This window comes from Indicator indicator, chromosome 12, assembly GCF_027791375.1.
Source record: "Indicator indicator isolate 239-I01 chromosome 12, UM_Iind_1.1, whole genome shotgun sequence".
Classification (NCBI taxonomy): domain Eukaryota; kingdom Metazoa; phylum Chordata; class Aves; order Piciformes; family Indicatoridae; genus Indicator; species Indicator indicator.
Window position 1 is genome coordinate 16,409,447 of NC_072021.1, and position 144,179 is coordinate 16,553,625.

The 144,179-nt window shown below is 39.0% G+C and overlaps 1 protein-coding gene across 1 annotated transcript; it reads right to left on the minus strand.

Annotated features, from left to right (window-relative positions):
* Window positions 1–8,532: 8,532 nt before the first annotated feature.
* ADCY8 (adenylate cyclase 8) lies at window positions 8,533–112,569 on the minus strand. Its single transcript, XM_054385243.1, is given in 18 exon segments — window positions 8,533–9,020; window positions 10,627–10,741; window positions 12,989–13,081; window positions 19,672–19,818; window positions 23,382–23,540; window positions 27,673–27,754; window positions 30,196–30,374; window positions 31,842–31,931; window positions 35,459–35,660; window positions 41,263–41,363; window positions 46,792–46,989; window positions 52,277–52,547; window positions 56,575–56,733; window positions 65,625–65,752; window positions 73,094–73,205; window positions 75,789–75,919; window positions 85,979–86,128; window positions 111,646–112,569. Coding segments are annotated over 18 exon segments (3,729 nt in total).
* Window positions 112,570–144,179: the final 31,610 nt, after the last annotated feature.

Below are 144,179 nucleotides of genomic sequence, written 5' to 3' on the forward strand. Positions count from 1 at the left end.
TCATCTGATTGAAATGGCTACCCAATGGCTGATGGCATTCACAGAATTGGGCTAGGTCTCAGGCTATGTTCCCCTGATCAGAGACACAGGTGTCCTAGAACTTCTTGGGCTGCAAAATGTCATGAAGGTTGTTTTAAACTGGCAGGCTTTACTTTACAACTGCCAGTGGTTATCAGCCGGCACCAGTTCAATGGCAACTGGAATTTTTGTGGGGAGCAACAATTTGACTGTGCAGCCAGAGCATGGCTCTGTTGATTACTGACTGCGGCACTTTTCTGTTAGACATGCAGGTAGATATATGTATATTGGATAGCTGCAGTTCTATAAAGCTTAGGAATTATTGAACATGTCCTGTGTATTATTGATCACTGTTACTTTCATTTAATTCTTTATGGCACATCTGGATGATGTATAGAAATCCCTGTCCCAGGTTGAAGGAAACACAGGAAATGCTGGGGATTTCCAGGAAGAAATCGGGATACGAAAGTCCATCTGTTCTCCCTGTCCCACTCTTTTTCATTTCAATTCCTGATTCTTTGAAAACATGACACCATCAAACCCACACATTTCACAACTGATATGACAAACCTTTCTAGGTTAGAGCCCTACAGCTGACTTGAAAACTTCAGAAATATTCTGTGACCTTCTTGGAAATGGATGTGATTTTTGATCCAAGCCAGGTGATTTCCATGCACTTAATTTGTGCTCTAAACTTTTTGCTCAGCTATAGACACAGTAGCCTTATATTTTTGGACATATCTGCCTTCCTTGTTCCAGGCAAAGGGTGCTGAGTGTAAAAAGAGCATCTGATGCTTGTTTGTCAGAGGCCCTCTCTGAGTTAAGAGATCCTTTTGAAAGAATAATGCCCTGTAGAGAATTGAAAGGAGCTGACCTTTCTTCACATTGGCATTCTGTGCTGGTAAAAGAGTGAGTGCTATTTAAGGGTGTCACAGGAAAGCAAGAAAGAGGGAATGTTATTCGTTATTCATAGCTATCTAAACAATGATTACACAGTAAATGGATCTCTCAGAAAATACTGGAAGGGTTTCTAATGCTAGTTCCTTTCCTCTGGAAGCAGAACGAGAGATTTTCAGCTGAATTAGACTGCAGTTGTCAGCATTTTTCGCAGAGCCGTTTTAAAGATGATTCTTTTGAAACTCTCTGCTTATTTTTTTCCCCTAAGCTCCCTGCCTCCAAAAAGAGCTTGTATTATCTCTTTTTTTTTTCTTCTCCTTCTCCCTGCTCTCCCCATCCCTCCCCATTTTAGGTGTTTTGGCCTTTGTTGACTTAAAAATGAGATATGAGATGAAACTTAGAAGCATCTTGGTTTCATGTGAGCTTGTTTCACACATGCAGGTCTAAGCCTGTTTTGTCCATATGCATGTTATGTTGTGCATGCAGTTTTACATGCTTGCTACCCCTGCACCTGTGGCTTTTTGTAGTTTCTGTCATTTTGAACATGGGGCCAGTTGTCTTGCCAAAGCCAATGGAAGAATTTACATTGAATTGTAATAGAACTTTAGAACACTAAAATTTCAGTTAATGCCAAGTGTGGGAAGTTTCATTTGCTAAATTCATTTTATAAGATATGGATATTAGTGTTTCAGCACCAAACTTGATGTGATGCAGCCAACTGCTACAGCAAAGGTCAGTGTTTGGGAGCCCTTTCAGTGAAAGAACTCCTTCTTATATTCAGCCTCCCCTTGTGCAACTGGAGACTGTTTCTTTTCATTCTATCACTTGTTGCTAGGGAGAAGAAACTGACACCCAGGTATCTATGACATCCTTACAGGTAGTTATAGAGAGCAATAAGACCTCTCCTCAGCCTTGTTTCTCCAGACCAATCAATCTTAGTTCCCTCACACACTCCTCATAAGACTTGTTCTCCAGACCCTTCACCACCTTTATTGCCCTTCACTGGACCTGTTCCAGGACCTCAATGTCTTTCCTGCACTGAGAGGCCCAAAACTGAACACGGTATTCAAGGTGTGTCCTCACCAATGCTAAGTATAGAGGGAGAATTGTTTCCTTCCTCCTTCTGGTCACACTGTTCCTGATATAGGCCAAGATGCTGTTTGCTTTCTTGGCTATCTGATCACACTCCTGGCTCATGTTCAGCTGGATGTTGGTCAACACCCCCAGGTCTTTCTCTACTGGGTAGATTTCCAGCCACTCTTCCCCAGGAGTGGGGCAAGTTGCATGGGGTTGGTGTGACCGAAGCACAGGACCCAGCACTGGTGTTTCCCATGAGTCTCAATGATTTCAAGACATACACAGTAGGTGTTCAGGAAAGCTGCCCTTCCACCTCAGAAATACCATTCAAACTTGTTAGATGCATTAAGAAAAGACCAAACATCAGAATCTGTGGGATAAGCTACATAAAGACCACCAGCAGAAGGAAATCACAGTGAATGGCCATTCAGACTCAATTATATGCTTATATAATTTTTATTTTTCTTTTTTTTTTTTCAAATTTTATTTTAGAAGAACCTGAGGGGTTTAGGAGCACTTAACAGTCCTCTCTCCATTTAGATGCTGTTGAAAATTACTTCCCAAAATAACCTTTGACGTATGCTGGAAACTATATTCCTTTCTCCTGAGGCACCAGAAAAGAGAACAGTGTGATTGGTATGTGCACTGCGGTGATACACTATTAATAATTCAAAGCAGCACAGCCTTTTATTCTGCCTTGTCATTGTTACTTTCCAATAAAAATCTCTTGCCTCTGTCGTTTGGTGGAAACTGCTAATCCAAGTGAGATATTAGGACTTGCCCTTGTCTTGCTGACAGAATTAGGTAAGGGTGCAGTTTATGAACGGAAGGGGGAAAAATTGCTTCTTGTCAGCCTGTGAGGAGTTTGAGAAATGCATCCTGAATTACACATTGCATAGAGGCAATTGGGTTATTTGGAAGATACCTCGTGAGCATTTAGCATGCCTCTTTTTCTTCCCTCCACAACTTCAGAGGAAGCTTTTATTTCCATTCTTCTTTTACTGCATCCTGTGTTTATAAATCAAAAGTGGCTTTTGTTTTTGTGCATCAAAAGCCTCCAAAAGCCTTGTCAGGCTGGGCATCTTACATTTGTAATACCATATGCTTATATAAAATGACAGGGATTCATCTTGATAAAAATACAAAACAAAACAAAACAAAACAACAAACTCTTGTAGTGAAGTTTTTATCTGTTTAACTCAAGGCAACATTTTCAGTTCTCAGCTAAAATGCCAACATCCTCATTGTAGGGTCATACAATTCAACTACCACAAAGATAGAATAGAATAGAATAGAATAGAATAGAATAGAATAGAATAGAATAGAATAGAATAGAATAGAATAGAATAGAATAGAATAGAATAGAATAGAATAGAATAGAATAGAATAGAATAGAATAGAATAGAATAGAATAGAATAGAATCAAGAAGGTTGGAAGAGACCTCAAGGATCATCGAGTCCAACCTGTCACCCTACACCTCATGCCTATCTAAACCATGGCACCAAGTGCCACGTCCAATCCCCTCTTGAACACCTCCAGGGATGGTGACTCCACCACCTCCCTGGGCAGCACATTCCAATGGCCAACCACTCTCTCTGTGAAGAACTTTCTCCTCACCTCCAGCCTAAACCTCCCCTGGCACAGCTTGAGACTGTGTCCTCTTGTTCTGGTGCTGGTTGCCTGGGAGAAGAGACCAACCCCCTCCTGGCTACAACCTCCCTTCAGGTAGTTGTAGACAGCAATGAGGTCACCCCTGAGCCTCCTCTTCTCCAGGCTAAACAGTCCCAGCTCCCTCAGCCTCTCCTCATAGGGCTTGTGCTCAAGGCCTCTCACCAGCCTCGTTGCCCTTCTCTGGACATGCTCCAGCAATTCAACATCTTTCCTAAATCCTCTCTAAATCCTCTGTGAGCAGAGTCCTGTTATGAAACAAATGCTCTTCCCCAGTGGATCTCACAGCCCTTACTTAGAGCAAATGCAATGGGGAGTTATTGCTCTGAACACCAAATCTTGTAAAGAGAAATAGCACAGTGAGATGTGGTGGGGTGGCAATAGTGGAATGCATTCAGAAGTAATTAAATTTCTTTCCTGATGCTTGACTACAGATTTTTTTGCTAACATCAATGAAGCAGTTATATAAGTGTTCAGAAAACTGAGTAGCTAATGCCTTCCACAAAGGGAATGTGTTATGTGTTTTCTGAAATCTGAATCGATGCATGAAATGGAAAAGATTTGCCTTCCTCATCTTCAGTTGTACTAGCAAGAGCCATGAAACATCCCCAGGACTGCACTCTTCTGTTCTGGTTGTTTATTTCAGTGGTGAGGAGATAGTGCCTGTCAGAATTTTACGTATTGTAGAAAGCCTCAGTTTTACCTTATCAGGGGACTCAGGCACTTGTATTTGAATGAAGCATAATTTCCACAAAGGTCTCTATAATCTTGTTTTGTACTCTTTAAGAGACAATAAATTCACAGTTCTTCATAGTGATTTGTTCAGTGGTTAATCACATTTCCTGTCAAAAGTGTGTGCTTTATTACTAGTTTGACCTTGTTTAAGTTCCCATCATCATGAGAGCATTCCTTAAACACTAACTGAACTGCAGCAAGTTTCACGTACCCAGACATATGCATATTGAATTTCCACCCTTTCCCTTCTGTCTGCTGTCATATTTTTTCCCCTCCTCCAGCAAAGCACAAAGCTAGGGAAACCACAAATGCTTAATAGCATTGCTGCCACTGAGCAACAGAAGAAAGATTGATGAGGAGGTTAATAAGTTGACTGTGCAATTATAATGCTTACCATGTACCACTGACGATGGTTAATGTGGTTATTTCCTGCTCCTGTGATCATTTCACTGCGTGTTCACCAAGTCAGCACTGGAGCAGGCTCTATGCTCACTGCATGGCAGCTTGACAGCGATGAGATGTGTGGCTATTAGCCACCTTTGCTGTGCTGTGTATTTGTATAAACTCCTCGACTCCTGTTGCACTTAGGAAAGGCAGATGAAGTTCTGCTAATGACAGAAGGATTAGATGAGATGGTTCTTTTGCTGTGGTTCTCAAAATGACTATTAAGTAATCAGGAATGAATTAAAGCTGAGGAATGAATTAAAGCTGAGGCCAGTGAATGATATTTTCCCCCTCTGTGCAGGGGATATTTTATTTAATTGCTTTTTTCCCCCTCAACACATCACTCTAAATTTAGATACCGCACCTGTCACACTGTTCTCAGCACAGGTAAGCTCTGTTCTGACTTGAATCTTAATGTGAGGTAAGCATAGATACCTTGACAGGTATCAGTGGAGTTCTGGATAGATAATGGGTGAATGGCATAAATAAATCAATACTAAAACCTTTTCACCATACTGCAAATGAGCTCTCTTGCCACAGAAATGGTCTTTGCTAGAATATAGGATTAATGGTTGCAAGTGTACAGTTGGAATATTTCTGAGTAAAGATTTTGGTTCAGAATTATTGTCCAGATTGTCAATATTTCATCTGCTTTAATGATTAAGAATGAGCACTTCTTGATGTAGTTGATTGTATGCTGCCTTTCAGAGAAAAAAGCTGTGTATCTCATTCTGTTTGTTTAGAAAACATTTAAGACAGCAGAGCTTATGGTATGGAGATTGTTGGAGCGACCAAGGTACAAATTTCTAAGCCAGCATCTGTCTGCTGTTTGTTTCTGTAGTGCACGTTTGTATTAATTTCACAAAATTAAGGTGAAATCAGAGAGCATAGCCAGTCTCTGCCAAGGCTTTCTTCTCTTAATGGGAAAAACCTTGAAAAGTTCTCAATATTGACTAGCTAGTTTAGCCAAAGAGTTCCAATATCAAGGCAATTTACCTTTATTAACCCTAGAATGCATGTGTCAAATGACATTAACCAGATGTTTTGGCTCTCTAGGTCCTCCCTGTACAAGCAATTCTATTCTGTATGAGCAAGAGACCCAGAAGACAGTCTTGTGAGGGAAAGCTGAACACTCTAATGGTCCATGATGTCATGGAGTAAAATAAGAAAACTGAAAGCATAAATAGTAGCTACTGCTCCACTGAAAACAGGTGCTACAATGACAAACATTGTGAAACCTTTAAGGTCATCACACCTGGATGAAGAACAACCAGTGGAATCACTGGGGTGACAAATAGCAATATAGTGTAGATAAATAGTCCCAAGTAGGGATTTACCTGTGGTAGTCACAGGTGAAACCCCTCACTAAAGAATTCATACCAATGACCTGGTTTAGCAAACTCTTTATCTGGTCAACACAGACTCATGCTTCATTAGCAAAAAAATTTGCTTGGGAATGCCATTATGCTAATGGGGTTTTGGAGAGGGATAACACAGACAGTCATCCATGTCCATGATAAAAAGCAGGAGATTTGTGCTCCTGCTAAGGGACACTGAAGTTGCCCTCACAGCTCTAGTTGCCAATCCTGTTATCTATTTAACACCTTTCACTCACTGCTAATTGTCATCACAGAGGCTGGCAGCAGTGGTGAGAATTAGAAAACAGTTCAGCTGGGATTTTAGCAAGAATTAAATGTTTGGAGAACCAGAAATGAACCCATCCAGTGTAAAAATAAGCTGTGAAGGAGAGGACAGCAGTCAATGAGCTACTTACACCAGCACTGACTTCCTTCTTTAGTGCTGTAAATAGCACTGTAAATGTGAAATTAATTTAACTGCTTCAGGTGCTGGCCCTTCTCTGTCTTCATCTCCTACAGTATCAGTGGCAGCATGGGTTAAGTTGAGGGGATCAACTTTCCTCGTGTGGAAAACTGGTATTTGTGGAGATTCAAAGGAGTGATCAATTTTTAATGTCCTCAGTTACTGGGTGTAACATTTCAGGCTCTGTGTTCAGTCCCATCATTCAGTGATACAATCTTCTGTGGAATTTACTTGGTAATTTTTATTATTTTCTGTTTCTGCAGATGGCACTCAGCTGATTAAATTTCACCTCACAAAGCCATTCATCAGGTTATTTTGCAATGAACAGCATTGATTTTGCCTTACTAGGATGAAGCAATTTCATATTTTGTTTCTTTACTTTTAGTAGACAGCAGAGTGTTATAAAGTGTAGGAATCAAGTTTTCCTAGTCATATTAGCTTGATGTGGCTGATCCAGTGGTGATGCTCCCAAGAAACCCCAGTTTTCATTAAGGACTACATAGCATTCTGCTCAAAGCGAGGCCTGGATTTACAAAGACTCTGTACATAGCACTGTATTGGTTGTGTGAGATCTTTCATCTGGGGATTGCTGTGGGATATACTTTAAAGATAATATTTACTGAGACAAAACCAGAGCCTTTGAGCATACAGACTTGATGAGAGGTTCATCAAGTGCACTTTATAGCTCAGTATGAATCGTGGCACCGATGCATATAGGAACATGTGCTATATATTTACTGTTTCCAAGGCAAAGCTGATCAGCTATTCCCTCAAAGTTATCCCCCTTTTGATGTAAGGCTTGTAACACCTTGATGTGCCTTTGTAACATCCTGTCAGGACTGTCTCTGTTCTGGCACACAAGTAATTTGGGGTGTTCTCAGTCCTGCCCTCTCCTCTTTTTGGGTCAGCTGAGCAAGAGTTTAGTGGTGAGCTGAATTTCAGCATATACTCATTTTACAGCTCAGACAAATATTTTTTGTTGTTGTTTTGCTGAGAAATCAGACTGGTGATGGGGTTAGAGCTAAGCTCTACACACTGGCTCCAGTAAATTCAGTAAGTTCCTTGACTGGACAATAGATTCATCTGTATACTCCAGACATGTCATTCAAGGTGTAATTCTGTTCATAAGTGTTTTATGCTGCTCAAGATACCATAGCTAATCTGAGCCTTCCAAACAGGACTGACAGATGTGATGTAGTGCCTACAGGAGAGCCTCAACCTCCTGGCTTGGATGCAAGATGTTAGATGGATACCAATATATAATAATTTATATATTTACAGTGCAGTCACTCATGAGGAGGGCACCTTATTATAAAAGCCCACAGCCACTCAATGGAATCAGTAGGGCAAGATTCATCTCTCCTGTCTCCCAGATCCCCACATCTGGGCAGATAGCACACCTTAAAATCCTTTGGTTGTATTGATTGGCTTTTCCCTGGATGTTATGGAGACCAGCTTTGATGTATATACCTGCACTCGAAGGCAACTAAAGGTGAGTAAAATCTACTCAATTTCCTTATGTCTTTGCTTTCACCTGTGAAGTGCTGACACCATTCCTTTCTCTCCCCATCGCTAACTCCCTACACAATTTTTGTTCCAAACCTCTCCAATCAGAGGTCTATTCTTGTCCCTTTCTCCACAGCAGAGTGGTAGCCTACAGCTACTATGTCTGGACATTCTGAGGCTAATCACAACTGTAGGGAAAGATGCTGGCCCCATTTGTTAAAATGTAGAAATTTGAATCTTACTGAAATACCACACCAGAAAATAATCACACTTCTTCTAAAAAAAATTAAACCTTTTTTATTGGTATATTTATTTTTATATATAAAAGAAATTAAAAAAAAAAAAGAACACAAATGAAATGCTGATTATGGCAATTCAGTTTTGTCAGCCCCCTCTGCCTGGGCTGCTGCCTCAGATCCACCAGGAGTGAGCAAAGTCCTCCGGTTATAATGTCCTTTCATGATTCCAGAATTATTGTTCTCATTAAGGATTTGCTTCTGTTTTTGCCTGTTAAGAGACTGTACAAGTCCTAATACAACAGCTGCTAACGAATACTGTCCAGTCAGTTTTCTTGGTTGCAAGATTAAAGGATTTGGTTGGACTCTTCCTAGAAGAAAATATGTTTTGATTTTTCCTTCCTGTTCACTGATACCTTTGACGTAAATCTCTCCTCGGTAGTCGAAGGCAAATCCCCGGTCCTTCAGGATCAGATACGTTTCTTCAGGCACTTGTATTCTGTCACTAACACCTGTGCTGTCCATTCGACTTGCTAAATTAACTGTTTTGCCCCAGATATCATATTGGGGTTTCTTAGCACCGATAACTCCTGCTACAACGGAGCCATGGCTAATCCCTATTAAATAAAAAGGAAATTAAAAAGGAAAAAAAAAAAAAAGAAAGAAAAGAAAAAAAAAAAAAAAGAGAAGAAATAGCCAGTTAGAGAAGAATGGCTGAAAATCATATTTGCACTTAAGAACCAGATGAAGCCTGGTTCATAGACACATCACTAAGCTTAAGGAGGAGGAGTATATACAAAGAAAGTAAGGGAAGGAAAAAAAGCCAGCAAAGCTAGAAAATATCAAAATGATAGCCACACAGTTATTTTACATGATACCAGTCTCAGTGGAACCACAGTACTTGTGATTCATCTGTATTCTGCACACTATTACCAAACATCCTGCAAACCGATTCTTATGGAGTAGGAAAGATCTGTCTGAGTTTACACTTGAAGGCAACCTTGTCAGTACTATAAAGTCAAGAAATTACATTCTTATGTTCCTTGAAGTGAAAATAATAAAGTATTCTATGGAGTTATTGAAAGAATGGACCTTGCCAGGTTGTTGCATAAATTCAAAACAAGCAGTAATATAGAAGAGACTATTTTTCTACAGCATTGATTTAAGCACGCATTCAGTAACTGTGAAAGGATGAAAAAAGTATCTTAGTTTTTCTTTTTTTTTAGTATTTTTTTAAAATTGATGATCAAAATGATTTCCAGATACTGTTGCAGTCATGCTCCATGAAATTTTTGCAAGTGATCCGTAGTTACTGAAAGTGGATACATGTTCCCTAAGAAACCTTGGGAACTGAAATTTTTCTGTTCTAAACGTTAGGAAGTGCAGATCATGGATAGCCCTGCTGTGGCCTTCCATCCTGTGACTGGTGAATATACTTCACCTTTGTTAGGGCAGGGTTGTCTGTAAAGGATGTATTTCTTCTAGGTGTTTTTTGGTTTTGGCCAGTGAACAAGTAATTGTGAGAAGCCCTCAGATTTACTCCTACTATGTGCCATGTAGTCAGACCCACTTTTTGTGTCCCATCCAGGGTATCCCATCCTAGGATAAAGGGTTCCCTATCACAGCAATTCACAGCAGCTGCCACTGGTCAGATCTGAACTAGAATTCAATTTTTGTGCAAAACCAAAGTATTAAGACACAGAGTTTAGGACCTGTTTACTGAAGAAGAATCTAAAACAAGGAGATTAATTAGAGAGTGTACAAGCCAGTACCAAGCTTGGGGTTAGGTCTTTACTGCCCAGTTTACTTATTCACAATTAACTAAAACATGCTAATATTTAATTTGATTGTCCAGTTCGTTCCTTCTCTGAAAATAACAAAGAAAATGAAAGCAGGCATCAAAGGAATTTCAGGAAGCTCCTCTGAAACAAGCCAGCTGCTGCCCAACAAAATGATCAGAGAAGGTTCCTGTAATCTTGTCCCCAGCATCTGATTATCCCTTAGGCTGTGTGGTTCTGCAGTCCTCAAATCCAGGCTCATGTTCTGAAAATGGAGTAGTTCTTATTTCTAACGTTGCCTGGGATGACAGTTTGAAAACAGAAGATACAGTATTTGGAGTCTCTTAAACTGTATATGCCCTTGCAATGCTCCTGGGACTTGTTTAGAGCATTGGATCCTTGCAGACAAACCCCCATTTTAATTCTCATGTTTAATTATGCTTACCAATACGGAGCTCAAAGTTGTTAAATGAATGCTTGTTGATCTCCTGTATGCTTTCATTCAAAGCTATGGAGAAGTCGGCCAGAGCACACAAATGCCCCCATTTGTCTTCACATTGCTGAGGAGTAAGTTACAAACCAGTATGTGAGAGAAGTTTTGCATCTTCCCAGCTCCCACCCATCCCTACCAAATGCCAGGTATCTGAATTTGGAATTTGTAAGAACAGTCTCAACACACTAGATTCAAGAGAGGCAGGATATTATTAGTGGTAATACCTCCCATTTATATTACAAGACTTGTGTACCTGGATACAGAGAAACAGCATGAACTACCAAAGAAAGTAATTTCCTGTCAATAATCTGACAGGCAATCATATGAATTAATAAGGCATGTGAAATCTATCTAAGGCTGAGAAAGAAAGTATAGGGAGGATTGAGATAGCTCAGATGCAAGGCTGTAACTCTCCTGTCACCCAGGAAAAGCAATATTTCAGTGTGCTCAGGGATGAAATAGTGACAGGAGCAACATGACAAGACAGGCAACCTGAGACAAGTTAAGTGGGAGAGGAAAGGCTGTTCTGTAGCTTACTAATTGCCTCTGCTTAGAGCACTTAACTCCCTGCCCCTTCCTTTCCATTTCCATTCCTACAGGCAATCAACATTCAGATGGGGACCAGGAGATGGTTTTAGTCTTTCCACAGCACCAACAGACTAGATAATGGGGCAGAGACTTTGAAGGGAGGACAGGGAACCCCTTAACTCTTTCTCTGAGTATGCAGTAGAGTAAGGAAGAGCTTGTTGGTTCTGGCCCAACAGTGGTATGATGTCATCTCAGCTGTTCTAAAGCCAGGTAATCCTTTCATCAAACAAATTTCCTTTCCATAGGAACAAAGCATTGCCAGCCCCATTCCCTGGGTCATGCAATCCAGAACTTTGCGATTTTCATCACACTGAGTGTTTAGTATTGAATATAAGCATCTCCCTGGCATCACCCTGTTCTGTTCACACCATGCTCAGTCCTTGTCCTCAGTGTCATTCAGTCCACAGCACGCCAACTTTCCTTAGCCACCATATATCTTAGGTACTAACAAGGTGATAGAGGAGTATATATGAAGATAAGTATATGTAAAATATACATAATCATTCCATTATTCTATTATAGTTCAAGAAAAAGAATGAGTTATCAGTCTTGGAAATGCAGTGCAGATTTTCCTCCTTTGAATTTTATCCACCTCAAGAATCAAAAGACGTGATTAGAAGCTGCATATTTATAATCATCTACCTCTCTGATGTTCAGCCCTTCTTTGCTCATCTCTGCACAGAAGCATTTTGAGTTGGAACAAACAAAAATCTCATGCTTGTCTAGTTTGGCAGATTTCTATCTGTCAGAATCACTTGTTGCTCTGTAGGTGGGAGATGCTTGGTTAGTTACACTCCACATATTTTATTCTAAACACACAATGGAAATTTTCTCATTTACAAAGCTCATAATAATGTTTCCTGCTTTTCTGTCAGTTGCAATCAATGTGGGTGAATCTGATTCCCACTCTGTGATTGATCTGAGGCAGAACATCTTTTTTTGTGGTGGTGTTCTTTGGGAAGAAGCACTGGTTGTCAAGCAAGACAAATTTCAGCAAGAGCCAACTTCTTGCTGGATGCGTTTTAGACCCTTGTCTTACTCCTTTGGAGACCCCATTTCCTGGGACATTCTTGGGTGTAATTATGAATTAATTTCTCTCCTCTGACTTCTCTGAGGGTTACAGCTGTGACTGCATGTATCATTTGTGGTTCATTTTTCCCTCAGCTTGGTTTGCACTTTTGAAAGTGAGAGTAGTGTGTAGGCTTCTGACTTTGTGATGTTCTTTGGTTGAACTGATGGGTCTGCTATCTTTTTGACGTATAGTTTATTGCACTATCAGTAGATATACAGCTGCACCATAAAATGTAAAAATGCAACTTTACACTTGCATAAGTATGCTTTCAGTTAACAGATCCTCTCTATTCACAGATGTTGGAGGCTGTCAGCTGGATTCCAGTCTGAGTTACAGTGGTGATTTAGACTATGTCCAAAGACACAGACAGATCTACTTTAGATTCACATCAATGTGACTGAAAGTAGGTTTTCTTTTTCCTCTCTCCTATTAAGGTAAATTTGAGGAAAGAATTTATATGGCTCTTGTTCTCAGTACAAGATAACATTTCAATTCATCAAGGAGTGCAACTATTGTCTGCCAAAAGGCCCAAATGCCTATTTTCTTTTGCCAAATGTAGTTTTATGAACATCATAAAGGTAACACTGATATTTTCTAATATGAATGGTCAGACATGCCAAAAGATTTGCTTCTTAAAGAACATTATTCTCTTACCTGTTTTTCAGGTGATAATCCTGACACGGCCATGTATGTGCTGCCAATTGTTTTAATTTTTTCAATATCTTGAAATCTCTCTTCACCTAGTAACTAAGACACATGTAAAAAAAAAAAACCACTGTTACTTCTGTAATTCTTAGTACAAAATGCTTCTCCAGATATCCAAATGAATCCAACCATGATATCTTCCTGTTGGTCACAGTGCACAGTTCATTCTGGGTTCCAGACCACACTGAGCTGGGATGCTTTGAAACATCTGCTCAGACAAAGCAGTCAAGCTAAATTCTGCTGTGCTCTGTAAAGCTGTCTGGTAAATCACACATTGGATAATATAAGGCATGCATGTTCCAGCCTAATTTAAATGCAGATGAGTCCTGCATTTCTTGAGGTATAATCACTGAGAATCAGTGAAGACAAACTCTCTGTGTATGTATTTGTGAAGGTAAGAAGACTTGATCAATGAAGACTGTTAAGTCTTCTTTGGAGGAACTCAGTTTGCAGATTAAGTGCTGCTACTGCAACAATCCAGATGATGAAACCAGTGTTAAAGGGAGTTCAGTCCACTTAAAACAACCACTTTATCTTTCAGAGTTAATGGAAGGAGATAGATGCCTCCAAAGAACTTCTACGTCCTTCCACATGCCATACTCCCATGCTTCATACTTCATACTATCAGACTTGTCACTTATCTGCAGGGAATCAATGGGAAGAGGTAAACACATGTATCTACTTGGGACAGCTATAGGTGTTAAGTAGGCATAAAGAACTTGTCAGATTGAGAATCTGCAAGAGGGAGACTAGAGTACCGAGTGAAGTAGTCAGTTTTGTCTCCATTCCAAGTCCATATTCACAGTTTAATTTAGGACTTTCCATGAAATAGAAGCTGGAACCTTGTACTTCTTGAGAAACCTAAGCAGAGTTCTACTAATTAACTCTGTCAATGACAGTAGAGCTTTGTGTGGGATATGGGCATGTATCACCTTATCACAGGCTTTGAAAAGATGTATAGCTGATGTTAATCCCAAAGTAGCCCTAGAAACTTCACAATAAGCAGTATGGTATCTAATAAAATTAAGTATCAATATGGTTGAGTTAACCTGGGAGAAAAAGAAAGTCCAAACCAAAACAACAAAAAGTACTTCACAGGGAAAAGGGATTTCAAACTTTCTTCTCTAAAGGCTCAACTTAGCTGGGATTTAAATGGAAAAAAAAAATCTTGCCATGGTCAGGTAAAATTTAATGAAACATTTCCCCCCCCTTTTTATATGTACTGGTGTGCATTCTTTTTCCAACTTGTGGGTTTGAATTTCCTGTCAATTAAAAACTAAAGGGATTATTTCATTCAAAGGGAGAAACATACCAAAGGCATAACATGAAATAGCCCCTGCCATTGAACTAACCACAGTGTACATCAGCCAGAGTGCCAGGGTCTTGGAAGCTTTGCTGTTCATGTACAGATATTGCACCATCTGTCTCTAATGGGAGGCTGCACAGCATTGTGTGCAGGGAATACAAAGCCATATGGTTAATGGCTCTCTTCCAAGTGAGGAAAGTCCAAAAACTTGACCTGTTTCTCATTTTTCTTCAAACTGCCAGAAAAGCCCATTATCTATGATTCCCTCCTACAAGGGCAGCTCTTCCAACTGCTTTCTTAAAGAAAAAGAGCATTTCTTGGAGCTGTGCTTTTGTGAGCAGTCTGAGAGCACCAGGTGTGTGGGTAAGGGGAGAAAATGGTCTTGGTTAAAAATAGCCTATATTTTCATTTCCAGATGGTTCCTGGAAGCACAATAATTTAAAATGCATGATAAATATCTAAAGTGATTCTATATAAAACAGAATGAACCTATTGGCTATAAGAAATAGTCTCAAGTTATGATTTCCCTTCTTATTAATTTTTAAATTCCTATTTTTTTTTTCTTCCTGCCTTATCCTGTCTGTTAGATAGCTTCTTTCCTTCTTCAAATAATGGTCTATTTACTGATTACTTTCTTCACTGTGTGACAAAATGACAGATTTTCATATTAGGAAAATATATTCCAAATCAGTGCTAAATCAGCTGCTATTTATTATGACATTTCAAATAGGTTTGCTAATTTACCAGATAGTCAAGGGAACGTTTTCAAACACTAGAATGTGATTGCAAGGCAACTAATGGCTTAATGCCATGTCTCACATACAGCCAAGGTTATATGGAGGGCAGACCCTGGGGGACATACATGCAATGAAACATGTACAGAGCAGTACAAAAGGTAACGTTCCAGGATGTGGCCCACATTTGCAAAGTAATCAGTGAAGTCTGAAAGCAGGATCCTGCATTCTTCTGCATCCTCTGTTTGTGGCAACTTAATATATTAAAATCTGTTGTCATGAACACTGTTTAAATCACTGCAGGATAAAGAAAATAGGGGAGGGGAAGAACCCATGAACTAAAGAGCTCTTATTAAAGTACAAATCCCAACTGTAACATCACTAAGATACATAAACGATAGATTAAAAAGGCTGAAAAGAATATTACATTAAAAAAAAAAATCCCCCAAGACTCATAATGTTCAGGAGAAATGTTCCAATATTGTCTTTTAGGTGCAGCATCTCTAAGATTACAGTCACATTAAAAAAATGGGTTATTATCAAAGTAGATTTGCAGCGTTTGTTTTTTGATGTATGAACTGTTCCTGTCAGCACCTCCTGCTTGGGTACAAATTAAGAAATGATATATAACTGTATTCTATAATGATGCCACATGTCAAATTAAAAAAAAAATAATCTTCAACACTTCTCATTATGCCTCAGTCAACAGGAAGCCTGGAAATTTTGGAGAACATATTTGTGAGCCATCAGGGGGAAAAAAAAAAGTAAAGGCTGTACTTTGAGAAGAGACAATCATCTGCTCCCCAAGACCAACTTTTGGATGGGTTCACCCTGGCTCTGTAAGAAAAACCCAGTCACAACCTGACTCCTCTGTGGGCTCGTAGTCCACACAGTTGTTGGCAGGATCTGTTTCACCACACACTATTTTTTGCTTGACTGGCTTTGTCTCTCTAAGATAGGTCCACTACCTGAAGAACAAAATAACAGATCTGGATTGTAAACCTTCTGTTTTGTAGTAACAAGGGGGCTACTCTAACAAGAAGAAAGAAATAATCCAGATCTCCTTCTTGTGTACCATTCATTTTCTAAAGCAGGTCAATTTTTACCACTGCTTTCATTTAGAAACATCTTCTGGGCCCTATGCCTACTACTATTATCTATGCATGGAAAGGGGAGAATTTAGACTGTAGAATCTGATTTGAGATTAGTAACTCAATTCAGATGTCTGAACATAGATGTCCAGAGTCATCTAGAGCATACTTCCCTGAAAAACCTCCAATGGCTTGCTCCAGAACAGTGTAAGTTTTCTAATGGTGCAGTATTCACCTCAATTCACCTCGGATATCTCAAATGGCATCATGTCTTACACTCCTGTGGTAAAACTTCTAACTTTGGGTAGCTCTACAGAGACGTTCACGTGATGCTGAGAAGCAAAGTTTTCCCATGTCTAATACACCTGCTCTGCTCTCAAGCTGAACATCTGCATTTTGCTTCCAAAGCTTATTGAGACAGTAGGCATTGTTGGCAAAAACCATCACGAAAAACAAGTGACATCATGCAGTGTCAGTCAACAGTTACATGGCCCTGAGACATCGTACTTGAAATGACTTCTGGTTCATTTTCCATGGGTAGGATTACTCACTGCAATTGTCCTGTCTGGCATATCACCTTTCAGATTGCTTAGACTGAGTAAACTAATGGCATGACAAAGCTGGAAGTAGGTTAGCAGTCAATGGGGAATAACATAATTTCATTTACTACTCGTACCAAGAACATATCTATTACTCAACTAAACACGTCTGGGATTTAATACAGTCCCTAATTAGGTCCTTTATTAATTACAGAGCAGGTGTTAGGGGCCTGAACATAATATTGTGTTAGGGCTTTTGATGAAAACCCTGTCTTCAGTAATTGCCACACAGCAACATTGGCATTTTGTTGTGAAGATTATATGAACATGCATGACGAAATATCTGAAATCAATTCATAGCGATGGGCTTTGCATTAAGCTTGAGTCACAGTCATATTAATCAGATCTGGGAAGAAAACTAAAGCTATTAATCAACAAATATACTGACAGCTATGCAAGATCTCAGAGATAAAATGCAGATATTTACACCCATAGAGAAAGAAATGTAGGAACTTAGCAAGTGACAGGAGAGTAGTTTTGTTTGCTACTAAAATGCACAAGGTTGCCCTGTGAATTCCTCTGCTTCCCACTACTAATTTTAGTATCTGACCAATTACATGGATAAGCTCTCAATTTCATTGTCTCATGGTCTGGTAAGCTTAACCCTGGTCTTTTTTTTTTGTTGTTGTTGTTGGTTTTGTTTATTTGTTTGTGTGTACACTATGAACATTCCCCATGAAAGTGCCCAGGATGAAGAAGGATTGAAGGACAGTTAAAACCCTGATCTGGGTTCATATTTAGGTTGTAGCTACTGGCTTGGGAACAGGTAAGTTTGTTTTTCAAAAAATGTAGGAAAGTCGATTACACCTTTGTGCCTTTGTTTTCCATTTATGAAATGAAGGTAACGTAATTTTTACCAGAGGAGTAAATTGAAAATAAATTCTTCAAAACTCAGAGGCCATAGATACTTGCTCCTCAAGATGCAATAATTAAAAAAAAAAAAAGGAAAAAACAATAGTTTTCCTTCCCATTGCTTTTTTTCAGTTGTATACTTTCCACTTGCAACTTTTCCTTCCTGTGAAGCCCTTCGGGATACTTGCTCTTCAAAGCAAGCCAAAAACCAACCCCAACCTAAAACTCTAGGCTAGATCCTCAAAGAGAGATAGGTGTTTAAGCAGGACTGAGGTAGAACTAAATACATTTTAAATAAAAAGCCACTGATTCTCAGATCTTCATTCAGCTGTATTCTAAACCTTGGAGAGATCTGAACTCTGCCAATGTTTTAGTTTTCTGGAAAAAAAAAAAAAAGATTTTCTGTATGCTTAATTTATGGGCAAAATTCTGGTCCAGATGCAAAGATTAAATATGCCTTGTCTTCTTTCAAAAACTGAATCTGAGTGCTTCTTGAGTAGAGAGCCAAAGTGGCAAGTGATGTTATCTTTTTTTCAAACCTTTTTGAGTTTTTCCTTCCTGTTTTAGACAATTGCTCCATGGTTACGTAGCTCATGTGGGATGTTAGATCCAGATCCAGCTCCTTTTGAGGGAACAAATTTTGTTTTCTTGAACTGCATCTAAATTTTAAGCTGGCAAGATGCTCATCACTTCTCAAGTTGATGATTTATAATATAGAAATGGATTGAATGCTTCTGTGAGATAAACAGATTAAACATGGGTTTATTGGTTAGGATTTTTTACTGTTTATCAATGATTTCTTGCTTCTCCCCTGATGTCCAGTTTAGTACTAATCTTGCTTTGCTCAGCAGAATTCTGAAAAATATGTCTTTTTCCCACTTTCTCTTTAAGTAAGTTCTCCAAAACTAGAATCACAGACCAATGGTACTAGCAACATCTCCCCCTTTCTCCTCCCCTTTTCTGTCTGGACCAGTCTGGGACACAAAACCAATCTTGCTCTTAAGAAGAGAGGACTTACGTTCTATTTTTGCCACTCAGGGAATTCAGAAGAGCTACACGCTCTTATAAACTGCTTGCAGTTTATAGGTTGAATTTTGCCATGCTTGGAAATTTTGGCCTTTTGCACCCTTTCTAGCTGCAAAGTTTTTTCAAAGCTCTTTGTATATATCATTCGTCCCCTTAATTCCTCTTGGGCTCATTGCAGGACACAGTACCACATGTCTAAGCTTCCTTGCTAACTAGCTGGCAGAGTATACAACACCAGCTATGCAACTTGCTCCTGGCTTCCACTTCAATTTCCAGTTTTTCCTTGCTTCTACCTGGAAATAGCAATGTTGGAGATCTGACTTCTCCTGTTTATCTTGTCATCTCCTCAGACCCATTTCTGAATTTTTAACTGGACAGGATACTTACATAAATTATTTTCCTTCTCTCTATTCTTTCCGTTTGTTGGGTTTTGGTTTTGTTTGTTTCTTTGCTTGTTTGAAGTGTTTAGTTGTTTTGTTGTGGTTTTGTTTCATTTTGTTTTTAAATTTTGCTTTATCTCTGAAGTCCTCAGTAAAACAAGAAAGCAAGCAGATTTGCTTCATTTACCTCTGTATAACATAACTGATCAGACAAGTTCCTTGAATTAATATGTCACCACCTTTCACTGTCTACCCAATATTTCCTTCTGAACTTTGTGCTTCACATTTAACTTGATACTGTTTTACTGTAACACTCGTTGAGTCCATTCAACCAATGTCTTCAAAACAGCTTCTTTATCTATTTGGTTTTAGACACTACTTTCCAGAACTGTTGCAAATATCTCCCTAGTTTATACTAACTATTGATTTGAATCTCTGTCTCACTAAGTCATTCACACCAAAGTTTGGTAAGAATAAGAACAGAAAAGCAAAGTAGGCAACTGTAATTGAGGTTAAAAAAAAAATAATCAGACAATTATTGAAATCAGAACAGTTACTAAATTTGATAACATAGGATGACATATTTGGTATGTGGTAACTCATCATTGAAACACTACCAGATTTTCTCTAGTAGCTGTTATTACCTCATCGAAGTCTGCAATGATTTCATTCAGCAACCGCAGACATTCTACTCCTTGGTTATTCATCTCAGTCTGGGAATAGAAGTCAGCAAATCCAGGAATAGAAGCAAACATCACACCAACAGCATCATAGGACTGAGAGTATAATTCCTAAAAGAACAGTGAAGAAAAATGAGTGCTAATATAGGAAAGGGAACATAACTGGCTGCAATTAAAATAGGTTTTCTTCTTTTCTCTATGCATAATGCCTTAATGTCTGAGGTTAGCATTAATGTAATAAGTGTTAGTCAAGGTCAACAGCAGAAGGCTGACAGCTCTCACGTTTTTGTCACTGATTATATGCAGGGTTAGCCCTTTCTTTGAAAGCCTGCACTTTCTGCTTCTGAGGTCAGGGGGCTACACCAGTGAAAATGAAATCAAAATTTTCAGTTTGATTTATATGTGGAACCACTTGAAGAAATGAAGGATTCATTTGCAAATGTGAATACCAAAGAACTGTCACTTTTAGGCAAGTAAAAGGAACTTACTGATTATTATTTATTCAGTCTGTCTCACAAATGTTTGCAGTTGACAATATATTTTTAAATTTGTTGATTTACAGGGAACAGATGGGACTATTTAAAAGAATCTAATATGACATCTGTGTTAGAGACCTTTCAGTTTCCACATTTTCTAGTGCATAATTTATACTTGACACTACTGCATCTCATTCCAAGCTTGCTTATTCACAGGTTTGCAGAGAGCCCTTATTCTGTGCTATCTGTGGTTCTACAGGGGTAACTATGGAGCTATTTGGTTGCCTGGCTTTGAAAGAAGTTCCTGATATTAGGGTTTGAAAAGAGAGAGAAACAGAAGTGAAGGTGATAATGGAGTTACTAGAAAGAGAAAGCAGCTTACAAGGGAGCAGACAGAGGAGACCATTAGGATAAAGTAGCTCTGGGATAAGCTTCCACTTATGTTATTCACCTAAGTCACTCTGGTACTGAATGACAAATTTATTTATGGATGGGTCTTTGTCACCATATATGCAAAAATGGGTTTGGTTCTTCTCTGAATTCACACAGATTTTTAGGAACAAAACTGATTTCAACTTTACAATTGTCAAGGAGAGAGACACCTGCATGCAGAGTCCTGGCATGCTTTTTCTGGTAGCCAATATACCACAACCATATGCATTCCCATTCGTGTAATTTTTTCCTAGCTTCCTCTTCTGCAGTTTTACCCAATGATAAATATTTTCATTTCTGTTCTGAGGCTTGTTTCATGACATTCTGACCTGGATTAGTTGCTTCACCATGTTCATGAAGGTATGCTTTAGGAAATCTTAATGCTTTGGTCTCATGATAAAAAGGCTTACTGCTGGACACCATATACCTGATGTGAACACCTCAGGTTCCTCTTCTTTCTGCCTAGAAGAGCATCTCAAATCCACCCCTGCATTTTACTATACTGACAATGCTGCTTCTTACCTAGACTCTTTAACAACACATCCTAAAGGAAAGGTGGGAAAATTCTGTTAGTTTCCAAAGACATTGCAAAGCAAATGTCAACCAAAAAAAAATCACAACCGATTCCCTTCCTATCCTTAGATTTTCGTTCCCTGAAGAACGTCTGTGGGTTCCTGGAAGCCATAAGCTAAGGACACTGTTACTCCCTGTCATAGGTACAGAAAAAAGCAATACACACATTACACACACATGGATGCTTATAGAAGACTGGACAATGCATGCTAGGAGAAGCATATATATATTCAGGTATACTATTTACTCAGACCAGGAAGATAGAAAACTACTGTCTGAGCTTTCAGCTGCTTTATTTTTCTGTTTTTGGTAAGAAGCATCATGACATAAATAACACATCCATGAGAAAACCTTTACAGTACACATTTGGGAATTGATTTTTTGAGAGCAGAAAAATTAACTTAATGGCCAGACATGAACTGCAGGATTGATTGTACTGAAATCTGATAGATATTACAGACAGACAGCTCATGCATAAATCATCCCCAAGTACAGTCACTTTGGGAACTGCCTTACAAAAAGCAGGGGTGGTAGAATTGAATTCAGTAGCAAATTATTGAAGCATCAGCTGTGATCCACAAGGCATCTGTTTGCTTCTGAAGACTATTATGGGTGTGAGTGTATATGAATGAATGTATAAGAGAGGACATGCATTCCTTGAAAATCCATCATGCACATATGCCAGGATACACTCATGGTTGGTGTTGGGGTCTGCTCCTTTGTAATGAAGCATTTTAACAGGGTTGCTTTCATACGTATTTTTTTTCACATGCAAAGCCATGTTTTTCTGGTTGTTGAATACCCAGAGAGTGCAAAATTCCTCAAGAGGCTGGTTTCTAAAGTGCTTTTTCTTGTCGCTTCTCACTGTGTTGCGCTTCCCTAGGCGATATTTGAAATCGCATCTTCAGAACAAAATGATTCTTCATTGTGCAGCCTAATTCACCTGACTATATCTATTTCCAAAATGTACAGTCAGAAAAGAGTAGCCTTGATTTCTTCTTGCTGTGCAAAGAATAGATATGCCAGCTCTGGCATCCTGAATGTTGCAACATTTGTCACCTCTTCATTGTAAGAGAGACAATTCCACTGTTATAGCAGAAAATTTCGGTTTCATCACACAAGCCTTTGTTCACAGATAATTTTGTAATATGCATTCGCCTTATTTCAGAAAAGGAGTAAGTACCTACTGCTGCTTTCAGGAACAAATTCTAGATGTTCCTTTATCCTTTCAGCAACCTCTCTTCAAAGTCTGTTTTGGGAATACCAAGTTTTTCTGTGTGCTGCAAACACTTAAAAACACAGCCACAAATGATGTTACTGAAATGGTTTTTTTTTTGTTAACTGCCCCAAAGAGGAAATCCAGTGGCAATATGAAATGGCAAAAATGTCCTCTTGGGTCTGAAGATGTGAGAGGCTGAGGCCTATTGCAGCAATTCTTACCATAATAACCACCAGGGTTCTAATAATACTTCTGCAACACTGGGCTATTTTAAGGTTGCACAGGAATTCTGTTAAATGCCTGTTAAATTTAGGAATACTAGATTTTCATAGACTCATAGAGTGGAGGGAGCTCTGAAGATCATTTAATACACTTTCACTTGAAGCAGGGGTCCTTGTTCAGTTGAGTGTTGAATATTTCCAGGACAGGAGATTTCAAAACATCTCTGTGCCCTGATGCAACGAGACCTTTATTTTGTTTAATTTTTACCTTTGTATCTAATACATTTTTTTTGGTCCAATTACCTCTTGTCCTTCCATTTGCACACTGGAGAATAACTTGGCTCTGTCTTCTCTATAAACATCCATCAGGTAGTTGAAGACAATGATGAGATCCTCTTTCAGCCAGTTCCTCTTGAATTTGAATGAGCATAACTCTCTCAGCCTCTCCTCATATGTCATATGCCTCAATCCCTTAATCGTCTTGGTGGCCCTCCACTACTAGACTTGCTCTGGTAGATTCATGTATCTCCTACTGATGAGCCTGAACAGGGAAATATCTCTCCAGGTGTGGTCTTAGAAGCGCAGAACCCTTTAGTTTAAAACACGAATTTTTGTTCACGTAGATCAGATACCAAATATTGGCAGCGTTTGCTTAAGGAATCCTACCAAAAGCTAAGTTCTAACAGTTTCCTAACTGAACTGCTTCTCTTTTGCTACTTAGAGAAAAACATCACAAATAAAGCTGATACATACTTCATTATCCCGATCCTTCTCCAGAAAGTGACGGGCAACGTGACTGGGCAAAATATTCCGTAACATATTTTCATTGTGCTCTCTTAGCTCCTTCATTTCATTGATTTCTTCTTTTGCTTGAACACGCCACAGAAAATCCAGCCTTGCTGTGTATTCAAGCTGTAGTGCCAAGAAGAAAAAAGAAAACAACAAAAAAGTCAAAGATAAAGCCTGACAAGGTAATAGTAAACATTGCATTGTCACCCTGGCAGGCTGTTCCTGCAATGTAACAGCCTTCAGTGCTGCTGAAGAGCTTCAACTCTGAAAGAATTTGATTTCATTGCCAGAAAAAGAGATTATTTGCTTTGTGTACGGTAAATGTCTATAGAAGAATCTTGGGCAAAACAGCATTTGTCATACTACTGCTATGGTCATTGGCTAGAAAATGTCAAAAAAATAATCTCTTTTTAAACACCTCTTTATTGCCTGGATAATGGAATCAGATAGGAGATAAGGTATTTGTATTGGTATGAAATAAGTATGTTCCCCTTTTCATATGTGTTTTCAAATGAAATGGCTTTCATGAGAAAATAGCACAAGGGCCATTCAAAACACTTTTCACAGACAGGTAATTTGCTTCTCAGTGATAAGTATCCTTCAGCAAAACTATATATAAAAGCCCAACACACTCCCAAAGAAAACTTTCAAATCTGTGGCACAAAGATGAGGCACTTCTACTGTTGGTACATGCAGTTATTTAAATTCAAGTATTTCAAAAGCCAGAGAAAGACATGTTATTTGATTCCCCCTCAAATATTCTGTTCCTGACATACTGTGGATCCAGAATCCACAATCAAACCTGCACAGTGGCAGTGCCTAATACCCTCAACTACAAACCAAAGACAAATGTTTTTCAGAGCTGTGTGTGCCCATGTATGTCGTGTGCAGTCATATATTTAGAAATGGCAGCTGTCTGCTAGCTGAAGCAGGGAACACGTTGAAACATCACATTGCTTGCCTGAAAGCCATGTGCAAGCACATGGTCAAGATCAGCACTGCCAGAACATTTGGTTGTATTACACTGAAGGAGAGTTTTAAGGAAATTTTAAGACAGATGATACTGTAGGTTACACCAAGAGTGACTCATTAAGCTACAGCCTTATTGAAAGTGATGGAAATATATCTGTGTGCAGTAAACTACAAAGGAAAATATATCTGTGAGGTGCTCTACCAAGAGAAAATAATCACTCAGCAGATAGATGAATTTTACAATTGAAAGTAACAACTGATCTGCCAAGCGGTGCTGGGATTAAGCAAGTGGTTGGGATACAATTTATGCACCAAGGTGAAATAAAGGGCAAGCCTGCAGAGGGCAGGAGTGACTAAGAGGGGATTTAGGCATTGTTTAGTGATTCATCTTCACATTTTTCATTACCAGCAGTAACCAGTGGCAAATTGTTCAGAAGAAAATGAAAAGCACCTTGCAAGGGAGATTATAGGTTGATTGTACTCCAGGGAGCTTTCCTTCCTAAAAGCTAAATGTGACCCTGGCTTGATATATATACTTCCAAAACTTGTATGCAATTTAAAAGTGATTTCATTGCCTTTTGGGTACTATTGCCTTTATAAACCATTATTCTCTTTTCTAGTTCAAATATTTTGATCTTCCATTTTGTGATTATTAATTCCCCAAATTAACTGCAGAACACAGAGCCCATACCAGATTATAACTGATTTTTATCACCAGCTGACTGAAAAGGCAACATTGACTATAGCTTCACAAGGAGTTCTAAAGGAATTTCACAGATTGGTTTGGAACAGGAGCTGCTGGTGGAAACCAGACAGTCAACATTTGCCTACACCAGAACATTTATATGGTGCAGGCAAGATCTACACTCAGACCTACAATCTAAATGAAAGTAGAAAGGATATTGACCTCTGTTTATTAAGGCTTTTTTTTAGGGCTAATTTAGTTGGAGGGATCAGAGGGACTGAGTCTGCTGTGGGTAGCTTTATTTCCTCTTTGCAATTGTCAGAGCCTTCCCTTTTAAAGCCTTGGCAGAAGGTTTCATTCAGGGTTAATGAGCTGTTTATACTGTGTGTATAAACATAAAGATGTCTTTCTAGAAAAGAACACTGTAAAGGGTATTATATTCTGATAAGTTTTCAGGGGATAATTTATGTTCATATAAAATGTTCTACTTAAGTCATTAAAAAGGTAAAGCAGTAGATGAACACATTTTATGACAGAATAAGTCTAGCCTCAATATTTTCCACAACACTTCTTTCATGTACTTTTTCTCAAGTTTACTTTGGAGAAATAGTGCTCTAAAATATGTATTGCCTATATTAAAAAAAAAAAAAAAAGTGTTTCTAGATGTAACAGTGCGAGAGCTGAAATCCCTGTCCCACACAGACAATAACCAGGCTAGCTCAGTCTGGAAGCAAATGAAAGCTGTATTTACAAGCAAATCTACAATCTATGATGAAATGCAACGAATATGTACAAATATACACTATTCACAACATTTACAAATATGTACAATCAACAGAAAAGGACAACCAAGCCCCCTTTGCTTCCCCCAAGGGGCCTCCGCCCCAGCCAGAAGGAATCCCCCCAGACCCCCCTGGCAGAAGGCAGAGAGTCAAGAAGCAGATGGGTTGTTAGACTTAGCTTGTCAAGGTCAGTGTGTTATCCTTAGCCAGAAAAGAAGCAGCAGCCAGACAGAAGCCAAGCAAGCCGAGCTGAGAACCAGATTGCCCAACTCTCCAACTTTGTTTTGAGTAGTAGTTCTTAAACATTTCTACCTCTCCAATGGAAGTGCTTAGAATAATCATTATTTTGCTTTCATAGAATCATAGAATCAAGAAGGTTGGAAGAGACCTCAAAGATCATCGAGTCCAACCTGTCACCCGAAACCTCATGACTATCTAAACCATGGCACCAAGTGCCACGTCCAATCCCCTCTTGAACACCTCCAGGCATGGTGACTCCAGGGATGGTGACTCCCAGCACATTCCAATGGCCAACCACTCTCTCTGTGAAGAACTTTCTCCTCACCTCCAGCCTAAACCTCCCCTGGCGGAGCTTGAGACTGTGTCCTCTTGTTCTGGTGCTGGTTGCCTGGGAGAAGAGACCAACCCCCTCCTGGCTGCAACCTCCCTTCAGGTAGTTGTAGACACTGTTGGGCTTTCTTACGCCCAACAGTGATTTATTTATATTCTTTCACTTTCTCTGCTTGAACTTTGTGAAGAAAAATTAAAAAGACAGTCTTAAAACCATCACACTAGATGAAATTGAATTTCTAGTAAGGAATTAGTCTATTTAGCCTGCTGTCAGGTAACAGTAACACAACTATTTTAAATTATAGGCTTAGTGCAAGAGACCCTTGAAATTTATTGGCTGAAGTATGGGTAAGATTTATTCTTCAACATACTTTTGCAGTTTGTGAGAAGCAAAGCTGTGCTGTAGGGCAACTTTATTGGACTTACAGTGCTTCCCATCAATTCAGAGTATTGATGGGAGTTTTTCTTTATGTGCTCAGGGTAAAATTTTTATATTTTCTTTTTTCAGTTGACATTTATACAGACACTTTTAAGTTACCACTATAATAAGAAATTAAACAATACAAGGAGACATTTTTGGCACTGCTGTTAGTTATCGTTAAATTGACAGAGTGGCCCTATGAATCATTTGGGAGAACACCCAGGAGTTACCGCATCTCAGAGACCATTTCCAAGGGCAGTTTGAGTGCAGCCACCCTGCTTTATGGAACAAGGAAGATTAATAGTCCTGAAAAAGACTGTGCTGTGCTAACGGGTCTCTGGGCTGGAAAATACTCTTAAACACTTCAGACCAGGCTTTTGGACAAGACAGACATTTACACTCTGAATTGTGATCCTGAAGAGTATTGCCTGGATTGTGACTAATCCTTGCTCTACCTAAACTTCTTCAGTGCTTTCTTAGTACTTATTCTCACTTTAGGTGATTTCGTATACTTAGATTTGTATCTTTATATGTTAAGAACCATTTGGAATATTATAAGGCTTATCACAAATTTGTTCAGTGCTTAATTGTTATGTATTTTTCTTAAAGAACTTTATATCTTGATAAAGACATGCCAATGTACATTGTTTTCCATCAAATGTAAACCTGGGCACAAAGTGTACTTCATCCATTACTTCCCCTACTTACTCATTCCTCATTTCCTCAAAGTGAATAAAAAGGCAGTTGATATTTTGAGCGTAATCATTGTCATATCCTGTAATTGCAAGAAATACAGGGAATGGTTCAAGCAAATGTTTGCCTTACCTGTTGGCCATGATAAAAAACAGCTAAAAGGAAGATTGCCATCAGTAGTAAAGATGCTTCCTTTGTACCCAGGAAGTCTGTGCTGGAAAAAAAAAATCACAATTAAAAAAAAATTATTGATTTGTCAGTTCAGAAGTTTAATTTCACAATGCACCCTGCTACTTTTTGTTGTTCTTTAAAACATGTCCAGTATTTGAATATGTAACTTATTGATAATCAGTTCATGAGAACAGGAGTGTAACTGGAGTGCTCACTGTTTGGAGACAAACATATTAATTAACTAAATTGCAGCCTACAGTAGGTATAGAGAGGGTGATGATGTTTCTCTTTCAAATATGATATGCAAGATGTGTGTCAGTCAGTCACTTTTCCTGGGAGTCTGGTAAAAAGCCATGACCACCACAGTCCCTGTAGAATACAGGAGATGGGATCTCTATGGAAAAAAATATTAAGACTGGAGATGGAAAAGGGAACTTAGAGATTGTGAAAGTAAATGCACAGCAGATGGGCCTAGATGTAAAAGATGAACCATAAAGCAGGTGCTGAAAGTTAAACATCCCTCTCTTTTGAGAAAAATTCAGAGAATATAATTGATGAGTTAAGGAAAGGGGTGTGGATGAAAGTGGGGAAAAAATGGCAAACAGTAACTAGGACTGGTTTTACTGAGCCACGGATAGGAGCACAGAGAATAAATGTCTGTCTGTGTCACAGAAAGTAAAGGGAACTCTTGCAGACAGGAGGGAAGCAAAGAAGATAAGTCAAGAAGGTACTGCCTGCATAAAATCTGTATGGAATTGCTGAGGTGCTGTGTAGAGCATGAGGAAAGTGTGACAAAATAAGGTGAAGGGAGTCAAAGCGGGTTTCCAATAAGAGGAGAAATTACAGTTTTGTGGGAAGATGTCAAAACTGAAGACAGTAAGTATATCTGTAATATCATGGGGGGTGACAAAGGAATGATTCTCAGGGGAAAAGATAAATGAAAAAGCTGGGGAACTGGTAAGGCATAAGGGAGTAAGAACTAAATTTGGAGGCAAATTGAATATGGACACTTGGCAACTAGTATGTTGAAAGGAACGAGGAAAGCTGAGGAAATAATTAAAAGCTGCTTAAAGCTTGAAGTTGTGGAAAAATCTAATAAAGAAGTAAACAAGGAGTGGAAGCTGGAAGACGTTTTGGAACACTTTTCTATCTACTTTGAAATCTAAGAACAACCAAAATTCTAGATCTTGAATCCATTTTGAAATTGTCTGAGATAAAACCTGACATTCTCAAAGAACTCTTTGTAGACTGGCTAAAGGCAATAGCCTCAAAGGTCTTAGTTATGAACTCATCTGTGCACATTGTGATAATGTAGCTGTAGCCACAAATACATGAGCTAGGTGAGTTTCATAGGGAGCTGTAAACCCTTTTGTTCAGCTAACTGTATAGCTAAGAAAACAGGTAAGTTTCTTGGCACACAGCCTTAACCTCAAGCTCACCATTGTTAAAGCTGAAGTTCAGAACCCTGTGCTGAGCATCTCAGCTGAATTCCTTATGTCCTGGGATGTTGACTATGCTCAATAAAGAGTTTCAATGATACACAGAATAGAAACTACTCTGTATTCTCTAAGATTCTGACACAAGGCAGAATTTTTCTTTGCCATGATTGATTAGTGACAAAAATTAGAGACAATGATCATGATTTCTACTTCCAGTTACTTAAACAAAGTATTGTTTACTGCCATTTCTCGTATTTCCTGGGGACTGTTGTGAATATGCTATATGCCTTATCGTTAGTCTGTAGGATGATAACTAGCATTAGGAAAAGGAATTGCATACCAAATCTTTAATACCTTGCTACTGTAGGAAGCTAGTAAGGAAAGATGCATGCAGAGACACACTATTTGTAAAGATGTGGCTGTTGTGGGAACTAATTGTACTGCAAACCCACGCTTTTCTGGTATGCTGAGGATCTTCACCTTGCACACACTTAAAAGCAGAAGCAATTACAATACTAAACTGATCAAATTTCAAAGACTGAAGAAGTATTTTTCTGAATGGGCTAAATCACTGCTGCTTTGGAGTCAATTATTGCAACACTTAGCGCACCTCTGACCCTGTAAATTACCGTGGCTCTTCTGTCCTCTTCTTCAAGTCCTCTTCCTGGGAAGGAGGCCTGGAAGGAGGAGCCTGTTAAAACTCTGCCCCTAAAAAATAAGTCGTTCACTCCTGTTCTCTTAAACTGAGGTGAAGGTTTCAGTCAGTATCAAGCATAGAAGCAAACAATGTATATACAAGATAATGCGTATTTTTAGCAACTTAGAGTATGGGAGAGACAAAACCCAAATGCTTCTCAACATTTAAATATCCTCATGAAAGGAAAACTGTGATTAAAAGCCTGAGAAAGAATTACACAATCAAACTTTCTGGATTAAGTGTCGTGTCTTCCAACCATCGCTCCATACTTTGATGCTATCCAACACACGTATGTTATGGCAAGACATGACCTTATTAAAAAGCAGCTCCTAAAGAGGTCTGTAAAACACTTACTCTCCATTATGGTTAAAGCTGTCATATTGCAGAAAAAGGGAAGCATAGATGGTCTCAGTCAGCAGAGAATAGATTGCAATCATGATGAGAAGCACTGCCAGCTTCAGGACGGAGTTGAGACGAAGAAAGACTGCACAAGTCACCATTGCCAGTACACCAGTGAAGACAAAATACTGAACAGAAAATAGCAGTGGTTACTTTTGGTGAGCAGTGACTACATATTATCTCCATAAATATCTGTATAAATAATGAAGTGATCAGAAAAAAAAAATAGGAGTGCTCTGGACTTCAGTAGTAAGCTAAGTTTTCTTGGAATACTAGGCACTTTGAAAATAAGAACTTGGTTGAAATAGAATGTGAATTTACAAATTCTCTACATTGCATGGCACCTCCATGTTAGCAGAAATCCCCTCTGTGCCTTTATGGCATTTTCATTGTATTATAAGGGAATGGGCATCCTACGGTCTATAAAGAGGAAAGGGTGAGATGTTGTAGTTGTTTGCTAATGAAAGGTCGACTGATAGAAAAGAATATATGTTATTTTGAATTCTCAACTTTTGCAAAACTCATATTAATCAGGGTGAGAGAATCATATTCCTGCTTTAATCATAGGATCATGAAATGGTTTAAGTTGGGAAGGATGTTAATATCACCTAGTTCCCATCCCCTTGTCATGGGCAGGAACATCTTCCACTAGATCAGCTTGCTCAAAGTCCCATCCAACTTACCCTTGAACATTTCCTTTTCCCATGATAGTTGAAAAGAGGATAAAACAATATTTGGCTATTTTTATATTTAAAAATAGGTCTAATTAAGTTATATTGCTCTCTTAAAATGTGACGCCTGAAAGTTTTATTCATATCTAATTTTCTGATCTCTTAATTGTCTCACTTTTCTCAATGATTAGTCATCTGTCAAACGCAATCCATGCAGCTGATACTGGATATAGAGAGAAAATCATGGCCTTGAGCTGCTCAGATTTAAAATAGCAACATCAATGCCCACAGTCCAAATGCAGTTTACATTAACTCCTATCATACAGCTTTGGGAGAGACAGCATTTATTTTTCTGAGTACAGTTTTTCTTTCATACACTTCCTCTGTAGCAATGTCTACAGCCCTGCAATTTGCTATGCACTGCTGGAAATATCATGACACCATCATATGACTTTCTAAGCAACTTATTTCTTTTAGTTACACATGACCAAACCATTGGTATTTTTGCCTGCTTGCTTGTTATAGAGAGGATTTTTTCCCCCTCCAAATGTTAATTTTAGATAACTGCAGCTGGTTTTTCTATGTAAGAAGTATTAGTCTCCATTAACTTCATATGAATTCAGTAGTGTTTGACTGCAGTAGGTTCGTTGTATTATTGCTGGATGCGTTTCTGGGATAAAGGTTCTGTATGAAGCTCAGAGGTTGAAACTTGGTTGTAATGCCCCCTTAGACCATAAGATTAAGTTCTTCTGGAACCCGCCTCTGCTCTTTCTATCTGCATATGTATCAGCAAAGGTTCATTTTCACAGTGTTGTTGAGTCATCTGACTTGACTACCAGCGCACAGATCACTGATTCCAGGCAGTGGCTGCCATGTAAGCTTTGTGGAGCTGTGCCTCAGGTTCAAAAGCACCCTCAGAAATACCTCAGGATAGGAACAGATGTCTGTAAAAGATGCAGATGAATTGAATGTCTGGTTCTTCAGGGCTACTGGTCTGTCAAAATCACACCAGAGCTGTAAAGAAAGAGAACAAAACAAAGGCTATGTTACACATTCATGACTAAGCACTTGTGTGGCTGGCTGGGTTCAGGGATAGAACTGGCTGAGCTGCTACTCTCCATGCTAGCTCACTAACTGGCACTGAGGACTAAATGGACAGCAAGAAGATATGCTGTGGATATGAAACAGAAAAGGGGGAGCTACTCATGCTACAGTCATTCAGTATCTCAGTGGCCTTCCTATGCTCTCTCGTTGACAAAGTAGAAAGATGAGATCTTTTGGGGTGATGATGCACTCTGCACTATACAGAAAATTTAATAATTTGGGAGGATAAAATCAGATTGCATGAGTGCACTTGTTTGCATGCAGGTTTTTTCTGCTATGTTGCTATGGACAGGATCTTTCTAGATGCAGGACAAACATTCCATGGCATCACTCAGAGTTGGCTTGTGCCAAAATATTATGTGGCCCTAGGACTGAGAATGGAAGGGAATAAAAAAAACATTCATGATGCAGTGGTTTTGAGAATGCAATACTTCCTTTTTCTGTTATGACTTGTGTTAATTTTAGTGGTGTCAAAACAAGTGTATTAAATATAAACAAAATAACACTGTTGAGTTCCAATATATTATGGCCTTAGAACAGAGGAAAAAAAAAAAGCAATTAATGGTTTCATATTTTGACAGTTAAAGCAGATGGAACCTCCTGTTACATATATTAATCCAATCTGGATGTTTATACTAGGTCATTTCATCAACCTGGTATGTACAAACTAGTTGCCCTGTCTTTCTTTCCAACAGAGTTGAGAGTATGTTTAATGAGGCCAAATTTCCTATAATTAAATTGTAATGAATTTTGAACGTGGAACCCTCTTGTTTGTTCTTTCAGCAATTCAGTCATCTTTGCAATGCAGCAACATTATCTAGGCTGTCTGTGCAGGTCTCTGTGACAACAGAGAGTTAATGGTACCACCTGATATTTTATGAGGTTGTTAGAGTTTGAAGGGGGAACTTTAGCCTAGTTCCTGACTGCAAAGACTGAAAAGAAAATAAATTACCATTGATACAAAGATACAAAAGAAAAATGATGATAAGGTCTACATAATTTATTGGATTGCTAATGGGAATATAGAGCAGAGGCATAAACAGTTCTTTCTCTCTTTTCTCTTCTTCTGTCACTTCTGCTTGCAAGTTTCCTCTCTCTTTCTTCCGTGGCCTTGCCAGGGGTATCTCTGTTTTGACTACTGTGTGAGGTAACAGGAGGGAGGAAGTAGGGGAGGAGGTGAATGGGTCCCCTGGCTCTGTCCAGGAGGGTTCTGAGGAGCTTCTGTGTTGTTTATAAATTGTAAATATATATATGTAGTACATGTATTGTATATTCTGTACATATTCATTGCATTCCATATTTCTAGATTGTAGTTTGCTTGTAAATATAGCTTTATTTGCTTCCACCCCAAACTGAGCTGATCTGGCAATTTGTTTTGGGGGGTACTTTCTCCAAATTAATTGGGAGGTAATTTTCAACCCACCACAGAGGTGTACAGCAGGTCTCTGAGTGACAGACTACCACGAGAACCACTTTAGATGTCTTTTTAAAAGGCCTCCAGAATCAGAAACTTTATTCTAACGTTACAACAGTAAGAATGTACTTCATATGAAGAACCACAAGACTCTTTTACCCCCTTGGTGAAACCAAAGCCTCATGGCTCTCATCAGAAAGCATCTGAGTCTTAGTCCCTTCCAACTGGGTGCATCTGAACTCAGTGGATGCAAGTCTGAACTGCATTACCTGTTCTGAAATGCATGCAAGTCTCTCCTAAGCAACCTATTATTATGGCAGAATTTTGACATGCAAAATAATGAGGTTATATGAATGTTGTGATTCCCTGTAGAGGCCAGGACTCGGTGACTCAAGTCATTGCCACTCTAAGTATATGGCAATAAACATTTTCCTGCATTATAGAAACCCACTAGTATGATAGCAAAAAAAAAAAAAACCCATTGTATTTATCTCAATTGTCTTAGGATTAAGATCCTAAGATGCCATCCCATAAGATTGCAGTGGACACAATCTTTAAAAATAACCCTCAGGAAATCAGAGGAAAATCTTATTATCATCATATCCATAACAAATTTGTTATGGATAGTCTCTTAGAGGCCACCTTGCTTCAAGAACAAGACTAACTTTACCAAAATATTTCCTGACAAATATTTTTCAAACACATTTTGAAAACTTGAAATTCTACAACACTCCTTAGTGATCTGCACCGTAATGTACCTCTGTTCTTATCTTCAGGAAGTTTTTCAGCCCCACTGAACTTCCTGTAGTTTACTGTATTTATATTTTCTCTGTAAGGATATCAATCAGTGGCTATATTTTTCTTTCTCGGACTGACTCTCCTATGAATGATTGCATGATATCACTAAAACCCAGACAGATGCTGAGCCCTTGCATATTGGTGACCAGAATTCAATCATGGAAGAACAGCAATAAAACTTAATAAGATCTCATATCTGTTAGCAAGGATCTGTAAGTGAATTACTTCGCATTTTTCATGGCTCAGGCTTTAACACCTGCCAGGTTGTCTGACATGATAATCTGTCTAATTCAAGAAAAGCTGTCTCATATTTCTGGAGACATCAGGATAATCAGGGCTTTATGGTATTTGCATACCAGACCCTACTCTTTTGCCCTGTGGCACTGTATAGAGCCAGGCCCACAGTATTCAATGATCAAATTTTTTATCTAACCACACTACTAAGCAAAGCTTGGCAAGTATCTTTCCTGACAGACATATTGATAAACTTTGTCTAGATTTGTCACAATTTAGAGTCCTGGAGATGTGTAAGTCAGGAGCCAAATCAGACTAAACTCCCTGTGTGAGAAGCAGAGAGAGAAAAAAATCTCTTTGTTAGGACCAATATGATGAAAATAAATCTTTGGGGATGCCACTGACTTGTCCATGGTTTGGTATTTCAACTAAAGTGAGCCCAGCATGAAAGGGTTTGTCAAACCACTAAATGAGCAAGGCAAGGTATGTTAGAACTTATACTTTCTAACTTCTTTTTATATGCTGTGGTTATTGGCTTAGCTTGACCTGCTCAGTCCTTTCTTTGAAGGTATTATAAAATGCTTTCAAAGATTTGTTGAAACTTCTCATTTTTTTAAGTAATCTAATCAATTGAAGAACTGTGAGACATGGAATTTAGTATCTATAAGCATTACTTGGATTGATAGTCCTTAAGAAAGTATATCAGCATGTCAGAAAATTACAAATGGTCCTCAAAGGGCATATATATTGAACAGAAAGTAGCAAAAGGGTTTTTAAAATAAATGATACTCATGAGGGAGAAACAATTAGATTTTCCAGAAATATATAGTTTAAGTAAGAGACTGAATGTCCTTAAGATGCCATACTTTGCACACTAGATTTAAACCAGAGCTGGCTTGTAAACAAGTTAGATAGCAAGTCCTGTAGCAAGCATAATAATGTATAAATCATCCTTTCCTGTGTAATATACCCTGGTTCCCTATAAGCTTACAATATTGATGATGGCTCCAAGAAAATTAATCAGAATGGATGCAAATATAATGACATTCCTGGCCAGGTAGGTCTCATTAATCCAGCAGCAAGTTTTCCGAAGCATTAAGGGTAAACATTTGTAATCCTCTGCCGTGGTGATTAACACGAGAGCGGAGTGCAGCATAATCAGAATAGAAAACTGAACGACCATTGGTATCACCCTGGGGAAAAAAAATAAATAAGAGAACCCAGCATTAAACTTTGATACAATACAATTGGTAATGAAAATACATGTGCAACCAGTTAAGACTATGAAAAATCAATTGTTATAAAGGAGACAATTAGTCTATGAAAAAAACCCAGAGAAAGCAAACGTTTATTCATGTCCCATTGGTCTCCTAGTGCTTCACATGGATTCTTGATGAGAACTTGCTATTTAAGAAACAAGCCAGGAAAATCATTGTCATTGCCTCTGCCTGTCTGTGTAGATTCTGATCAGCACGAAGGTCCCTTCTTTTAGGACTCAGCTGTCTCTTAAGCTTCTTGCAGAGAAAAATCTATTCAGCCTGTAGAATGCTGATGCCGCTTATGCATGAGGTGGTTCCTGCTCTAGTAGCCTAGAGCCTTGGGGCAGTTTCACAGAATCATGCAATCACAGAATGGTAGGGGTGGGAAAGGACCTCAAAATACCATCTAGTCCAACCCCCTGCCAGAGCAGGATCACCTGGAGTAGGTCACACAGGAACACATCCAGGTGGATTTTGAATGTCTCCAGTGAAAGAGACTCCACAACCTCTCTGGGCAGCCTCCTATTCTCCATCTTGCACCTATTTTCCCTGATCCTGTCATTGGACATCACTGAGAAGAGTCTGGTTCCATCCTCCCAACACTCGCCCTTCGCATAAATTGGAGTATACATGGGGAAATGCTGGCCATATGGAGGGAAAACATAAATAAAACATGAGGTATAGGTGCCAAATTGAAAGGGATTAAAGTACAGAACTGTACTTCTGTATGGTTTAGCCTACATAATTTAAGATATTATCTTTTCCAAGAATGTTCTGATCTTTGACACCTTAATTCAGCTATGATGGTAGAAGTTCATATATATTAAATCTGATGCTGTTTTAAAAGGCATTTTCATAAATGGTATTCCTTTCTGATCATCCAAACAGACTTTCTGGGACAATGACTCTAATTTATCAGGACAAAATAACATGCAATTTACTTCAAACAATCTTGTCTACCAAGTATTAAAATTAATGAAGGTAACACATCAATATGATAAAGGTATAAGATTTTGAAAACAGAATACAGACCTCAGGATAATAAACATAATGCAGCTATGTAAAGCTTCTACTCTCAGAACCTCTAGATTGATGAGACTTGCAGTGTAGGCATCCAGACAAGACAGTGGGTTAAGAAGATAACAAACATAAAATGAGGATGCAGCTTTTGGAACATATCTGGGCTGCTATAAGTAAGATGTATAAATATGTGTAAGAAGATTTTATTTTCTTCTTTTTTGTTTTTACCAAATTATACTACAAAATGTTTTGGAATCAAATGTGAAAAAAAAAAATCTAAACAGAAATTCTATTCCCTAAGGAATTAAGATAAGTTGCACATTAATTTCCCATGAAAGCTTCCATGTGGTAACAATAGCTTGGACACTGTTCTGATGATGTACCATTGGTAAGAAATGTGATCTTAGTCTTGTGTCAATATTTCACTCCAAGATTTGTCAGTTTTCTGTGTGGCCTGAATACAGGATATAGTGCATCTTCCCCAAAGAGTCTCATCCTCTCCAGCAACTTCACCCAGAGGTCAACACTGCTTTGGTGGGAAGGAACACAAACAAAATAATGAGGAAAGAGTGAGTGGAGCAGGAGACACATATTTCATCCTGTGTGGCTAAGAGTTTTGTGGAAAGAGTTTTAGAATTTCAGAACTTTCTGAAGGAAAGACAGTGCAAAAATGCCTTGAGAGCAGCTTCTGCCTGGGAAAATACACAGAAAGCACAGGGAGAGACAGTCAATAAAGCCAGAGAAATACTGGGTGATTTTCATGAAGAACCAGTTGAGAGAGTCAAGTAGACTCATCAAGAGAGATGGGTAGTTTAGGTTGCAGCTGTCTCTCTGCACAGCAATCTTTTAGCTTTATTCAGATCCACTGATGGACCTTTTTCCCAGTGGCTATACTATGAACCTGTGGTATAGACACTGACAGCTATGTGAGATGAATTCCATGGATTCTGCAACAGTCCTCTTGCTTTCCAGTACCATTCAGTGTTCTGCAGCAGTCTTGCTTTCCAAAGCCAAATGACTGAGATCCTCTTTGGAACTGATAGTTTCTATCTATATCTGATATATATAGGTAGTCTATGTATAGACTAGATGTAGCCTAATAATTCTGCAGACCTAACCTGACCCAGCTTTTCAGAAAGATTAGGGTCAAGCCTTGAAGAGGTCAGACATGAGGACACTAAACATGAGTTCTTATTTTGGACTGCCAAACACTGCACGAAAGATCCAGTGCTACTGAATTAAGGTACTATAAAGGGAGCTTCTAGGGACCTAAGTACGAGATGTCAATCTCAAAGCAGCATAACCTGCTTAGATGCTTGAGATACTTAGGTGCTTGAGATACTATGGCCTTGTATTTGCTCATAATAAAAATATAGGCAACAAAAATTTTTTCCACTGCAGCTGTTTAATTGAACATTGATGTGTCTGTCTCTTGTCTAAGACTGCTTGAGATTAAAAACAAATCTGTGCTAAGACTTTGTTGGCACCATGCTGATAGGATCCAGTACAGCAGAAGACATAGTCAAGGTTAGAGGAAAAGGAATAAATGGTCATAATATTCTTCTGTCCATGAACCTCTGCTAGGACACCGGAGCTGTGTTCCTTCTTCACTCAAAAAGCGATTCAAGACAAAATGCTTTTCTTTCTAGGGATTCCCTTACTGTCAAGATTGAATATAATTTGAAATGGAGATTTTGCCTTTTCTCTTCCTTCACAAGAATAAACTAGTAAAAAACTGACAAAAATAGGAGCAGTTCAGCAATCTACTCCAGTATGATCTATTGTCCATCTGAGCATATAAGAGGTTCATTGCAGGAAATTAATCTAACTCTCAGAGCTCTCAGATGGAAAAAGATGAATCACTGCAAGATTGGCAGTGTAACTTAATGGCTTCATAGAGGATAATTACAGCAGAAATACGGCATTAATTTATGTCACTTAAAGCAATTTCCCCAACTCAATATTTCAAAGAATGAAAACTATTGCAAAGGTTTTTAAATTCCATGATGTACCTGTTCTGTCAGAGAAACATATGAATGGATCAAATATTTATCCTGTGGGAGACAGATATAAACTGAGATAAAATTCTGAAACTCCCATACACAGTGAATGCAATAATAGAAAGACTATCCTACTTTAACACACAAACTAAGGCAAACTATATGAGAAACTCCCTGAACTTCCTCAGTAGGATACATTTCACAACGATAATATTTTCATTCACTGAATTTCCAGAAATCCCCCAGAGACTCAGCTCAGAAAAATGTTCAAATATGTACTTAAACAAATACAAAATTCCATCCTTGTTTGGCAGAGCTCTGAGGCATTCACTGAAAGACAGTTAAATGTGTTATTAGGAAATGTGTTAAGTTACCACAAGGAGTATGAATCACAGTTTGCTAACTGTTCCATGGAAATGATGTCCTTGCTCTTCCACTGTGGTAGTTTGCTTCTCTAATATCTACTAGAGGTATCGTAGATAAACACACAGTTATATCCAAGAGTCTCTGAAACCAAATCCTGTCTAATTTTGTTTAGCTTGTTTATGTGCTTATAACCTCAGTTGTTTTTGAACTGGAACTTAGAAGTTGGAACTTCCAGGTTATTTCCTCATTCAATGTGTTTAAGCATACTGAAACATTCTCATCCAAACATTCTCTTGTTTTAGGGTTGCTCACCTGTTGACCTCTGCTCATTTAATAGGTATGTTTTTTAAAGAATGAAACACATTGTGTTAAGCAGAACATCAGAAGTTGAAAAACAAGAACCTGAAAAAACCAAAATTTGCCTTCTTAAGTCTTGACAATGAACTTCAGCTCCTCAAAAAATATAAGAGCTGCCATAAATCACCAGCAGGAGTCCAAATCTCCTCTGACAAAAGTGATAGTGGTAAATATCCTGTCCACAAATATATTCCTAGGTTCCAGCAATCAGCCTTTAAGTATATTCTTGAGGCCAAGGTTGGATAATTTTGTTTTAAAACCTCTTCTGACCTTAACTTGCAGGAATTTATATAATCTTTACTTGACCCTGTTTATATTTACAGTCTCTTTAACATTCAATGACAAAAAATCCATAAAGTATTTCTGAAGTGCAGGGAAAAACCCACAAGCTTACAGTGCAAGATGGGAAACATGAAAGCCAAACAGCTCTAGGCAATGTGGCTATGTGACTCCTTCTCCCCTAATTCCAATGGCACTAGACATCCTCATGAGAATTAAGAGAGATGAATTTGTGCAGATAGAATTATTTATTTTTTTCCTGGCATAGCAGTGATTGATAGAGCAGCAGAAATCTTTTTGGAGAACAGAATCCGTTAATAAGATCTATAAATCTTCTTGTACATACTGAGGAGAAAAATAAAAAAGGAGAAAATAACAGCTACCAGAAGTGAAGAATTTTGATTGCACATTGTGAGAAGAACTTTAAAAATCAAACAGACTAGTATAAGAACAATATAGCACATAAGGAACAGCAGAAGGTCAGGGACTACTCAGAGTACCTTCCCAGCTGGAAACTATGAAATACATGGAACACCTCTGCTGCAAGAGTGCAGTTACTTGCCTGCAGCTAACCACTACTTTGGTATTCTTAGGCATAAACATGGTGAATGTCTTCAAGAGACAACCCAAGAAATATTGCTGCCTTACTGTAACAAAATAAATATAATATTTCTTATACAAATACTGTTTTCAAGGATTTCCTTCATGCAGCTATAAATGGAGGTTCATATAAGTGTTAGAAACTACCTGAGTATTATGGTCAGGTGAGCATCTCATTTTAGCACTTGCTCTGCCAAAGACTAAATGGGACCAGGGGCATGTTTTAGTGGCAGTTGTGCACTGATGACTCTGTTATGTTGCTAGAAAACTGATCTTAGCTCTTGTACACACTCTGGTGTTCTCACTATTAAATAGTAGACAGAATTCCCAATTGAATGTTCGACTGGGTAAAATATGTGGTCTCAGAGGTCTCAGCTATGTCACATTTTTGTCACATTGATAGGAACTTGTTTCTTGGTCAGACCCAGACAAAACCAGAAGTGAGAGAACATCATCAGCAACAAAAGACAACAATACAATTTTCTTATGTAGCATATTAGAAACAAAACCAAACCAGTTCCTGATGCCCAAGGTGATTGCCAGCCATTTAGCAAAGGGGCACCATTATAAGTCTGCATAGTGTTTTATTCCAGCACTGGAAGCAGCAGGCCATGCCGTGTAAAACTCCTGGAACCCAAAGTTCCTGTTTAACTCAACAGAGATTCTGCTTAGCAATTACAACATAGGGTCAGTACATGCTACTGTCCCACATGAAAACGCATAGATGCAGAAAATACAAAAAGTATTAACTGCAAAAGTATTTAAAATATGGGAAAAAAGTGAAAAAATATTTTCGAACACTCTGGGGGAGTGAGTAGATTTTATTGGTTCATTCCACATCAGTCCTAGAAATATTATCCTGCTGCTTCCCCAAGAGCACCTTCAGATATAAAGAAATATGTTTCTGTATTTACCTGGAAGAAGGAAGTAAGCTTTGGATAGCGGTGATAAATACAAGAACAATAAATGCACACACCAAGTTTGATTTGAACACTTCATCCCGCATTTGAGAGTACTAGAATAAAAACAAAACAAAACAAAAAAGCAACAGAAGAGTAAATTAGCTATTAACCCAAATAGAAGTTTCGTAAAGACGTTGGATATATAGGAGACATTGGAAAAATTAGCAAGACGAGCTAATAAATCAAGAAATTGGCATTTGCTCTTAAAAATTAAACACAACAAATAAATCATTAATAAGCTGTTAAAACACTTTGTCCAGGAGAGAAAAATTCTACAATTTGCAGTGCAAAGTCTTTTTTGTTACTTTGTTGCTTCTTTGTCAAAATTATTTGCTTTGAAAATCTCCAGGTAGCCATTAGGGGCTTGTGCTGCTGAGTAGAATACTAAATATTTAAATAACCAAAGGAACCATCGGTTTCCTCACCTGAAGACAAACTCTGAAGTCAGCTGTGATACTGCACGCATGATGTTATGGAGAAGTCTCCATGCTTGCCAAATTGAGGCTATTCTGTTTTCTTTTTTAAACTTTTTTAAAGTAAAGAATGGAGTTTGGGACATTCTGGATGCAGGTCATGATCTCTATATCCTAACTTAGCCAGAAGCTTTGCAGAAACTCAGCAATACGGACATTATCCAAAGAGAAAACGAAGGTATTATTATTCAAAAAGATCATTTGAGGTGCATTGTTATAATGATTTATTGCAAAAGTATTTTTCTCCAGCATATGAAGGCAATGAAATGCTACCAGGTTCCCTTTCTATGGGAGTTACCAAGAAAAGGAGTAATGGTGAATCATGGTGGATCAGTTACAGTGGAAATGTTACCCAAGTCCTTCACTGGAATTTGCCACTTCTAATTCTGTTAGACTCCAATTGTTTACGGCAGGTGAAGACTGGACTGTAGACATATTTTCATAAATCTCTTTATCCTACAGTGATGTCACTAGATTTCTTCACCTAATAAAAAATGCCACAGATGCCCGCCCCAGCCGTATTTCTCTTCTGAACACTAACCCTGTTTTATTTAATCTCTTGGCAATTTTGAAGGAATCAAAAGTTAGGTGTTCAGAACAATAGGAAATGAGAGTCAAAGAGATATCAGGTATCAGAATCTTTCTGCAGCGATTTGGAAATAAGGGAAACTGCATTTCAAATACCTAAAGAGTAGTACAATTAAGAAATAAAACTGATTAAGAACTCTATCAGGAACACTCATTGAGAGAGCTCATCTATGAACTGGATTTTATGTCTAATGTGCTCTTGAAGAAAGATCCTGTCTAGACTTAGACTATAGTGACTACACAGACCTTTGGTAAGGCCATCGTCTCAGTTATAAACATCTAGCCAAAACAATCTCAGGCTCCTGAAAAGGAAAAAAGAAGACTTATCTCTTCCCTCATCCCATTTGCTACAAGTAAAAGAGGGAGCTTATTTGTGGCATCTCCCACTTTGTCTCCTCCTCTGCTGTGCCTATACCCTGTGCCTGCCGTTGGCAGTATCACTTTGACATGGAATTGCCTACTGTGCTGGACATCACCACAAAAGGATGAATGCTGTGGTCTAATCAGTAACAATGTTTGATGAGAAATCGTTAGCATATCCGAGGCAGAACAAAATAAAGGTAGCACATCTGTAGCAGTCTGCCCCTTAATGATTTGGAGAAGTAGTAGAAGGATGGACTAAGTTTCAAGGCACTTCCCTAAGTACATGGAAGCATGCAGCCAACTAGAGTGGTAGAAAGAATGGTAATGTGATTACTCTGGAAGGAAAACCTTAGCTGCAACATCCTACAGACCTCCCTGTGCTGGTGTGACTAGCTCATGGTGTAGCAAAGGTTCACCCTGCTTCCTATGGGACTCGATCCATTTACCTGTCTTTTTGGGAGGTAAAATCCTCTGCTAAGTAATGAGGTGTTTAAAAGCCAGGTTGGATGAGGCCTTGAGTAATCTAATCTAGTGGAGGGTATCCCTGCCCATGGCAGGGGGGCTGGAACTAGATGATCTTTAAGAGCCGAGCCATTCTATAAATCTATGAATTATTAAAAATAGCATTAAAGTACTCTCCTGTAAGGAGTCATTTGCTCTATCTGCCTATATCCTATTTGTGAAAAATAACCTCCAACAAAATATGGAATGAATTACTCTCTAAATTAGTTACAAAGTTCTAATGAGTGGAATACAGGTTAGTAATGAAAAGTCCATTTGGGTAAAGAATCTATAAAATATACCAGGTGGGGATCCTGCACATATCCTCTGAAGAATGAAATATTACAAAATTTATGCAGAAATAAACATACTGCCTCACAGAGATAACCCATTTGCTAATTCAACAGCTGCTGCTTGCTGTACAATCTACGTTTATTCTATCATGAATGAGGACATGGAGCAATGAGATGAGAGGAGTGGGAAGATATACCAATGGCTTAAACTGCTTTGGTATGTCACTTGATTAAATGATTGTAAACCCGTGGTAGTTTAGGGCATGCTGATTCCAGAAGTAGTTTGGTTTTAACCTTTTGAAACCTTAAAGGAAGCAAAATAGTACTTTAACTGTCAGTGTAAACCAAAATACTTGCAAATTGTTCAAAGTCCAGTATGACACTTCAAGTCGATTCAAGTCACCCTGAAAGATTTATGATCCCACAGTATGGCAGTCATGTTACTGATGCAGGAGGAAGAAATATGTTTTATTGTTCATATGATTACTCACTTCTCTGTGGTTTGAGATGCAGAGCATCAACACAATTGTCACTGAACAAGGTTAATGTAACACTTCTTGACTGGGCTCTCAGCTTGAGTATTGGTTGTTCTGCCTACTGAATAACTGGGGGGAGAATTACTTAAAGAGAAAATAAATAAACACTAGGGAAATGCCAGTGATGCTTGAATTGTGATGGGTAGATGTGAAGGCACAAAATTTTACATAGAAGAAGTTACTTTAGAGTTACTTTTGGCTTGAAGCTGCCACTGCTCTAAACAGAAGATGGATGGCACTAAATGAAAATGGCAGTGTGAGATGGGAGGGTTGGAGACATATACTGTCTATTTGCTCAGCAACACTGCAGGAAGCAGCTGAATATGCTGATTTGGAAGGTCATGTAAGCAGTTGCAAAATGTTAATGACTAGGAGGAAGCATATTCCAGACTGAAAGGTTAGGGGTGTGCAAAGCAGAGGGAAAAGGCTTCTGGAATAGTTTTATTAGCCTCCAGCTGAAATCTGAGTTTGCTTTGGTTTGTTTCCTAAACGGGCAGGAAGAAGGGAGAAGGTAATATAAGAGAACATGGAGAAAATAGCTACTTTCTGTAGCAAAAGAGTTTACACATTTTTTTCATGCCTGTATAGAGACTGGGACAAAACTGTAATTACTGCACAGGTAAACAAGTAGGGAATAGACATTTCCCACATTGCCCCTGCCTATAATGAAGAGGAAACTGTGATTTAACTTTCGTTAATCCATATCATCCCTTGCATCTTGATGGATTCCCCAGCCTTCTCTGAGCACATCTATGGTGCCCTGAACACAAGCAAGGAGGTTGCTAGCCAGCACCTATCCAGCTGTTGGAGGTGAATGAACCAGAGCAACTACAGCAGTGCTGGCATTTTTTGAACTTTACTCACCTGTAATGCTGAAAACCAACCTGAGTTAGAGGACAGAAAGAAGATTCAGTCCACTTTACAGGAAGGATTTTATACTTGTATTGCCTGTGCTTATTGATTAGGATGAGCACCTAAGGAAATGTTCAATGAAAGTACCATATTCTAACCACTGAAGCAAAGGTTTGCACTGGAAATGTCAAACTGAGAAGAAAACGCACAAAAAATACTCAAAATGTTGACTTTTAAATACAGTTGTTGGCATTCAGATGCAAATCAGAACATTATTAATATTTAAAATCTGACCTATGCAATGTGGTAGACTGAAGCATGGGATTGTTGTTCTTTCTTTTGTTTTGTTTTTGGTGGGGTTTTTTGTTTGTTTTCTCCTCTTACTGTATTTAAATTTAAATATTTAAATTTAAATATTTAAAATCTCCCTTTTCTGTATAGATTTTCCTTGTGGCTGCTAATGGTTAAGACTGAAATGACAAGTCTGTATTCTAAATATAGAATCTCATTCTGGGCAGCATCCTTTCACTCTAGCCCATGTTCAGGCCACTTTTTTATCAAGTAGTAATTTAAGACTAGGTGAATCATCGATAGCTTGCTCTTTTGGCAACTTTTTGTGGCCAGGCTGTTTCCTCTTTTGCAAGATTTCTAACACACCATCCACCACCTTTTAGGTTAAATGCTATTTTTTCTAGGCTTTTTCACCTTATCTTTCGACTTTGTGCCTTGAAAAGATTGAAGATTACTTATGCAGGATGACTGCACAGTGAGAAATATCTTGATAAATTCTGTTGCAGCAGTAATGGCTAATTCAGCTTTGGGGATTCTACCTTGTTTCTCAGTGGCATAAATATCCTCATGAGGAAATGGAATTTTTTTTTTTTTTTTTAAATGAGACTCTTTTTTTTCCTTCTGCAGGATTGCTTGTGAAATAAGGGCTTAAATATACTTCAAGCAGATTTTTTCTTTTCCAGTGGTTTGCATTAAGCTCTCACCACTGATACCACCTGAGGACTAATCTCTTAGAAGTAAAAAAATCTGTTTTCCAGTAGAGATTAAAGTGATGATGGAGAAATGGGCCCCCATGTTTGCAATTCCCCATTATTTTTCTTTCTTTTAGGTCTAAGTGCACATCCTATTACACACCTGCTGTTGCTTGCATTGCAATAACACACAAGCCAATGAAATAATTTGAGATCTGTACAATCCCACCCTATGTCATCAGTTTGCAAGGAAAATTCTCCTGTTGCCTGACCTTTTTAACTTATAACTTAAATTTGGATGTAGACTGAAGGACAAATTAGTGAGATCATGCTGCTGTTGAGAAGCAGCAAAGACATGAACAATATATACCTCTTAAAAGTAATTAAAAAAAAAGGATGTTTAAAACAGTTGACAAGTTAGTTTTGACTTGAAATAAACATAGTAGCTGCCTAGAGGACATCAGATCCTGTGACTAAATGAAAGAAACATATCTATATAAATATGGATATTTATTTTGAATAGAAGTGTCAGCTTATTAATATGCTCAATCATAGTTTGTGCCAAAGCAACCTGTCATCAGATGGAAAACTGCTTGTACCAAACAGCAGACAGAACCTGGCAAATGGCTGCTGTTTTCAGAAGCAGAGTTTGCTCAGTGTAGGCATTTTCCAACAACAAAATGTAATCACTACAGTATTATAACACCTCCATCATGACACTGTCTATTATGGACTCTAGCTCAGCTGCAACTTCTGAAAAATGAAACAAAATTAAAAAGAAAAACGAAACCAGAAAACAAACAGTGCAAACGAGAAGCTGCAGCCTCTCTACTTCAGTGGACATGTATTACAATGTGAGTTGTGAATAATGCAGCTATCAAGACCCAGCTACCTTATGCTCCAGGCTGGAGTCTTTAAACATCAGTGAAAAAGGCTTGATATGCTCTCTTCTCAATTTATCGCCACTCCGTAAGTCGATGGTGTGCTCTATTCGCTTGTTAATTTCCTCAGGCCCAGACTGGACATGCAAAGCTTGTGCAAGATGGTTTGGAAGCAGATTTATTGAATTTCTTGTTAGGGCAGCCAGAGTCTAGGGGAAAGCACATGCAAACAGAATAAACCTGCTGGTCCCCTTTGGTTAAAAATGCAATGTTTTAGATCATGTTGCATTGCAACCCATTACAGCATTCCATGCAATCCATTCAATGAAATTTATAGAATTGTAAAATACTAAGTCTGTTCCACTAAACACATACAGTACACTAAAGGGAGTACTTTAATGCACTCTTATATACAGAATAAGAGGTTTGCTGCTGTACTGAACTCTAGCACTATGTTATCTTTTGCAGATTCTGCTAATTAATTGTTAGAGCATGCATGAGGAGAGCACACACCAAAATCACAGCACTCAGCGGTGTGTTTTAACAACTTAAAACAGAAGATAAAGAAAATAGAAATCACAAAACAGAAATTTTTCTTGATCTCAAAGCAACTGGATGTGTGTAGTTAAGGAACAGACCGATTAGGCAGGAGTGAAGAAGGTGACATTTCTGATTACTTCAGCATGGTTTTTCAACGAATTTGTCCTTCTTCACTACTGGTATATTTCAGTCTAGATTACAGTTAGGCTATATGATTTAATTTAACTGTAATTATATTATTTCAAATGCATTATTCCTTTGATATTTCATTGACTAATGCAAAGAACAAAAAGAAAATACTTTTGCATGGCTTTGCAAAAGAAAGCTAGTGGCAATAGTATGAAGGGTGCTTCACTTTCACAAAGGAGGTTGGGTTTGCATTCATAAAGAGAGTAACTCAGTCCAGTTTCATGGTATCATTTCATGACACAAACCACAGTGAAGCAACACTTTCCCACCTGAATGGGAAAGTAAACTCTATTACCTGTGATATTCCCAAGGCTTAAAAAATGTTAATGAATGGACATGATATAAACCTTCATACATCACAGAATAAGACATTTCAGAATTATAATGGACAAGAAGTACACTTCTGCTTGAGAAAAGTTATCCCATAGGTCTTTGCTGGAAAAACCTGCTATAAGTCCTTCTAGGCATTATTGGAAACAGGACTTTCAGAGGAATTATTGCTGGGTTTCTCTGGAAATGACACAGGAAGATTTCCCATGTTCATATTCAAAGGATAGTCAGGAATTACATTCCAATGAATGTTGGATAGCACATTAAAAAACAGGAGTCGTCTCCCATACCTACAGTCAAACTTCAATTTACAATTTACTTTGCTGTCCTAAAGCAATTCCAAGGACTCTTTGGTCACAGATAGCACCTCGTTTTTTCACATTCCATCATCTGATAATCAAGTTAAGACCCCAATAAATAGGCTGGAAAGGGTATCAGGACTGAAGTCTTCTGTGTATTGATGTGAAAAGCAACCTTCCTCTTTGTTTTAGTAGAGAAAGGACATTGGTAGGAAAAGTTTGGCAAACCCATCTACTCAAATCTCCCTGTTTTCACTTCAGAAAACTAGTAACATCAAGATTTAGAGGAAGAAAAAATAAAATCAAGGAAACTTTTCTCATATGGAGGTTCCTCATACTGAAATTTTAGATATGTCTGAATCTATATCTTAGTCTTGGACTTAGGGTGGAAACTCCAAGGTTAGAGCCAAATAACAGGTAAACAATCCGTTCAGTCCACTGGATAAATACTTTATTAACACACACTAAGGTACTACTTTAAGTTTATCTCTTTTGAACAAAAGTTATTATCAGTTTGCGGTGGCAGAAATCTTACAAGATGATCTGAAGCCACTGTGAAAAGAGAAGATCATGTCAAATGCTATTGTGGGCACTAATTCCTTAGAATTTGTTCATATTGTTATTCTTCCTCTGGAAGTGAGCATGGAGAAGGTCCCTAATGTTCTGTCTGGGCATTGTGTTTGATTTTCATCATGCTAGTAAGTGACTCAGTTTTGCTTAAAATGATATTTTAAAATATCTTCTTGCTGAATGTATGAAGTTGTTTATGATTCATGGTAGATGACCATGACATAATACCACCACCATGGCAATGGTGCCAGTAGTATTGATGCAAAAATGGACTTGGAAGTTGCGTTAATTTTCAGACAATAACGAGGAAAATAATAATTTAGTTTAGTGGTCATGTCTCCTTCACACCTATACACATATTTAACAGATTTCCTCTAATTAGTAATAATAATAATGAAAAATATCATGCAAATTATTGTAATATCATGCAAATTATCGTACTAAGAATATGCTGTAACCACATTTTGTCTCTGTATCCCCCCCCCCTTTACTCTGCATCTTTTAGGACTGCGTTATGCTGACATAAAGAAATATTGTTTTTTCCCTATTATCTTGCCTACACTTTTGTGAACAGCTGTATGGAAGATGCAGTCATGAACTATAAGATACAATGGGCTTTTGAACTTTCCTGATGCTGTCAGGAACCCTTCATCATACAGGAACACATGTAAGCTTCTGCAAGGAAAAAAGCTCAGCCAAACTTGCATATGAGACTGAAAGACAGGATGAATTCAAACAAACAAATAATAAAACTCAAACTTTAGAGATATTTTACAGAGATTCAGAGAAGCTGGCTGGGATTAGATTTTGATTCTTTCCTGTAAAATTTTCATGTAACCAGTCCAAACATTTTGGCCTCAAGCAGAAGGGAAAGTTTTAATCAGTGTCATTTAGAAAACTCTAAGAAGGCTTCGAATTATTTTTTATACTGCAAGCACCAGGTCTTGGAGTAAACCAGGGAAATACAAGCTCATATGTTTAAAGAGACAGGATACAGGCAGTATTTGGTTCAAGAGGAAGACACCTAAATTAAGCTGGTGCTTGGTGTCTAAATTTAGTTACAATATAGACTGGATACTTTCAGTTGGCCAGTCATATGAAGCTATGTTCAATTGAGATGCCTTAGCATATCCTGAAGAGTCTAGAGCTAGGAGATATGGCACAAAACTCAGAGGAACCCCATGTGCTGCTGGTTGGTAGTGGGAACCAGCTGGAGTGTGCTAGGATATCTCAAGCTTCCATAGATGGTTGAGTTATGCTGAATCAAGCTTTTACTCAGCATTTTTCAGCATAGATGTTTATCACTATTTGAGACATCAAAGTCTCTTACCTCACTTCTAATTGAGAATCCAGATGATTATAGATCTTTTATAGGCCCCTTCTCATATGGATGTCTCAGGCACCAGAAATTGTACTAGACCCTAAAGTTTAGAGCTGAGCTGTGTGGGAGATTGGCATCTAGGACAGTCAGTAGATAACACAGATGCAGATGTCTTGCTTTTGAACTGAACTCTGCCCTCTTTATACTTGTCTGCCCTCTTGGTAGCCTTTAAGTATAATTTTTGTCATAACTGTGAAGAGTCGTTACAACCACCACTAAAATACGCTTATACAAGACACAGAATTTTAGTACATATCATTACTGGCTCATCAGGTGTCTCCAGCACCACACACAGCAAGCGTATTATGCTTATGTAAGGTCTAGCGAAGAAATTCAACTTCATCAGCTATTGATTCATTTTAGAGGAGGCCTTCACTCTTTTAACATAAAATAACTTCTGACATTGGTTGATTTAGGAGAGAAGCCCAGACACTTGTTTTAAGAGAGAACTCCATCCACATAAAGAGTGGCTATTCTGTTCCTTACTCATATCAACACATCTTCAATTAGCTGACTTAGAATGGCCACAGAAAATGAATTTGAGGTAAACAATATGGATTCTGATGAGTCAGAGTTGGCCAAGAGAACTCACCAGAGACTTTGCCCTTTCGTATTTTTCCTAACCAAGCTACAGCTCTAAGTAAGACACCTCATCACAGTTGCTCAAATTTTGGGTAAAGAAATCATTTAAATGCTGTAGGCAAACATTCAAACATACTGAGTGATTTATTATTGGGTTGATGTAACGGTTTCTCAACATCTGCTACTACCAGTGACCTTTATGTATTAAATGTTTATTCTGTTCAAGACTGGCATATCTCTAGAAAAAGCTACTATATTCTAGTATATATCAATTTATCACCTGAATTTTGAGCTGAAATATATTGTTGAGAAACACTAATGGCTATTGTCTTAACTTTAAAATTGAAAATTACATACGAATTGAATGACTCATGGCATAGCAGACTTTTAAAATCTTGTCTCCACCAAAAAGCTTACTGTAAAGCTGTGTAATATCAAATTAGACTTATTTCCAGCATAGAAACAAGTCCTAAAAAAAAAAAACAAACAAAAAAAAAAAACAGCGAAAAACTCTTCTAAAAAGGGTTTATATATTGCCCTAATGCAAAAATTTGCTTTTAAATAACTGCTTGGTTATGTCTCTTTCAATGATTTTCATGGGCCTTTTACTAAGTTATGGGGTGGGAGTTCAATATGCAAACAAAGACACTAGTCTTTTATTTCATTGCTCATCTTTGTTAGTATCAAAGTTAGGTTTAGCTGAAAAAAAAGATCTGTGAAATGATATCCTATTCCACACAGATTATTTGAATTCTAGAATTTAGAATGTCTTAAAGAGAAAGAAGAAGAAACAGATAGAGATCAGAGGATAATTGCAGCAGCATGCACCCATACCTTTATTCTCAGTGAAATGAGAGTATAGAGAGAGAGGTGAACAAAATGCAGAATATGCTAGAAGGCAAAAGGTAGTGTACATGCAGAGGCACAGATGTACAGGGCATACATGAAACAGGTGGTTTATATAACAGCAAACTATGCCATGCTCCAGTTCAGTTTGAGGAGACAGAAACACTGACGTGTGCTGATTTGATTGTGAAGGTTTATCACTTTGGAGAATATTTGCAAGAATTGTAAGAGGGTTGACAAAGTAAGAGCTCCACACAACCACACCTGAAGTTCAACAGACAGTGAAGACAAGTAGGACTAAGATTGTGCAGCAAAAGAAAGGACATATCATGTCATTACAGATCCCTCAGAAAAATGGAAGAAAACTCCAGCATTTCATAAAGACTCTTCAATCTTTCAAATGCAGTGAAAAGAGTGGTGTCTGAGGGCATTTTAACCCACACATGCTGGCCAAAATGTTTCAGTTAGTTCAGAAACATTAGCTTTACTTTTAATTTACTTGTTTATGGACTGGTTCAATTAAAACTAAGATGAGCAGTATTTAATTTCAGTTGGGGGGAAAAAAAAATCAGAAATCTCTAGTCCACTGACATTTCCACAGTTTAGCTATGTGATTTATTTCTGCCCTGAAACAATTTGTTTAATCCTCTGCTGTTACAGTAGGTTAGAGATGATTTTTTCTCCTCTGAGACTTCTGTTATTGGAATGCACTCAAGAGTGTGTGCATGGTTGATGACATGAAAAGGAAGTTTGACTTACGTTCTGTTTTCCCACTATGTTATCAAATGGAAGTTCAGGGCTCCAGGATCCTTCAGTAAATGTTGCTCCACTGTTTCTCCTGTCGGAGGAGCTGACAGCCTCTTTCACAATATCTTCAGGCAAAGTCAATAGACTCTCCTCAGGTTGTTTAATTAAATAAGTCTCAATGTTATGTTTCCTCAAGAATTCATTACGTTCTTTACCATGCCCTTCTTCAACTTTATAATCCCCATTCAGGCAGTCCAGAGTGGCTTTGGAGATGTGAATTCTCCTATATAAGTGAATAAGAAAGAGCAAACACTAATTGGTCTGTAGAACATGTAAGATAAAGCTTATAAACTCCACCTCAGTTTTCACATGATGAATAAATAGAAGGTTTTTCTATTGTATACGATTTTTATAAAGCAAATTAAATTCAACATACATGAGCTTCATTTGAAGACAAATACTCTCAAGATATGTTCACACCAATAAGATCTCATGAATGCAGAAAGCACTGTCACAGGAAAAGCTTAGATATTCACATCTGAAACCTTTGCTCACAGTGACAGATTAATGGGAGACCTTCCTGAATAAAATACAATTCAGAATGAATGAAAATTGTCACTTCAGGTAAATGTGATAAGAAAATATATGGTATGCATTAAGGCAATTTATGTGAAGCTGTTTCCTTAGGTTTCTTGCAGTAGCTTAGACAATGGAAATCAGTGGTGTGATTGCATCTGAAGTGAGGTGGTAACTCCTGCTAAGACTAAGTGCTGAGTTCAGAAAGCTTTTGCAAAAGTGAAGCTGAGTTTAGGAGATAACATACAAAAAGGTCAACTTTTGCAAAAGCACAATAGGGCTTTGGATGTTTTCCAACCAAACTTGGAGGTGTTTGATACTTAGATTTTCTTATCCATAATTATAACTATTTGAGAAGGACAGGAAGCAGTTCAGCTTAAAAAAAAAAGGAAAAGTTGAGCTTTCTGTTTTCTGTTTTTAAGAAATTTTCAAGTCTGTACAGGTTAGGTAAATTACAGACACCTCCAAAACACATCCCCATGGTTAGCTGTGCTGTACTTCATAATGCAGCACAACACTTGCACTAAGAGCAGACGTTCATTAGACACTATCTAACTCAAGAAAATAAATGTTACTTCATTAAAATTGGTTTATTTTTCAAATTGCAGACAGATTCTAAAATTCAGAGTCAGCTAGAGCTCTTAATCAGATCTTGATGAAACATGCTGAGAGAGTTTCCTCAGGCACCACAGACTGGTTTATCTCCACTGAAGGAAATGATCCTAGCCTGCTGGTTGGGAACTTTCTTAAAGGATGCCACTACAAAGTGAAATTGCAAAAATATTGAGGTAGTAAAAGGCCATAAGTACATGTATGATGTGCATTGATGGAAAATAAGGTGCTGGTTGTCTTTAAGCAGTGTGAAATACCCAAGTGTATAACGATGTGGCAAAAAATTGGTTTATGTGGAGTATTAAATATCAATATAAAATTAAAACTAAGAAAAAATGTATCTATCTCATCCATTTTTTAACCTGTGTCAGCTTAGGTCAACACATTTTTTTTTAACTTTCACTATCTGAAATTATGCCATTATGATGTCTTCAGAGATTAATATTCTTCTGCAGTCAAATGCCAGTAAAACTGACAATAGGAAACAGGAAAAATGTTTCTCAAATAGAAGGAACTTTTGGCCTGAATTTTAAAATCAGAGCATATGACCTCTCAGAAAGACAATGTATTTCCTAGCTCTGAGAAGCTCAAACAAGTTAGACTGACTTAAATAAAGGAAAAAAAAAAAAAAGGAAAAGAAAGTGATCTATTAATTGCCAGAGTGACTACCTTTGTGCTGAGTTTCAACTAATATAATTTGGGAAGATTGCATTATAAAGCCTTGAAATATGGGTTTTATAATGGAAATTATCACACTTTTAACTAGACAATGGAGCTCGATATTGATGCAGTACTCTGAAAAGGGGCAAACATTAATAAATATTTGGTTGACTGAAAATATTTTCTCATTTCACTTTTTGTACACCTGGCTTAAAAAAAATATTAAAATGTCTAGTAGACAAATGTCTTTCTAAGATCCCACCAATACGGGAAATTGGTAATTTGAGTACTGAAGTAAAAACTTGTAACCAGTTCTACTGCTGAGAATGCATCAGACTCAAAGCTTTAGATAACACCTGTCACTGATACATCCTGGAAAATGAATCATTATCTCAGTTTTATGCCAACTCAATACCATAAATTAGTACCAAGAAAGATTATTAGAAGTGATCCTGGCAGAAGGCTGTCTCTGAAATAACACTGTAGGATCTTACATGATTTCATCTCACATGCTGTGGACACAATTTGTGACTCTCAGAAACCCAGAAATGACTACTTTTCCCCAGTGCTCCCAAGTGCCTCCTTCCTTGACAGCTGGGCTGGCCATTTGTGCTCCTTCGATCAGGGGCAATCTGTTCCTGCACCACTCATGTTTATGAGCTCTCAGAGTGATATGCAGCCAGTAAAGGGAAGATCTAAGCCCCTTCTCTCCTGCCCCTAGACTGGGTGGAGAGAGATTCCCCATCCCAGACAAGTGAGTTACCTCCTTTCACTGTGTGCTATGAAAAGGGCTGTGGTTCATCTTCGCTCCTGTTTCACACGGTGGGAGCAGCACCCAAGAGCAACTTTTACGATGAAACAGAGGAATATGGTGCAGCTCTGTGAACAGTTTTGGTATTCAAAGCAAGGGGCTTTGAATGCTGGTGGTAGGGAGAAGTAAGGAGAGGCTGAAGTGAACTGCTCTGCTAAATCTCCTCCATGCTCTAGGAAAGCCTGATGTAAATCACTGTTTTAAGAGACTTGGTCAACTGCTGTCACAAACAGGCTTTGTTCTGTTGGCAAACTGATATACAGGAGTGGAAATCACTCTGCTCCAGTAGACTGCAACCTAGCCAGGCATTTTGTCAACAGCAAGGTTGTGTACCCACTGAGTTATTCATTAATAGCTGTAATACTTGCACAAATTAACAGCAATAAACTATACTTTTTACAGGTATGGATAGTGAAACTTAGATGATTGATTTGCTCATGTTAACAAAACTGCATGTGACCTTTCTTAGTCATCTGGGGCTATCATATGGGATAAGCAGCAGGGAAAGAATTTTATTCTGCCATTTTATACACTGGTAACATATGCAGAGTATAGAAGATGTTCTCAGAGAAGCAATGTTTCATTTTCTCATGATTTTAAGAATATATATCAGGATAAAACTCTACTACAGGGAATGGTGGAAGGGGCAAATAAATTTGCAAATAAAATATAAAGCAAACATTTTCTAACCTCCTGAGAACATGACAGCCCTCACAGATCCTGAGGTGTGTGCAGGGAGTGCAGCACGACTCAAATTTGATGAATAAAAATCTTTCTCCCTCAAGACAACAGAATTACTTAGACTTTTTGTGCATTCAGATGTCCATGACTATTGCTCCTATATTACAGGGCCAAAAATGGAACTGTCATAGGGAATTTTTGCTAGATCCTTCATCAGTGGAAGGTGAAACCAAAAGTGAAAAGAGCATTCCTTCAACTACTACTGTTGCTTCAGATTTAGAACTTGTGACTTCCAAACTACTGTGAGATGTAGGCCATGTCAGACAGAAATATCATTTTATCTTCCCGATGAATCAGCCATCTCAGACAAATTAAAACTGTGCAGCTTGATGGAATACCGTATTTTTTCACATATAAACAGGCTGACATAAATGTTTCAAAACATCTAATAAAGCATCAAATTATTTAAAATACTTAGTAGAGAGCCTGCTGCCCAGGATGCCTTGTTATTAGCATAATGACCAATGAACAAGTAATTTTTCTCACACTTTGTACATTATGAAATAAAGTAAATCACAGCCTTGTGCCTCACAGCAGTGTTTAAATGTAAAGGATGAGAGAGTGAGGCCTGGAAAAACTCAAGAATGTTCAACACCTATTTGGGAAATTTGGGCTACCTCTCAGTATTATATGGGCTGAATATAACCACTGATGTGTTTGAGGGAATCATAGCTAGCAAAGAGAAAGAACTACTGTTGTCTTTCCCAATGCCTCTGCAAATTGATAGTTTCTACCTTTTCTTTTTTTTGACTATAGCCTCACAAATCCTGATCAACCATGAAATAGGTAAAAAAAAAAAGATAAAGGTCATAGTTGATGAAATCATGTAAGACAGTTAAACTGTTGGCAAGCTTAGCAGTGCACTGTGCTGGCAATGTTTTCTGACTGTGGGAAATACATGTTGTCTTACCCAGGAATTCCACCTGACTCAAGTTTGTTTGCAATATCCACGTCCCAGGACCAGACATCAAACTGCCACTTTCGCAGGCCCAGCACTCCGCACAGAACTGATCCCGAATGTATCCCTATTCTCATGTCAATATCATGCTTTGTTCTTGACCTAACATATCTGTTAAACAAGACAAGAGAAAAGGAAAAAAAAAGACCAGACTCATTAAAGTATATGCCATGGGGTTTTATATCTTAAAAGGGTATGATGTAAGACACAATGTCAATTTGTTATAAAGAACGACTCAGTCTGTAAAATGAAGAGATAACTTTCTAGGTAGCAAAGTACAGGTAGTGATAAAACTACTCTGAAAGACACATTATCATTAAGTGCTTAATTGCATGCATGGCTCAGTGGCACACATTATTATTCCTATCAGACAGAAAGAGAAAGACAGGAAGAGAAAAAGATGTCCGAGTGAGGCATCTGAACTCAGTGAGTCCTTTATCTTGGAACTGTAAAAAGGCATTAAAAAAACATTACAAAAACTATTATCATCAATCCTACATATACATTTACTCTCTAATGTATTTTTGGGAATAATTTTCAATATTTGAAAAGCAGTAGTTGATTCACCAAAATTTTCCAAAGTTACTCTTTGTCCAAAGGTGAATTATTTTCAGTAGATTTGGCAGAGCATCAGTGATGTAATTCTAAAATCATTCTCCTCCATTCTGTGTGATAGCAAAGACCATTTCACTGCCCAAAGGTAAGCACGTACAGGCATACCTGTTAACAGTCTCAGAAAAGGAACTTTGTCCCAGAACTTTTTTTTCAGTTAACATGCCTAATTTTTACTGTGTTAAAATTGCATCTTCCATTTCTGATATGAGACAACATACATAATTAACAGCCACAGGCACCTTAGTAATGTCTTAGACCTAGGACTGCCTCTTCCAAATCAGTATTAACGTACTCCAGTACATCACTGTGGGAAGGTCACAATTAAAATAAAGGAGCTGTATCCATTGGGATGACAAAGAGAGCATTTTTCCTGGTCTGCCTGTGTGACGATTATTTGCACCAGAAATGCCATTAGAGCTAGTGTTCATTAATATTTGAATAGCATACTGCAGAGAAGAAAAGCACAGTGCTACTGTTGGTCTACCAGCAAGGCTGCTGTTTCTCTGTGAAGAGTCTCAGTTCTCTGGTCACTGAAGTCAACAGTAGCACAGCAAGATCACAAAGAGAGCAGGCAAAGAACAAACAGCTGTGTTTCATAACTCTGAAAATAACTCGCCTTGCCTCAGATGCCTCAGTCATGACCTTTGCAAACCCTCTCTAGAAGAGAAAAATAAATTGGGTTCTGCATTCAGTACTTGGTCTTTCATTATTACAACAGGGAATCAGTTCATCTTTGGGAGGTGGGGGGAAGGATAAGTTTTGAACAGAAGAGAAACTAGTTGTATAAAAATGTGAGGAAATAAGTAATTAATCTTTTTTCCCCTTTCCTTGATATTCCAAACCCTTCAAGAAAAGCATGTATTTGATATGTGTCAGTGCAGTTGTTTGCCAGCTACAGAAGATGTGTTCATCATATCAGGAAGTTAATGTAATTTGTATATCTAACAGGAAAAGATTAAAAAAAAAATATTTTTTTTTAAGTTTTAAGAATGGATTTATTAACACTCTGACACTCTGCTTTTATATTTTTTTGCAAGCAAGAGGGCTTGAAATATTAAAATTGAGATATCAAAATTAATCAAAAATCAAATGGGACATGGAAACAGATCCTCTACATGGAAGTAGTTTCTAAATACTGTGAGAATAGCTAAAAGAAGTGAAAGCACTGTAATTTGTAATCTGTTTTGAAGAATTTTTATAGGTTTGCCACAAGAATATCTAAATTAATACTCATAACTGACAGAGGAATAATCACACAACTCCTCACATGATCATTTCCCCCATCTGCCTTTTTATTTTCTTCAGACTAAGATAATTATTTCTCATTTTATGTCTGATTTCGTCATCTTAAAATAAAAAGCTAATTGAATTCAAAGAAATAATTGAGGGAAAAAAAAAAAGTCCTTCTCATTGAAAAGTACACACAATAAATAAGAGGACCTTAAGTTTAATAAAATTACCCAATATCATATAATTATGTAATCTCTCCACATAGAGATGCACACTCTGTTAGACCAATTTAGGTTTTAAGCACTATAGTGTTTAATAGCTAATAAATACTAGTGGTTACCATTGGGCAATACAAACACTTGGCAATCATCAGTGGCATGGTAACAAGAGGAGAGCAGCCCTGTGGAAGGGGATCTGGAGGTGCTGGTTGGCAGCTCAGTGTGGGTCAGCAATGTGACAGCCAAGAGGGCAAGCTGCATCCGGGGGTGCATCAAACACAGGATAACCAGCAAGGCAAAATAAGTGCTTATCCCACTGTATTCAGTGCTGCTGCAGCTTCTCTTTGAGCACCATGTGCAGTTCTGGGCCCCACAATGTAAGAAGGATGTGAAAATTCTGGAATGCTTCCAGAGGTGGATAACAAAGGGCTGGAAGGAATGCCCTATGAGGAGTGGCTAAGGACCTTGGGTTTGCCTAGTCTGGAGAAAAGGAATGTGACAGGCCAACCTCTTGCTCTCTACAGATTCCTCAGAAGGATAATTGGGGAGGGAGGTGCTGAACTCTTCTCCCTGGTATCCAGTGATACGACCTGTGGGAATGGTCCAAAACTGTGCCAGAGGAGGTTTAGATTAGATATTAAGCAGCATTTTTTACCAAGAGGGTGGTCAAACACTGAAACTGGCTTTCTAGAGAGGTCGTCCATGCTGCAAGCTTGTCGGCATTTAAGAGGCATTTGGACAATGCCCTTAGTAACAGGCTTTAAGTTGGCATTGAAATGGTTCAGGACATTGGAATAGATGACCATTGTAGGTCCCTTCCAACGGAAATAATCCTATTCTTCTCTTCCTCTTCTCTTCTCTTCTCTTCTCTTCTCTTCTCTTCTCTTCTCTTCTCTTCTCTTCTCTTCTCTTCTCTTCTCTTCTCTTCTCTTCTCTTCTCTTCTCTTCTCTTCTCTTCTCTTCTCTTCTCTTCTCTTCTCTTCTCTTCTCTTCTCTTCTCTTCTCTTCTCTTCTCTTCTCTTCTCTTCTCTTTTCTCTTCTCTTCTCTTTCTCTTGGCTAGGCTAGGCTAGGCTATGCTATTCTATGCTAGGCTATTCTATTAAAATATTATAAATTATAGTACCTACAGAGGTACACAAATCTCAATGGAGATAACTGGTTACAAATGATGGTGCAGCTGAGCAATGAATCCTTCTGTTTCCATGGTGTTCACTAAGGATTGCTGTAATTTAACTTTTACATTGTCACAAAAATGTGGTTATGGCCTGACAAATCTTTGGCATCCTCACTCAGCCACATAGGACTTCTGCATTTGTTCAAGACTTCACATAGCTGTGCTGTCACATTGTGTCCTCATGATACTACAGACTCTAAACAAGGTCCTATCCCCCTTTGCCTTATCTGTTGTCTTTCACAGCCCCCAAGCAACTTCTTCCTCTGTGCTTCTCAGGTGATATTTGATCTCAGCTCTTCATCTGCAGTCAGTAAGGATTTGGCTGCCTGCCTGCACCCTTTGACTGTTCTGTTTTTGTCTGCTGCAGCAGTGGTGCACCTGCAGAGCCCTATCGTAACATGCTCCTCTTAGCTGCCTTTCACAACAGTGTTTTCTTATGTTGATAAGTAGGAAACTAATTTCATGAGAGGACCTGACTGAACTGAGCCACAGGCAGTATCAGATGTATTTAAACAGGCTCTGTCCAGAACATGAATCAAAGCACAACAGTGATCTAGTCTTGCTCCTATTGCTTTACTATTTACAACACAAAACTGAGAGCAGAGCTGTTGAAAATGTTTGTGGAGACACTAGTTTTCACTAAACATTTGTTGTAAGGTTATAAATTGAATAAAGAATAAGTGGTTGCAGTTTAAAAGTGAGGTGATTGATAGTGTGTAGAAAGCCATGGAATTACTCTTTTCTTTAAAATTTCTAGAAAGCCATGGAATTGTTCTTTTCTTTAAAATTTCTAGTGATGTAGACTGAACCAGATTTCTGAATTATGTAAAGAGAACTCATGGTCAAATGGTCAAATTCAGCTCCCTGACAGTCAGATACAACATACTTTATGAAGTCTTGTTTCTCTGCTACTATAGGAAAAAATAAATTAAAAACTTTGAAACAATGAACCTTGAATTGTCTTCATCAATAGGGTAGCTCTCATTTATTCAGAAAAAAAAAATTGTAGCATGTACTACATATGAAAAACTGAAGTGTTCATTTTGCATAAGCTCAGGTGTTTCAGATCTTTTAATTCTTGTGTCTCTTAAAATTGACTATCAGTGAAATTTCTAATTTAAAAAAAAAAAAATATTTGCCTCAACTGCTTTGCAGGCTCTCGGCAAATACTTTCCCAAATCGCACGCATGAAGCTGCATTACTTATGATCTATAAAGCAGGCCTGTTTACCACATAAGTTGCCTGATAGCTTATCTGGCAGATGTGACTGATGCTACTCACATCATTCATCTCATTTCAGTCAAGTCACTGATAAAAATTTCATTGATTTTAATTGAATCTTGGCATTTCCTTCTGAACAGTATTCTTTGATGGGTATTTAATTTTCATGCTGTTAATCCACTTCTGTGTAGAAGGTGAGACAAAAGCCAGAAATCTGCTTTTCAACCTTTTCTGTAGCTGCCAAAAATCTGAATACCCAGAATCCACACCTTGCAGGTTCAGACAGTGACACACTGGCTACATCTGTGCTTACCAGTTTAAGTGTGAAAGATTCCATCTACACTTTGAAATACTTAAAAGAGTCCCAAAATGTGTTTTTTTTCCCCTGGCCAACTAGCTCTCTCACAATCTGTTCCCAGGTTCAGCAGTTTACATTCAATGAAGACCATTTCCAGTCCATAATTTGAATGCAACTGCCCGGTTTTAGAAACAAAGAGTTGAGAAGAATGGAGTTGGCCACTCTGTGTCACATTTTCTGGGTGACAGCTAATACTTCCTGGGGCTGTTTAATTTACTCATCAAGACATAGGCATTATCATCCTCATGCAGATGTAACAGGAAAGTGTATTTGTTCTGGTTGAAATAAACAAGGGCCTTGGCTGAACCTGCTTTGAGCAGAAGGTTGGAGTAGTGACCTCCTGATGTCCTCTCCAAACTCAACTGTTCTGTACTCCTACAGTTCACTTACATAGAGAATTATTGGGCTGGACTCAACAAATTTGTGGAATTTTCCTAAACAAACCTAAATGATATTTGATGTTGGCAGGAGAGGCTAGCCAGTGAACTGAGGTAAGTGGCTCTTTCCTGCACAACTCTCAGAACTATGTCCTGCTTGCAGAGGAGATACCCATTATTTTTAAAAGCTAGGTAATGGGATGCATTAAATTACTGAACAGTTTGAAAAATACAGCTCAGTAATATTACTCACAGGATATAAGACTTTGTGGATGGACTTTAGACAGCATTGAAATGACAATTTAAGGTAAATATTATCCCAAGAAACCAGTTTAAAGTAGCTCCAGGGTAAGTTTGTCTTGGAACTAGATCTGGATTCCTATGTCAGCAGGAACTGTTATCTAGAGACCTTTCATATCATGAGACTTATCATCCACACAACTGACTTGCTCTGAGTTCAGCTGGATACCATAGCAACATGGACACAGTAAAACCACTGTTGTATTCTCATCTCTTATATGTATCTGCTCTGCAAGGTCTGTCAGGTCTTAAATTCATAGTCTGTATTTGACTATCAGCAGAGATACCCATATCCCCATCTTGAATTTTGATCACACATCCCATCCATAAACTCATCTGTCTGGCTCTCCAGCACAGCTTTGGAATTTCACTAACACACAACAAAAATTCGGATGACTGCTCTCTTTTAATCTTGCCTTCCACATATAGACATAAATACAGAGATGGCTGTTTTTTCTTATAGGTAGCAGGAGATTTAGCTTCTCTGAGTGTTATTTCTGACACCCATTTAGTTTGGGTGCTAACTGTTAAAATTAAACATTATCAACTGCTGATTAAACATTCCACTAGTATCTCCTTTCTATGAGCTGTCATACAGATGGGCATTCATACAAAAAATGAATTTATGCTGTATATGAAAGATATGAGAATCAGCTAAATAAATTAATCCCTCATGAAGAACTTATACTTTTAATATGCATTTCCAACTGCAGCTGAAAAGAGTTCACAGGAGGCTGGGTTTTGCAACTGGACTTAGGATTCTTGCTCATGCACAAAATGGGATGGGGCAGAGCTTCCTCCTTGCTTTAGAGTAAAAATCAGATTTAATGAAACCTTCCCATGGATGAAGTTGTAATTCAATTGTACTCAATGGATAAGTGAGCAAAGTACAAGACTGATTAGAATAATGTCAATAGCTTTTCTTTTATAAGATTTATAACAAGACACAGTGATGTAAAAAATCATTCAGAGAAAATAATGAACTTGGATTGTTTTGCTGAGTTCTGAACAGTTGTCAGCAAAGACAGGAGTGGAGCAGCAAGACTCAAGTCTAGATCCTTACTATACAAGCTTTAGATCAAGTTTTTAGAGTCTCAATTAGCAAAAAATTAACACTCCCATATGTTATGCTGTATGGGTACAAGCTGTATGAAAACACTCAGAAATTCCTTGTAAGTCAATCTATCCATGTAGAATCATTGCAGATGTTGTGCAATCAATGGATTTGACATTCTTTGTTTCCTGCTGACCATGCAGTCATCAAGAAGGCTAAAAGGAAAATTGAATAATGGTACCCTGAAGTGGCAGATTTTTGTGCATCTCCTCACCAGAAGCTACCTGTTTTCAATGGAAAGAATATGAATCTTAGAGGACTTTCAGGAGAAAATCTGGTCTGCCTAATTTAAAACTTCTACATTAATTGCATAAAGAACTTAAACTGATACAAGAATCAGGAGTTACAAAAGTATTTGCATTGGTCTCCACTATTAAAGTGCCTAAGTCCTAGGATTTAGGTGGGATGTTGTAGCATAAATCCTGGGGTTTGTTTTAATGTCTAATTTTTCCACTAGGCTAAATGCTTGAGCTAAAAATATAGCAAAGAATTCACAGCTAAAATATAACTGCAAGAGGGAGAAGAAACAACTCTTCATGTAGGGTTTATGAGTAGTGAAATTCTTGGAAATTTCTGATTTGAAAGAAGGCTTTGAGTTTGTCAATACAACTTCAGTGTAACTGTGAAGTCATCTTCCTATTCTTTTGGACATATGAAAAATACATTTTTTTAAAAATCTTCAGATGAGTATAAAAAAATTATAGTCATCAGAATCTCATTTCTAGCACGTTTGAGATCTGATCAGTTTCTGCAGTGACCAATATAGTAGGAACTCTGGTTTCTAGAGAAGGATGGGGATTTTTGCACTTTAACTGTGAGAGGTACCTACTAATTTAAGTTCTACCAGACTGTAGATAGCCTCAAGTTCTCTAAGAAATGTGGACTAAAGTATTCGTAATATCCCATGAACTATACAAGCATACATCGAGATAAATAACATAAGGTTTCTATACTCTGAATGGAAAGGCCTGGGAGAAAAATCATGTTCATTGAATGGCCAGAAATTCAGATATGGGGATTATCAAATAAATTTGAGGCAATATGGACTGAATTAACTTGGAATGACCCAAGTGCTAATGGACTTCAGTTTCCCAGTTCCTTGCTGAATGTATCTGTCATTTAAGATACTAAAAATACAGTACCATTTCTACTGGATTACTGCCTTTGAGATGGAGTTCATAAAAGGGCATCAATGTCTTAGAGACTTCCACATACATGAAGATTCAGAGAAATTTACTATCTTAGAAGAAAAATTACTTACAATGAATTTGCTGCAGATGACATTACCAAGCAAATACAAAGGATTTGATATGTGTCTCCAAGAATTTTTAACAATGCTGGTAGATCTTTTAATATCTGTGTTCTCTAATCCTTCATATTTCATTTTCACTGTGGGGATACTTTGTGCAACATTTAGTCTGATATAATTGAACACAACCTTCTTAGAGATCATTGTTTCATAATCATTATTCAGTTACATTTTCCATTAATTTATTTTTATCAGATTCTTTCTCTATTAAGATCTCAGTAATGTAGCTGTAGTATGCATTAAGTATCTGATGTACTTAATGAGATACACCCAGATTAAGATGCAAAGCAGTCTGGAAGAAAAGCAGACAAAGAGATTGGACAGCAAAGCACCCATGGAAAGAGTGCCCAGGTTAGACAACACTGTTTTAGGGAAGACAGCTACAGAAGAAGGTTTTGGCTAAGGGAAATTCAGTAACTTTGATGCAGAGGATAAATAGAAAGCAAAAAACTTCTCCTTGAGCATTAGATGTTGGCCACTGTCATGGACTAGGTCTATACATGAACTGCTGAAACACTGTTATTATTAATCCTCATTGCATGAAAATATAATAAACTATCTGCAACACAACTATATTTACATGATGGGAACATAACCCTCGATTAAATCACTTCTAGCACTTTTGGAAGCACCAAACTTTATTTAACAAGTAAAATTTGTTAATCTGGCAAATTTTAGTTCTTATGAGTTTGTGTGTGAGCTGCTTCCCACTAAAGTACCACCACAGCAATCTATTTAGTGTTTATACCATTGGCTAATTTTCTTAAAGGGATTACAAGAAGTAATTTAGTCTCCTTCTCCTCTTAAAAATGAAAATGGTACCAAGCTGGAACTGTTAAGAAATGTGAAACCTATCACTTTCCATGCACACAGGGCTATTGTGTTACATAATGTGAAGCAGTACAGGTTAATAAAGCACATTTTGTTTGTGTTCCCAGGCATCACATGGATCGCAAAACTCCAGTCCTTTTTGCAGGTCTCTGAACCACCATAGGAATTACTTGTCTATGGCATGCACAGAAAAAACGTTCACAACACTGTCAGAAACAATGAAACAAGAAGCAGCAAGGGGAAAAAGGCATTACCTAATAGTTTTGATCATGCTGAGCCCCATTTCAACACAGCAGTGGGCATGGTCCTGCCGGGGTTCTGGAAGCCCTGACACACAGTAGTAGCAGTCCCCCAGGATCTTTATTCTGAGACAATGATGCTCCTATAAGTAAATGTATTAAAGAGAAAGAAAAGCACATTACTCTGTGATTAGATCATTATTTTAGAGATCCTTCTCTAGTGAGCAGAAATACCTGAACTTGCAGTTCCCAGGCAAGCAAAACAAGTGAATTTAAGATTATCTGTACACTTGCCCAATGTTTTCTACTGGCTTGGCACTCACAAATACAATCAGTGCACAGGAAGAGAGACCATAATTTGAGGACGGAGTCACAAGTGTCTAGGGACTGAATATGCTGCAAGCTGAGTAAGGGAAGGGAAGTTTTTTTTTGTGATGGAGAATCACTGTAATAATAAGTGCAGTCTTAGTACTCAATCAGTAAAGGCTTCAATGACAGAACATTAAAATGCAGAGCAGTCATTACTGGGCAGTAGAATAATGATTTATAAAGCTGGGTCATTAGATGACAGCAAAATTTGTCCTGTGGTATTTTATTTCTCTTCTTTTGGCATCCTGGAGTGGAGGCTGCATTAATCAAGGGACTGGGGATACACTAAATCCACTGGGGAATAAACAACTTTATGTAGGCTATAGGAGCAAACGTGAACATTGACTGTGCCCCAGGAGATGAGTACTGGCCAAACAAACAGCATTTTTGGTCATTATTTCAGATTTTGCATAGGAAGAATGAAGCTTTATAGTCAGTCTCAGACAAGTTTTCAGAAATCTTAGTGCAGCACACTTGTATTCACCTACCCACTTGTACCCAAAGACTTTGCAGAAGTCAGCTGAAGCTTAAAGCATGCCAGCCAGGGTAAAATCTGCTCTGAGAAGAGGGCCAAAGTAAGCTGGCTCATCCCAAAATCTCCTTAAACCATCAGCAGGAGTTGCCTGTGTCTGAGACTTTGGCTATGTCTCCAGGTAATACCATTTCTGGCTCTCAGAGTGAAATGCCCAGCTGCCCAAATTTCACAAGGAAATTCAGGACTGAAGTCAGAATTCTGAAATGTCAAAGTTTGTATGTAACTCTCCTCTTTCCTTGTCCTCTTCAACTCCTCTTTAGACCCACACAAGTGAACACTGAGTATTTTTCACATGGTTGCAACCGAAGTTGTGCCTCCTAAAATACACAACTTGGGGTTTTCAAATTTTCTCAATAGGCAAAATTAGAAATTTGATTTCACAGCACACTTCACCTTTTTTTTCCCCTATAGAGTAAAGCTGTGAAACATCGAGCAACAAGTAGTATAAATCAGCGCATGTCAAACTGTTAGTGAGCTTCCTTAAGCTTCTCTCTGTGTTCCCTGGCTAGACAAAACACAGAGATATAGATTTTATAAAGCAGAAATTCTAAAGCTTTTTGGCTTTTCTAATAGTGTCATTGAATTGATTCATATTCGAATGACATCTGCTTTTCCATCTGCAAAGTAGCAGGAGCATTTATAACATCATATTGTTTTGATGGAGGTAAAGCAAAAGGCAGCACTTCAACTCCATTTAGACCCATTTCAAACACATTACAATGATAAGCTCACAGTAAAGTAGATAAATAGGGAAAAACCTGCCAATTCCAGGAAAGAAAGACATATCTCAAGTAGTATCATACTTTAGTATTATAAATACATTTTTATATAAACATTTATCATGCAGTCTTGCATCTACAGTATCTGTCTATCCAGTGATGGGAAAATCCCCTATTAAGTGAGTATATAATTCAGCATAGTTAAACAGTCTGAAACATAAAACTGCCTCACCTGTTTGGTTCTTAATGACCATTTAAGTTGGCTGAAGTGCTGGTTTCATTAAAGACAGATGAGAAGTCTGTCATCTGCCTGCATGTCTCCTCATTTGCTGAAAATCAGAACAAGGCTGGCCACTTTAAAAGGATGTGGCTTTTATATAAATAAGAGAATAATCTTAACGGGCAAGAAGATGTACTAATGAAGGTTCAATGTACGGAAATGTGAGTGTATGTGTCGTGATTCATTACCTCTACTGTCATTAGCAAAGCTTGGGAAATCATCTAGTGAGTGAGGTATCCAAATGAGGATGACTATATATAGGTGACCATGTGTCAGCTGTCAGTAAAGGCTGCAATTACAAAGGAGGTGCAGGCAATTTCCTGAGTCAGTTTCACTCAGTAAGAAGCATGGTTATTGTGGTTTAGAAATGAGAGCTGATGAGACTGGAAAGAGATAAGTTGTCTTACAGGCCAGCCATTTTATTCTCATAGGAAACCCATGGATTTTAATCTTTCAGGGGAAGATTTCTATTTGAGTATCGGTGCTTCATAATAAGGATGGATCCAAACTCAAACCTAAGGCTGCTTTTGTGTTCATCTCTGTTTCTGTGTCTAAACTAAAATGCTGTGGCTTGATTTTATCTTTAGGTCTCAGTGATGCTGGACTACATCTCAGCTGCTGCTGAGACACAGCTTACAGATGTCTGATCCTTTATTTAGAGTTTCAATCTTCCCTCTTTGTCATATCTAAATCTGAATCTATACGCAGTGTAGATACAGTTAGAAATATGATGACTTAAATTACAGTATCAGCTGACATCTAGCACTGCAGAGAAGGAAGAGGATAAACAAATGTCAAAAATAACAGTTCTATTCCTCAAAGCAGGACCTTTTTTTAGGCTTAACAATTTTACTGAATTTCAAGTTACTTCCCTTCTTTCCTCAAAATTTCTGCCTAAGAAAAATATTAATTATGCTTCTGTTTGGGCTATTCAATAGTTGAATATATAGAGAAATATTTTCTTTCAGTTCTGTTTTATGACAATACATTTTTCTTTGTTTTTAACTATAGAGTTATTAACTTTCAACAACTGTAAATATTTTACAAATATCATGGAGAGATTAGAAAGGTGTATGTAACATAATATTACATTTCTTTCTTTTAAGAAATATTGAACTGAGGTCTATTTTGTATTTGAAGTGTGGAAATGATACAAGTATTATGGAATCTGTTGTTATCAATGATATGCATCAGCATGTGCCAGAATACTTGACAGAATCAACTGAAGATTAAAAAAGTATCTCAAATTTCTCATTGCTTCTGCATTGCACCGGAAAATGGAAAGCAGAATAAAAGGGACAAAAATGAAGTTATATACTTTCTTGAGCTGTGAAATAGTGTCTTCTTTGGTATTATGTGATTTATATAAGATGATAGAGCAGATCAAACAATCCTTTATATGGGATTATAATATACTATTTTTATTTAGAAATAAATAAGGATTTATAAGGATCTTCCTTAATACCTAAAGAAACTGCCTTAAGCTTTCTGCAGCTGTCCTCTTCACTTTGATGAAAATTCTTAGCAAAACCCAAGAGTGTAACTGCTTGATTTAAAGAGTTATGATAACTCTAGCTAAACTGATTAAGACTTGAAATCTAGATGCTAATGTATAATTCTCATTAGTGAAACACCTTTCTAGGGAGGTCTTAAACAAAAGACCACTTTCTAAAAGGCCTGTTGAGGATTTACAGGCATATATGAAACGGTTGCTAACAGCATCTGCAGAAGGAATAAGACTAGCAAAATGATCAATTTCTATACAGACATGATGGTCTAACAGTACTGCAAGACTATACAATGCTAAAATACTATGTTTCAGTACTATAGTGTCATCACTGTATGGTCAGAAATGTGGTCTTTGGACAGAACTAGGAACAAGAGAATGGGAGGAATAGTGAAGATCTGCCTCCACCATACTAGTGAAGGTTAGTCCAGGAACACTGCTTTCATTGCATATACCTTTGCCTTCAATGAGATTCTGAAAAATTGGAAGCAGTCCAGACAACTAGTCCCCAGAATTATTTGTAGGAATACATCCTACAGAAAGAAAACAAACAAACAAAACTCTTGCAATGACCCTGGTCTGTTTGTTTTACCGAAAACAAATCTGAAATGGGGCTAGATTGAAGCACACAAATGTAGTCCTACAGGAAACAAGTGGCTACAGCATGGTTACTTTGTCTAGGAAAAATAGGTTGCAACAAGAATTAATGTATGCAGTTCCAAGTCAGAAAAAATCAAATGAGAAATAACCCTTATTGAAACAGGGAGAGTGTTATGGAAATGCAACAGACGCCCAAAATACACAAGAACTTCTCTATCTCTTGGGACATTCAAATGAAGACGAAGAATTTTTCCAAAGATACACCTTTTCCAAATGTGAAAGCTTTGTACAACATCTGTTTGGTAGGTTGACAGGTCCACATAAATCACAAGTCCTTAAAATTTGGGTCACGGACCAGTCAGTGCCCAATTCCAAAATTTTCTAAAGAGAAAAGTCAAGTTTGATATAAGATTTATGTCCTATAATTCAGGCAACTGCTTCTCCATCACACTGCAGACCACTGAGTGAGGAGTCTTGGTTTTCTACAACAAAGGGAGAATTCGTCTCCTTGGCTTGGGCAGAAGCACCAAAATCCAGGTAGAGCTTCTGTTCCTCCCTAGGGCTGTAGGGCATCTCTATTGTCAGGACAGCAGGCAGGTACCAGGACATCCAGGTCTCAGAAATCACAAACAAGGAACAAAGTCAAAATGTCTTTCTTTTTAATAAATTTTAATTAGTCATGATGAGATCAGTCTAATCTTTGTAGTAAAATATGTTCAGTTTCTAAAGTGATTCTTCCTTGCTCTAAAGTGTTTCTGCCTTTCAGAAGACTGATCTAGATAGCTGTATTATTCTAGTCAGTAATGTGTAGAAAACAAAAGCAAATTTGTGGGCTATAAAAGAAAATGCATGGAGGAGCCTAGAGTCTTGAATTTAGTGACTGGGACTTTCACTTGAGACATGACTGTCCCAATGATGAAGTTTTCCACACAGAGTTGTTCTTTCATGCCAAACTGCAAATTTCTGGCTAAAAAATTCTTGGCTGTGTTAGGAAAAGACAGTATATTTATTACTATTTAAAATAAACTCAATTACATTTTTGAGATACCTACTCCTATGTGAGCACATTCAGTGTTCCCATGAAGATTCATGACTTTGGGACTGCAAAAGAATGATTTCCAGAAGGTTTAAGTAGATATATGCCAAGCCATAGAGAAGGGGGAAATCTCTGCATATTTAAAGAAGCAAAATTTCCAGTTCCTATAAAATATTAAAACCGTGCAGGTAAATAATTTTAAGGTTAAATGACTACACTGTTAGATGTAAATGTCTTCCTTGTTCTTGACTCCTTTATTGGATCTAGTCATTCAATAAAAAATATCCATCGATTAAATATAGTTTACAGAATGATTAGAAAATATGGTTAATGATTATGAAGGAAGAATCTGTTCTACCAAGAATGCTAGGCAAAGTTGAAATGGAAAGCAAGTCAAGAAATCATGTTGTGTACGTATTCTCCCTAAAATACTTCTGTGACATAGATACATTTAATTTGGTTTAAAATATGTTTCCTCAGTTAGAGTAGCTATTTTTGTCAAGCCATAAGGAAGGAGACATTGCTCCCTATAAGTTTTCTAAAAGACAAGACTGAGGTAACTTCTTTCACCTTGTTTCATTTTTAATGTAGATAAGAGTTGATGAGCTTTTTTTGTTTGCAAAACAAATACTGTACATTGTGTTTACCGATTCGCCAGTGCCCAGGCAATGGGTTCTGGCATCACTCTGTACACAAAAAAACCCACATTGCTATTTAAGCTAAAAATAGCTGACTCAAAAGGGCTTTGAATAATTATAGAAGTCTTTCTCTTCTTGACTTTAATGTGCAAGCTAAGAGGTGACACAAAGACCATTACTGATGCCTTTGCAGTACATGCACAAATACCTCTTACCGCTGAACCAGAAATGTATAAAAATCAGTGAAGGATGTAGATATGTACAGAGAGTATGGCAAATGATACTCAGGTTGTAATTCCTATTTTCCCATAATAGGTGCTTACATATTGTTGGATACATTTTAAGTCAATGTCCATTAAATGTACTTCATTTCCTACACTAGTAGCCTTATTAGCCAGAACAGATATTGAAAAATTAGTCAAAGGAAACTTTGACCAAAGAAACATTAAAAAAAGGGCAAGTCAATCATAATTGAGCATGTTTACTGCCTGTGTTTTTGTGCTTCTCTTTATTTTTTTCTAATCAGTACTAATTAAGTAGCAACTATTTTTCCTAATGTAGTACATTTCTCTACTGTGTTTAAGTAATTTCATTACTGAGCTAAATAGAATCCAACTTGAAGATTGTAAAACCTACTAGTAATTCACCATTGCAGTGACCTTAAATGAACAGGTCTTTTAACTTTCATCAGTACTTAAAAGAAAAGTGAAAACAAAGCAGTGGTCCTTAAAAGAAAATTCATTTGAAGATTAATTTCCTAGCAAGGACTAGAACAATAAAACTTCCTTGGAAACTCAGCTAGGTGATCTGCTTTCACATCATTCTTGGTCTAGCACTTACAGAAGCATGAAGTTCTGATGACTATCCAAGCTTTTGATTGCCACCAAAAAACAAACCTTTTTGTTAACGTATCTTCAAACCTCAGTCACAGAATCACAGGATAGTAAGGGTTGGAAGTAACTCTAGAAGTGACTCCCTTGCTAAACCAGGTTCACCTAGGTCAGGTTGCACAGGAACATGTTCAGTAAAGTTTTGGAAGTCTCCAGAGAAACAGATTCAAAATGTCTCTGGGCAGCCTGTTCCAGTGTTCTATCAGCCTCAAAATAAAGAAATTTCCCATTGTATTTTGGTGGAACTTCCCAAGTTCTAGTTTGTGCCTCTTGCCTCTTGTCCTGTCAGCACTTAAAAAACGTCTGGACTCAACCTCTTGACACCCACTCTTTAGATATCGATATGCATTGATAAGAAGCCCTCTGTCTTCCCTTCTCTAGGCTAAACAGCCCCAGGTCTCTCACCTTCTCCTTGTAAGAGAGATGCTTCAGTCCTCCAATAATGTTTGTTCAGTAGTTCCCTGTCTCTTTTGAGCTGGAGAACTGAGAACTGGACACAATATTCCAGATGCGGCCTCAGCAGGGCAGAATAGAGGGGGGGAGGAAGACCACCCTTGACATGCTCGTCTCACTCTTCCAAATGCACCCCCAGATACCATTGACCTTCCTGGCCACAAGAGCATGTTGCTGGCTCCTGATTACCTTCTCCAACAGGACTCCCAGGTCCTTCTCCAGGCTGCTGCTTTCCAGTAGGTCAGCCCCTAGCCTGTACTGGTGCATGGGGTTTTTCCTCCCTAATTGCAGGACTCTGCACATGGCCTTGTGGATTCCTGCACTACAATGGCCATATAAACTCCCAGTGGGGAAAATCTAGATTCATATCATTCAAAGTCATCAGAGGATACTTCCCAAAGGTCCCAAAGAAAGAGATGAACTCAATCCTTTTGCAAATGAAGTGTGTATTACTCACATGTGCTAGTCGATCAAATCTGGCAAAGAGTTCATTCAGCATTCGGACCAACTCTTGGGCTGACAGAGTTGTGGAGAGGTTGGTGAATCCTTTAACATCTGCAAAAAGAATACTAAAAAAAGAAGACATATTAATATTGCAGTCTATCTCCTTTGATAAGGAAGAATCATTTTAAAGCCATGCTACCTTTGCTGTAGACTTTTAGAGATTCTTTAGTACTTCATATAAATATTGAAGGGACTAAAGAAATATTAAAAAGTATGTGAAAGACTTCGGTCCAAAATGTGTGTTATGCAGTTTGGGGTTTTCAAGTCATTCAGGAAGAAATAATGAATCCTTAATATGAACACTTGTGCCCATTTATCAGTGAGAATAGTGAAGCATAGTGCACCCATAGTATAGAGGGCTGTATAAGCAGACAGGCTTGGCACCCTGTGTCTCTTAAGCATCTGACAGTGTTCTTTGAGGGTGGATTTATATATAGCTGTTGGTTTGTTTTTTTTTTTTTTTACAGTGAGTTTGACTTCAGGGATTTCAATTTTTAGTGAGCTTTTCAAGCTTTATTTATGTGCCACACAAGACTCAAATTCTAAGATAACAGATTCATGACAGTCTTATGCATACCAGGGTCAGGCCATCTTTACTGCATCTCATTTTAGAGACTTGACAGAATTCCCTCTGTTAGAAGTGCAGGACCCTCTATTTAAGGCATGAATCTTTATTTAGATGATTCCTTGTTTTTCCATTGACTTCAAAGGGAACCCAGTGTGATCATACTTTGAATTTGGCTGCACCAAATTGTGTGCCTGAAGTTATGCTAGGTTCTTAGTCAACAAACTAGTTACAAACAGAGCTCCAACCTATGTTTCATCAGCCAGTGAATTTTCTAGCCATGCAGCTTTGGTTATTCTCTCTGTATAAACTGAGCACTTGTGATTACAGAAGAATGTGCACACACAAAGTCTGTGGTGTGCAAGCTATCACCCGGACCAAAGCATGTAATAGGTCAGTACTTAGCAACTATTTAAAAAGTAGTAATGTTAAAAAAGAGATACCATGCTGACATAGACTGCATTTAACTCAAATGAACCTTGTTTCCATCTCAAAGTCAACTAATTTGTGTTACAATCTGAGCATCTGAAAATACTTTATTTGTGTTGAATAAGATTGCAATTCGACAGTGTTTGAGATTCACTAATGTAGCCAATAATAAACATAGCAATGATCAAGTGAACAATAAAAATCTGACTAATTATAATTCAACTAATGATTAAGAAAGATGGTCATAAACTAGGTACAGATTTTGCCACTGAGAAAAAAAACAAAATTGAAAGTTAAATTGCCAAACTACCCAAAGAGGAATAAATATCAATAATAGCCTAAATTGATAAAAATAAGATTTTCAAACAACTCCTTTCTACATTTTTCATTATCACAACGACACCGACAAAATTCTAACCAGATACTCAATTGGGAGACTTCTGTAGTTTAGGTAGTTCAGTGCTCAACAGTCAGGAAAAAATATGGTGAAATCCAGTATTGAAAATGGCAGCATGCAAAGCAACCAACCAGTTTCTGTACTCTAAAGTATATAGAATCTTTATTTTAAATCTCTTTCAAGAATGAATTATGTTTTGACTTTTCACCCCTCACTAAACTCTTTTCCATTCAAACAGAAGGGCTCTGGTCTTACTACTTTGATTCTTCTTCATCAACACTTACTTGGAGAATAGAAAACAGTAAAGGAAGACATTTTAATTTAGTGGAGTTCAAACCTTTTGGAAGAGTCCTGGATACTCTCCACCAGATCTAGTAAAATAATATATCTGAGCTACTGCAAGGCCATAGAAGAAGCAGATAATACATTTACTCCTTCACAGAAGTTCAAATTATGTTGTCCAGACAAAGTTATATTTGAGTTTCATCAAAAGGCAAAGTATGTGTTTTCCTAGCAAATCATCTGAGGATGCTTATTTTTACATTTTCTTCGGTGATGGACACTGTTTGGTTGGGACAAACTCATAGGAAATGTTATTGGCCTAGCTAAATATTCTGATGGTCAGGAATCACAGTACAATCAAATATTCTGTAACATCATGGAGTAGAAGCTGATAGTTCTGCTGTAAATGTACAATTAGTACTCATTACACTGAGTAGCAGCTCATGGGACAACTATCACCTTCCCACTAACTAATTTCAAGAGAGAGAAACTTTTGAGAGGGGAATAAAAGGGAAATGGAATTAAGAAAACTATACTAAGAATGACTGAAAATGGCTATGAAACAGAGGAGCCACATAGCATGTCTGCATCTGTGAGAACATCTTACAAGTCTCTATCTGATTCCTCGGCACGTGGAGTCAACCACAAGTTTGCAGCAGAATACATGCTCATCCGCAGGTAGGGCTCCCTTTTCTGCATGAGCTGACCATTTAAGCAAAATGAAAACAGCCAACCAAACAAAAATGCAGCTGGTCAAGTCCCACTGTTCAGTTCAAATGAGTCTTACAATGGCAAAGGCGTTCAGGCATCCTGATGAATAGAAAGAAGGCACCAAAGTGCTTCTCTGTTCAGGGATTAAATAACACTACATTAATTTTCTAATGTATGAATAAATAAAGAAACAGAAGGGAAACTCTCAAACAAATCACTTTGCAGCTGGGACCTTAAACCTTAAAGAAAAGCTCCTCCACCCACCTCACATTCTCATAACGATGAATGTAGATCTTATGAAATTGGTGTTGCAAATGTTCATCTTCTACATTGGTCATATCATTTATCATTTCCAGGACTACAAACCGTGGTAAGACAGACAGCACCAACCGCTCCTAAAACAAAGAGGAAAGCAAAGTGTCAATATCAGTCTGAAGTAGTACTTCACAGTAAACTGATTGAACTGTGCCCCATTTAAAGAGCTGGATAACTGGCAATGGCAGATGTGACTCTCTCCTCCAAAAATTCTAGCTCATACCATTTGTGATAACTCACATTACCTACCCGAGTCCAGAATGTGGACACTTTTCTCACCTCCCCTTGCTAGATATTCTTGCTTCTAATATTCTAAGAGTATTTGCTGATTATTTAAAGAACCATTCCACTTAATTCCACTTATTTCCTCCTTTAAAAGGAATACAAATTGAAAAAAAAAAAATAGAAGAAAGAGAGAAAACAGAAATCATGGTTGTCATTGAACCGCTTATGAAATCTATAAGAGAACATAAAAACTTTTCTTTACAGACATGTGGCTAAAATGGAGAATGTACTTTTTCCACGACAGGAAAAGCTTGCACTCCTTGTTTGCATTCACTTAATGTATCAAGCAATGGCTTTAGAGCATTTATTTAACGTAAAACATGGTTCACTTGGTACATGTTCGCTTAGGCAAGAAAAAAGCACTCAGCACATGTGATATCTTAACCTTCATGCTGCTCATTAAAGTAAATTAAATGTTCTTGGTTGCACGTAACATCTGGCAATGACCCATAAAAACAGAGGTTAATTAGTGTGCCTCTCCTGTGGTCTTTCTCTACTAATACTCTGGCATGTGAGGAGTTTTTTCAGCATCATGATTGAAAGTGCATATACAGCACATGTATTACATATGCCTTGCTATGCTGGAACACTATAAGAAAAGCAACATACAAGTGTGTATGTTTGTGAGTGTGTGTGCCTGTAAATATTTTTACAAAGGACTCCAACCACTAGTCAACTCTCTGTTACTGAAATATTCAAAGGACAGAAATTCTTTCCCCTACGGACATCAGCTGTCCTTTGCTCTTCCAAGCTGCTCTTAAACCATGCCAGAATGACAGGGTGGTGAAGTATGATGAACCAGGCCTTTTCCAGAAATCAGGCATTGAAAGATGGACTTTTGTGTAGATCATGTTCAGCCTGTCTTTTCCTACAGATGATGCAAATGTGCTAGATACTGTGGCACAGGAGGACAGCGCAAATTTGTGGAGGTCATGTGCAAAAAAGCAGTACCAGATCACAGAGAAAAAAATGACAACATTTTTATAGTCTTCTGTACCTGATTAAAGAGTTCTCATATTTCTAGTCATTGTATCCTAGACGACATACTCAAAGAGAGAGGGAAAATCATGAGAAAAAAAGTCTTCTTTTTTTCAGAGAAAGCTTTAATAAAGAAGTGTCATAAACTCTATGGTGAGGGAAACAACTTTGTTGAAAACTTTCTAGTTGAGCAATTGCCTAAGTGTAGAAAATTCAAAGGTAAGCTGCAGTAATAGTAAGTGGTTTGAAAAGGAACAGAGATATATAGAAGAAAGAAGATAGCTCCAAAGGAAACATCCTTTTAAGATGGTGATCAATTCTCGACACGAATCAGCCCTAGTCTTTAGGATGGAGCAGTCAGTTTGGAGTAAATAAATAAAAAAAGAATCTTTAACCTAAAGAATAACAAAACCAAACCAAAACAAACCAATCAACCAACCAAACAAAAGACCAGTAGCAATCACTAAAAGTAACAAACTGATGGTAGAATTCAGTGCTGCCTATACTGCCTTGGGATTTTCTTTTCTTTTTCAACATCTTTATAAGATTTGGCTTTGGTAAGGGCTGGAAAGCTGCTCTAGAATGGAAGTTCAATTCATGTTTTCTTCTTCCTCCCATGCACTTATCTTCAGATGGGTAAACCTGCATATATCTTGTGGGATGAAGTCTTTTTATGGGGGAACAATTTGTTTATGGGTGTTCCCAAGGCAATTCCATAAAACTGGAAGGGCCATATCCCAGAAATGTTTAACTTCACAGAGATTCTAGAGAAAATGCTCCACACATTTCATCTTGATTTTAAGAATCCTTTTACCTGAGCCATCAATTTTGGCTTTAACATCATCTGCAATTAATATCATAGAGGCTTTATTGTCTTAAGCATTGCACTTAATAGCATGAGAAAAGAGCTGCTCAGAATGGTGGTTTTTTGCCTTTCCAGAGCATATTAGCTGTTGTCACATATAAGGGAAGTAGATAAAAATGGTATTGTTTTCTATTGAAGAACTGACAATGTTAAGAATACATGGAATTATTGTAGATGACACTCTAGAAAATGGGAAATAGCACCTCTCATTATAGGGAACAACTCTAAAGACAAATTCTTTCACGATGGACAGTCTATTTGCTTCTGTTCTTTTTTTTTTTTTTTTTTTTGGGTGCATTATAGAGACAATGCCAAGAATTGAAAAATATGGAAGAAACTACAATATTTAATATGTTCAGACTCGTGGGATTATGAGATTGTCTGTTAACATTTACTGCTTACTAGTATGATATGTGATATGAGCTGTATCAAACTAATTTTATTTGAATGCAAGCAATTACCATTCTTCCTCCTCCCATCCCTGGCTGGTTCGATTTAGGCATCTGATGTTCTCAGAAAGAAACAAGGCCAGATCACACAAGAGGTTTTGGAGTGTCTCTTTGTTTGGCTATTGGCTATGAAACATAGCTAATCTCATCCAAACTGATATCCCAGTGTTTTGGAGAGTCATGACTTTTTATAATGGTGACTAATTGGTTGTTAACTGAGAAGTGTTATAAAGTTTGTGGTAATGCAAGGAAGAGAAAGTTTTTTCCTTTCACTTCTTGTAGGAAGGACATTTAAACAATTGTTTCCTCAATACTATTGTCCTGAACAGCGTGACATAATGTATGTAACTCATGCCAAAGGGAAGAACTGCAAGATATTGATGGTCTTTTGCTTTGGTTGGATGACTAAAGTACCTGAAGCCACATTACAAAATCTTGGCAGGGCTTGATAATTAACAGCTTACTGCCAGGTGTCAGAGGAGGTGCCTTTCTCATCAGCCAGCTGGCCTTGTAAGAATACCACAATCTTAATGCCTGCTTGCCCTGTGCTCCCTGACTTCCAGAATGCTGACTCCAAGTCTGCCAGTTTGCATTTTCATGCCTCCCCAGTATCACTTTGGCTCATAAACACTTAGCTCATCCTGTTAGCATGCTGAGAAGTGGTGGAACAACCCTCCTGGTTGATTATTTCTTGGAGTGGTATCTGTTACTACTACTGACTGTGTCTTTTAAGGGAAAAATTCTATTCCTCCATAAAATATTTACAGAAATATATATTAAATTATTTTTTAAAGCAATATGATTAATCGTGAAACTAAGAGCAGGCAATGCTTACACTGTATGGCACAAGCATAATGAATCAGCTCACTGTAAGGCCACATGAGCATCACCATCTTGCATGGGATTGGGTAGGAGTATGTGTCTGGGAATAAGAGCTGCAGGGAGCAAGCCTGTGTTCCCTGACAGCAGTGGTGAGCTGTTAGATCTCTTAGGGTACATCATGAATCTCCTGATACTGCCTTGTCATTTGGGCTGCCTTTTAGCTTAGGCAACAGGAAACACAGGTTAACAAAGACATGCAGGGAAAAGCAGAAGTTACAAAACAGTTTGTATTACCACTCAGTCTTGTTAACATGGACATTTATTCTCACAAGTTATACTGTCCAGACCCACAGTAATCCATTAGACATATCTAACACATGGAAAGTTTTATTCCAAATTATATTATTATTATTCTTTACTGAACAATTGTAAAGAAAAAATTCCTGAAGAAAAGCATTTACATAGAAATAAGACGAAAAAGCATTTTACTGTCTTTTAGTATGTTGGCTTCCATAAATTTCAGTTAGTTTAGACAGGATAGACAGTTAGGCCTTAACAAAAGGAGAAAGACAGACACACCTACTGGAGGTTGATTTCATAATGGCATAATCTTAAAATGTTCCTTATTTTACTGGAATAGAAAATGAGGGCAAAACAACTCATATAATTCAATTTTGCTCTAAAATATCAGAATAGACCCATCTGACTCTAATGTCTGTGGTGCTATGCCCTGGCAGACTTTCACTTGTCTAGGACTGCTTGGGCTCATCTGCTCTTGAATCTTCATGTAATTGCTCTGAACTGTTTCTACTTTCTACTCATTTATATATATTTCTTTTTCCATTTTGTTAACTTTTGCCATTTCAGGAATTAGTAGGCAACTTCTGCAAAACAGATGCAGTGCTAGTTATTGCAGCTAATGACATGGAAAACACCAGAAAGCAAGCTCACGTGCCATTTCCAGCTTTATATGGCTTAATCACTGCAGAACAGCTAGGAAGTCATGTATTCCAGTCAAAACAAGGAATACACCTTGTCAAAGACTTAAAAGACTCCAATACCAAAGACTCCAACACTTATTCCAGGAAGTCTCTATAGGTGGGAAAATTGTCAGTTCCTGAAAAATCAAACCCTTTTAATTGGCTTATAGGCAGGTACTTGAATACTAATAGAGTGAAAGACCCCCTGTCTATTCATGAATCCCAATCCAAAAGTTATATCTTATTTTGAATTACCTCAGCAATGGCAACAGTGACTTGGATCTGGCTAGTTTAGAGTTGGTACTGTGCAGGATCAGATAATTTAATAACGTTATCTGAACCGCAGGGTTCTGTGACTCTGTTAATCGTGAAGCTTGTAAAGAGTCTTCCTACATTTCAAGGTACTGGGGAAAGTTAGTATGAACTTTCCTTAGTACCCTAGAAGTTCTTATCCTGAACAAAAAAAATGACCTTAAAATGAGTAAGTATATTCAGAGCTCAGGAAAGGCACTAGTCTGATTAATTTGGAGCCTGGAGTTCTTTCTTTAAGCAGAGATGACTGTACTGCAGACCAGCTGGCAGAAGTGTCTCATCACTGCAGGGGCTGAAATTATTTCATTCCCCTTACTGATATCACCTTTGTCCACTTCCCTGAGACAATCAGCAAGGGTTGCTAGTCAGTTGTAGTTGTGATAATGGCTTTTTTTTTTTTTTTTTTTTTTATTAGACACCTTTCATGTTAGCAAAGATCTGAGAATATGAGAGGTACAGGCCACCAAAACCTGATCAACAAGCTGCCAGTCCCATTCACTATTGACCAACACAGAATTTGAACAGCCTAGTTTAGAAACAAAAAATCCACACAGATTTTTGAAAACAGTTTTATTACTAGTGAATCCAAAAGCCACCTACTAGGGAGGGGAAGGAGAAATTTCCTTTTCACCAGTTTCTTCTAGGGGAAGCTCAAATGCCTGAAGTTCTTATACTCTTTGGGATTATTTTTCCCCTTTATAGACCAGACCTTGGGGCCTGATTCCCATCTTGCTAACACTGTCTGGAAATTAAAGTATTCTATTTAAGCCCATGTGCCTATTCCAGATTTGCAAGGAATGGGGGAGAAAGCAGAGGATGATTTTGATCTTGATTTTAACTTATATTTGAAAGTAAAATGTGGGTGTTATGCTCTGAAGATAAGAAACAAACATCAATAGCAAATGTGAAGGAAATACATCTAATATCTGACATGTTAAATGTGTTTTCTAATGCAAGTAGATTGATTAGATGAGGTGTTTTGAGACAAGCAGATGCAGAAAATGGACATGCTGGTCCTGTGATGTGTTCTTGGGTACTGACAAAAACATAAGTGCATGTAAATATTGCTTCTGTGCACCCTAATAAGGAGGAAAAGTCTGTAAATGGACGTAGGAAGTAGGTCACCTACTGAATCATATTATGAGTATAGATAGGGAAGAATAATATAAAGTTTGCATATTCCTTCTCTCATTGGATCAACCAGCTTTGAGTTTGACATTCTAAGTACCAAAGGAGCAACAGGGAGAATTAAATTCTATTGCTTTTTTTACAGAAAGGCACAAAGATGAAAGAAAGTCTGTCTGGATAACCATGAAATCTATCTGAGCATTTAACATTCAACAGACTTTTTCCTGTAAAGAAAAAAAAATCCAACTAAAATTCAATATGTAATCAAGATTACACCAAATTTGTAAGTGTGGAGTTACTGTTTGCTCTTTAGAAATAAAGCCTCAGTTATTCAGTTATTGTGATCATAACTTGTATTTCTGCAGCATTTTAAACTACTTTTACAATGAAAAAGGAAGGTCATGTGGTCTCTAAAAGTCTTTTTTTAAACCAATTCTGAACTTGATCCTCATACTAATTTAGAGGGGACTTTCATATTCTTAGCACCAATTAAAAAAAAAAAAAAGATAACTTTATAGTGTTGAACCCTCTTAAAGTGTCCTTTCCAATCCCAGTGCAATCTGCTCTTGCTTCACTGGTTGCAAAGTACTCATGGTTGATTAAAATCTAGATCTGCAAGAGCTTGATAAGACCTATACAACATGTAAGCTTCTTAAAAAAAAAATCCAACAAACAGAGTTCATCAAACTGCAGAGAGCTTCTTAAAGCTGTAGGAAATAGAGATTGTTCCAGAGGAAAGTGTGAAAATAATCCTTTGGAAGTAGAGGGAGAAGGGTAACAAATGGTCAAATACAACAGTTCTCTAATGGAAAAAAAGATTAAGGCAGGATTACATTTCCCCTCCCCCCACCCCTAGCTATCAGGCAGGAGAGAACACTAAAGGGTGTCTTCTTCTACAGCCCTCATACCTTCTTCTCACCTGGACACGTGGTTCTTTAGGGTATTGAGATCCAATTCTTTTTGAAAATCAGATGAAATAATATGCAAGCTGTTTTACTTTAAAGATAAGATTTAATTACATTTGCACAATACCCTATGAGAAAAAGAATAGTTGGAAAATGGGTGTCCAGTAAGCCAGCAACAGGGCTTGCAGGAAATGTCTGCTAGAGTCTTCTCAGAGAGGATTTTTCTCTTTAGACCATTTAAGGAAAAAAAAAAAATCAGGTGCTCTAAGTCTACCCAAAATAATGCAAATAAAATATTTCAGAGATGTTTTATTTTCTTTGGTGTTTGCTTTGTATAAAGTTTTGAAAACATAGAAACTGGATATTAAGTCACTTAAAAGCTTTGAAAGACTTTGGCCAGGCTTCTTAAAACCTTTTCCATCCCACAAATCTGCACTCCTGCCTCTCCCTTTCTGTGCAGTAAGGGAATGAATTGCAATTCACATAAAAGTTGAACTTGGACCTAAGGATATTTTCTATGGATAATGAACCAATGGAGCTAATTCAGATTTACAGAGACACTGAACAAAGACATTTCTACAGAGCAGAATGTCTTTGACTGTCACAGCAATACCGAAACAGAGCGAGGAGCCCTTAAACCCTGAAAATAATGACATGGAGAAAACAATCACATCTAACTGTCCAAATTTCAGCTCAGAGTAGCACAAAACCCAACAAAACAGTTTTTCACCCCAAGTGGGATTTTTGTGGCTTCACCTTCTGTTCTCATCACACTTTACAAAAAAGTATGATGGCAAAAGAAGGAATAAAACTATTCTCACCGAAAAAAAGAAATCAGCTCATCTATATGGAATTTATCAGGAAATACAGAATCATCTCTTGCTTTTTGGCACAAGACAGAAGCTAATACCATAGAAACTTTTTATTTATACATGACAAAATCTGTATATTTTCATTAGGGGATTCTCAAAAATCTCTGAAAACTGAACAGATCCTTACTTATCAGTATTATTGCTTCCTTGTAAAGCCCCACATGTCTGATTGTAGCCTTTGCTTGTTTCTAAAACATAGATAATAAAATGTTTGGCTTAAAATTGAGTGATTTTCCATGACTGGCTCTTTTAGGCATTACACAATACTGAATAATTATAGCTATTACAATGACAGATGATTAGAGATGACAAATATAAGCAATACTGAGAAATTAGAAAGGTCATTTTGAGAGTGTAGAATCTTGATTTCTTAGTTTTAACAATAGACAGTGATGAACAAATATATCTGAAGAATTTATGTAACATTTGTAATTATAAGAAATGTGACTCTTTTTGGTTACTTATGGAAGAGCATAAAATTTCTTGTTCCATTTTTTGCTCATGTTTTTTCTTACTTCAGTTTAGAAATGATTTCTAAATAAGCCACTACTTCAGAAGCAAAGGGAAACAATGGAAGACTGAGGGACACAGGCTCTCCATTGGTCAAGATATTAGCGTATTGAAATATTTTGTCATTGATGTTGTCCCAGATACAAATGAAAAGCTGAAAAGTATATTTCATGTATATTACACACACACATATATATATTTATAGGTTTAGATAATAACACAGGTTCAAAGTTTCAACAAAAGTAATTGGAAATACTTCAAAATGCTTTGCCTCCTACATTTTCAATTACTTTATCATAAAATTAAGTCCTAAAAGGTATCTTTTATTTGCTGGCCTGATGTCTGTGTATTTTTCTCTCATGGGTATTTTCCTTGGCCCAAATACATTTTCCCTTATGCATTTCCAGTCATATGATGCCTAAGATGTACTGCTTTGTTTGGTTAGAGGCGAGTCTCAGCTGTGATGAGGTAACCCTCCAGGAAGTTCTGCTTTCAGGGGACAGCAGAAGCTTGAAGACTTTCAATGCACTTGGCTAAAACAGAATGAACACTTCGACACTGACTGATTAAACCCAAATATTTCTGACCCAATCCCTACTTCCCACCTCAACGAAAATAATTTTAAAAATCAGATTTTTTTTTTAAACCCACCCAAATGGAAACAATCTGTCGTCATTTTTTGAAATAAGAAATAACATTTCATCAAAATATAATATCTCAAAAAAAAATGTTTTTGCATACTTCTCTTTTTTTTTTTGAGAAAACAAAATAATTTTAATGGAAAATCCTCAGAATCATCTGGAATGAGGAAAGCTTTTGCCAGCATTCTAACAATGAATTCAACAACAACAACAATAAAAAATTCAAATTAAAATTTGAAAAGTGTTAGTTCATAAAAGGTTAGAAAAGCTTAAAAATGAAAAAAAAAAACCAAACCCAAACTCACAAAAGCCCAAAAGCCATAAAATTGTGGTTCTACAATTAAAATGAGAATAAGGCATCCTACACATGGTCCCTCAAAGCCTCTTCAGTCAGCAATGGCTGGAGAGATGTTCTGGCATAGGTAGCTTGTGTTGCTCAGCACAGTCATGCATTCACACTGAGTCATTAGTAGTCTAGAATATGGCATCTTCCTAGATCTCTGTGTAAAAGCATGGTTTTCAAGAAGGAGATGAAATAAAATTGAGAAGCAATAGAGGTATCTACATAACAGAGCAAAATGAATGGCTAAGTTCATTCAAGAATGAAATAGCAGTTCAGCATATACATATATCTATATATCGTAGAATACACAGCTTGAACGCTAAATTTAATGCAAGTTTTTGAACAGCAGGTGAACTTTCTGATATTTCAGTGAGAATGCAAAATGTGTACAGCAGGCTTCTTACTTGTGCTCCCTTGGAACAAAATAAGCAGCAAATTAATTTTTATTCCATCTATTGTGGATTGGGAAAGACTCTGTATCGCAGAACAGCTATACCTGCTTTGAATTAAAAGTTCACCTAGCCCAGCATGCTATTGCACGCAGTGGCCAAAAGGAGATTTTTAGGCAAGAATTTAAGAATAGAAAAAACTTTTGGTGATATTTCCCTACAGTCGCTTCCCAGCCCCAAAAGTTCATCTGTGAGCCAGAGGTGATGTTTTTGTATTTTGTCTGCCTAGATAGAGTTCAATTCCATGCACTTGCCTAGATTTGACTTGACTGATACAAGTTTTTGTATTTACATGAAGCTTCCCAGGTTAACCCCTCTTGTGTAAAGAACCCTTTAAAACACCTGCCAGTTATTGATTCATCTGATGACCTCTTCTGCTTGTATGAGAAAGGAAAATGAACAGCCATTCAGCCTGTTGCCCAGCATAAATATTTAAGATGCTATGTCAGATTTGAGCTGTATCAACAAAATAATAGCATGAATTTCACTTAACCTGCACAAATCAGGTGGCATCACATTGAAGTCAGCAAGCCTACAAAACCCAGTCTCATCCAATTATCAGTTCCAGTTAACACAAAAATAGGATTGTTTTGCCAATACCTGTCGTTGATTCTCTGTCTCTAGTCTCAGTCTGGCTTCTACACATCTTCTGGTCTCCAGGAAGGCTTGACGTTGTGCTCGGTCTGATAGGTAGCTAATGAAGATTCCTGCAGTGTTCATACACATAAACAACACTGCCTGAGCTGCTATCTGCAATGAACAACAAATAGGATATGATCAGAGAAGAGAAAAAGCAAAAATATCAGTTTGCAGAGAGAGAGAAAGGGAATGACTGCTCTGCAGTCATGTAGAATGTAAAAATAGTGGTTAGAAAAGTCTGCATAAAAGAATCTCTTTGATCTTAATTAGAGACATCAAACGCGTAAAATTCTCTCTGCCTTGAGGAAGAACTATGCAGTATTTGGGGGCATTAAACTCCAGTTGAACCACAAATGATGTTTCCAAGAACTGATTCACAGGGCTTTAGTCAGGAATGATTACAAACATAATTAACAAATCGGTTTTGCACTGTCTGTTCTGTAAAATCAACTTTGTGGCTTGTTCCACGGCTTAGTTTGAGAAGAAAGCCATATTAAGGAAAACAAAGAGAGTCAGTTAGCTAAAAATTAATATCAGTGATAACAGGTATTCTGTTATTACTGTCCAAAATTTGTTTTCAGCTGATGTCAAAACACAAGCTTGCACAATAAGAATCCTGAAGCTGAAAGGATAAGCACATTCTTGCAAAGCCTGTGCCTATGTACACAGGCCTTTGCTCCACTGAGGCTTATGTCAGAGCTGCACTCTTTTGCCTTGTAGAAAGCGCATCACAGCTTCTCCCTTTGCAACATGAACTGAAAAGACCCAAATGGAAATGGATCCTTGGACAGTGTAAATTTCAGTGCCTTTCATTGATACCTCTTTGTGCTCTGTATGTTTGTCAGGCAGGGCACATCAACACCATTGAAGTGAGGATTGTCTGGGAAACTGAGTAAGAAATTTGTAATACTTGCATGCACTAAAGGCAGAACACACACCTGCAGTTTGGGCAGCTTTATCCAATACCTCATCTCTGCTATGGGTTGCAAATTCCTGTGAAATCCTCTCAGTTTCCACTTCGTCTTGACTTTTTGTAACTTGTGAGAGGGTCAGGGTGAAAAATAAGTCCAGCAGTCATTAATATTTGCCAAATGTAGAACGTAAGGCTGAACCGCTCTGACTGCCGCCTTAGCTAGAGAAGCCATTGGGCCACAGCGAACCAGTTTAAAGCCTGCACACTGCATTTCCCCATCTTCCTATCAATGTCCTGGCACAGCCACTGTGCTGATGAGGTCCCACTGATTGCACCATGTCTTAGAGGATAACAACTCTCTCCCAGCGTCAGCTCAGCCATGGGGCAGGAGAGGGCTACTTACCCTGCTGCCACATTACCTGCCCAGCAAAGCCACCCAGGCTCTGACAGCTATGGGCCATATAGCTACAGGATCTTAACAACATCAGAACAACCAGGACAGATGCCAGGACAGATCAAGTGATCATTATTTACTATCCTGACTCTCACAGCAGACAATAATATCCAGGGAGGAGCACAAGGATAAAACAGCAGATGTAAGCACAAGAATGAAGAAAACATTCAGAGATGTTTTGTCAAAAGTCTTGCACACTAAGCAATCTGTGGTTGTGGAACACTGGGGGCTAGAGATTGCATTTTTGTAGTATTATCTAATAAACAGTCTCCCTAAAATCAGTGTTTCTTGTCCTAGTAAAAGAAAGAACACATTTAGCAAAACTCCCTAATATCATTATTGTGATGCAGTGCCTTGGATCTGAAGGTCTCACTCCTCACATTCTTGCAGGTCTGAAAGTGAGATTTGATATCAAACAAAATGCATCTGGCAGAAACTTTAGCTTAATATATTCCTGTATTTCTGAATCTGGAGTATTGTTCTATGATAGTACAGGGAATTCATTTGCAATTCATACGCCATGATTAAATACAAATGCATATCCAGGCTCCAGCTGAAATTTTGTTTAACCTTTTCCAGTAAGAGACATCTAGGCAAAGCTTGTGGGAAATAGGGCATAAGCATGACCCTTGCCTCTTCCTGGCTTCCAGTATCCTGTGGCTCGCAGCACTTCTGAGCAGCATGTGGCATACTCCATTCATCTGCTTAACTTTTTCTGATACTTTTCTAAAAATCATTGTGCTTTTGGCCCCTATGGCATTCAATGACAAAGATTTCTACAATTTAATTAGGCACATTGTGATAAAAATGTTTCCTTTTGTTTGCTGTAATGTGCAGCCTTATCATTTCCTTGAGTGCCACATTGTGCTTGTAATATGAGAAACAGTGACTAATTTTTCCCCATTCATCCTCCTCTCACCATTCTTATTTTACTGACTTTTAGCATTACCTCTTCCTTTTTTCTTTTTTTGTTGTTGTTTGTTTTTTTTTTTTTTTGTTAAAGGGAGGAAATTGAGACTATTTAGTCTCACTGCATTCACTATTCCATCTCTGTTCTTACTACTTTCTCCCTTTTATCTACCTTGCCCTGCTTCACTGAATACAGGTTGACCCTGATCAGCCAGCTTTTCCCAGACACTTTCTGCCTTTGTTCCAAGATAAAACAGAGAATGCAGTAATTCAGCCCATGAGATAACTAAGAGGTATATGATGAGTTGACATGAGTTCAGAATTCCTCTGTTCAGCAGGACAATTGAAATCACCTGTGGGTGGCTGGAGGAGTCAATGCTTTATACTTTTTTGACTGAGTTGAAGATAATCAATGCTCACATGCTAGGAGAGCCAGTGTATAGGGTGAAAAAAAAAATAAAAGGTTTTTGCAACATTTCAACTGTGAAAGCAGTGACAGGGTGCCCTTGTTTACTTGCAAATCGAATTGCAAGTTCCTCATGAGCTCAGTTCACTCACTCCAGCAGATCTCCTTAGAGCAAATGCAGTAGAATTCAGCCTTCAATTAAATTTCATGAGTACGTAATTTAATTTGGACAGAAGGAATTATGGAAAATACATTACAGGTAAAAGAACATCTCACTCAGAGGCAGAATCTGCTTTTCTTATATGTAGTATTCTGATTGAAACCACTCTAAAGAGTAAAGCACCATGCCTTGCAAGGACATCAGTCTGTGGCTCTTGTTAATAAAAGAATAAAGAAGACATGTAAGACTTGAGTTTCTCATTGCAACTCCTTTTTCCTATAGTTTACTATAGCTAGTTTCAGAAGTTTTGAAGGATTTTCTACTGCCTGTAACAGCCACAAGCCAGCACAGGCTCTGGTTTTATAAGATGAACATAGTTTCATATCTTTTTAACTGACCTGAAGATAATTAATGCTCACACAGTAGGAAAGCTGAAGTATAACATGAAAAAAAAGGCAAATATTTGCACATTTATGAGCTGTTTTGTCTCTTTGTACTTTGCACAACACCTAAATAAGCAACTATATGAGAAACAGTACATGACCTTAAAAACCACATGATTTTTAAGTTTTGATTTATAACATGGATCTGGGGAAGTCTGGTTCTTGAATATTTAAAAAATGCCTACATGAAGATCCCATCACCATGATGCTTGGGAATATCTGTGTGGGATCAGCACTGTCCCTGCTGAACCTGCAGTTGCACATAATCAAGTAATAGGATGAACAGAGTTACAGAAAGTTACTTGACAAGATCATAGAATCATAAAATGGTTTGGGTTGGAAAGGACACTAAATATCATCTAGTTCCAACACCACTGTCATGGGCAGGATCATCTCCCACTAGAACAGGTTGCTCAAAGCCTCATCATGCAGGTAGTTAGAAGACACTAAAATTTTTACTCCAAAACTGTGGCTGCCACAGACAGTTCTTCAAGAAAGAATTAAATGTAGTTCATAAACCAGGAAATTCAAAAGGGTATAGTTGAGACATAAGGCCAGCTGTAGAATCTCCTAATTCAGTGCTTTCTAAGATCTACCATTAATAAACATTTATGAAGTGTATAGAGATTGACCGAGTTCAACACTTCCAAAGAGGCCATAACCTGAGGAGAAATGAGTACTTAGGAACATTCAACAAGCCCAACAGATTGGAAATATGTGGATTGATAAGTAGCCCTACAATCTTCATCATGCCTAGTTGAGCCAATGATAGCATACATTCACTTGAAAAGTGAAGGTGGAGGAGAGAAAACTGAAAAAGTTTAGAAACAGTTCTGAAATCCAGAAGGACACTGAACTTGCATGTTACTACCTCAAATCCTAGTGTGAAGAAATCCTAGGAAGAAATCCTAGTGTGCTTTGCAGAAATAAACCTATTATTAACCTCTTCACCAGGTAGTTTTGTTCTGCTGTGTAGAAATAGAGCAGTGCTGGGGCTAATCTTGCCAGAGCACATCTGAAAAGTAAAGAAATGGTTTTCAGTTTAATTTCTATCTGGACAATCTCAAGGCAGATCAGTCCTAGAGAGTAGGAACTTTGTTAATTCATGAAATGAGCCTGAGGGAAATGATTGAAATCTTTTCCTATTTTGCTTTTTAATTTTGAATTGGCTACAACAATGGATTAGTGTCATTATCATTGATTTTGGGAAAACTGGGAAAGTAAAGCTGTTGTGCTTCTTTGACAGTGTATTCAGCATGTGCCACATAAAGAACTGGTTGCTATGGTGATTATTAATGGTTAATTAGGTTTGGAAAAGCATTTTGATTCATAATTAGTTGTTTGACTAAAAATAGCTCACCACAAGTTTGTTTTGTGTAACTCAAATCTCTCAAAATCCTCTTTGCCATCTCTCCCCTCTCCATCACCCCTTGCTTAGGTTACTTTGAGGAAAAATAACTTATGCTCTTCTAAGAACTGATCGCCAGGAATGAACTGAGGGTTGCATGAGAGGTGTGGAATTTGAGACAAAAATACTCCATTTTGTATAGAACATGAACATCTGCCAGCACAGACTCTACCACTCCCTCACTGCTGGGCTGCAGTGAGATTCTATCTCCAGCTGAGACCATGATTTTATGAATTGAAGCTCCTGGCAGCGAAACTAGCCAGTACCTGTATCTCTGTACTACCTCTTGCCCACCTTAATCCCTCAGCACAGTTTCCCCTTTGTTGTGCCAGATCAATTATTTGTGGGACCATACTGTGAACTGTATCAGGGAACTTGGCCAACTTAAAAAACAAACATTTGGTGTTGGCAGTGATTTTCCTATCTAGAGCAGTCGTCTGATTGAGTTCACAGCACAGCCTCCACAGGGAGAGGAAGCACATGAACATCCATAGCTGGCACTGCTGCCAACTCATTAAACTGAAATCATTGCTGCCTTATTGTTAAATCACCTTCTAAGGAGTTATTTTTTATTCCCCCGGGTTCAGTCCTGACTTTTCCTGGGTCTAACTGCTAAATGCCAACAGCCATGAGAGAGGTTTTTTTGCTTATTTTAGATTGCTGTTGCTTCTTCACCAACATTTATTGGAAACAAAATCGTTCCACAAAGATATCCAAACTCTGACATGACTTTGCAGAAAGCTCATCTATCTCTGATTCTCTGTGTTGTCCAATGCAGAAGTAAAACAGCTGTTTAACTCTGACTCCCTGCTGGAATGAGTGGCAAGTCTTTGATCTACAAAACCACGGTTTTCTGAAAGACAGGAACATACCATGCACCTGAGAAGACAGGGATGGAGAAAGGTATAGTGTTTATGGTAAATTTAGTCAAGCACAAACCATGACAGTTAAAGGCAGATCTTTACCCCACCCACTCTGATTTGCTAACTGTGAAAGGAGCCGTTTATACCAGTGTCAGTTTCTGATTTTGTGATTAAAACCAAGTTTTGTGGTTCAGCTGTGTGCAACTCCCAGGGGAACATTGCCTGATTCCTCAAAAACCCAAATCTTATTTATGCCTCTATGAGAGCTGAGATCTTTTAAGAAGCCTGGTCTTGATGCTTTCAGAGTAGGCATTAGAGGACTTTACTATATATTTATGGACACAGTATGGCCTTTAATGTGCAGGCAATCTGCAGCTTGCATGGCCGGTTGGGCCTATCAAAACACAGGGTATATCCCAAGCAATTACTAGATTAGCATCAATGAGAGTAACTCACAGACACATTTTTCTCCTTCCTATTGCAGAATATACTAACAAGTCTAGTGCTCTTATTGCAAAGACCATTTTCCCTCTGAATAATGACATGTTTGCATAAAATCAATTGTTCTATTTCAAGACTGAATTCAGGAATATGTATTTTTAAGGTTCAGAATGAGAGTTTAATTTGCAGTCAGAAAAATCAGCTATTTCATTCCTGATCTTCCTGTCACTGAATCCATTAGAAATGCAGAAAATTGAAAGTCTGATTAAGTTGTTCACAGGCAGCTTAAACCATTAAAATTGGTAAGTCAGCTATCAGCTACGGAATGACTTTTACAACATGGTGTAGTACAAGAGATCTTTCAGGAAAATCATATCATATCATATGTCATGTCATATCATGTCATATCATATCATATCATATCATATCCATAAGGGCTGATATAACTTTCACAGAGGCAGTCAAGCAAATATATAACCCTGCTAGTGCCACTGAGCAGCCCCAGATGGCAAATAATTTTTGGCACATCTCCCCTAAATCCCCTTAAGTTTGTCTAAAATTTAGGTTTCAGGCATAAAGTTTATATTAAAAAAATATTCTGGGACCTTGAATAATATTTTTTAAGTACTTTTCTTTTTATAGATGTTAATATCACTAGACATGCCTGAGAAAATGTCAGCAGCACGGTCGTGGCCTGTGCATACAGATGAAGGGACAGAGATGGGTAAAGGATCATCAGTTTTTAGTAAGTGTTTCCTGTGGTTATAGGGTAGACTGCTGAACTCTCTGACCTTCATCTAGGAACTCATCCTGAACTATGCAATGAAATCTGGTGATCACTCTCCTGTGCATGGAGCAGGACAGCACTCTGTCACCATTTTGCACACAGTGTGCTATTATAGATACCTGAAATGCTCCTATTGAGAAAGGACAATCTTATCCTCTGATGCAAACCACCCTCTCTATTAAATGTTTTTTGTGTGCTGGTTGGGTACCTTCTCCCTCGGTTCTGAGACAGCTGCATTGCAGAGTAATTACAAGGAGGAATCTAAATCCAAACCTTCCAGATGTCACAATTTTAGTGTCCAAAAATGCCCCCTTATTTAGTGTGTTAAAGTAAATGTAAAAGGCTCAGACAGGAATCTGTTTTCTTCTCCAAATATACGTACCCTTGAAACCACAGTACATGTACTGCAGAATTACTTTAAATCACCTCAAACCATGACAGTTGAAGCACAAACCCCAGCGAAAATCAAGGCACGGCACAAATGTCAGTACAACAGAGAACACACTGGAAGCAGCCCATGGCAGTCAGGATAGGTTAGGTAACTGCTGCATTCCCTTCTCGCTGCTCAGAAAAGGAGTGCAAGCAGTTGTGGTTTCCCTTTCTTCACTTCCATATTTCAGACTCCAGAAGCTCAGTCTGACACTAAAATTTCCCCTAAACGTTCTCTATGCAGAATTTGCACATTTACTATTCAAAACAAATAGCAGAGTAATTACATTTAATAGAAGCCACATTGCATTTAAAGCCACTAGAGAAATAAATTACTCCTAATAAAAGCTACAGTATCTAAACAAAATTTCTAAAAACCCAATCTCAACTGGGGAAGCACACTCAAAACATCCTGACTATTAAGTATTAAAAATAATTCCTAGGATTTTTTCTGAAGCAACCCTTATCAAATGCTATTCCCCCCCCCCCCCCTTGCATTATATACATGGATATGTGAATTGTAAATAACTTTGTCTCAGTTCAGATCATAGAATCACAGAATCATAGAATTGTTTCAGTTGGAAAGGACCTCTAAGATCATTGAGTCCAAACATCAACCTAGATATAACAGCACTTGGGGACCAGACATCTGTCTAAGTCAATGGAAGATAGCCAAGGCAGAAGAACTCCTAGTACTTCCCCAAACAGATCATAAACTGATTAGAACTAATGATAGGGGAAAAAAAAAAAAATCACTGAAGCTGCTTTACAGCATTGGAAAGAGATTAGCTACATTTTAAGGAAAACCAAATTAAATACTCTATATTTCTGCTAAGTGAGTTTGGGATGGTGGTCTGCACAGCTGCTTTTGTTGCTCTAGATAATTGCTCTTATCTGGAGCAGGATGTCAAAACTGAGCATCAATAATTATATTTCTAGGGTTGACAGCAGTTCATCTTTTCTGACACACACTTCATGGCTATTTTCATCTGATCAAATATATGCATGCCCCACCAATTACCTGCAGTACATAGTCCATATCTCTTCCCAACAGAACTGGCAATCATCACCTTTGTGTACAGGTGACCCTGCTTCAGTACATTCTGCAGAACTATAACAACACACTGCACAAGAGGCACTTTTCTTGTTACTTCTGAGCTATGTTAGGCCAGGTCATGTTCATTTCCCTCTGAATTATCAAACTGCTGCCATAGGTGGAAGAAAGAAGCAAGATATTGCAAATAATTTCCCCCTTTGATATTGCAATGGAAAACAAAAGCAGTAACTAAATGTAACAATCTTAAATTACTATTGGACTCTTTATCAAGAAATAAAGAGAGCCTTATGAAAGCCACTCCAGTCCTGGTGAGAGTGAGACTAATACCTAATAAAAAAATAAATTGTTTTATCTCAATAGTACTGAAAATTCTGGTAATGAAAAATAGATGAGAGTTAAGTGTCCTTTTCCAAACTACCTTTGTCCTTGAAAGCCTGCTTCTATTCTGATAGGAAACTGCTGATCAGCTGGTTGTGTTAATCAGTCATACTTGCTGACAAAAGGTATACACCCCCATACCTGTTATTTAAAAAAAAACCTATTCATCCTAAAAAAAAAAAAAAAGTCCTGGGGAAAAAAAATCTTTATGTTTTATTATCATTTTTATAACAAAAGGCCAATGGCAAGGGTAAATTTTTCCCACAGATGCAGCTGTAAGTGGCTGTTGTTTTGCACGTGTCATTAGAGATGGACTTTGCCCACTGAACCTATCCATGGATGATGCATGAGAAGACAGGAAGAGACTTAAAGTTCCCAGATCAGGCTGAAGGTTTACTAGACCAGAAATAAGGAAAATTTTTCCTTTCTGAATTTCCTATTATAGCTGCTCTTCTTCCATTTTAAATTATTCTTGGAAAAGTGATCTGAAAACCCCAGTAGACCCTTTTGTTGACTGTGATGATCCACTGAAAACAGCAATGTCACTTATAAAGTCCTTTCATAGCAAAAAAAAGAAAAATCAACAAACCCCCCAGCTACTTTCTCAGCTATCCCTGATGATAATCTTGGCCTGTAAACCTGGCAGACCATAGTGGGAAATGGGGAGCCTGTGTAGATACGGATGAACCTGCAAGGAAAACTTGAGGTTGGGTAAAAATGAGTAACAGAGCCCAGGAGCCTTTGTCCTCCTGAGCTGAGCACAGCTCAAGCACAGCAGAAGACATGAATCACTCAAGGTTAAGTGGGAATTTTGCTGATAACTATCTAGCATTACTCGATATCGTCTTTAAGACTGCTTTATCTCAATTTTTTTAACTCTTTATTAGGAACTATTCTGGAGACAAAGTAGGGAAGAGATGTGGGAGCAAATGGAAATCTACCAGATGAAAGCCACAAGAGGTTACAGCATTCCAGACAAGCTGGATTAAAACTTTATCTCAGAGAGTTAGGCGAGGACAAACATTTTCCTTTGTGAAACCTGTGGGTGTTGTTTTGCTGTTAGTCACGGTGAATGCTTCAGTGTGGTGAGCTAGAAGAAGTCAGACTCACATCAAAAGTACAGAGAGTACTGTGGGAAAAAGTTGATTCAGTCCTTTGGCTGGCAGAATATGCAACAGACAAATAATAAAGGATTAGGCTTCTTCTGCCACTTTGCTAGCAGAGGAGACATATAGCACAAGATTCATTCTGCACTGACGCTGGTATGACCTAGGATTAATTCCTTTGAAGGCAGTGGATTATTCTTCTATAAAACAGGGATGGGATTAACATAAACCCCTGATATTTACTGTGGGCCAAATTCTTCTTCCTTGACAATACAAGCCATGCCTTTGTTTTCGCTCCTTGTGTAAGCATGAGAAATAGAAACTGGACTGTTCATGGAATATTAAATAAATGATACAAGACAAAACAACTGCTGTCTCAGATGTTGAATAATGAATCCTGCTGTTACCAGTGAGAGTTGCTGAAGACTAATAAATCTTGAAGGACATAAACTAACAAAAGAAGCCCCCAGATGGTTTATATCAGGATGAGCTGCGTATAAATTCATACAAGGCTTCATCCAATGCACAGACATGAACACTGCCCACATTTTTACAGTTTGGGTTGTTTAAAGGCAGCCACTGAGTAGCAAGGCCACTCTTAACCTGCTCATTGGCTTCAAATTTGCTTGGGCAAAATTGCCTAGTCTTGAGCTCATGAGTGTTTAGCTCATGCCTCTACTATTCAGATCAATGTAGCAGCAGGCATGATTACATGAGCATTGCTTTTAGGAGCACTCAACAGATGAGTGCTTGAAAATGGATTGTGTGTGGCCCTGACAATGCTGCCTTTTGTGGCAAATCTCAGATTTTAAGTCAAGAATTAGCTGGCGAAGTTATTTCTTACTGGAATTTCTGGCAGTGGAGAGAACATTTCTGAGCCTTAAAAAAGAAAAGCAAAAGCAATCAGTTTTACAAACAGATCTTCATAAACTGTTGATCTTTTTTGGAAGCCAGACAGTGCTAATAGTTAAATCTATGAAAGGGCTCAAGGAGAAAGGATGCCACACAGTTAATTACAAGGTGAAACATTTTTCACGGTTTAACGCTTGATCCAAAGCCTGCTCTGTTTGATGGAGCTATGCCTGCTGGCTCTGATAGCTTTTTAAGCAGTTTCCTCCAATAATCTTGGTTTGTTAGCTATCAGAACACAAGGGAAATAAAATATTTCAAATGTCCTAAGAAATCACTTATGTCTCCTTCTTGATAACATTTTTTTTTTTTTTTTTACTCTAGAAGGACTAAATGAGTTCTCAATGCATAAGTTCTGTCTCTCAGTTAGTCACCACTGGCCAGATTTCTAAGGTATGCACAAATGTTTCAAACTGAAACATGTTTCAGCAACCCTGTTTGAAACCTATATTAAATTCTGGGTAAAAACAGCAAGCTGAAATGAATTCTTAATGTTACTTGCCTCATGAACACCCACATCCATTTGTTAAAGTCAACTCAATTAATCATTCTATAACCATGAAACGAACATATTCTTGCAATAAACACAAAACTTAGTTGTGTCATAAATAACTTTTGTCATGCATTCTGGTCTTTTTTCTTGCCTTCTGACACGTTCATATACATTATTACCACAAAGAGTTTCTTGAAAAAAGAAAAAAATCTAAGCAATCACAATAACTTTTTTTTTTTAATTTTCAAGGAGAAAAATATTAATTAAAAAAAGGAGAACCAGTCAGACTAAATACCCCACATGATGATATTTAAAACTAAATTAAAAATTTTTGGAACAATGTCTGGAGACAGGCATAACAAATCTAGAGAACCAGAAAAGTTTAATGAAGTGCTATTTTAGAAAATTTCTTTAATGAAACCCAAAAAGTAAGTTTGTATGTGTGCTTTAATATTTTCAGCTCTTGGCAGATTATATATATATCATTCTATATATGCTATATATATATCATATATCTTCCTCTTTCTCTAGTTAGTAACACAGAGGTGCATTTCTGGGCTACTCAGACTGGTAGGTGTGCAAATGCCTTGCTTAGACTGATAAAACTCTGATGGTACTCAGAAGGAAAAATGTGGCTACCAAGAGATATTTAAGATTCAGAAGACACCTATAGCACATGGACAGCTTCCAGACTGCATTGAGTTCAACTGGAAATGGAAGATGGAAGAGTCATTACCACTCAAAGCTGTGAAATCCCTCCTCTGGGAGATGTGGGATCCTGCTGGATCACAAGGGCAGACTATTGATCTGCAAGACTTGCACTTGCATGATGTGGTAGCTCAGGAGTGAGACCAGTGCTTTCTGGAACACAACAGTACCACTGGATGGGGATGGGATCATCCAGTCATTCATGGGTAAATGCACCTTAATCCATAAACTGTCAATGTGCATATCTTCAGAAAGATTATAATGGTAAAAAACTCCAGGGTGACCTATCTCTACTTACCACCTTACTTTCACTGAGAACAAGAGCACCTGTATTTCACATGTGTTTTTCATACCATCCTTTACTCCGAACAGAAAACCCAGCATGAATTTGCAAAGTATTTATCTTTCAAAGAGATTCCTCTATCTGACATGAGTAGAAATGGTTATCTAAAAATCTTTCATTAAAGTTTTCCATATAGTTACTCTGAACCACTGCTACTGATTTTGTAGTCTGGAAATAAAGACATTTTACTAAAAGACTGAATTTCCCTTCACAGCAAGAAAAATGTGATTAAAATATGCTGGCAAGGTCAGAGTTTATTGCCCTTGAAGAGAACATGAGCTACCATGTTCCCTGAATTACAATTGTGTGCTGCTAAGGTCTTTTTCTTTATTGAAGAAGGAAGAAAACATTTTGTTTCTGTTCAAAAGTAAAAGTCCAATTCCCTCCTTTCTAGCAGGGTGGGATGCTGGGCCCTAAGAAAAGGGGGTAACAGAAAACATCCTCAGATCTAAAGGGTGCTACACAAGGAGAAACTTTGCAGAAGAGAAACTATTCCTTGAGGCTCCCAGTGTGTAGGGTGGAAGTAGATGCAAATGAAGGGGCAGGACTCTTGCACTTCCTAACAATGCTCCAGCTAATCAACAAGCATGAACTAATCTCTGTGTGTACTCATGGTACTAGTGCCAATAATATTGTTTTAATTATTTTCATGTGTACCATATATCTAAAGTCAGATGTAGTCCCAGAGACTTCAGAGATAATATCTGTATCTTTTAGTGTACACAGGTACTTACATACTCTGCTTAGTGAAAGAGCAAACAGAAAAATTCTTATTCCTTGTAACTGAGTGGCATTTGCACCACAGAGGTATATAATGAAGAGAATCTACAGTAAGTGTGAAAATCTGAATATATTTATATATATGTATATGAATATTTAAGAGATATTTGTATATATTTATAAACAGAAGAAATCAGACTAGGTTTACAACCTAAGAGGAGGAAGGTTGAAGGTCAAGTAAAATGAGCTGATGATGATCTGAAAAATATTTTTCACTGGCTAAAAATGGTCCCTCCTTATTCAGCAGATTCATTTTTTCCTGTTTCTTTGCCTTAAACAGGACTTTATTGACAAAACAATAATTTCCCCAGTTGTTAGCCTTTTGTCTGAGAATCTGTTGTTTTCTTGCATCATCATCAATGTTATTGGCTAATGGTTGATCAAACATGTCCTTAACAAACCATAGATATGAATCCCTGAAGCTGTGATTTTTAGGCTACATAAACAGGGTTAGATCAGACTAATGCATCAGCCTCAGTGATAGTGAGAAACACAAAATGGTTTGCTTCTTTGAAAACAGGGGGTGAAAATGCTTTGTATCATAGCCAGAATTAGGAGTCAGTATCATTTAATTATAGAAAATAGGGCATAAGAAGACCTTCACAAGTCATCTAAAACATGCTCCAGGTCCTGGATATTATCTAAATCACTCCTGAAAAAAACCCAACTCCCTGAACTGCTTAATCATACCTCAGGTGAAAGCCTCCTAAGAAAAAATAATTTAAATTATATTAATTGGGTTATTGTTGAAAGGTTTCTTCTAACATAAATATTCCTTATAATCACTTAAGCCCATCATCTCTTGATAGGTATAGTTGAAACAAAGAACAACTGACTTCTTCCTCTTTCAATCAACCCTTTCCATACTTGAAGACTGCCAGTTTCCCTTCAGCTTCCTTTTGTCTGAAGCAATTCTGTCTTACAGTAGTGACAATGAGCAGTACATCAGTGCTTTGTTGGGAGAAGGTTAGTTTCTAGCTTTTTAAAAGAAGGATGGTGTCAGTTGCTCAAAATACTGTCCTAGCACTGGTAGACTGCCTAAGGGTAAATCTTCCTTTAACTTTCTTTGGAACCTAAGACATAGTAAGACCAACGCTAACACCCAGGTGTATCAAATATCTCCTAACACTTATATAGCAATCTGGCTCTCTGAGACTGAGTGGTTGGTACTGATGAAGCAGCTCTTTTTGATAGTGGAAAGAAAGGGCATGTATTTCTGATGTCCTTCAAACTCTCCCACCTCTAATATTGCACCTATCATGAGATCTAGCACGAGGAGAGAGAATTGTGCCGAAAAAGCACAGAATAGGTGTGTCCCTGATGTTTGCTAGGAGCCTGTGCTCCAGTAAGGCCTGCTGTCTCTAGGTGGTGATGTGGAAAGCAAGGATGCCGCTTTTGAGTTTTGGAATGCATAATGGTGATAAGCTCAGAGGAAAAACTCTCAAAAAGAAGTGATGTGCTAGGTCAGGTGATAACATGGTGACCTTGGCAGCATTAGGTTTACAGTTGGACTCAATGAAATTAAAGGCTGTTTCCTACATAAATGATTCTATGATTCTATGACACACACCTGCAGGTAAGTCCCACAAGAGAACTAGTGGCTGGAATGGACTTAAGTGAGTCCAGAAGGCATGGCACATATATTAATACAGGCCTTATGCTGTGATCACTGAAGATTTGATCACTGGCCATGTGTTTGCTTCAGGCTGGATTTGGAGATGCTAGTTCTGTTCTTCAGATCCTCATCAGATCTTCAGACCTATCTACCTGCAGCAATACCTGTACTGCTATCACAGAATGACAGAACAAATTACTTTGGAAGGGACTTCTGGAGGTCATGTAGTCAAACTTCCTTCCTCTAAGCAAGAATATCTAGAGCAAGGTGTTTGAGGTCTTGTCCAATTAGATTTGGAATGTTCCCAGGAATGAAGACTCCACAGCATCTCTGGAAAGCCTGTTACAATGTTCAGTCACTCTTACAGTAAAAGTATTTTTATATTTAAATGGAACTTCCTGTGTTTCATTTTGTACCCATTGATGCTCATCCAGTCACTGGGCACCACTGAGAAGAGTGTGGCTTTGACTTCTTTACTACCCTCAGTAACATATTTATACATACTAAACAGGTTACCTCCACAAACCTTCTCACTTCCAAGCTGAACAGTCCCAGCTCTCTCAGCCTTTGCTCATTTGTTAGATGACCTTTCATAGCCATTCTCGGGACTCATTTCAGTATGTTTGTGTCTCTCTTGTACTGGGTGGCCCAACACTGGACACAGATGGGTTTTGCTAGGGTCATGCATAGGGGTAGGATCACCTTCACCAACCTGATTGACCTTCAGGTTGCTGGCTCATGGTCAATTTAGTGTCCACTAGGACCCCCAGGGCCTTCTCTGCAGAGCTGATTTCCAAGACATCTGCTGGCAGTCTGTACTTGTGCATGGGGTGTAGAATTTTGCACTTCCTTTCTGCTGAACTTCATGATATTCCTGTCAGCCCATTTCGCCAGCTGACTGAGCTCTCTCTGAATGGCAGTGAAATTATTCAGTGTATCAGCCACTCCTCACAGTTCTGCATTGTCTGCATAATTTAAGACTGCTTAAATCTAGTGAGTTTAGTGGGAGTTAGTGGGACTTAAGAAGTCCTATGAACTACTTTTATAACCACTTAAGTGATTTCAGGAGTCTCTTAACTTGTGGAGTGTTGAAAATTTCACTTGCTACCTCCCTGTACTTTCAATTCCCTAGATCATATTGAAAAATGAGCTCTAGGCCAGATGACTATCCTGGGAATAATCGCTATGACCACTTATCTTTCAATGTTTTGTAAACCACAAGGTTCACACAAAGTCTTTAAAGTATTTTGTCTGTGTGTTTATTTATGATTTGGATTATTAATGCTTTCCTTATTTGTAGAATGCTGCAGATTTTATTTATTTCATCTGAGATTCCTTAAATTGTCATTATACTAAGGGCATTAAGCTCTAACTAAGCACCTTGCAAGTTCTCTGCAAATCTGCAGCTGCTAAATCCACATTGCCATTAGCCAGAAGATGACAGTTTGATTTCCAGATTATAGTTTCAGTCTAATGACAGTAATCAGAAAAAAAAAATCTCTTAATTAAAGGTGTGCATATTTTCCATTTTTAAATTGCACCTATAAACTGTCTTTAGATATATACAAACTTTAGGAACATAGTAAATATTATTTTGACTTGCAAATGTAATTACTGAACCTGAAGGCAAGTTACAAAAAAAGATTAAAACATGAAATTCCACAGTATTGCTTTTTCTGAGTATCCATGCCTATTTAATACAAATATATGTAAATCAATGAAGTGGTTGAAACCTTTAGAAATTTAAATATGGGTTATTATTCAGTTTTATTAGATACATTGCTGGCTTTGGGATTTTAAAAAATCAACTAGTCTAGTTTAGTGACAGAAGTCCTGTGTTGCAGAGGGAAAACAGAACTTTTCTCAAATATTCTTCTTTCTTGCACATCATCCAAAGATTTCTTTAATAAATGACAATTGGATGGACCATTTGTAAATTTAGTTCATATGTTTTGGTGCTATGAAAAGCAATTTGGTTTGGAGTCACTGATGACTGGTCTGAAATTAGAATGGGATGGAATGGAATGGAATGGAATGGAATGGAATGGAGTGGAGTGGAATGGAATGGAATAGACTAGACTAGACTAGACTAGACTAGACTAGACTAGACTAGAATAGACTACATAATGGAAGGGACCTACAACAATCATCTACTCCAACTGCCTGACCACTTCAGGACCAACGAAATGCTAAAGCATGTTACTAAGGACATTATCCAAAGGCCTCTTAAACACTGACAAGTTTGGGGCAACAACTGCCTCTCTAGGAAGCCTATTCCAGTGATTGGCCACCCTCTTGGTAAAGAAATGCTGCTTAACATCCAGTCTAAACCACCCTGGCACCATTTTAAACCATTCCTACACATCCAATTACCAGATAGGAGGCAGAAGAGATCAGCACCGTCCCCTCTAATTTTCCTCCTCAGGAAGCTGTACAGAGCAGCCTCCTTATCATCAAACTAGACAAACTCAGAATCCTTAGTCACTTCTCACAGGACATGCCTTCCAGCCCTTAAGAGAATTGTGTGTAACCAACTCTTTTAAAAAAGTTATCTGCAATCATTCCTATTACACACAATGCATTCACTGTTCAACAAAAATTTATGTTGCTGACAGCAGTCCATACAGGATTCCTCTTTTGCTGCATGGGCATGTTTGCACAAATTCTCAAGACAACTGAATGTAAAAATCATAAATTACAGCAACTGAGAAAAGCAAATTTTCAAATCAAATGAAGCAGAGAAATATTAAGTGATGTGTGTGGGTTAGCACAGGTCAATGATAAATTTAATGATGAAATGGGAATGGTCTTCATTCCCTGTTCCTAGAAGAAAATTGTGCTGAATAACATTCTTTCCTCTAAAAGAATAAGCATGCCTGGCACATTAAATTAGATCCATATCGAGCACATATAGGATTATTTCTATGCCAGTTATAACACTATTATGCATATGAAGATAATTAATACTAATAAGCATTAGAGATACTTTCATATGTGACAGGGGATCATAGGATGAAAGAATGTGTATATCTAGATCTTGCACAGTTAAGTAACTTCCAAAAGATCCAAGTAATTTCTAAGACTGCTACTTCAGTTATAAAACACCTGGTACACAGTGTAATATCATGTATTTTTCTTGTGATGATTGATTTTCTTGGTTGTTATTATTTCTTATTTGCATTGTGATGATACTTCTGGATTGATGGATGAGGCCCCTACTGTGGTAGAACTAAAGCAAGCAGCACAGACTAGATAACTCCAGCCCTGAGTAGCTCCCAGGTAAACAATGCAGCAGAGTTTGAACAAAGGAGAAATAAAAAAAGGCCTGTAGATCAGATCCCTGCAAAGAAACAAACTGATTTTCCTAATTAGAATTCTGCCACTGTTGAATGCTTCCATTGATTTCAGAAAAGAAAGATTTCTGCATTTTTAAGGGATTGTGCTGTTAAAAAATAAAGATACAAAGCTGTAAAGTAATGATTAAATCAAAATTGAAAAAGAAGATTGAGGTAAAATAATTAAATCATTAAACTCATAAAAATAACATTTCATTTATACTGAAGGACTACTGTTCTCTAGATTAAAGCTAAGAACATCATGTAAAATTATAACACTGTTTAGGAGAAGTACAGTTATGGGTTGGGGGTGTGGAAAAAGATCAGCTTAGGTTAGTTTTGCTTCATTTTTTAAAGACTTATAATGCTTCAGCTGTTTTTCAGACTGCAGCAACAGTTAATTAATGAACTCAGCAGCCTTCCTTGCTCCTCCAGGGCTAACTGCTTGAAACCTTGCAGCAGAAGAAGCTGGCAAAGAGAATAGCAGCACTTCTTAAAATAGTTGCTAATAAACAAAACTCGCATGATGAAATATTACTCTGTCAGCCAATGGCTACCTGGCTTTGCAGTCCACCCTGTGTACATTTCCTGATATTTTTTGTTCTAGATTAGGCAGCACCATAGTGGTATTACTGCCTGCAGACCTGGGTGTTTGGAGAGATAACAATGACAGAGCCCACTCCAAGCGCTTCCTGGAGGAGCTGGTTGTCCATGTTTGTGTTCTCTTTCAGAAGAAAAATGTGGATTCAGAACAATACTTTCCCTATAGATGGTCCTGAGAAGTGATTTTCTTGGTTCACCTAAAAATCCTCATGCTCAAGTGATTCTTTTTATTGCACTCTGCAGGTTTTAAAACAGGTCCCTAAATCAAACTGTTGGGAGTCTCTAAGTCAGTGAGATGTTAAGATCCTTAGTAAGATCCTGAGTTACAAGAAATGCTAAGTACAGAGCACTCTTTGTGCTCCTTCCTTTGTGACCAGCCAGGTCTCATTTATGCTTGATTTGAATGAGTGAGACTGGTACCAGAATGCTCAAGATTCACTGCACCACTGCCTCAGATGATTTACATTCATCTCCTTCCTTGGGCCAGAATGCAACTCTACAGCCCCTTCTGCACCGGGGCTGGGTACAAGAACTGAACAAGTGGAACAGAGTTTGTGTCTGAAGGAAGAGCTCAATAAAATAAAGTTTCAGAAGCCACAAAGCAAGGTCCTTGAGCAGCTCATCTGCAGACACTTGACTACAAGATTTTAAGCCAGAAATCCGTGCTGAATGACACCATGCTCTTACAATGCCTTACACAACATGCAAAAATAATCTGATGTCTGTCTGAATACAAAATAGCAATGTGATGAAGAGGAGAGCTACATAGGAGGGAGCTATTAAAGCTTTGGAATATGTCTTAAACTTTGAGAGACTTGAAGTTTTTCCCCTGTATTTGGGCTTCTCGGCCGCGAGTCTCCTCCTTCACCCCGAGGGCACAGGCTGTAACCTTTTGTTCAAACACTGAACAGGGACCACCATCATCTTTTAAAAGAGCTATATAGGTTCTGTACAGCAGCTCAATGACTGAAGGCTCACCCTTATTCGATGCCTCTCTAGGAAATGCCCTCCTTGTAGACTGCATTTGCTTTTAAGGAGCTGAAGGGGCAGAGAGGGAGAGAAATTCTCTGAGGAAGCTGCACCACTCTGAAAAAGAGATTCAAGATTCACCAGGTCAGAGGGAAGGGAACAGATCATATATTCTGCTGTTAGTGACACATGCCTAAGGGAATGATTTAATAGCATTGTATAAAACACTAAAATGTTCAGCAAGGACACCACTGGACATGAATTCCTTAACCAACTTTTACAGTCAGAATAATTATTTCTTTCTTGTTTTGGCCTGCTACATCTTAACCTTTTGTATTTCCTGAAGAACAGCTGTACTAGGAATGGGGGAACGTTTGCTTTGGAAACACTCTGGTGAAGTAAGAGAGGTAGATTTCAATCCCATGTAGAGAAAAGGGGATTTAGACCTTGGTTTGTAACATCCCAGCAACATCTTCATCACCGTATTTGTTACACAGTGAAAGAGCATGATCCCCTTCTCAGCTGGCTTTGACATCAGGCAAGCACTGTGTATGCAGTACAACTGCAAAATGTGTTTCCACTAGAACTGTGTTTTGATCCTGGCTAGGCTGAATGGTAACTTTGAGTCATTGAGGCACTTCACAGGATGCTTAGAAACAGAAATGCAGTTAGGTACAAGAAGACTGCACTCAAAGAACTATGATGTTAACAAGGTGCCTTCAAGGATGGGATGCTGGCTAGGCAGGAGCTGAGTAAGGGTTTTCAGGTTTGAGATGTCCATTCACCCAAGCATCATTTTAAAAGCTTAATTCCTTTCTGTTTACTGAATTGCACCATTTACATGAAACATTTTCTTGTGCTTAGCCAGACATTCTGGAAATAAGAAGAAATCCTTCCACCCCCCCATCTTCTCTGCCTTCTGTAAAGAGAATAATCCATTAAACAGTCCTCGTATTGCCCTCTTCTCTCTCCTGTTCAGATCATGTCATTGACAGGGTTGAGAAGTGCAGTAAGAGGATGGAATGGGGTTGTTTATCCCCTTCAGTCTTATGTACAGGCTAATAAGGATCATTCCAGCATGATCTGCTGTTAACTGTCATTTCTAAGGGTGCTACTCTGGTGTGTGATTAGTTCACATTAAATGCTGCTATTTTAGAGCATATACCTCTTTCTAGGCCATGAGAAACAGTGAGCAAGCAATGAACAAAATGTTAATAGCAATGCAGAAGTATCCTGACAGCAGGAAAAACATCTCTAGCAAAGAAATTTTCACTGAAAACAAATGCACTAACTGTTGTAGTATGAAACTCACTGATAAAAAGCAGATTTCATTCGTGCTTCTTCCTGAACTCCTCCATTTTGGGGGAACTCTCTGAGGGCAATTAATCATCAAATTGTAAATATAACCAATGCATTTGCCCTACTTAGCACAGCAATGATGCAGCTGCTTCAGAGAAAAGTGTATCAAATTCTAATCTAATCATGCTGTGACCCACAGATACTGGTCAGGTGATATTACAGGATATAAAAGAACACCAGATCATAATCCAGTCTAAAATCACACAATCAGGTTGTAAGTCACCCACAATGGACTACTGCAGATAAAAGAGTAGTAACTAATGCAATCAAAGCAACCACAGGGATAAAGGTGGAGTGTTTTGATTCTGATTCTCAAATGGTAGCCAACTTTGAAATATCCTTATGCCTTATGGATTTAACAGATGCTCCACAAGCATTTGGCAGAAGTTTTGAAGAGATGAGTATGTTCTGTACATATACTATATCTATGATCCAGTTTTGGGAAATGTAAAGCTGAAATATGCACGTAAAAGCTGTCAGTTGCTGTTGTATAATTGTACAGATTTATCTCTACAGGACTCCTTCTGACTTCATGAATTCTGCCTTTTCCTCTACTAATAACCCTAAGAGAGAGATTAGGGGAAAAAAAAATCAAGCATACAAAAGCTGCTATATTATTTCACAGAACTGCTTAGACTTGGAAAGACAGATGCTAATAGACAAAAAGAATGTCTATTCTTGGTATTACCCACTACACAGTATTAGTATTACCCACTTCAAGGTTATTTCTAAATTTATTTTTAAAGTTTTATTTAATATGCGTAATTTAGGACTTGAGCCTTCAAGGCATCCTTTATGCAAGGGACTTAAAAGAATGGGCTTGCTGACTCTGGTGAAATTTACTCACATGAGTTAAGAGTGCACAGGCAGAGGACTAAAATCCAGGGTTTGTTTGCATCTTACATAATTCCAAGCCTGTCAAAATTCATATCTATATTATCATTGGTCTATGTTACATAACAGTAAGGAGCTCTGAATTGTTTGTTCATCCCCACATGCCTGAAACACATATATGATCTTAGAGATTTTGGACTGTACACTACATTATCACCAAGGGAAAAGTAAGAATGAATGCAATACAAATTAAACTTTCTTGTTGGGGAACGTCAGGGGTAAATTCAGCATGGTATCTGACTACGCAGAAAAATCAGTGCACTTTATTTGTTTACCACTACAGTGTATTTCCCATTTGTTTCCTGACAGAATGTTTAGTCAAGTCATTACCAGTGTTGTCTGTACCTTAATTATGGTATCAGACTCCTCCTTTCATGGCTTCCCTCTGGCTGAGCAGCAGCATTTCAGCATTTCCCAGCATTTCAGGTAGAGGTCAGTTTAGTTTAAGGGTGGTCATATCTCCCCAGAACCATTGAGGCTTAAAACCTAGTGAGTCTGTGTTTCATTTGTTTGGTTTGTTTTGTGGGGTTGTTTTGGGGAGGAGGGTTGTTGGGTTTTTTTGTTTGTTTTAGTTTGATTTTTGTGTGTGTGTGTTCTTTTTTAATTGTTGTTGGGGGTTTTTGTTTGTGTTTGTTTTTTAAAGCCCTAATTTTAAGGCAGTCTTTCTCCTTCACCTTTGCCTAGCATACTGCTTCAAATTCATTTTGATATGCAAGGAAAGAGAAATCTGATGACCTCAGAAATGTTACTGCAAGAAAAAATGAGTAGGGCCTTGTTTGTATTCCTGATAATGCATACTTCATTAACTTCAACAGAAAGCTGAATCAGTCTGTAGTGCTTCACACTTGTGTACTGCACTACTAGTGACTTAAACTGCTTGTGAACATATTTACCAATGAAAACTAAAATCAATTACACAATTAAGGGAGAACAGATCATGGCACTGGATTTTCCTCTTGTGTAAACTGTTGCAACTTTATCTGTTTAGATAGGCTTTTAACTGATTTACAGTAGTGTGACTGAGAAGAGGATCAGAACCATTGTCCCCATGGATACTAGTAGATACAGTAATAAACTGACTCCAGGGTAGAAAATTCTTTCTGTTCAGAATCAAATGCAGTATTTTCCTTACATGAAATCCTGGTCTCATCAAAATTGGTGAAAAACCCATTATCTGTACCAGGATCAGACTTTAATTCCCAGTTTTCACCCATTGTAAGCAGCTGTCTGCATCCTGAGGCAAAGCAATATGGTCACAGGTATTGCTACATAATCAAATAGTTCATTTAGTCTTGCAATGCTTCTCTGAAGGGAAGATGCAGTGTTTTACCTAGGAAAATAAACCCTGTGATAAAAAGAGTGCTTTGCCTGCTGGATCAAGAAATCTGTTTTGTCTAAAAGACTCCCTATATAACCTTGATGACACAGTCATTTAAACACTCTATATTTGCATCTAAAGCAAGTTATATGGCTTTCAGCTGCCAGGAGAGCCCTCAACGCCTGACACTTGGAACTGCTCTGCAGTTCTCTGGAAAAAATAAAGCCTGGCGCAACACCAGGCTGCGCCCTCTCCCTGGGCACAGGCCTGGCTGCTCCAAAGCCCCCGTGCTGGGGGCTGAGGAAATAGCGAGATGCGCAGCAACTGCGCAGCCCTGCGCAGGCAGGCGCTAAGGCGGTGGCAGCTCCCGCCGGGGCCGCTGGAGGGAGCCCCCGGGCCGCGCAGCTCAGCGCCGAGCCGCGCCGAGCCGAGCCGCTCCGAGCCGAGCTGAGACGCGCGCGCCTCTGCAGCTTCAGCACCGCGGAGGCGGACAGCGCCCGGGCGGCCGCTATCCGCGCCCTTGCCGCGGAGAGGCCAGGGTGGACGTGCGGGAAGGAGTGGCCCTGGCCCCCGCCGAGCTTCGGAGTGGGCAGCCCCTGTCATCGGGGTGAACAGCAGGCCCTGCGGCAGGGAAGGGCCCGACCTCTCCCAGGGCAGGTTGGAGGGAAAGGGCCGAAGCGACGCATGTAATTAGGAGACGTTACGCGGGCTCTGAGAAGGCGGGAGCCGGTGTAACTCAAGAACGACGTGCGGCAAGCTCTGCGGAACCCGTTAAGGAGATTTATAGATGCAGTTCATGAAGGCAATCGTCTGGCTGGTAATCTCGCATTGTGCACCGCTCAGAGGCAGGTCATTCACACAACTGGCAAAGTAGCATGCTGCAAATGAAGATATTAGCATCTCTTCTGAGAAATGTCGTTGGTGGGAAATGCATGTGTGTGCAGACTGGCTAACAGCCCTGACACCTCTGTATAATGACAGAGCAATGCCTTTACTCATCGTTCCCAGATAGGACATGCAAGTAAATTAAGAAATCAGCATAACTCTCATAACTTTTGACCCATCACTAACAGCACCAGCAGCACATGGGAGCAGGACATGACATGCAGCTGCAGTTCATTCATTAGCACATTACTAGAGCTGGGAAACAAGTCTGCACAGTCTGACTGTCTCAAATCTGTAGCTCTTAGCCAGGCACAACACACTCGGGCACCTTTTTACAAAACAGAGTAAACCTGGCCACTGGGAAGTTAGGCCAAGCAGCCCACAGCTAGCAAGTGTGTGGAGAAAGGAAATGGACAGAGGTAGGCAAGGGTATCAGGAGGGCCAGGGTCTGAGGGAGGTAGATGTGTCTTAAGGATCATCATCACCATAAAAACTTACAGGTGCAAGATCAGCCACATCCCAGCTGCGCATCCTGGCATGCCACCAGTAATACATTCCTCTGTACCCTCCCTTCTTTAGGGATAATTTGCTGGTACCTCCATCTCATTCTCCCCAACTCCCCAGAGCTAGCCAAATGGAGATAGTAATCTTCTGTGAAATATTGGTATCACAGTGCTGTGGCAGTCTGGGAATGGAAGGGGGAGGAAAGGAAGCAGCAAGAATCTCCAAGATTAAGTTGCCCTAGAAAGGTTGTGTTTTCTTGCCTTGCAGTGATGTTGGGAGTTGTTTTTTTTTTGGTTTGGTTTGGTTTTTGCTGGAAGAAGCCAGGTGAGTGTGAAGTAAGGTTAGTCCTGGTTTTAACACCTCAGACTTTTATTTGCCTGGTGCCCTCACTAGTTTGCATCGCACCAGAGTTAATGAGTACCCTGTCCTAGACATTGCATGTAAGGATGCAACACAATGTTTGCGCCATGACCACCAGCAGAAAGAGCTTCTTGGTGCCCTCCAAAGACAGCTTAGGATCTCACACCACACCTCCAAGGGGAACTTTTATCTGATTTCACTGGGGAATTTCTTTGCTCTACTTGCAAAAGAGTGGCGTGCTTTGCTCCTGTTTTCCCACACGCCAAATCAAGCTGTGCTGCATACACAAAAGTACCTGTCCTATCAGCAGATCCAGAGTTAAAAGGCAGAGAATCACAGAATCATTGAATCATTTATGTTGGAAAAGACCTTTAAGATCATTGAGTTCAACCGTAAAATACAACTGAGTAAAATGAGAGATGATCAGTGGGGCAGTTTGGCCAAGACAGTCATACCATGAACCTCTGCTGGAATTAAGGAAGGGGAATGATAAATGAGCAATCCTTCCCACTTGCCCCATGAGCTCTCTTCCCTAAGGTTATTTCAAGGGGTAACAGTGAAGTGAATGTACAAGGAGAGGGGATAGAGTGGTCAGGAAGTGCCCTCATCCCCATCCTGAGGTGAAACATTTGGATAGGTACTGGGAGACCGAAGACAGGGAGAGGAGAAGTTTGCATTTCGCCTATGGTCTCTGCTCCAGGTAATGAACCTCTGAGGACCTCTTGGAACACCCTGCACCACCTCTCACTCAGAGTAATGGAGAAAGAGGAGGGTTCCCACCCCTTTCTCACCACGGTACCTGGTTGAGGGAAGTCACAGCCAGCCTGGGGATAACCAACTGCATGACGAGCTGCAAGACAGAGGTGACCAGCCCAGCCAGGATGGCCCAGGTGAGTGGCAGTGGGAGCATGCTGTAAGTTGCAAAAAGCGTGAAGAGCACATAGCCAATGCTGTCCCCAAGGAGGCCAAAGCCCAGGCCAGCTGCCAGGATCTGTGTGGCCATGGCCACCCAAGTGACCACACCGCTGTACTGAAGGTAGGTGTACGAGGTTGTGTCCTTCCTGACCACCACTAAGGCACAGATCACCACCTCAATGCCTGTGAAGAAGCCCAAGAGGATGCCCTTAATGGGGTCCATGGGAGCAGAAGCCAGGGTCAGGTGGAGGAACAGCAGGGTCAGCTTGGTCAGCACATCCAAGATGTTCACGACCACCTCAGATTTGCGCCGCTGGCCCAAGAAGTAGCGCTGGTAAAGGCGCTCCAAGTCCCGAGACTTGAAGGAGTTGCGGAGAGTGGGGAAGATCACCCCGCGGTAAGTATAGCCCCAGTTGAGGAAGAAGTCGGAGTTGCTGGGGGCACAGTCCAGGGGCAGAAACCCCAGGTCCCCGCTGCTGCTCGTGCCCTCCGGGAAGACTTTTGTGCCTCCGTTGTTGTGGCGTTCGCCGCCTAAACTGCGGCCGGCCGACTGCCGGCGGAGGTGGTGGTGCGGCGGGTGGGGGAGGTGGTTGGGGTAGAAGGTCTCCTCGGAGCTGAAGCCCTTGCCCCCACCGCTGCTGCTGCCGCCGCTGCTGCTGCTGTGCTCCTGAATGAAGCGCTGCTCGGTGATGTGGCGCACGGCCGTCTGCCACAGCAGGCGCTGGGGTCTGCCACTGCCTGGAGGGGTCCTGTTGATGGTGTAAAGTTCATCGCTGTCGCTCAGGCACCGCACCTCTGAGAGCTCCATGGTGGTGACTCGCGGGGGGCAGAACACCGGCGGGAGGGGGGACGGGGGGGACACTGTCTTTGGGGAAGGGAGAGGGGGGAGGGATGGAGTCGGGGGAGAGGAGGGAGGGGATGGAGAAGGGCGGGTGGCGGCGGCGGGGTGGCGGTCTGGGGGATCACATTTATAGGCAGGTCGCTACGAACGGCAGTTTGGCTTGCGGCGGTCGGGTTTGCCGCTGGGGTGCGCGGAGTGGCTGCACTGTCTCAGCGCAAGCGGCCCGAGCCCCGTTTCCGCGCCCGCGGCGCCCCGCGGAGCCACATCCCGCGGAGCCCGGCTGCGGTGGCAGCCCCTGATCCCCGGCCGGCTTGGTGCGCGCCCTTCTCGGGGCGCTGAGCAGGGAGGGAGCCGAGCCGCCGGTCCGGAGAGGAGGAGAGGAACATCTACGGGAGTAGCCCCACTGCCCGGCAGGCGATCCGTGGCCCCATTCGGAGGCTAGTGGCGCGGGAGGGTCGGGCAGGCACCTTGCGAAAAGCCGTTCACAACGAGCAGCTCCTCTCTCCACGGATCCCAGGGTTCCGCTCCGAGCTCTTGTCCCTGTGAACTGCTGTAATCCCTGTGTCTGCTGTCAGCGGGAACCCTGCGAGCTCGAGCGGGAGGAAAGCGGCGGCCGGGTCACGGGCACCCTCGGTCACGGCGTCGGAGCCGCCGGCCGGGGGCTGCCCGCCCGCATTCCCCCGGCGGCGGGACATGCCCCGGAGGGCGCGCCGCCCGGGATCACGGGGAGCTTCTGCCGGGGGCGGGCTCGGGGCTGCCATCCATCGTACTTGCTTGGTATGGAGAAAAAAAGGAAGGAAAGAAAGGAGGGGGAAAAAAATCCTCAAAAAACCCTAACTAAGCTGACACTAAAAAAAAAAAAAAAAAAAAAAAGCGCGGAGGACGAAATTCCCGCCCTAAACTCAGAGCTCTGGGAAAACAGCCGGGAGCATCATTAACTTCTCCACGGGGCAGGGCAAGAAGGACTCCGGGGTTTCGCCCGGCAGCGGGGAGGAGGGGGAAGGGGTGAGGGGCAGGCGCGCAGGGAGCGTGGCTGTTGCAGGGCTGCGGAGAGCCGGCTGCGGGTGCTACCCCAGCAGCCGCGGGGACCGGCACGGCAGAATCGCCGCTGCCGGAGCGGTGCTGTGGGAGGGCGGCCCGGGAGGAGGCAGAGCCCGGCGCGGTCAGCTGATGCCCGCTACGTCGGCGGGGTTGCCCGCACCCCCCTGCCCGGTTTAAAGCAGCCGCAGCCGCGGCTCCGGGAGGGTACCACGGGCGCTAATTCGAGAGATCCTCGAGAAAGGTTCCCATGTCCCAGGAGGCTCTTCCATATGCAGCTTCTGTTTCACCGAGATGCACTTCTGTAGAGGCCGCGGGCTATCCTGCAGTGTCTAGCAGGTTTGTCCATCCTTACACTGAGAGAAAGCCGATGCTGAAGTCGGGCATCCATCTAACAAGGCAGAGGGCCTCAGGCCTTGGATGGGACTTAGGTCTCTTGTCCAGAGTGGAGGAGCCTTTGGAACTCCCTTCACCTCTGCCCAGGTGAACTCAGACCTCTGAGAAAGATGCTGTCCCTGCTGTGACTGTGACTCTAACTGCCCTGTGTTAAATGAGTGTTTCCGTGTTTGATGACTCCTACCGTGTCAGCATTTGCATTATAGCCACTAGATAGATGACAGAACTGTCCATGCAGAGAAACTGGAGTTCAAGCTACTCCTCTCTCCCCCATCTTGGCAAAAGAAAGGGTCCCTGCTCCTCTGCTTGTGGGCTCTCTCGGTGCTAGCAAACCTAGGCGCTTTGTGAACCATAGAACAGACTAATGAAGAACTGCAGGAGGCACCTGGCTTTACCTCTCCCATCTCTCCTCTACCCTCTATTCGGGAAAACCTGGACTAAATCTTGTTAAAGTGGCTCAGTTGTATCCTGGAGGAAAGGCAGTTTTGGATCTAAAACCCTGCCACTAGAAGCATCTGAAACATTAGACTATAAATTAAGGGAGAAGTATTTTTGTTGTGTTTCAAAGGACAAGGGCAACATCTCCTGAATTATTTGAGACAAATGTGCAGCTGCCATCTGTCCCCAATGAGGATGTGTGTGGACAGAGGCACTGCCTGTAAGGGAACTGCACTACCCTTCTTGGAGCTCTGGCTTCTGCAGGAGTCAGGGTGCATGAACATAGCATGTGATGTTTGATTTTCAGTGGGTCTGAGCTTCCACGACCACCCCTCTGACTGTCATTATTTAATTCACCTTCTGTTATTATTGTGAGGAAAGCATGAAGATTTAGGAAATATTTCACTGATTGTTTCTGTATTTGCACTAGAATGGATTTTGGGACTCCAGCCAAGTCTGTGTCCCATGTGTCCCATGTTCAGGTTTTCTACAGATATAAGCAGAGGAAATCCTTGTTCTCTAGAGCCCAGACAAGGAATGAGTACTGCTTTTGTGATCAGGAACATGTCTTTCTGTGGTTCAGCATAACCTTGCTAACACGGAAAGGGTTAATATCCGTTTCACAATAATAATAGAGATACACATCCTTACTTCTAGATAAATCCCATTGAAATTGCAGCAGTACTGGAAGATGGAAATGTTGCTCTGAGTGGGAAGTCTTGCACAAAGACTTCTATATTTCTTTTATAAAATAAATTATTAGTTATATTACCCCAGAGCACAGAAAGAAAGTACCTTGATCATTCAAATGGCTCAACGCAAATTATACTAATTAAAGGAAAAGGAGACGAATGTGTAATGCAGCTTAAGGAGACACCCATCCAAAAGAGATAAGGTAAAAGCCAAGATAGGGAGCTCTCAGCTCTCTAACGCTGCTGTAATTACTGAATCACAGTGCTGGGAGGCTCCTTGGGCCTCATGACAGCGTGATCTCTACCCTCACCATTGTTCCTGTGATGGAGGCTCTGTACTTCCTGAGGCAGTCTATTTCTGTGTTTCTCCATCCATATAATTTTCATATCTAACCTGAGTTTTCCTTGCGGCGTTCACTAAGCACATCACTTCTTGTCCTGTCCACTATGGAGAGGAAGAACAGATTATCCTGGCAGTAATCTATACATGTTTAATGAATGTGCCTACTATCCATTCTCTCTTCCCCTTCTCATTTGTAGGTGAGGCAAACTAATTTCTGTCATTTCCTCCCCACCCCATGGGTTAAATTTTATGGGTCCCTGGTTGTTCATTTATTTTGGATTCTGTTTGACGATTTAATTTTCCTCTCTGTGAGATGCACACAACTCAGTTCTACAAGTGGAAAGATACCTAATGTCTAAGAACTATGTCTTATGACCTGCACTCCTATTTATACATCCTGTGAGGTGTCTGCCTTCCTCCCATCACAAGCTTATCCACGAGTGATGACCTACTGAAAGTTCTTTGCTCTCCTTGAGGCCTGGGCAGGTGTTGCTTGCTCCATATGTGCATAACAGCCTACATGAAGTATCTTGCATTCGGCCTCGCTAAAATCCATTGTAGTTTTTCCATCCTGCTTGCCCAATTTGCTTAGATCATGTTGAATACTAAACCTGCCCTCCTCCACACCAGCAGTCCTCCCCAGCTCTGTGCCATCTGTGCGTTTAGTGAGCCTGCTCTCTTCAGTGGCAATGACAAAGTAGTGTAACGCACCTAGCTAACAGTCAGCGTGCACATTTCTTGCGTGTCTTTCTGCATTTCTCAATCACAGAAGTACTGGACACCTTTGTGCAGGGCTACCAAAAGGGGACAAGATCTTTTTGAGCATGGAGACCCACTGCAGCAATGCTCTGGGCTCTGAACAGTAAAGAGAAGGCTGACCATCCTGGGGAGCTGGAGAGGGATGAGACTGACAAAGCCCTGGTTGCTACTGAAAGGTGAATAAGCTCCAGCTCATCCTACAAGGTAATTTCACATATAGATCCTGAGTCCTATAAGTCTTGATAGGGCTCAGTTGGTCCTAGATTAGTACCATACATTTTTAAATCTTTGTTCCTATTGGATTATTTTTATTACTTTTTTGAATAAAGCTAAATGGCTTGGCAGTGTCACAAAATCACTAAAAGGCATTTAAAAATAATACTGTGTCTAAAAGGCTTTTGAAGGATGAGATCAGGCAGAATTCATTCCTCTTCTGTCACCTGAAAGTTTATGTCACACTCCTCCTTCCCCCTCTCTACCCACAGCAGTAACATTTATGTACAGTTTAATGTTATGGTATTTAATCATGCAAATAATGATCTCATTGACTTTAGTGGGACTGTTTATGTCCTCAGGATGACAAGCCTGGCACTGTGCTCTGCAAAACACTCCAGGGTTCTCCACTAAAGGTAACCTCAATATCTAACACACTACAAAGGAACACTTGTGTCACTATACATCCTCTTTATTTAAACACATATTTCACAGAATAATTAAAAAACAAGTGAACAATTAATAATTGAAATGTGAAACTTCAGTAATGATGTGAGTGACAGAATAGGAGCAAATTAGCTTTAATTTCTTCCTTAACTGTTTGCTGGTTTGAGTGTGGAGGCTTTTTTATGTTTGTTTGTTTGTTCATTTTTGTTTTGTTTTGTGTGTTTTTTTTTTTTTTAGCTTAATAGATGATGGAAACCATCAACATTTGCTGAAGTTTGCAGATGATTTTTCTCAGTCCAGTGAAAATGTCAATGAAGTATTTTAAAGTTTGCAGGCACTGAAGCTAAGTTGTTGCATACCTCAATGATGCCACATGTCAGGGGAAAATAAAGGAAAGAAAAAGAATTTAGGTCAGTTATAGTATAGAGAAGTTGCAAGATATGTCAATTTTAATATTGATATTTATTTTATATATAATATGTATGTACAATAAAAGTCAATATTATTAATATCGTCATTTATATTTTAAAAGAATAACTTTAAAAAAGCTTTATTTTTTTCTTTTTCTGTATATGTTATTTTTTCCTCATCTTATCAAGCAACAGTTCCCTCACACACAAATTAATTTCTTCTTCTCTTTCCCTCCCTTCACAGATACACATACCCACATATATGGGTCAGAAACCAGTCTAAATTTGTAGATTTTATAGAGCAAGATAAAGAGATGAATAATTCACCTTTTAACCAAAGAGTGGAGATGTGTTTTCCCTCTCTCTTCCAGTTCTATTCCTTCCTCATCCACCCAGCTATTACTCTGTTTTTTAAAATGGATTGGCAGCTTTGACCGTTACAAGTCTTTTACTTAGGACTGTGGGCACAAGTGCTGACCAGGAATATATTCACCAGGTTGTTATGTACTGTAAAATATTTGTCTGTCTATTCAAGCAATTGTTACAGTTTCCCAGAAAATTTACCTTCAGAAAGGAATTAACATGATGGTAATATTCAACTCTTAGGGAAACAAAACAAAGCAAAACAAAACAAAAGAAACAATAATAAACAAACCAGTGAACTTCAGTTTTCCATTTTCAAATTATTCTTTCAATTTTTTGTTGTGGATGGTAGACTGATTTTTTTTTTTCAGAATCAGAGACAAATAAGATTGATTAAATAAGAAGACCATTCTTCTTTGTTGGGAAAGGAAAGCTTTTATCCTAATTAAAAATCAAGTACAGTTTAAATAATTTGAAAAAAAAAGGAAACAAAAACAAAACCCTTCCCAAAACAGAACTCCCAAAACAGAACTGCTGTACTTTGCATTGCTCTCTGGGCCACCCAGAAGTTTCTTCCACTCTTTCATGCTTTTCCAACCAAGTCTCAGAGAATGGCTGTTTCTTCCCTTGTCTCACTCCATCACCCCTCTGTAATACTGTTAAGACTCATGAATCCCCAGAGCAGCTGCATTGCTGAATGAGTAATGCTTTTTACAAGGCAGTAGACAGTTCTTCATGCTTTATGGGATTCCTTTGGAGAAGACATTTTTCTTTTAATACAAAATACTTGCATGTTAATTGCAACAGGACTTAAAAAGCAATTAACTATTCAATACCATTCACAAGCATTTTATTTCTGATTTGCTATCTGAAATATCAAGTGGTAGGAGTATTAGCCTGATGGGTGAAGTTACAACTGGAATTAATACTAGAAAGGAGACTTATGTGATTCAAAAGAAACTGAAAGTCTAAAAACAAACAAACAAACAAAAAAACCCCAAACAAACCCACACATCAGGCTATTCTGTATAAGCTTTTCACTAGGAGTAATGATTCTTAGCTGTGTAGAGGTTTTTACAAGCAGATCTCAAAATATTTTTCTTGTTACGGGAAGGAGATGTTTCCTGTAGATATATACAGTAAATCTAATTAAAGTACAAATAGGGAGCTGTTTTATTGTATGAGATATTAAATCCATCCAGATCTGTATCCTGCAGTTACTGAAGAATAAAACATATCCTAAGAGGAAATCCCTCTGTCAGCCAGATCAAAGTGGGGAAGGTCTGGTTGGGTTGTATATGCATGTGCTTATGTGTGTGTGTGTGTGTGTTTGTGTGTGTGTTAAACCTTGGAACAGGAACAAAACATAGAAATGTTCATGTTTCCAAGGGAAAGGAAATTCCTTTTTTTTTTTTTTTCCCTGGGGGAAAATAATTCTATTCAATTTTTAAATAAAATATTAAGCTAACTTTTCAGCTCCTGGCAAATCCTTTCTTTGCATCCCTGTTTCTTTCATGAACCAGGAAACATGGAAGCCCTGTGGCTTGGGCATCCAGGGAGGTTGAGGTTGCAAGGAGGATAAAAGCTACAGAAATCCTGGAAATCTGTTCTGAAAAAAGACTTGCACTGTGTCATCTTAGGTGCAGAGTCCCTTAGTTGAGTTCTCAAGTTCTTTATGGAGCTGACAACATGCCAGGTAGGTTTTTGAAAGAATACGGCTTATGTTTCCAAGGCATTGCTTCATCACATACTTTTGCATATATGACTGTGTAGGAATCTGTGTTTTGCTGGTCTGGCAGATAAGCACAAGGTTTATTTCATGTAGGTTCCTAGGAAGTACTTCACACCAGCAACAAAACTCTTGCCTCCAACTCCCTTATCTTCTATATGAAGGTTTCTTTCATTAGAAAATGGAGAGTATGTGAAGATATCTGTTAAGTGACCCGCCGTATCACAGATAGAACACTAATGTAGATGTGGTGATGTTAACAGCAATTTATTTCAAACTGAGTCCCCATCATAACTGAAGCATGTTAATCTGCTCATTGCCAGTAAAGCTGGAGATGGTAGGTGTTCTTAGACAAAATGTTTAGGAGGAATCGTTGACTCATGGCAATCTTTAGTCATTCTCTGATATGATACTATTAATGTGTACAGGATCAGCAGAGCACTTGTTTCTCCATGCTATTATCCTGTTTTTACATTCAGTAACATCTTCCTTGGCATAAGGGAAGAAGAGCAGATTGATGTTTGACTAATCTATTTGATATTCCATTTCTCTAAATCACCAAACCCTGTCATTTTCTACTGTTGAAGTGTTTGCTGTAGCAGATTAAATCTGGTCTATCTGGTCTCCTTTTGATAGCAATGGCAGGTTGTTGGTACTCCAGACAAAGATTTAAAATTGGCCTGTAGGTGGTCTACCATATGCATGAGATTAATTTAATTTTCTCTTACATGACTAGAAAAGGCAACGTCAGCCTTGAAAGTTACACCAACTCTGTTTTTAGCATTGGGAGGCTACTAAGAGCCAAGGAGAATGTTATCTTAATGCTAGGTAACACACTGATCTACAGAACATCCAAATGCCTTTTCCAGGAAACAGGCATGAAGAATACCTAAGACACCTGTAGGGTTCTAAAACTAGCTTAAATAGCTTCACATGAGAATCAGACCACAGGTACTGTTATTCTGATTAATATCATTTGTAATAGCAATATCCATAATTTACACAGAGGATGGCTGTGGCTCCTTTCAGTTGTACTGGGAAGCAAACAAAGCTATTTGTTCTGGAATCATAGTGGGTGACAAAATACCTTAAATTCCAGAACTTTATATGGAGGAAGCTCCACTTTACACTCTGCTTTAATTTTTTTTGCATCTCTTTAATCAAGATATTTCCAGTGGATGTTTTCAGCAGCAACTCAGACATTTTGTTTTAGCAGCTCACATCATCAGATACCTTCGTTGGGACAGAGGTGGGCTGAGGATGAGATAACAGCATGGGAAGCTGGGAAGTGGCATTTTATGACATTGCTGGGGCAGTAACACTAGGATGTGCTATGATACTGTCCTGGGCCATGGATGGAGGTCAGGAAGGCCCTGGATAAAGTAGATCAGGCCAGTAGAGAGCTGTTTACATAGGGGCTGGACACCAGTTTTGCAAAGTGTACACCAAGGAATACAGGACCTTCCAGAAACCATTAAGAGATTCATGATGTGAGATGTAGGAAATGTAACTAATGGGAAAGTTTGATAGAATGCTTGTTTGTTTGTGTTCATATATTGTCTCCTAATAAAATTAAAGAACATTATTATAAGAGTAGTAAAAAAGTAAAACAACACAAAGCAAGTACTAATATAAGTGTAAAGAATATTGCTATTTAGGTATTTCTATCTGACTGATAGGTATTTCACTAAAGAAACAAGGCATTTAAACAGCATTAGTAATTTTTCTAGAGTATAGTGGACATTACTTAGATGTGATGACACTTACCATTACCATATGTAAAATTTATGCATAATGTATTCCTGAGTCCTATTGACCTTTGCATTTCAAAACATCATTTACTCTGTGTTAATTGAAATTGTACATACAACAATATGGGAAGTGGACAAATTAAGAATTTTCTTTTAAAGACATATCAGCTTCTATCAGCTCAGGTTTAACAATTTCTGCAGCACAGGAAGGAATTATCTTTTTAATCCTTGGTGGGCTATTGACAGTTGAAACATAGCTAGTCATCTTTCATTATTTCAATATCTCAGAGTCAGAGATGGTTGTACGTTTCCTCTCTTAATGCCTTGTATTTTTGCAGAGCACGGTGTTTTGTATGAGCTGAACATACAAGCCATGTTCTCATTCCACTGAGACTCTCTTGACTCAGCAAAGAGAGAGACTGGCAGAAATCCAGCTACTTCCTTCTAGTTCTGTGTTTGGCGTGCAGCCAGACCTAATATAGTTGTCCATCCCTGGAAGGTGTCTAATCTCCAGAAGGCAAGATTCACCCTTTGGGATGCAGTATGTGTCCATATGTGTTTCATTTTTCACTTTTTTACTGTGTTTTAGAGGAGCACTGTGGCAGTATGAATGACCATTCAGCTGGACTTCTTTTTACTATCCCTTATTTGCTGTGATGGTTCCTTGGGAATGGGCAGAGCAAAGGCTACTGAATGGCAGCCCTGCATCCTATTGATGTTTTGAATTAAATTTTTTCCCAAGCCAGCTTCACTGTCACCTGTTCTGGTCTTCTCAGTACAGAAATGCTTACAAGCATCTTGCTTTGCTACACTCTCCTGGGAAGCACTATTTTCGCTCAAAGAGTCAATCTATTCCACCTTGCCAGCTTGTCTCCCAATTTATTTTTATATAGACATAGGATATTAGCACTATGATGAATTCTGGGTGCCTGAAGCTGTGAAATTCTGACACTGATATCTTTGAATGATTGATGCCATTACTGACACTGATCTGAAACTGATTACCTTAAATATTGAGGAATAGGGACTTCCATGCAGCAGTGCCTGTAACCAAACAAAAGGACACTTCAAAGGTAGATCATAGCAGAGCTTTTTCTGCCTCTTTGCAAAGTGGGAAGCAAAAACAGTTTTTCCACATATTCTAAATTGTGACATCAGGGAATGCCTGTGACTTCTGTGCACATGCCTATGTGCATCAGTGTTTCATCCTGGCTCCTTGCTATACACCTGCTGAGGACACTCAGAGAATGACCCACAGACATAAATCTACACCTAGATTCACCTCCTCCTTTTTGATGCAGAATGGTGTTTCCAACAGAGGAGATCTATTGAGGAGGTGCATTCCAAATACACTCCTATCTCTCTGGGATGGTGTGATCGATGCTACTGTCCTTTGTCATGGTTTTCTGAAGCTGATGACATGGTGAGACCAAAGCACACAGGAAAATTCTCACTTTGGTGGTCTCCTGAGTCATACACTGATTACAGTGTGAGTCCAGAAAAGGAGAGAAAGAGAATAGCAGTGATAGGACCTAGGAAGATGGAGGCACTGCCAGCTTGGGGAGAGGCCAGTGTTAAGAGGCTCGTGAGAGAAGCAGCTCAGTAGTATACATTTGTGACATGTTACATGAAGTGAAGAAAAGAGTTAAAAAAAACCCTCCAGACTCTACTATCCTTTTTCTAGGAGAGGAATTTGAGCAAGGTGTAGTTCAAATCACTGAAAGGAGAAGTAAACCGTGAGAAAATAGAGACTTATATGACAAGTCTGGCCTAAGGCAGGAGCCTGAGATAGCACCAACAGTACTAGTATTTCACTCATCGTTAGTCATAGCATAGTCAGACATGTTTGACCAAAGATTTTGCTCCATAAAACCCTACAGAGAAAAGGTTTCTTAGCATTTCTTGCCAAAATGAGAAAGGCTTTCAAAGATATTCTTAGAAGAGACCTAGGAGTTCAGATACTCATCTCGAATAAGGGAAATTAATCTTCCAACTCCTATTCTCTTTGATGTAGAACAGAATCGAAGCTACGTCTTCATGTATCCTGTGAGTCCCTCAACACAGAGGTGCTGGGATGATTTTTGCTTGACCTTGAGTGTGGAACCTTTTATACAAAATGTACCTGCTTAAACAGGAGCATAAGACTGATCCACCCAGAGTGACTCAACTCTTTCCTACCTGTGAACATACATCACATTGAAGTAGTTAATACCCTGAAATGCAGGGGGTACCTCGGCATCATTTCCTTTGTCCCTTGACAGGCAGGCTTCATTCACTTAAGCACTTGATTCATCTCATGCATTAAGTCAGGGTTATCAAGACTATTACGATAACATCTTATTTGAAACTGCTTCACTCTCTGAGTCCTTTGAATACAGGAAAATCTTATGGGCTGCCTCACAAAATTTCCATTTATATTATAGTAGCTGCCTCAGAGAAACAGGATGACCTTTACATTTTTTTTTTCTCTCCCTAAAAGCAGGGAGCCAGAGGAATGCTGGATGTGCTGAAGATAGCACAACTTTATGGTTTGTGCCAGGGAAAACAACAGGGATGACACCTGCCTGCAATGTCTTCCCTAAAATACACTCTTTAACATCAGAGTTGTTTGCTAACCCTACAATAATTTGGAAGGGTGGAGCTGTATTGTCCTAGGCCTTTGATTTCACTACAATAAAGGGAATGAAATGTAGATTAGTATTTCTGATACAGAATAATAATCACTTTAGTTGGATAAGCTATGAAAAGTGCAGAATGATCTAGGCTGAAAACAGGTGGTTATAGCAGAGCTGTGAGATCCTAAAAACATCAGGCAGAGTTTCAAATCTAGGTGATTCTGCTTTGGCAGGATCTAACATTCTGTGATTTCTGCCTCATACTTCTAAGGAAAAATAGGATTAGATTTCTGTATTCAGAGAAATGAGACTGCCAATAGGGTAAGAGGCCCCTCTGTGTTAAGAGGAGCAATTAGAAGTGGAAAGTTGCCTGCCCCTATTATAAAGAGCTGGAAACACGGGAGTGGAAACTGAGTGAAGAAGGGCCTCATGAAGAAGTCAGGGATAGCTTGGCTGAATGCTCCGTGACATATAGCTAGGATAAATTTGTTCTAAGTCATGCTTTCTTGCTTCTCTCTCTCTCCTAGGTCCTGTCAGAGCTGTTTGGAGCTGTTATGAATGGGTGGTTTGGCTCTGAAAATCCTCTACTTGACTTTGCCTCTTTCTGACTGTTTAACTGATGGCATGCCACCCACCATGGTGGAAACCTTATCAGGACCTCCCTCAGCAAAGCTTCCAAGCTGTCTGGAAACCATGTGCACATCTCTGAAGTTGTGAAGGCTAAGTGGAAGGCTAAGTGGGGCAACCCAAGTGGCCCCAGGCATTCCTGTCAGTCAGTCAAGTTGGCAATGGCTGTTGCAGACACTGAGCTGAAGAGTTCATAGCACTGAATTCAGAAGCCCATAGCTTCTGAAAAAAAGTGAAGTCTAGAAGAACCTCAGATATTTGCCTTGGAAATGCAAGGAATAGTAGACTAATTGGATTGAGACAGCTCCATGGCAAGACACAGCTGCTGTGAGATAGCTCCTTCCCATCATGGACCAGCCCCTCACTTTCACAGTCATGCCTCAGAACTGCCACTCTCATCCTGCAGTCAGTATCTGTGGCAAGGCACAAAGCTTGGAAACAGTTAGCATTGAAATTAGCTAATCTGGAAGTGGAGAAATGTTTGGGTTTTTTTTTTCATTATTTCTTCTGCCTTCACTCTTACCTATAAGTGGAAACACTTGTGTTCTTTTTTTCCTCATTCTTCTTATAAATGGACAGTAGAGCTTACTAGCTTTGTACATGCCAGCTCCTTTCCCTTCAGGATTTCTATTCTTAACATCTCCAGTTGCAGAATAAAAAGATCTCTCAGACTCCTACTCACCTTTTACCATTCAGAAGTATATGTCAGGTTGTTTTCTATCATTAGTGCCCTGAAGCAATCTGCAAGTTGGAAACACTGCAATAAGTAGTGGCTTTTCTCTCAGAGGAGCTTAAAGAGAGTGGTGCTATATATGAACTAGATTTTAATTCATCACAGTTGAACTGCTACCTGAGTCCACAAAAGTCAGTGAGCAGACAAGTTAGGCTTGTTCCAGAGGGATTTTCCTGCTGCCTCTATAAGGGGAATAGACTAGCCTTTTAAAAATCCTTCAGATGACTCCTAGCTGTTTTGAAGACCAAACCTCTTCCATATGGCGCTTTAATTATGCAATAAAAGTGACTTAATTGGTTACTTTGTGTTTAAAGTACCATAATTATTTCAGCTGAGATCCAGCTTTTGGAATAGTATCTCATTTATAAAAGAGTTCATAGATAATGGAGGTATCTGTTTCAGTCTTAGCTATTGTCTACGTCTTTCAATTTACCTATTTGGTATTGTTTATATCACTACAAGGAACTAAAGACAAAGGGCTGTTGGTAAGAGCAGTCAGAAATGAAACATGAGCAGAGATAAAATATCTTCAAAGAAAGTATCAGAAGGTCTTAGAAGAACAGAGGAGGCTTAGGGGAAGTGCCTATTTATCTGGCTGCAGCCAAGTACACAGACATGGTTGGGTTTTTTTCTAATGCTGGTGTCTAAGATCAAAAAATAAGTGAGCTTTTGCAAATCATTTCTAGAGATAGTTTTGAGGGAAGCAGGAGCTGGCATAGGGGAGTAAGTGAGGCAGCAAAAAAACGATTTGAAGAAAATGTTACAGGAGTGAAACCAAGAGAGGCAGAGGATCAGGAAGTTCCAGGCAATGAGCCTGACTGAGTTACAGAGAGGTGTCCTGAACTCGTGAGGAGACAGTGTTTAAAAGGGACAAAAAGCTTGTAATGCAGAGTTTGTTTTGTATCATGACAGAAATTTTTATTTGGAGATAATTTTAGTGCAAGAGTTGTTCGAAAAATAGCTCTGGCAAACAGCTCATGCTTTTTAGACACAGTCATAAGAGAGTCTAAAATAAGCAATTCTGCTGGTGAAATATGCACTCACACAGCCTTTGGGGTCACTTTAATGATCCAGGTGTGACTCCACTTCATCAGCTCTACTGATGCAGCTTTCACCTGCACAGTTTGTGGTGATGTCTTTGCATGCCTACTGTCACTTGGTACATGCAAGCTATGCTTTTGTGTCAGTTCAGAAGCATGATCTCACTCACTCAATTATCCAAGTGTAATGTGAATTGTTAAGGTCATTCTGTTGTTAATTGATTGGTTGTGCTGCATTAAAAAAGTCTCCCTGAAGTCTTCTGCATTAAAGATTAATGTAAAGTCCTCCACAGACCTAGCAGTTCGAAGTATCCTGGGTTGGCAGTTAACTCTCTGTATTGCAGGAGGTTCAGTAACATTTCAGCTGTGTTTTGATGCTATGGAGATACTCTCTCTGAAATACCAAATGAAAGAGAATATGCAGAAAAATGAAGATTATTTGTCACTCTCTGAAGAACAGTTGTGATCCCACAGCGTTAGCAGACAGATGAGGAGAAGCGATAAAATAATTGCTTTTAAAAAACATGGTTGAGAGTCTGGAAGCCACCTGTGGGGAACCTCTAAATGTTTGGCCCCACTAAGCAACTGACCATATTGTTTTTAGTAATCTCCCAATGTAAACTTGGGGAAGTTTATTCACAAACATCATTGTAATTTCTATGGGTAACTAACCATTGCTATTATTCTCATGCCCAGCTGCAGCTGGCTGCAGCTATAAATGGAACGCTGAATCTTTTTGTTTTCCCCTGTAGTTTGTTTCAGTAATTAAGATTCTAATAATTGGATCATTTATGTGAGAGTGAGAAGCATGGAAGTTTTGCAAAGCTCACCTGATGACCAACTTTTTCCATCTGAAAAACTTGGCTCGGGACGTACTGAATTATTCCCTGAGTCCTCCACTGCTCTCATTCTTCTTTTGACAGTCATTTCAGGATCCCAGGTGTAAATGTTTCCAGTGATTCATAATTAAGATGCAGTTTTCTGAGTTAAAGATCTACCTGATAGGAGTCTTGGAATTTGATCTTGCATATCTAAACTGTAGATCACAGACACTGTGGCATCAGAAATAATTAAAAGAAATAAAGAGTTTTTATGTTTGACCCATGATCTTTCTTACTGTTCTTAAAATCCAGAATGCTCATGGCCATTCTCCCAATGAGCATATTGGCAGTCATCATTAGGGTTTACATTCATACATAATCTTCTATATGGCATAGAGACGAGGTAGAATTTAATTTGCAGTTTTATAGTATTTAGGAAAATAAAAATGTTTTCTCTAGATGTGTTCATTTTGTACAAAGTGAACATACACAAAAAAAAAAAGAAGAAAAATTAAAGGAAAAAAAAATGAAAGATACACTTGATTAGTTTATATTTTCCATTCTGTAATAGTTTCAGAGGTCCTTGGGACACCTGGTGTTCTTTCAATGATGATGGGTTTGTAATACTGTTCCCTGAAGAATATCCCCAGAGAATTCATTATTCTTTTTCTCTCTATTTCTCTGGTTTTCAGTGCAGGCTTCCATTTGATTAAAAGTGGATAATTTTCTACATCAGGTTCATGTGGTTGAAAGCTGCTTCCTATGGCCAAGCAAGTAGGTCAGTCAAACTGTGACCCTCCCTTATCCCTGATATGTTTACATTGGCAAGGTCACAAAGAGAGATGTAAATTGTTTGGTTTGAATAAAAACAATCAGAACATTTAAATCACAGCAGACCATAACCCAGTGACATGGCAATGGAAATAGCTCAAAGTCCTGCCCACATTTTTCAACTGAGATGCTGTTACAGTGTTGATTTATAGGCAGTGATATTTTAACAAAAAAGAAGCTTGAAAATATCTGCATCTGGCATTGGTTAGGGGGTGTCTGGAGGCAACTGGGGCTAATCCAAGCCCCAACTACATCTACTCTCATAAACTACCTGTGTCCAAAATAATCCTTAGGTCCTTGGGCTGACTGGCACAGAACAGCCCATCTCCATACTGTTAACTCTTTATGCTCTCTAAATGGTGATTATGTGCAGCGTAGCTACTGAGAGTAGTTTCTGCCCTCTGCTAGGTCCTAGGGGAACTGCTAGATGTCCCAGACGAAAACTGTGCTGGTCTGAGCAATACATATAATCTGGGACTGGTACCCACTGATGTTTCCTCATTCTGTTTAGTTTATTAGGAAAGTAGATAGAGCCTTTGAGTGTTTTTTGCTGTGTTCGACGAAATCCACTTTCCTTTCATGCAGATTCATTACAGCTGGCAGACACTTAACCGAGTGATTTAATGTAAGGCAAGAGTTAAGATGGCCCCATTTTCTCCCAGGGAAGGAGATGGACTCCATCATATCCAAGATAGACAGATAACATTGCTGTCTTGGAGATGCATGTCTCTCTTTTGAGAATACATGGGAAATTTAGATTCACAGCTCCTTGATGTGGGCACTTCTGAATCATGCCAGCAATTACCCAGGAGGGGCTTTGGGCTTCCTTTCTTTCCCCTGTGAGCTGGGAGTTGTACAGACACAGTAAAGTCATGGTCCTGTGTATGGTAAATGCTCAAAAATAATTCAAGCATGTATGATCAATAGAAGCATTGAACATTCAAAATTTCTACTATAAGACTCAATCTTAAAGAATACATTTCTAGTCTAAAAATAAGGCAGAAACCCAGACACCATCCAGACCAGTAGCAATCTAGCCTCAGACTGACAAAGAAAATTAAGTGTTTATGCAAACTGCTGACTGGAGTTTGCTATCAACATTGCATGAAATACATAGAAAAAGCTGAAAGCCAAGCAAGATTTACATTTACTGGCTCTTGCTACAGATGCACAATTTCTAGTAAGTCTCCAAATTTGTATGAAAGGCTACTTCCAGCTGACCCACTTGAAGGTGGATAATTTAGTGGTTTAGTGCAATTAGAAGTGCCTAGCTATTCCTTGCATGTCATCAGCAACAGAAAATGAAATACCTACATTTCACTATCCCATTAAAGCTCAGAAATATTTAATGCCATGGTTCATGCTTGGGCAAATAAATTTTATCCTGTGCTTTGAATGGACAAAAAGGAGCATGGCTGTAATAGCACAAACCTGAACTGAGGCTAACAATAACCTCTTGACTTTTGGTTTAATTTCCTTGTTTTAGCAGACATTTTGTTTCTTCTAGTTCATGTGGTCCTTGGGCTTTGGAACCAAAAAGTGATGGAGAGAAGAGCTCTCTCTCTAACAGTCTGACAGGAAAAGACTGACAATAATAATACCAATAGGATCACTGCTCATGCTTGAGTCTATTGCTTTCATCTAGGTGGGTGGAGAGACATAGGGCAAGGTTAAGTGCCTTTCCAATGTGAAAGAAGTTTGGAATGTCAGAGTTCCCTCTTAGCTACAGAGAGGAAAGAAGATTTAATCTCTTCAGTTCTCTGCTCCAAAAGACATGTTACTTTAGAGGAGAGGATAGGAAGGAGCAGAATTAGGTGGTGCCTGATGCTTTGTCTTGGAGGAGGAGTGGGGCAAGCACTGAAGTAACCCACTCCTATTTTGGTCCTCTGTAAACACTCTGCCCATCCCTTTCGTGTCCCCCTGCTGCCATCCAGGAGTCAGGAGACAGGCAGTGGGGAAATACTGCTTTAAGCAGCAAGATGTTTTGAAACAGAAGGTCAAATACTGCGGTTTTAAATAATCTTCTGATCTTAGAAATATACAGCACTGTTCTATATTCAGGAGGTCCTATTTATTACAAAAAAAAAAAAAAGAAAAAAGAAAAGAAAAAATAATTCTAGGAATTAGGGCTTCAGAAAATGTAAGCTGTTTTGAAACTGTAAGATAATCGTTGCAGTTGTTAACTGTGTGGCCACACTGGAAGTTTGTTACCTGTCCTGTGTGAAGAAAGCCACCTACAGTTCAGCCAGATCCCCTAAGGCAGCTGCATTTCAACCAAATCCACTAAAGCCAGATGCAAAGCCCATGAACTTGTACCTCTTTCTGATTTGTGGAGAATAGGACCCTATCTTTTTTTTTTTTTTTTTTTCTGCAGTGAGATCTGGGGATGAAGTCTGCAATACACATTAATCCTCCTATTGAATTTAAAGGCTCCCTGGATTTCAGACCTTGATTTTCTTTAGTGAGTAATCAAACAGAATATCCCTCCATAAAGCCCAGCTCTGGGTCTTCTGAACCCTCCAAAATGAGATTCTCCATTTGCAGTATACTTCTGCAATTTTCTGTGGGGGTTTTTGCAAATCTTTGCCTCTAGTAATAAGCCAAGATGAAAACTCCAAGTGCTGAGCCTGGTTATTGTGAAATTATTGGTACAAACACAAGATTTTAGTCTATTACTGTTTCCACTGGCTAGAAGAGAAATTGCTGTTAGAGGGAATCCAGCACTGTCTATACTTTCCAAACTCATTACATGTAGAGATCATTTCCATTTAATTTCAATATAAAATCCAGTATTGTCCCTGTTTTATCTCTTTAGAGAGTTTGGAAAAAATAATTTCTTCTTCTCACAGCCTTTCTTTCTTTTTGTTCCACCTGGGACCTTCTCTGTGCCAGAACTTTTCTCACGCTTGAAGCAAATTCTCCATTCCTCTGGCTGACACAATGCCTTAAACCTCGCTGACACTTGCTTTGCGTTTAGCTTTCCCATGCTGTTTGCTCTTGGTAAATGATTTGTTGCAGAAGGACCAGGGTTCTGGGCCATCCTCTAAAAAAAGAAAAAAACTAGAACAAAGACAACAAACCAAAAACAAGCTCACAATTTACAAATAGCTGAAATTTTATTCCATTTTCATTCTGTGTCCCCATCTGTTAATTTAAGAGGAGAGCTCTATGACAGAAAAAAAATATCTCTGCAGGGACAGATTCTTCCACAGCCCTGGCAGTGATCAGGAGATCACTGTAGGAAATGTCCCCAAAAGATATTTAACAAGCTGTTTTCTTACAATGAGCTGATGAAACTTCTCATTCCTAGGGTCCTCACTTCTCCTGGGTCTGAGTCTTTGCTGCAGATTGCAGTGAAATAGGGGACAAATTGTCTGGTATTTACCCAGATGCCCACAGAGGCCACCTAGGCCATGCAAAACACACCCCACACAAAGAACTGAGGCAGCTGAGAACTTTGTCCCAAGTGTTGCCATTTCCTGGAGTCAAAATTGTACACACTATCTTACAACAACAAATTAAAAAAAAAAAAAAGTGAGAGGAAAAGAATGGAAATGATAACAGCATGCAAGCAGTTTTGTCTTTGATTCTCTCATCAGGCCAACATAATCATTAAAAGGATTGACCTTTTTTGTTTGTTTGCTTTTGTTTGCTTGTTTGTGTTTTTTTTTTTTTTTGTATGTGAGGGTTTTTTTTTGCCTTTTATAATTCCAGATGAAAGTAGGTCCATTTAGATCCATTATGTCTGAAATCCCACAGCTAAATGCAAATTATCAAAAGCTGTCTGTGAAAAATCAGCAGGCCCAGAAGCGTCAACAGTTGATTTTTGTTTGTCTTCATTGGCTCCACCACTTAAGGTTACTTGGCAGGACTTAGGTTAAATTTATAAAGAATTTCCTTCAACTCAATCCTGGTGGTGGTTTTGTCCCCAAATAATGCATCCAGTTAGGACATTTTACCTGTCTCTGAGTAGGAGGAACATGAGCTTCACCATCGTACAACCAAGGGGTTGATGGATGAGCTGACTTACCACAGCCTAGGAAAACTGAAAAGTCATATCCCATGGAATATCCCTCAGGAATGTATCAAAAAAAAAAGCTTGTTTAGATAGATGCACCTGGGTCATCTTTAAAATAGCAGTGGAGGCTGGCCAGCCCCTATGGTTTTAGCTCAGCTCCTAAGCTGTGCTGGACCCCGGTTAAGATGGCTTCCCTTCACCTGTTGCTACAGAACAATTATCTCCTGGTTTTAAAACCACCTTGGTTACCCCATCCATGAGCAACTTTTCTCTTTCAGTACATTACTGGCATCCCTGGAAGAAGCCTCTGGGCAGAGATGACCCCTTCCTATGTGCCAGCAAAAGGTCACATTCATCTATCTTGCTCTGCTCTATCTGAGGACTAATTCTGGTTTTGGAACATTTTGTTGCTTTTTAATTTCATTCTTAATTGCAAAGCATACTTGCATGAAGCCAGATCTTAGTGTCTGGAGTGTTTATCCACTCTCCTGAAGTCCTCATTGCTTGTTAGTCACCTCCTAATTGATTGCTGTGGAATAGTGATTAGGAAGGGTCAGACAGAGGATAATGACTTCAGGTGGCATGTAGGCTGGAAAGCCTGAGTAATATTAGGCATTCATATAAATCACTCTCTCAATGAACAGGAGTTAGGTTGGGGCTAGCCTGGAGGAAGATGTGGTAGAGTGAAGGACCTTCCATGCATCAAGGAACTGCATGAAGTGATTTAACAGCTCCAGGAGTAGTACAGACTCTTCAGCAACATCCTGTCTCTGTGGACAACTGCCTTCAACAGCTCTTTTTAAAACACTACCTGTACCACTGACTATGTTTGCTTGTGGCCCTTGTCCAAGGTATAAGAAGGAAGGAATAATTCCCATTCACCACGGAGTCTGAGTATTTCTGCATTCACTTACCAAGACTAAGAGGGGAAGAAAACTGGTGCTGACACCACCACAGAAAGAGATGCCATTCCAGTGACTGAGACAGCTTGAACTGCTTGTCCTCTGCAAACGGAGTTGCTTCAGGCTGAAGTGAAGGACTGTGTGGATAGAGCAGGTGTCAATACTTGCAGAGGGTTCTGTCTTGGTGAGCTGTTCACCTTTCCTACTGCATCCTCAAGGCTGGGCAGGCAGGCTTCTCAAGGAGCAGAAGTCTGGTCTTGCCTCCACGCAGCTGTGAGCAATGCCTTAAGCAGTCTTTGTCACTGTACAGAGCATCCATTCTCCAGTGACAGCAGCTGGGGCTGCAGGATGACCTCTGTGAGGAGAGGTTGGGGCTGCCCCATGCCAGACCCAGCTGTTTCCAGTCAGTCTGAGTGAGCTCCAGTGGCACCACTGCAGGACACAGCTGAGCCCCTCATCCAAGCTGGGGGCACCAAGGGGAAAACAGGTTTCAGTCAGGGCCAAAGGCAGCACAGGCAGAGAAGGAGCAACCACAACCTCCATCCTTACCCATTATCCCCCCTCAGGGGGAGAAGAATCAGGAGTGAAGAGTTGAAGCTGGACATCAAGAAAAGGAAAGTGATGGGAAGGTGCCTTTTTAATGTTTGTCTTGGCTAAAGATCTCCCTGTATTTATCTTGACCAGTGAGCTTTTCTATCTTATCTTCTCTGCTGTCTTTCTGAGGCTGAGGTCAACCCACCACAGTTGCAGCCCCTGTCTTGTAACATGAAGCTAACCATGATTTCACTCGAGAGACTCATTATGTACAGACTCTAACTCAGCTCTTAACCATCTCTCTATTCAAAATTCAGAGTACAGTCATTATGGTTTATAGACATGAACATGGGAAGAAAACCACTTGTATATCTTTTATTAGATTAACTAGTAAATCTAGAAAAACAAAAAAAGAGATCAAAACCAAGTTTGTGGTTATGCCAATGTTTCTTCAGGTCAAGAGCTTGTGTGTTTATAAGCTTGTTCTCTTTTTCTAACAGCATCCAATGCTTGAATAAAAGAAAATCAAGATCTTCTAAAATGCCTGACTCATTGTCTAAGATCAACATCTTGCCTCCTCCTTGCTTGTTGGAGACAACTATCTCTGGTAGATGACCCAGACCATCTTAAGAATCAGGCATTTTAGCAGGAATGAACTGCATTTTTTTTCCTCCAGAGGAAAGTTAGACAAAGTTAAAAAGGAAATGTATCTTTTGTTTGTCTGGTGTCAGCTGTGAGGTACCCTACCCTCAGCTCCTTCCATAGTCAATAAGGATAAGAAGGTAGACATTTGGGCTGGGCTGGAGTGCAGTTCTCACACCATCCAGCTGTTTTAGATACAATGCAGGGGACTAGTAGGAGGTGTTACATATAACCAATATGCAAATGCCTACACAGTACACTTCTAAAGCCCTAAGTTAGCTGCCAGAGATTCATACAGGAAATACACCCTGTGGGTATAGAACCATCACATCACAGAATGCATTAGGTTGGAAGGGACCTTTAAAGGTCATTTAGTCCACCCTCCCTGTGTAAGCAGGGACATCCCCAACTAGATCAGGTTGCTCAGAGCCCCATCAAGCCTGACTTTCAATTTCTCCAGGGATGGTGCCTCCACCACCTCCAAAACTGCCCCTGTGTTCCACCACTCTCATAGTAAAGAGCTTCTTCCTAATGTCCAATCTAAATCTACCCTTCTCTTGGTTAAAACCACTGCCTCTTGTCCTATTACAAGTACAAGCCCTTGGCAACAGTGCCTCCCTGGCTTTCTTGTAGGCCCCCATCAGGTACTGGAAGGCTGCTATAAGGTCTCCCCAGAGCCTTCTCTTCTTCAGGCTGAACAACCTCAACTCTCTCATCTTGTCTTTGTAGGAGAGGTGCTCCAGCCCTCTGATTATTTTTGTGGCCCTCCTCTGGACCCTATCCATCAGATCCATGTCTCTCATGGACCTCATGACCCTTCAGGACTCTTGAAGGAGAATTGACTCATTGTTATGCAGAGGGCCTGGGCACTGCATCTGGTTTTCAAATAGGACCTTTCTGCAGGACTCTGGAGTCTCTAAGTGCCTTAAAAATGTATGGATGATTTGCAAAAAGTATACCATCAGATAAGATGTTAAATCTCAAGAAAGTAAAGGGGAAACTCATTGGGATGCTGCTATATCCCTCCCTTGAAACCTCTTTATCTTTTGAGTTCCAGATACCACTGTAAATCTTGTCTGATAGGCTTACAGCCATGCAGGAATTTAGGTGCAGTAATGCTTCCTGAGCAGCTAAAAATAGAGTACATCTTTATTTTCTCAGCCTTCTCTGAATTGCTTTTTGTCTCATCCATTTGAATTTCAAGGGAAAATTGCCATTTGCCTTGTCCTTGTACTGGTTTAACACAGAAACTGTTTCTGAAAGTTGATGCCTCCATAGCAAGTCGTAGCCTGTGCCTTGATGGCCAGGCAGTCCAAAGTGTGTCCATTTCCTGTGTCCAGTGGCATGGAGGAGAGTAATATACATCTTGGTCTCCCAGGCTGAATGAGCAGATGCCTGTTTACAGCTGAGAAAATCCAGGATAAATGAGCATACCTGCTGTTGCCAATAGCCATTCCTTTGTTCCTCATATGTGAATGTGCCAAGGCTATCAACAGCACCATCAAGAAGTTAATTCCTGGCTACAGACAACAGATGCTGAGGCATCCTTCACTCCCCTGAAACCTTCTCACTAAAGGTAAAGCCTGTGCTGTGCAAAGAGTGGGACTCCTGAGCTAGAAGCTCTCAGCAGGCATGGTTTAAGTGAAAGCTCCTGGTTCAGAGAGCACTCAGCTCCTGCAAACATAGTATGGCTTCTCCTGGCCTTCCCGTGCCTTCTGTTATTGTGGGAATAATTCGAACACCTGCATATGCAGAATCAGAAGGTGTTTTGGTAAACTTTAATGAATATAGCTTCCTGACAACCCAGTAAGCTAAGCAGCAGTCCATTTTGTAAAGACAGAAGCAAAGGTTTGGAGCAGGACTACAAGGAAAGACATGCTCGCCTGCAGGATGAGCACATACAGTCTGCAACTACCATGGGAGGCACGGGAGGAAGACCTACATCCTAGTAGTGACAAGTTTCAGCTTGGTCTCTGTTTCTGCTCCTCTGGGGTGGGAAGAATGACCTCTTCATCTAGACAAGATTGTTCCAAGTCTTTTGTGGTAGAGAAGTTGAAACCTGCATGTCTTCCCTTACCCATGGATGTCTGTACTTTCTCATAGGTTCTTGCTTCCAGATTTCTCCTCCATGAGGAAACTATCGTGCTGCAGACTATACCTCAATGCAGCACAAGGAAAGTGCTGAGAGGACCCTGTCCTCTACCTGCACTGCCAGCTACACTGGCTGAAGACATGTGGCTGTGTGTGCTGCCATCTCACCCTTGACATCTTGTAGATATTTTCTAATTTTGGCCACATGCTCCAGCTGTTTCCCTTCCAGTTCCGTTGCACCTTTAACCTACTACTGAGCTAAAGGATAGGAAAGGATTAGCAAAGTCTACTGACCCTCAAGGTTGCACTTTGATACCTACAGTTGCTTTTAAAATGTAATATGTAAGGGCTCAGTGGCACTGCCTATGCCTCTCTTGATGGCAATAAATTTCTTTGTCCTTGTTTCTTCTCAGTTTAAATCACTTGTATTTGATCCATTCCCTCCAGTCTTTCTTCTCTGTGTGCCACCACTGAGTTCACAGCTTCTGTTTGTGCCAGCAGAGTCTGTCACTGTAGGAAAGTGGGACCTGAAGGTAGACTTTTGTTCACGTATAAATGTATCTGGCTGTGGTTTTATGAAATTCACCCACATACTAAAAGCTAATTAATTTTTAAATCCTGAAGTGGTATCTTCCCAGCATCCAGCTACTGATCCTGGGTGAACTTCCTCAGAAGCATGAGTTTCATTTGTGCGCTTATTCACTTATTTATGAATTAAAGACAAGAGCAGATGAGCACCATGTCGTGCTCCCAGCTGGCAGAAAGCGATTGAGTGCAGCTGAAATCAGTTCAGTAAAATGATAAAAAGACAGCTGAGGACCAAGATAGGTGAACCATTGTGCTTCTGCACTTTGGCTGGGCTATTCCCTGACCTGACTTTGAAACTAATTAGGAACTAGACAGAGGCAGGTATTATGACTGGCTTTACTGTAAATACTTTTTTTCCTCAAGTCTACAGAGCTCTGATGCTGTCTGAAGATGTGAGGAATCAGGTAAGTGGTGAAGTATTCTCTGAAAATCAGGTAAAGCTGTAGTCTCTGGGATTTGACTTATGCTGTAGGGAGAGGATGGTTGTTCATTTTACTTTGGTAGAAAAGGGAAGTAGAACTTTTAATATTAAGATTGATTAAGCAGCTGTGAGTAATTGATGGAGATGCTATTGTGTTTAAGGTCCTGGGAAAGTAAATATGAAAACAGCAGGGAGGCAAAATCATCCTCAGCTGTAAGGAAGACAATTTATTCATGTTGGAGCTTCATAAATGGTCATAGATAAGTACAAGGGAAATACCAGTTTCTCCTCTAATCCTGATGGAGAGGCTGCAGACTTATGGTCAATGGGGTCATGTACAAAAGAGGGTCTCTTCTGACCATAAGGCAGAAGCAGCCTGCACAGATGGATTCACAGGAACTCTTTAATCCCATGGGTGGCAATAGATCTACATCTCCCTGCAATAATGTTAAAGTTCCTTGTCTGCTCTTTAGTAATATTTGTGGTCAGGGTCCCAGCTGCATTTTACAATTACTAAAATTTGTTTTGTCCTAAGAAGATTGTCTTTGTTCACAAATTGAGGAGTTTCCTTCATTAATTATACACATCTATACATTTGAATGCTCTTTCTAGAAGCCATGGTCACTGAATCCTTTATTAAACTCTTCTGCAAGAATTGCCACTCTTGAACCCTACTGGGAAAAAAGAGAAGATACACGAAAGGAATTGTAATTCCTATGCCCCATGTAGGCAACAGCTGTTTGATGCATTAGCAATTTGAGGATGCAGCAAGGGATATTAAAAACTGCAAAATGAGCCCATGAGACTTTTTTGAGGGTAGCTGTTGGCAGGATATACTTTTCCCTTACCAAATCTGATACACTTCCTTGCATTTTGTGTTTCTTAATTATGATGTTATAAGCAAGAGGCACTGAATTAGAATTTCTGACTTATCTATCACCTATGATAGAAACAAATTTTGCCTTTTTTCAAACTGCTCATTATTTTTGTCTTCCTGGTTTGGGTATTGGAAGTAGGATAGTTTTTTCACTGTGGATAAGGTAATTCAAAATGGAGGAATTGTAAATTCCTTTTTTTCCTCTTAGGAAATCAAGTGTAAGCTTGTATGTGTGTGTAGGCAAAGCACAGATTGCAATCAGTGTTTTATTACAATACCTGCTATTCATTAAGCTGTTATACTAGTAGCTATCCATACAAGATATTAAGTTATTAATTCACTCAGCTCACACAAACAGTTACCCAGTTGGAGAAGTATCTGAGAAACAATCCCAGCTGCTCACTCAAATTTAGTTTCTCAGTAAGTGTTCAAGTCCCTCAGAAGGTCTTTTGCTTTACAAGGTAGACTTCTGCAGTCTTCGTGTGTATATGGCTGCCACCCCCTCTAGAATGTGGCCTGAATTACACAACTTGTGGTTGGCTGTAGTATGTGCTCATGTCTTTGTGCAGATTCAGCAGATTTTTGGTGCTGTGAGTTCATCAGGTCTTGCAAAGTCAAGAAAAGATTCCTAGGGTACAGAACCAGTAAATCCATCACAAATGTTCGTAAATCCATCACAAATATTCATAAATCCATTGCAAATGTTCATACAAAAATCCTCTAAGCACATTGTTGTCCTCCTCCTGATAACTTTTCCCCCATCCACACGTACAGACAGCTACATTTGTTCTTTTAGAAAGAGCCTTTAAACCCTCTCTGCTCTGGCTGTGAAGTGTTTCTCTCTCTGTGCCATTGCACTGAATGCCATCTCATGTTTTACTACACCTGATCTAAAGTCAAGTTGCTGCCAAAAGAGCATATCTCTCACCTCCTCTGCATCAAACATAATGCTTATCTCTAGTGAGACCTTCATCCCTTTGTTGACCTGAAGGAAACTTACAACAAAAACCTATTTTTCTTGTAGTCACGATCAAGAAGGACTATGGAAGTTCACACTTGAGACGCAATGGGGGAAGGAGTGCCGCAGTGTGCTGACAGAGATGGATCACATTAAATCTAATATTAAACTTCTCCCTAAAACCTAGAAGACAAAACTTTGAGCTTTTTCACAGCACTGTGCTGATCGTCTAATGAATGTGATCATCAAAATCTGATGTAGAGAGCCATTTTTATACATATGTTATACTAAAGATTCATGGATCAATAAGGCTGTGCCATGGTGAACACTTCAAGAGAGAGGATTGGTTCATAAATGATCAATGCAGATAGCAAAGCTAAAAGAAAGTTACTTCACTATTAATGAGGTAATAGTATGGGCTTACTAATTTCTGGGAAGAACAACTTGATTTTACATTTGAAAGTGAGAGGTGAAACAACCCTCAAAAAAGCAAATATCAACGCCAAAGATAAGGATAAAAATCAAAATTCCATAACTCTACTTCCTGAGTTTTTAATGGGTCATTTTACAATTAACCACTCAGAGGAGCCTGTTCAATTCTAAATAATATGCATTGTTCTGATGGAAAATTAGAAAGTGGGGAAAATACGACAAAATATAGAAATCACCCTTTATTTTTATGCCAACAGAGTTTTAAGCAGAATCCTGCTGGAGAGATTATTTTTGAGCAAAAAGACAAGGTTTTACTGCTTCCAGGCATTTATTCTAACCTTGAGTACCCTCTTGCTCACAGTCTGTTTTAAATCTATCCCCAGTAGGGACCAGTGCAGTAGAGTGCTTCACAGCTCTGGAGTTTTCAAGTACATGTCTGCAGTCTTTAACTACTGTTTCTGGAGCCTACATCACAATGCTGACAAGGAGTTCAGATGACCTCAGAGCAATGTGGTAGCCCTCATAAAGATTTATGTCCTAATCCTGGTGCAGGAGGGTCAGCAAGTACATCTGAAGCTTGGCTTGGTACCGTCTAGTATCAAGTAACCATTCATATGAGCAGAGGCAAAGGGCAGGACTCAATTACTATAACAGAAAAGAAGGATGTTATGGGAAGAAGAGGGACCCACACAAGACTTCTTGCTGGCTCTGTTGAAGCACTTCTGCAGATCACAGGTCATCTCGAATGCCTTGATCCCAGATGCCTCTCTACTGTGTTTTGAACAAGTATTTATAGTTCAAAGAGACTGGAATAACACAATCTTGACTCATCTGCCTTCTGACATCAGCCCAATGGAGACATTTAATACCTCCTTTGTCTGGGATTTTTAAATTACTTTCTTCATTTCTTTGCTAGAAGCATAGCTGAAAGTGATTTTGGCAGCATCTGTGACCATTTCAGTAAATGGGACCCTAGGGTCTGCCGTTTGAGGCCTTCCCAGTAAAAGAGGAGTGCAGAGAACAATGGCTCTGAGGTGGTCTTTTCCAGCACCATGTGAATTCTAGAGCAGAGGGAAGAGGGAGATCTGGTTATTCAGTTCAGCCTCTCGTCCTGTTAAAACTGCCTATGTGTTGTAACAGGAAAAGATAATTCTTGCAACAAGCCAAACAAATTCCTCTATGAGTTTGGCTCAATCCAAGGGCAAGGAAAGAAAATAATACATGAGTGGCTATTTATATATAATATTGTGATGCTTATACACAATTTACCATTCCCAGGATCATACTGACTGTGATGTTTCCTCATTTCTGAGTGCCTTACTTTGTACTCTCAAGCATTAATCAGTCTGCATCGGAGTTATATTTGTACAGCAAAGAAGGGAAGTTTAATTGCTTCTTCCTTAAGGATTGATAAGTATGAACTATATCAAAGGAAAATGTATGTCTGCCAGAAAAAGTCTAAAAGTAGTTCAGGGCATAGATTTCTCAAGCTTAGTTTTCCAGTGCTCCCTGTGATGTATAGGCTTTAACGTTCAAGCAAAATGAACATCAGCTGTGGAGAAGGTTGCACAGAGATACATAAGGAATTATTCTGTTTTCATTCTTAATTTAGAAACATGAATTACTAAAGACCATTGTGCTTGGTTTCCAGTTTTATTTTTCTCTCTGCTTGTCCCACAATCATGAGTTTCTGTCAACACACAATGTTATCCACTTTTGAAAGGACGCTAGCCATATAAAAATGGATCTATAAAAATATATATAGGGTGCAACTCAATATACAAAGGTGTAAAAATAGCACACCTATTTTACACTGTGGGGCTAGATTTCAGGAAGTTTAAGAGGTGATGTAACCACACCATTAGCTATAGAAAATGCCAATAAATACTGCAACATCTCCATGAAAGTGACCCTTCGTATTGGTTTGATGATAGGCACAATTAAGTGATAACTTCCTGATAGCATGTGCATGATGCCAAAGAAGACACTAAGTAGCTAACAGAGCCATGCAATGTGTCAGGTGCCAACACTACTAGTTAGGCTGTCTCAAGCCTCTCAGTGCTGTGGTGCACTGCAAACTCTCAGGTCAGCATTAGGAGCCCATTCCTGCCCAAGGTCCTGAATATCCTGAAGAAGGGAGAGCTGAAACACTCACAACTGCTACAGTCATGGCTAACAATATGAATGAGAAATTAATAGGGCATGGCAGATACACTACTGTTATGAACCATATATCTCCTTCATGGGAATAGTCTCTTTACATAGGATTATGTTTCTTATATGATCTTCATTCTTCCCTTTTCTTCAGTTGTTGAGGAAGAGAAATTATGAAAGCAAAACTTTCTCAGACAGTTATTTATAGGAACAGAAAAAGAAATGCCATTTGCAGGTTACTTAGAATCATAGGACAACAGAATAAATTAGGTTAGAAAGGACACTCTGTCCCTCCCTGCAAGTCAGGTGCTCCAGCCTCCTGACCATCTTGATGACCTTCTATTCAACTTGGTGCTTTTTGTCCATGTCTGGGGAAGCCCACATTTGGCTCCCTTCAGTTTAGTGCCACCCACCAGATTGGAGGGAATTCATTCCATTTCCCCACCTTCTTTAAGAAGAGGCAAAACAGTATTTGCCCCAGTATCAAGCCTTGAGGACCACTTCTTGTGTCCAGAGGTTTGCAGAAACTCCACCAGTTTTACTGTGCTGACCATCCCCCAGATAGTTCCCATTCTCGACAATCTATCTGGCATCACTGATCATCCAAGTTTCCTCTTCAGGGAAGCAAAATGCACATTCCAAGGTGAAATTTCCAAAGTTCTGCTGGAGACTCCAGTGAGCTGATCATCTGAATGCTTCACATTTTCATTATTACATATTCTTTAATGAAAAATGTAATGAAATCTGTGAAATCTAATAGTAGTGGATGAAAATTCCAATCTAGGAAAAAGCAGCCTCATTTTAATCCTGGCAGCAAATATTTAGAATAGAATTAAATACAAAAGTTGGAAAATGTGGTTATGTATGTACGCAGCAGACCTAGAATCCATAGAACAGCCCTAACTGCTTTTTTTTGTTATACTTCTCCAGTGAAGAGCATGTGAAGGTGGTAGTGTTCTTTGCAAACCCTTTAACCAAAGTATATATTCTCTATTTTTTTCCCTTTTCCTACTAAAATCTACTTGCAGAGTAAGAATTTAAGCAATGACAAACACAGCTATAAAAAATTCTGAATCAATATATATAGTGGCTTATTGCAGATACAAACTTTGTCTGTGGAGAGACAAAGTGAATTTGTTAGACTGTTGACCTGTGGTAGAGTCCTTAGAAAATAAGGTTGTTCAGAGAAGGTTTATTTTACTTTATCCAAAACTTGTTATTTTATATTAAATGAGAAGTTGTAACTAAGCCATACAGCTCATTCCCTGAACCTTCTCACTTCTATACCTGCTGCTTACAACTTTACTACAGAGAACCACTCACCACTTCTATGTTTTAAATTAATTTTTCCAGCCGAGGCAATACTCCACAACTTGTGTTCCAGCGATTTAACAAGGTCATGAACAACGATGGCCAGTGGCAGTGTGAGACCTAAGCAGATGAGATTGTCAGAACAAAAAAATGAGATTTGTAGTGGTTTGGTTGTTGTTTTTTTGTGGTTTTTTTTTTTTTTTTAATAAACAACTACATATTTTCTACTTCAGGTAAGAAAACTACAAGACAGGAAAGGTACTTTGGAAACAATTGCTGCTGCAGGCAAGAAAATATCAGTGCAGTGTGCATGTACTGCAGATTTCTTTCCCAGTCTAAGATTTCATTTGATTCCAGTGTTAGTTTCATGTTCCTTCAGATCACATGATAGAAAAGGAAAAAAAAAAGTTTTTGAAAAAGGCACAGCCACAGAGCTAACAGCACTAAAGACCCCATGCATATATATATATATATATATTTTTTTTTTTTTAAGTTCTACTTTAATTTATAATACCTAAAATCAGCTATGCTGAAATATTTTATGAACATCTGGATCTAACATCCCAGCAAAAGTTCACCTAGTACTTAAAAAAAGAATGAGGTGATATCTGTGGGTGGAAAAATAACACATGATGCTTGCTTTTACATTTTCACCTCAGGAAGCAATCCCATCATCTCATTGTAGGCATCTGTACCTGGCTGCCTGTTAGAACATCTCCTCCCAGATCTGAATAGCTCTATGGAAATGAACTGACTCTTTAGTGCTGGTCAATACATATGCTTTATACTTTAGCTCTGCATTCCCTGTGGGTCACTGAGTTTGATGTCTAATGCAGAGCGGAGTGAATATATTTATTTGTATGGATAGGGTTCATCTGACCTACTGCAAATATCTACACATGGCCAGGGCATCTCTACAGTTTGCACAATCAATGAGAGAAGTATGGCAACACAAAATCACCTGAAAAGGGGGAATCTGACCACAGAAATTTTGCTCCAAAAGTACTGTCTCTCCACTGACTAAATCAAGAATTTAAGTTATTTTAAAATCAGAGATATTTTTCATATTGTACATAGGTAAAGTTGAATGAGATGAAGTCTATTGTACATACCTGGCATTAAACTTCCCATCTGATCTTATCAAACCTTTATTAGCTGGTTTGCAGACAGGCTCCCATACAGTTATTTGTCAGCTATTGAACCAAATTTTTTTCTAAACAACTTGGGTTAAACTTTTCTACTTCACTGACAGAACAAGATTTAGAAATTTCAAATCCATCATCTCAGTGATCAATATATACTAGCTTTATTTTAGATAATTATTTCTAATCTGAGAACATTCCAGGATAATTTATAAAGTCACTGTATGAGTTTCATTTATTTGCCCAAATAGAAAGCTAAAT